The sequence below is a fragment of the Sus scrofa genome, chromosome X, assembly GCF_000003025.6.
Source record: "Sus scrofa isolate TJ Tabasco breed Duroc chromosome X, Sscrofa11.1, whole genome shotgun sequence".
NCBI classification, from domain to species: domain Eukaryota; kingdom Metazoa; phylum Chordata; class Mammalia; order Artiodactyla; family Suidae; genus Sus; species Sus scrofa.
The window spans coordinates 30,360,200-30,504,378 of record NC_010461.5 but is presented as its reverse complement, the minus strand read 5'-3'; the positions used below and the strand labels follow the sequence as shown (position 1 = coordinate 30,504,378).

Genomic DNA, 144,179 nt, shown 5'->3' with positions numbered 1-144,179 from the left:
ACCACACTGATTTTTGTATATCTACTCGAGAAATGGTTTCTCATTTCTTAACATAAATAAGGAACACTGGATTTGGTGTTAGAATAACCTTATTTCAGAAATTGATTCATCTCAAACTAGCCCTGTGATGTAAATTTAAGACACCTTATTTAACTTAGTCTTTGTCATTCATAATATATCAGAATAATAGTTTATAATTGTAATTAAATGAACTGAGATGATGAGCAATGAATATGAATACAGTCTACAAGATGTAAGATACATCAAGTTATAATTTAATTAGACAAACATTTAACTTGTTCAGTAGATTTACATAGATATCTTCAGAGAATGACATGGACATTTCTGAAGAAAAGTTATTCAAGTGACCACCCTTTCTACCTCAACTCCTATTTCATGTCTTTAGCCAGATATTTTTCTTTTTTTGGCAAGAAGAGGGCTAAAAACTATTTTGTCTCAAGGGCTTTCAGTGCTTTAAAACAAGCATTAATTTCTTTAGAAAATAATCACACCAATTTGAGCAACATTTAGTTATATTTTTCAAGCAGCTATTTAGGTTACTTATTTTGGTTAGGATAAGCCACAGGAATAATTTCAAACCTAAAATTGAGCTCTGGTTATCCATTTTAGTGTTGGGACAAATTATCATTGGTATAGAGAAGAAGGGTATCTTTTTTTTTAAATCACCCCAATCTTCTCAGCTCTGTTTTTCAGTATTCCTAGAAGCTAGACTATTTCTTGAACTACAGTGAAAATACATGGACTCAGAGAGGCCTCAAATATTAACTTACCCTAGGGAGAATTGACCAGTTGGTTGAAACTTAATAGTAAAGAGATTGAATTATGTGTTATGAACCAATAGAGTATGTTCTATCCAAGGCCTTGGGCCATATTTGAAATTTAGTCAATCATCTCAGCACTGCATGCCAGACTGAACTGGATGAATCAGCAGAAATAGATCTCCATGACTACAAAAATGTCTAAAATTTTATGCCTTACTAGTCAGACTTAGTACCATTATGTTACAATTTGGGGAAAAGCAAATGGATTTTGAATACAAACTCATAAACTTGTAGCTGAGTGAATCTTTCAAAATTCCTCTGATATCTGGTCAGTTATTTCCAAGTTATAAATTATACCTCAGATCCAGCATAAAAAAAAGAATAGTATTTGATTAATAAGATCCTCATGATTGGAAATGATTCTAGGATGCACTTCATATTAGATCTCTTAAGATCATATTCATGCTCAAGACTTTGAAATCCAGAATTCCTGTTGTGGCTCAGTGGCTCAGCAGTAACGATCCTGACTAGTATCCATGAGGATTCAGGTTTGATCCATGGCCCTGCTCAGTGGGTTAAGTATCTAGTGGTGCCATGAGCTGTGGCTTGGTCCTGTGTTGCTGCACCTGTGTTGTAGGCTAATAGCTGCACCTCTGATTTGATGACCCCTAGCCTAAGAACTTCCATAGGCTGTGGGTGTGGCCCTAAAAAGCAAAAAAAAAAAAAAAAAAAAAAAAAAGCAAAAAAAGACTTTCAAATCCCACTAGCACCCCTGCCATATGCCAAGCAGGTAGCAAAGTTTTATTCAGTGACTGATAATGTATCAGAAGATTTTGGCTAAGCATTCTGTCATGGATCCACTCTCAAAAGACCACCAGAAATACCTGTTGATGGAGAAATCTATGTTTATTAGTTTTACTATAGTAAGGGAGAACATCTAGACAGAGGGTTAGCTATGTCTCAAAATGGAGGAAATCAGGGAAGGATAATGTATAGGGTTTTGGAACCTGGGGTGAATGATTTTTAAGGAAAGTCTTGCAATGTGGGGAACTGACTGGGAATTGGCAGAGTTCATAACATAGTAACTTTCAATTGACAGTAACAGTGAAATAAGGGCTTGAAATAGTATTGATAAGAAAGCTTAGTCTTAATGAAAAAGTTTTTTAGTTGACTCATAGTTTTTACCTTTGAGGGCTGAGTATTTCTTTGTGCAAGAGCTAAGGTACTTTTCCTTAGTATCTGTATAATTTTACATTGGGAAAGAAAGTATGCCTGGTTTTAGTATTGTTTAACCCAGGGGCTAGAAATAGTACTGGTTTTAGTTAATTAAGAATTAAATGAGATGGGATTAAGATGCAGAATAGAAGGACTGGAGCTCAACTTCTTTCCTAAAAACAAAAAAAAAATCACAACTAAAGCCTGAGTGATCTTCAACCAAATGGACTGGAAACCTTAAAAAAGATATCATACTCCAGAAGACAAAGAGGAGGCCACATCAAGAGGTAGAAGGGCCAATTACATGATATAAGCAATCCCATACCCCCTGGGTGGGAAGCCCCACAAACTGGAAACTAACTGGTTCACAGAGACTCACCTACAGGAGTGAGAGTTCTGAGCCCCACACCAAACTCCCACGTGTGGGGATCTGGCACTAGCAGAAAGAGCCCCTGGAGCATCTGGCATTGAAGGCCAGTGGGGCTTGTGTGCAGGAGCTCCACAGGACTGGGGGAAATGGAGACCCCATTTTTAAAGGGCTCACACAGACTTTACGTGCACTGGGTCCCAGGGTAAAGCAAAGTCTCTATAGGAATCTGGGTCAAACCTGAATGCAGTTTTTGGAGGACTTCCTGGGAAAACAGGGGTGAATGTGGCTTGTTGTGAGGGAAGGACATTGGAAGCAAAGCTCTCAGGAATATTCAGCAGCCTGCGCCTTTCTCTGGAGGTGGCCAGTTTGGGAAAACTAAGAAGCCCCAGGGCAAACAACAATCCAGGTTGGATCACAGTCCCGCCCATCAGGAAACTGGCTACCTAAAGACCCCCCCAGGCACACAACTGCTTCCAATTCCATCCAGAGACAAAGCCCCACCCACCAGAGGGATAAGAATCAGCTCCACCAATCAGTGGCAGACATCAGTCTCTTCCATCAGGAAGCCTACAGCAAGCCGCCATACCAATTTCAGCCAGAAGGGGGGCAGACACCAGAAGTAAGAGAGGCTACAACTCTGTTTTCTATAAAAAGGTCACCACACCAAAAACCTATAAAAATGAAAAGACAGAGAACTATAACTCAGATGAGGGAGAAAGGAAAAACCCCAGAAAATCAGCTAAGGGATCAGGAGATTCTCAGCCTCCAGGAAAAGACTTTAGACTGCTGATGCTGAAGATGATGCAAGACATTGGAAAGAAACTGGAGGCAAAGATGGATAACATACAGGAAACACCGAGCAAAGAGATACAAGATATAAAACTTAAACAAGAAGAGATGCAAAATACAATAACTGAAATACAAAATTCAGTAGAAGCAGCTAACAGCAGAATACAGAAGGCAGAAGAACGAATAAGCGAGGCAGAGGACAGATTGGTAGGAATTACGGATGCAGAACAGAAAAGAGAAAAAAGATTGAAAACAAATGAAGAGAGTCTCAGAAAACTCTGGGACAACATTAAACACACCAACATCTGTATTATAGGGGGTACGAGAAAGAGAAGAGAGAGAGAAGGGGATAGAAAAAATATTCCAAGAGATAATAGCTGAAAATATCCCTATCATGGGAAAGGAACCACTCACTCAAATCCAGGAAGCACAATGAGTACCACATAAAATAAACCCAAGGAGGAATACACTGAGACACATATTAATCAAACTGACCAAAATTAAAGACAAAGAGAAAATATTGAAAGCAGCTAGGGAAAAGAAACAAGTAACATACAAGGGAACCCAGATAAGGCTATTGGCAGATTTTTCAGCAGAAACTCTGTAGGCCAGAAGGGAATGGCATGACATACTTAATGTGATGAAAGGAAAAAACCTCCAACCAAGATGACTTGACCCAGCAAGGCTTTCATTCAGATTTGAAGGAGAAATCAAAAGCTTCACAGATAAGCAAAAGCTGGGAGAATTCAGCAACACTAAACCAGTCTTACAACAAATACTAAAGGAACTTCTATAGGCAGAAAAGAAAAGACAGTAACAGGAAACAAAAATACCACAAACAACAAGGCTCACCAGTAAAGGTATATATACAATATAGATATGAAATAATCCCTGCACGATTATGCCACCAAAATCAGAAATCATGAGAAGAGGTGGGTACAAATGCAGGACACTGGAGATGAACTTGCAATTAAGAGATCAACAACTTAAAACAATCTCACATATATCTATATATAGAGAGAGACTCTTACATCAAAACTTCAGAATAACTGCAAACCAAAAATCTACAATTGATACACAAACAAATAAGAAAAATCAACTCAAATACAACACTAAAGATAGTCATCAAACCAGAAGAGGATAGAACAAGAGAAGAATGAAAGAAAAAAGAGCAACAAAAATAAATTCAAAGCAATTAATGAAATGGCAATAAGAACATACATATCAATAATTACCTTAAATGTTAATGGTCTAAACGCCCCAACCAAAAGACATAGACTGGCTGAATGGATACAAAAACAAGATCCATATGTATGCTGTCTTCAAGAGACCCACTTCACTTCTAGGGACACATACAAATTGAAAGTGAGAGGATGAAAGAAAATATTCCATGCAAACGGGAATCAAAAGAAAGATGGAGTAGCAATACTCATATCAGACAAAATAGACTTTAGAATGAAGAATATTCTAAGGGCCAAAGAAGGACATTACATAATGATCAAACGATCACTCCAAGAAGAAGATATAACAATTTAAAATACTGACGCACCCAACATAGGTTCACCACAATATATAAGACAACTGCTAACAACCTAAAAAGGACAAATTGACAATAACACAATCATAGTGGGAAACTTTAACACCCCACTTACAGCAATGGACAGATCATCCAGACAGAAAATCAATAAGGAAACTCAGGCCCTGAATGAAGCATTAGACCAGATGGACTTAATAAATATTTATAGGACATTCCATCCAAAAGCAACAGAATACACATTCTTCTCAAGTGCACATGGAACATTCTCTAAGACTGATCACATCCTGGGCTACAAATCCAACCTTGGTCACTTTAAGAAAATTGAAATCATATCAAGCATCTTTTCCAAACACAACACTATACAACTGGAAATCAACAACAAGAAAAAAAATGCAAAAAACACAAACACGTGGAGGCTCAACAACATGCTACTAAACAACCAATGGATCACTGAAGAAATCAAAGAGGAAATTAAAAAATACCCAGAAGCAAATGACAGCAAAGAGACAACACCTCAAAACCTATGGGATGCAGCAAAAGCCCTTCTAAGAGGAAAGTTTATAGCAATACAAGCCCACCTCAGGAAAGAACAAAAAGCTCAAATAAACAACCTAACTTTACATCTAAAGCAGCTCGAGAGAGAAGAACAGACAAGACCTAAAGGTAGTAGAAGGAAAGAAATCATAAAGATCAGAGCAGAAATCAATGAAATAGAAACAAAGAAAACCATAAAAAGATCAATGAAACGAAAAGCTGGTGCTTTGAAAAGATCAACAAAATCGATAAACCCTTAACCAGACTTATCCAGAAAAAAAGAGAGAGGACTCAAACCAATAAAATTAGAAATGAAAAAGGAGAAGTAACAATGGACATCACAGAAATACAAAGGATCATAAGGACTACTGTATGCAACTAGATGCCAATAAAACGGAAAACCTAGAAGAAATGGACAAATTCTTAGAAAAGCACAGTCTTCCAAGACTAAACCAAGATGAAATAGAAAAGATGAAGGGACCAATCACAAGCACTGAAATTGAAACTGTGATTAAAAAACTTCCAACAAACAAAAGTCCAGGACCAGATGGCTTCACAGGCAAATTCTATCAAACATTTAGAGAAGAGGTAACACCTTGCCTTCTGAAACTATTTCAAAAAATTGCAGAGGAAGGGATACTCCCAAACTCATTTTATAAGGCCACCATCACCCTCATACCGAAACCAGACAAAGATTCCACACACACACACACACACACAAAACTACAGGCCAATTTCACTGATGAACATAGGTGCAAAAATCCTCAACAAAATACTAGCAAATCACGTCCAGCAATACATTAAAAGGACTGTACATCATGATCAAGTGGGATTTATCCCAGGGATGCAAGGGTTCTTCAATATCTGCAAATCCATCAGTGTGATACACCACATTAACAAACTGAAGAATAAAAACCATATGATCCTCACAAGAGACACAGAAAAAGCCTTTGACAAAGTCCAACACCCATTTCTGATAAAAACCCTTCAGAAAGTGGGCATAACGGGAACCTACCTCAACATGATAAAGGCCATCTATGACAAACCCACAGTGAACATCATTCTCAATGGTGAAAAGCTGAAAGACTTCCCGCTGAGATCAGGAACAAGACAAGGATGTCCGCTCTCACCACTACTCTTCAACATAATTTTGGAAGTCCTAGCCATGGCAATCAGAGAAGTAAAAGACACAAAAGGAATCCAAATTGGAAAGGAAGAAGTAAAACTATCACAACCTGCAGATGACATGATACTATACCTAGAGAAGCCTAAAGACTCTACCAGAAAACCGTTAGAGCTCATCCAGGAATTTGGCAAAGTCGCAGGATACAAAATTAATACACAGAAATAAATGGCATTTCTATACACTAACAATGAAAGATCAGAAAGCGAAATTAGGGAAGCAATCCTGTTTACCATCACATCGAAAAGAAGAAAATACCTAGGAGTAAACCTACCTAAAGAGACAAAAGACCTGTACTCTGAAAACTATAAGACACTGGTGAAAGAAATCAAAGATGACACAAATAGATGCAAAGACATACCATGCTCTGGGCTGGAAGAGTCAATATTATCAAAATGACTATACTACCTAAGGCAATCTACAGATTCAATGCAATCCCTATCAAATTACCAAGGAAATTTTTCAAAGAACTCAAACAAAATATTTTAAAGTTTGTTTGGAAGCATGAAAGACTCAGAATAGCCAAAGCCAACCTGAGAAAGAAAAATGGAGCTGGAGGAATCAGGCTCCCTGACTTCAGACTATACTACAAAGAATCAGTCATCAAAACCATGTGGTACTGATACAAAGACAGAAATATAGATCAGTGGAACAGGATAGAAAGCCCAGAATCAAACCTATGCACCTATAGTCAACTAATCTATGACAAAGGAGGCAAGAATATATAATAGAGAAAAGACAGCCCCTTCAATAAGTGGTGCTGGGAAAACTGGACAGCCACATGGAAAAGAATGAAATTAGAACACTCCCTAACACCATACACAAAAATAAACTCAAAATGGATTAAAGACCTAGATATAAGGCCAGACACCATAAAACTCTTAGAGGAAAACGTAGGCCAAACACTCTCTGACATAAACGACAACAACGTCTTCTCAGATCCACCTCTTGGAGTAATGACAGTAAAAACAAAAATAAACAAATGGGACCTAATCAAACTTCAAAGTTTCTGCACAGCAAAGGAAACCCTAAACAACACAAAAAGACAACCCACAGGATGGGAGAAAATCTTTGCAAATGAACCAACTGACAAGGGATCAATCTCCAAAATTTATAAACATCTTCTGCAGCTCCATACCAAAAAAACAAACAACCCCATCCAAAAATGGGCAGAAGATCTAAACAGACAGTTCTCCAAAGAAGACATACAGATGGCCAAAAAACACATGAAAAGATGTTCAACATCACTCATGATTAGAGAAATGCAAATCGAAACCACGATGAGGTACCACCTTATACCAGCCAGAATAGCCATCATCAAAAAGTCTACAAACAATAAGTGCTAGAGAGGGTGTGGAGAAAAAGGAACACTAGTACACTGTTGGTGGGATTGTAAATTGGTGCAACCACTATGGAAAACAGTATGGAGATTCCTCAGAAAACTAAAAATAGAACTACCATTTGATCCAGCAATCCCATTCCTGGGCATCTAACCAGAGAAAACCATGACTCGCAAAGACACATGTACTCTGATGTTCATTGCAGCACTATTTCCAATAGCCAAGACATGGAAATGACCTAAACGTCCATCGACAGAGGAGTGGATCAAGAAGAGGTGGTACATATAGACAGTGGAACATCACTCAGCCATTAAATGGAACGAAATACCAGCATTTTAACAACATGGATGACCTAGAAATTATCATGCTAAGTGAAGTCAGCCATACAATTGGACACCAACATCAAATGCTTTCACTGACATGCGGAATCTGAAAAAAGGACACAATGAACTTCTTTGCAGAACAGATACTGACTCACAGACATTGAAAAACTTATGGGTTTCCAAAGGAGACAGTTTGGGGGGGGGATGCGCTGGGGGTGTGGGATGGAAATCCTATAAATTGGATTGTGATGATCATTGTACAACTACAAATGTAAAAAATTCATTGCGTGATAAAAAAAAGAATTAAATGAAGAATAAGTAAAGCTTTATAGAGCCACCTAATGACAAAAATTATTATTATTATTATTTTTATTATTATTTTTGGCTGTGCAAATGGCATGTGGAGGTTCCTAGGTCAGGGATTGAAACTGCACCACAGTTTGGGCCTATGCTGCAACTATGGAAAACCCAGATCTTTTAACTCACTGTGCCAGGCTGGGATTGAACTTGCACCTCTGTAGTGACCTGAGCTCCTGCAGCTGCATTCGTAACCCACTGTGCCACAATGGGAACTCCAACCGACAAAAATTATCTTAATCAAATAGTCACATCTACCTCATTGCAAAGAAATTCCGATATTCAGTTGTATTATTCTTAGCTAATTCTTTGCATGTCTGTTTGTCTTCCTGAATGTAATTGAATGGACTGAGCAAGCAATCACCCTTTTTCTGAGGTAGTCAGTGCTCTGTATCAATTTTAATTATCTATTTTTGGCACTGAAGAGTTTTTGCATCTGTATATATGTCTAACTTATTTTTCCATATTCTATGTGGGAGGAAGTAAGAGAAGACATATTTTTTTCCATTTTTCCGCTAATTAATATTTTTGCCATTTCAGATGTTGATACCTTATCATGCATAGATAAAACTGTCAGTTTTTGAGTTAATTATTTCATGTTTTGATTGGGAGATCAAAACTCTCTTTGGCTACATTATCTTCTATGTAATATTATAAATTTTTGCTCCCTCTACCTTGCTTCATTAGTCCATGGCATTCTGTCTTGAAGGAAACTCAGAGAAATTCCTTTTATTCCATTCTCTCTGATGCTTTGTTTTAAAAAATATTTTTCTATTTCTTTACTGTTGTTTAATGAGATTTTAGGAGGAAAAGGAGAAAAGCATATATACTTTGCCTGTCATCTTTGTTTTTTGTTTTTTTGTTTTTTGTTTTTTTTTTTTTGCTTTTTAGGGCCATTCCCAAGCTAGGAGTCAAATCAGAGCTACAGCTGCCCACCTACACCACAGCCACAGGAACGCAGGATCCGAGCCACATCTGCAAACTACACCACACAGCTCACGGGAGTGCCAGGTCCTTAACCCCCTGAGCGAGGCCAGGGATCAAACTTGCAACCTCATCATTCCTAGTCAGATTCTTTTCTGCTGTGCCACAATGGGAACTCCATCATCTTAAGTGAAAGATGTTTCGTTAATTTTGTGTATCATTTGGAATATTATATTTGTTTTTAACTGATTTTTAAGTAATGAAACCTATACTATTCTAAAATGCATTTATATGTCTTAATGGAAAGCAATATAGAATGGTGAAAAATAACTCTAAATTGAGAGTTAATTGAGTTCTAGTTCTAGTTTTGATGATGCTAGCTTATATGAACTTGAATAAGTCACTTAACCTTTTCAATTTCAGTACCTTCATCTGTGAAACAGGTTATTCTTTATGCCCTTCTTAGATCCTTTTAAAGCTGATATTCTGATTCTGTTTTGTCCCAAGACAAGGAATCTAAATTATGTTTGAGTACAGAATAGTTTAATACAAATTTTAGGAACATTAAGTCTCAAATCCAAAATTTTGACTTTTAAGTCTCAGGTCTACATACTTTAAAATCTTTTAATGCATTTACAGATATAGATAAGACATAGGTTTACAGCAACTAGATATACAACAATTCTATTCCAACACTCACTCCCTGGTGTTTGTATCAGACTCCACAAGTCTGCCCCCATTTCAGTTGTCAGTCACAAGTATCCATGTTATCCATAATTTTGTCTGATTGGGCTACTAAGTTGGGGGATTTTACAAGCTCCCTTAAGTTAGACAATATGTTAGAATGACTCATGTAACTCAAGAAAGGTTATATTTACTATTACGTTTTGTCATAAAGGATACAAATGAAGAGGCAGATGATAGGTACACAGGGGAAGGCCAGGAAGCAGCCTGAGCACAGGTGCCTCTGCCTTGTGGAATTGGGGTATGCCACTCTCCTAGCACATGGATGTGTTCGCCATTTCTTAAGTCTGCAGAACTCTGTTCTTTAGGGGTTTTTACAGAGGACTCATTACATAGGCATGATTGTCACCATTGGTGATTAACCCAACATACAGCCCTTCTCTACTCCCTGGAGTTTGGGGGATGTGCTGAAAATTCCAAGATTTTAATCAGGGATCAATATTTCTGGGACCAGCCCCATCTTGAAACTATTTAGAGACTCATCAAGAATAACCTAATTAGAACAAAAGATGTTCCTATCACCCTTATCACTCAGGAAATTGTTGCAAGGGTTTGGGGAGCTCTGTGCCAGAAAATGGAGAAAAAAAAACCCCAAATATTTTTCTTCTTATAACATATAATATGCATATGTTACATATATACATGTATATAATTTCTTTCTCATTTTAAAAATTGATAAAAAGGGGGAGTTCCCATTCCGGCTCAGCGGGTTACAAACCCCCCTTGTATACATGGGATGCAGGTTTGACCCCTGGCCTCACTCAAAGGGTTAAGGATCTGGCACAGACACAGTTTGGATCTGGCATTGCTGCGACTAAGGAGTAGGCTGGGAGCTGCAGCTCTGACTTGACTCCTAGCCAGGGAACTTTTATATGTCACAAGTGCAGCCCCAAAAAGAAAAAAAAAGTGGTAAAAATGTCTTTTTTTTAAGTCCTAGATTTTAATTCATTTCTTTATTAAAGGAAATTTTACAAGAAACTGATTAGACTACATAAGAAAATAATATCTAATAATAATTTTACATACATATTTAATTGGTTTCATCAGGGGCATAAAATATTCCATTGCAGTATATGTGATACTTTGGAAAGCTATGCTGACTATTCAAGTCACCAGGGTACCATTTAGTAAATTATAGCTTCAATGGATTATTAACTTTTAACATAATATATTTCAATTAAAACAAAATTGGATCTTGATGAAGTCAAATGGCTGATGCTGAGTTTAGTCTATGAACAGGAAAGTAAGTACTGGAAATGTTGCTTAAAAACATATTACCTACAAAAAAATCTAATCAGCAGGATGGAGACCACTGACTACAAGCAACCATACATGGAAGGAGTGGATATATATATAATAATCCTTCATCTTCCTCAGAGATTCTGCCAAAACTTATTTCTAAAAAGAAGAGTTTTACAAAGTCATTGCCACCTGAATACTATAAAAATAACCACTTCAAAAAATTCATCTTGGAGTTTTCACTGTGGTGCAGTGGGTTAAGAATCTGACTGCAGCAGCTTGATTGCTGTGGAGGAAGCAGGTTTGATTCCCAGCCTGGAACATTCCATATGCCCTGGACACGGTCATAAAAAAAAAAATCATCTTGGAAGGTGCTAGTATTAATTTACCCTCACGTAATTACTTTAAGTTAGAACTCTTCAAATCTACTGTACCTACAGATCTAGATTGTCCCATTGCATGTAAACTATACTCTGCTAACTATTGACTCATTTTGAAAGTAGAACTATTTCTTGCTCGATAAGGGCCCATTTGAATGCAATGAAGAGCATTTATTGCAACCCACACCACCTAAGCTTTCACCTACTGGCTTAGTTTTGAATTGTAATTGAAAGCCTTACTAGATTCACTGAATCAATCCTACAGATAAAAGAGATATTTTGTTATATTTACTTATGATATTTTTGATTGATTGATTTTTGTTATACTACTTTAACTTTGTGTGGTTTTCACTGTCTACTCCTGTTAGTGTCCTAGTTGGCCTGTATATACAACCCACAGAGGAATGAGAGTCCATTAAACCATGCTATTAGTAAAATGCAAATTCTGTATAGGGCCAGCATAGACTAAATATTTGATGGAACATCTCTCTCTCTTGATATCTTGATATTTTGATGTTATCTATCTTCTATCACCAAACATCTGTGCTTCTAATTTAAATACGCTAAGTTAAGTACTTTCTTATTCTGCCTTTATTGAACTTTTGGTGATACCTATATATGGAAGTTCCCGGGCTAGAGGTTGAATCAAAGATGCAGCTGAGGGAGTTGCCATTGTGGCTCAGTGGTTAACGAATCCAACTAGGAACCATGAGGTTGTGGGTTTGATCCCTGGCCTCGCTCAGTGGGTTAAGGATCCAGTGTTGCCCGTGAGCTGTGGTGTAGGTTGCAGACATGGCTCAGATCCCACGTTGCTGTGGCTGTGGCAAAGGCTGGCAGCTGCAGCTCCGATTAGACCCCTAGCATGGGAACCTCCATGTGCTGCAGGTGCAGCCCTAGAAAAGACAAAAAAAAAAAAAAAATGTAGCTGAGGCACAGGCCACAGCCACATCAACACCACACCACATTGGAGCCAAATCTGTGACCTACACTGCAGCTTGTGGCAACGTTGGATACCTAACCCACCGAATGAAGCCAGGGATCAAAACTTCATCCTCACAGAGACAACGTTGGATCCTTAACCTAAATGAGAAATCCCTAGTTTCTAAGTTTCTTTTAAAATATATCTTCCAGGTTCTGACTACAAGCAAAACATTGATAGCATGAATATTCCTAAATTTTTAAAAACAATATTCCTTCTTTCCTTCCTTTTTTTGTTATATATATATATATATATATATATACACACACACACACATATATATATACACACACATATATATATACACACACACATATATATATATACACACACACACACACACACACACATATATATATATATATATAAACTGAAATTGTTCTTTCCAAATTACTAATCATTTGACCATCATGGGTATATTATAATCTCTCAACTCACATAAACTAGTTTATAAAACACTGTCAACTGAAAAAAATTCAAGCCAGTTTAATGTAACTTTAGATGAAAAAGGCCTTTATGACTTTGTGTAGTAACTGATCCTCTGTAGCTAGTATCTCCGAGTGTGGCATGTCTCTTCCAATGTAATGAAGAATATCCATGTTATATAAACCAGCCAAAGATGGTTTCTGTATATTCTTCATTTATTCACTTCGGGCTGAGTGGAGCTAAACGCAAATATTTTCCACATTCCAATTATTATTTTTACTGTGATATAGTTAATATATATACTGTATAAGTTAGAGGTATACAATGTATTTATTTGATACATTTATACATTGCAATACAAACAAACAGATTTTTCAACTTTTTAGAGCTTACCTGCTTGGCATACTCCATAAAATCACACCAATTATCTTCCAGCTATAGGTAAAAAGTAAGCCTTGGGGTTAAAAGATCTCAAGCTGCTGTTGCCCATTGGAGCACTCTGACCCAGAGACATTTTGCTGTGCTACTGAGTCACATCATCTAGATATTTAAACACCCTTTCTGAGTCCCTTCTCTCCTGAGAGTTCTCATGCCTCCCTCCTATTCTGAGTGGAAACAGTGCCAAGAGCCTCTGGACAGTCTCCTTTTGTGAGAGACTTTTTCCAAATGATAACGAGAGACAGAGAAGGTCATTATATAATGCTAAAGAGGCAAATTCATTAAGAAAATATAATATTTGTAAGTACATATGCACACAACACGGGAGCTCATAAATGTATCAAGCAAATACTAACAGATGTGAAGGAAGAAATAGACAAGAGTACAATCATACAGTTACCAATTTATGATAATTCAACGAATGATTTTTCCACTTTACAGTGGTATGAAAGCAATACACATTAAATAGAAACTGTACTCAAATTTTGAATGTTGACTTTTCTCCCCGGCTAGTGATATGCAGTAAAATAATCTCTCATAATTTTAGGCAGTAGCAAAGAGCTGCAGCTCCCAGTCAGCTGCATGATAACAAGGGTGAACAATCTATATGCTTACAACCATTCTGTATCCATACAACTATTCTGTTTTTCACCTTCAGTACAGTATTTAGTAAATTATATGAGATATTCAACACAATATAAAATAGGCTTTGTATTAGACGATTTTGTCGAACTCTAGGGTAATATAAGTGTTCTAAGAACATTTAAGGTAGCTAGGCTAAACTATGATGTTCACTAGGTTAGCTATAATAAATGCATTATTGACTTAACGATATTTTCAATTTACAATAGGTTTATTAGAATGTAACCCCTTCACAAGTTGAAGAAGATCTATAGTAGGGGGTGTTAATATACCACTTTAACCAATGGATAGATCATACAGTGAGAAAGTCAAGAAGGAAATGCTGGACTGAAATCATAGTTCAAACCAAACTAACCTAACAGACGATATACAGAACATTCTATCTAGCAGCAGGAGAATACACATTCTTCTCAAGTATACATGGAATGTTCTCCAGGATAGATCATATGATAAGTCACAAAATAAGTCTTAATAGATTTATGAAGGAGTTCCTGTCCTGGCTTAGTGGTTGACGAATCCAACTAGGAACCATGAGGTTGTGGGTTTGATCCCTGGCCTTGCTCAGTGGGTTAAGGATCCAGCATTGCATGAGCTGTGGTGTAGGCTGCAGACGCAGCTTGGATCTGGCATTGCTATGGCTCTGGCGTAGGCCAATGGCTGCAACTTCGATTGGACCCCTAGTCTGGGAACCTCCATATGCCGCAGCTGAGCCCTAGAAAAGGCGGAAAGACAATAAAAATAAAAATAAAAAAACATAAATTTAGGAAGACTGAAATCAAATGAAATATTAAACTTTATTGAATTAAAATGTCAGCTAAGGAATTCATGAAGTGCTGCAGATGAACACTCTTATATAATAGCATAGGACAGTTCTTGGATTATAATGCAGGAGAAAACAAAAAAACTTTAGCTCCAAATGCTATACTGAACTACATAGCTTTAGTAAAGCTTAGATGATCAACAGGACATATGGGGCCAAGCAAAATTCCATTAACTAGGCTAATTCTTAATATTTGTATCCATATTTTGAAGGAGAAGTAATATTATCTTTATTGCAATTGAAATAAATGTAGCAAGATGCTAAATTATGCTTATCCTCTTGATACATTTAACAACTGTGTTTTTAATTGCAATGTTCCTTTAAAAGTTCAATATATTAGAGTCTAGATACAAAATGATTTACTTCATAATGTGATACAATCATTTTCTCATAGGTACTGTAATGGACAGATGTAGATTACAGATGGAATGACCAAAATATTCCTCAAAAATTATCTTTTTTGTTTTCTTTTTCCTCAAAAATTCTTTCTTTTTTTTTGTTTTCTTTTTCCTCAAAAATTATTGATTGCTATGCAGAAAAAATATGTTCAAAGAAAATATTGGAAATAAAAATAGTCTGTCATATTATGCCAACATATAGCCTTGTAAAGATAACAGGCTTTTCTTATTTTAATTAGATACCCCAAAATTTTAAGTATATTTACTTTATAAAAGTTAGTCAGTAAATAAATATTGTACATAAGCCCTATGGCATTTTTTCTTGTGGGTGAGGTTATGACTCTAAAAATAGCTGTGTAAGTTGCATTCTTTCAGGGTATTCAGAGTATAATTGGGAACATAGCATATATGAAATATTAGTTGGTCTTCTTTATGTTGCTTAGGAAAGACATTTTTCTCTATTAATTTTTAAAATGTAATATATGAAACATACTGTGAAAACCAACATTCGAAATGGCCTCAGTGATCCATGTTTTGGATAATTACTCCCTTGAATAGTTTCCTCATGTATTGAATAGGTAGGTATCTGATGGTGTGCAACATCCAAAGCTAGTCCATAAAATGCATTGAAGTTTCCACCTTGCTTTCTCTTGGATTGCTTCTTCTGGGAGAAGCCAGCTAACATATGGTGAAAAAACTCAAGCAGTGCATAGATAGGTACAATATAGAGGAACTGAGTTCACTTGCTAATAGCCAGCACTAGCCAGGTGAGTGACACATTGTGGAAACGGATTCTCTAGTTCCATTCAGTAAATTCTTAAGATGAGGGCAGACCTGGCTGACATCTGACTGAACTTCATGAGAGACCCTAAGCCAGATTCACAGTGCTAAGCTGCTTCTAAATTTCTGCCCAACTAAGGCTTGGGGTAGTGTGCAGCAATAGATAAATAATACACCATAGAAAAGAATATATGTAACACATATGTTACTATAAAACATAATAAATCAAACACCTGTGACATCACTCTCCCCAAATTTACAAAATAGGACATTATCATATCTGTTAGTATAGCAGTTTTAAATTACTTTTGAGTGGTATTATCTGTTTTCTAGCAGAATATGTGCCCTCATCCAACTTCGTTATTTCTTTTGTAGGGGTGGCTTGGCCACTCCTTTGCATTTTCCTATACATTTTATTTTCAATTACCAGAAGCTCAACATATTGCAATCCATGAAATACACTTTTGGGATATTTGTTTGAATTGCATTTTGGACAACTGAATATTTGACAATGAATCCTCTTATCCATTAACTTTATTTGTTTAGGACATTCTGTAAATGTTCATAATATTCCTCATATATGTTTCACACATCTTTTGTTGCATATATTCTTAGGCATCTTATATAGCCATAGAAGTTGCTCTTAATCAGTTTATTTCATTAAATTTTAATTCCTAATTTTAATTGTCTTATTTATCCCAGAGGTGGGAACATAATCATCATTTTACGTTGTTGTTGCTTTTTAACATTTTACTTTTTTTTGAAAAACAAAAGTAATTTATTATATTTTCTTCTTATTGCTCACTCAGAATTTGCATAAAGAAACTGGCAATACTAGAATCAAACCAACTTTTGCAACCAGATCCTAAAGAAGAGCAAGAAATATTCACTTATAACACTGTATTTTCTTAGCCAAAACATATTCCAGGAGTTCCCATTGTGGCACAGCAGAAATGAATCCAATTAATATCCATGAGGATGTGGGTTTGATCCTTGGCCTCAATGGGAACTTCCATATGCCATGGGTGCAGTCCTAAAAAGCAAAAAAAAAAAAATTCATATGGCTCATGCTTCTTTTTTAGGTGAGCTAAAAATAGTACAATATATTACATTTCCCATGTGCTACCAAATATGATAGTAAAGATGCATTAATAAAATTACACATGCTAAATTAGAGGAAAGCTGAAAACGTAATATGTTCAGCAAAATATGAGAAAACATTTCAGGGAGTATTTTTTTTTTTTTTTTTTGTCTGCACCTGTGGCATTTGGAAGTTCCTGGGCCAGGGAATGAACCCACGCCACAGCTATAACCAGAGACACAGCAGTGACAATGCTGGATCGTTAAGCCACTGAGCCATGAGGGAACTGTGAAGATGCTTTCTATTTTTATTTTTAATTACAGTTGATTTACAATGTTGTGCCAATTTCTGCTGTACATCTAAGTGACTAAGTTATACATACATATACATTCTTTTTAATATTCTTTTCCATTATGGTCTATCCTAGGAGAGATATAGTTCCTTGTGCTATACAGTAGACTTCATTATTGATCCATTCTAAATTTAATAGTTTGCATCTACTAACCTCAGTGAGTATGTTTGATATGCTTTATCATTTATTCATTATCTTGCTATATTTAGTTTACTACCAAAGAGAGATAAATGTACACCATCCAGTCAACTTATTGAATATTACTTATAGAATATATATGTACATTTATTTGGCATAAGAAAAATGCTTCATTTATGTAACAATTGCTCTATGTACCATTATTAGTAGTCAGCATTAACTTCTATTTTTTTCAGACCAATCGTGAATCACTGGATATACATAAAATATTGTCTCATAATCCTTAAATTTGTCATCAAAGTTTTTACACAATAAACATGAAATTGATGAGAAGCTAAAATAATTTCTCAAGACAAACTAGCTATGAAATCTAAACAAAAGATTCTTTAGTTTCTCATCTTTAAATAACAGCTTACCAAATGACTTGGAAAGTTTTTCATTGTTCATTTGTTTTTTTGCTTTTTAGGGCTGCACGTGTGGCATATGGAAGTTCCCAGGCTAGGGGTCGAATTGGAGCTACAGCAGCCGATCAGAGACACAGCCACAGTCACAGCAACATGGGATCCAAGCCACATCTGTGAACTACACTACAGCTCATGGCAATGCTGGATCCTTAACCCACTTAGAGATAAGTTTAATAAACTGTTGTTTCCCTTATTCTCGAAGTCAACCATTCTTGAAAAATAATCTAGCATCACCTATTTATGAAGGTTACAATAAAGGCAGAACTTGATGCTAAAGTCTTGATTCTGGATTACTCCTGGACTGATCAAGAGTCATTTCCTTTTCAGAATCCTCTTCAGTGAGTTAAAGCAAGTACATGTGAGCACTATCTTCATTTTCAGGTCTGCAATCTTTTCTGGTAGAGAGGTCCATTGGGTTTTTCCATCTCAGCTACACTTACTATTGCTTTTAAGAGCTAGCATACCAGAAGTAACCTCTCAGAGTAGCCAAGAGAGCATCTTTGGAGTAAAAATAGAAACCAATGGGAATCCCATAAGAATTACAGAATAAAATATTGTATGTGCTGCCTCTGTGTCAACCTTTAACGCTCAGTGTAAGGGTGTTTCCCAAAGGATGTTTTCCTACTCTTGAGCTCTTCAGCCTTCTGTCCTGCAGGACCCAGGGATGGGGGACCTCTTCACCACCTGCTTGTTCTACTCCAAGGAATTTATAAAAAAAGGCTCAACAATTGCTTTCTTAGTCCCGCTATCTCAAAAGCCGCCATGTAACAACTTAGTAAAGAACCAAATACGGTCTTTTGATATCTGAAGAGGTACTTTTTAATGTTTATTTTATTTTATTTTATTTTATTTTTTGTCTTTTTAGGGCCGCACCTGCGACATATGGAAGTTCCCAGGCTAGGGGTTGAATCGGAGCTGTAGCTGCTGGCCTACATCACAGCCACAGCAACATCAGACGCATCTGTGACCTACACCACAGCTCATGGCAATGTTGGGTCCTTAACCCTCTGAGCGAGGCCAGGGATCAAACCTGCATCCTCATGGATGCCAGTCAGGTTCATTTCCTTTGAGCCACAATGGGAACTCCATGTATTTGTTTATTTTTGATTTATGGTTGGAATAGAGAAATTATATACTCTCAGTACTGGAGTATATAATTGAGAAAAGCTTTTTGCGATTTGAAATATTTTCCTATCTCTGGAGGGTATGAATGAATTAGATTATACAGTCTCCAAAATTAATGGAGCTTTATTTTAATGGATTTATAGAGATTTATGAATGATCCATTATATCTAGAAGTTACAAAGATTTACAGAAAATAAAGAAACCAAACTTCAGATGTGCCAGCATTTTGAAAGAAAAAAAAATATTTTCTTAGAGAAATTGTGAGCACATTTATACAGAAATCCAAGTTCACATATTCAAAGTGAATCTTTTTATAAATGAGACTGGTTTCAGAAAAGCTATATAATTTTAATTTTTAAAAGTGTTAAATATAATACAATCGATGAATTTAATTTTTTATTATATTTAGGTTTTTTTTTCTTAGACTAGTAATTCTGAGCTCTATAAGCTTTTTATATTGGATTATTGACCAGATAAGCAAATTGAGCACTGATCACAAATTTATACACTGATTAGGACTGTTAAGAAATTTAAAACTATGTGTTAATAATTCTGGCAAAGTTTTTATGTGAACACGAAGGTAATTATGTACAAAGTAGTACAGATACCTGAACACGATTTTGAAGATTATGCAGACTCATAAACTTTACTCATTTGCTATTCATTTTGTATGATAGATGTTTTCTTTGTGAAAAAGAAGTTAAATAGGTTAAAGGATATAGTTACTGTGGATAACTGAAACTCTACTAAATTAGTAATAGCAGAAAAGCAAAATTGTGTCTATAAAATAATGGGATTTTTTTTTTCTTTTTATGACTGCACTCACAGCGTATGGAGTTCCCAGGCTAGGGATTGAAACACAGCTTCATCTGGGACCTACACTAGAGTCAAGGCAACAAGGTATCTGAGATGCATCTGTGACCTGTATCATAGCTTGTGGCAATGATGGATCCTTAACCCACTGAGCAAGGCCAGGAGTTGAACCGGCATCCTCACGGAGACTATGTTCGTTTCTTTCTTTCTTTTTTTTTTTTTTTTTGTCTTTTTGCTATTTCTTGGGCCACCCCTGCGGCATATGGAGGTTCCCAGGCTAGGGGTCGAATCAGAGCCACAGCAACGCGGGATCCGAGCCGTGTCTGCAACCTACACCACAGCTCACTGAGTCACAATGGTAACTCCCAGGCTGTGTTTTATAAAAAAAAAATGAGCTTGTGGTTGCTGAGGGGGAGAGGAAGGGGGAGGGAGGGGGGTGGTTGGGGAACTTGGGGTTAATAAATACGAACTATTGCCTTTGGAATGGATTAGCAATGAGATCCTGCTGTGTAGCACTGGGAACTATGTCTGGTCACTTACGATGGAGCGAAAATAGAATGTGTACATGTATGTGTAACTGGGTCACCATGCTGTACAGTAGAAAAAAATGTATTGGGGAAATAACTATTTAAAAAATCCTTTAAAAAAATGAGAGTAGTTTGTAAAATAAAGTGTCTGTTTCAAAACGTGAGTTAAATAAAAGAACCTGGATAGACATAGAAAGTTGCAGAATTTCTGCAGAAAAGAAATTTAGTCTTCATTTATAATAACTGCAAATAATGGAGCTGAAAAGAAGAATTGAAATGTATTAACATTTTGACAAATTTTGCTCAGTGTTGATGGGCTTATTTGTAAGATGAAGATTTATAAAGAAAGGAGCTCATGAATCTTATTTGGTTTTCTTTTCATTAAGATGAAAATTGATCTTAATTCTTAACAAGGAGTAGTAAAAAGGTTAATCTTTGTGTAATTTGTTCAAAGAGCAGAGATTCAGTATCTCAATCAGAAAAAATTTCAGTGCTTTCTGTTGACTTTATCAAGTTCTATAATAGGAGCAAGCAATTTTTTTTTCTGTCAAGGGCCAGATGGTAAATATTTAGGCTTTGCAGATTATGAGACTCTAAGATCTGTCATGACTACTCTGTTACTATAGTGGGAAAGCAGCAATAAATAGTATGTAAATGATTAAGTGTAGCCATGTTCAATAAAACTTTATTAGCATTGAAATATCATATAAATTTCACACATCACAAAATGTTATTCCTATTTTAATTTTTTTCAAACATTAAAAATGTAAAATCTAGTCAGCTTATAAACTGTACCCATGAACTTATGACTAGGCCATGGTTTGCTAACCTCTGAGATAGATTATTAAAAAAAAAAGAACATTTTTGAAAGAGCTAAAATTTCTTACAAACCGTGTAACATTCTTCAATATTTATTTTAAAATATATCATTTTGATTAAATAGATAAGAAAATATTGTTTCTCAGATGCCCATCATTCTATCTTAAGTACTTAAGTCTCTTTTATTTTATTTTTTTCTTTTTAGGGCCACACCTGCGGCATATGGAAGTTCCTGGGCTAGAGTTCGAATTGGAGCTGCAGCTGCCAACCTACACCACAGCCACAGCAATGCTAGATCTGAGCCACATCTGCAACCTATGCTGCATTTGTGATGATGTCAGATCCTTAAACCACTCAGCAAGGCCAGGGAACAAATCTGAATCCTCATGGATACTTGTTGGGTTCTTAATCCTCTGAGCCATGAAAGGAACACCCTAAATCTCCTTTAATAACTGTTTTGATTTTGTGCTCTCAATATCAGACCTTTAATTTTTTTTAAAAAAATAAGACATCTTTACACCTGAAAGTGTTTTTGAGATTTCCCAGTATGTTGTAAAGAAAAAAAAAAGTATTATAAATATTTAGGTTTATTTGGTTTGCTCCATATTATTTAGCTCAATAGTATTATAAAAGACGAATGAGAATAATACTCAAAAAATAAGAGGAGCTCATCCTTACCTAGGCTAATTTTGCACATGTAAAATGTTTTTAATATAAACATTTAAGAGATTTTACACTTCACAGCAAGGGCTTGGGTATTCGTCAATGTGCTCATTACTCATAATATTTGATTCTTACCCTCAAGGGAAAAGGGATTAAAATCTCATGAAATAGTTATGTGCTGTACACTCCAATGCCTCTCTTCCATTTTGATATTATTAATTACTCTAATAACTTAACAACAGATATTTACTCTCACTTACAGGTGAACTTTGTTTTCCTCTGGTTCTTACTTGAAGACCCAAAGGTTAGAAACCATGTTTTCAACAAAGAAGGTCAGTCTCCAGGTCTCAAGGAAAGGACCCTACCAGGTATCTTAAAGGGTACATCAAATAATACATCAAAGAATAGACTTTTGATTGAAGACTATTAAGCTGGTACCACTTAGAAATCTTTCCAACTATACCAAAGGACTAAATCAAGCTTTGTAGGGCTTTTTTTTATTTAACAAGATGACTTCATGAAAGCTGACTACCAATATGATATCCAAAGGAATATTCTGGAGTCCTGGCAAGGACTCAGCCAATGAAAACCCATGGACTCTTTGTTTACTATGGCCTTCCCAACTTCCTTTTCCTCTCCATAAAAGTGTATTCCTTCCCTTTCAGAGAAGGAAGATTTGCATGGGGCTGGTTTATCATAGCTGTAGACTCCAAACCTCAATTATCTGCTGATTTTGAATAGTTCCATCTTTGCTGGAGAAATACCTGGCAATCTATTGATTTCACTTCAACATTTTGGTGAACCATATGGGCACCACAGAAGACTCCCAGTGGTTCTGGCCTGGTGAGTACAAGGTGGCATTTGCACAACTGAGCTCATTGTCATTCACTGCTTTTTTTGCAGACCCTGGAGTTTTAAGATATGTCTTTCTCCTGGATCAGAGTTCATATTATCTTTGTGTTTGAAGCTCCTCAGGCTTTATTTGGGATCTACCTCAAGGTTTCTGGTTAAGGCCTTGTTCTGTATGTGAGTACTTGTTTGATATTTCGGTCTTATCTTGAGATCAGACTGTTTTAATTGAAGCTGGCTGAAAATGCCTTTGGCCCAATTCTTTTGAGAAGAGGCTACTTTGAATGGAACTCTGTTAGTTTTTCAGCCTTTGGCCTATTTGGAAGCGCTGTCCTCTGGAGACTGGCTAAAAAAAAAAGGCCAGGTCCTCCAGGACCAAACTATCTCCTTAAGACTAGTTGAGACTGGCTTGAAATCTGTGTGAGTTGAGTCATTTGACCTGTTTAAAGATTGATTTTTCAGTCTAGAGGAAAAACCTCTGAGAAGGAGGGATCCTAGTTATCTAAATATCTTGACTCCCCCTCGCCACTTCTAGCTGATTTTATGTTTAAAAAACATGGTCCTTTCTTATGTGCATTTCTAACTAAATGGACAGGCCAGACCAAAGGCAATTTAGAATATCAACATCCATTATGGGGTGTAGGTTTGTCCTGGACATTCAAGCAATAAACATTGCTATCTCTCAGCATTCTATTGTCTCTAACCCTGTTGTTACTAACTCTGTTGTTACTGTCATCCATTCTTACCAGAAGTAAATTTTCTACTGTAACTGAGTTATGCAGTGTGTTCTTTAATATTCCAGTAGATGAAGTTAGCCAATACTGTTTTGCCTTCACTTGGGAAGAAAAATAATTCACCTAGACAGTAATGCTTCAGAATTTTACTGAGAGTCCTTATTTCTAGCAAATCCTGAGGGTTGATTTGGATGACATAAACTTCCCTAGAGATTCTATTCTGTTGTAATATGGGGATGTTTTGCTTCCTTGCTCTTCTTAAGACTCTTCACAGGAAGACAGCATCCACTTGCTAAGGCTTTTAACCTTAAGCCCTTTTAGCCTCCATCAGGGAAAAAATGCAGTTCACCCAAACTCAGCTTTGATATTTAAGGCATCTAATATCACAACAAGGGTTACACTTAGATCCAGATGGACTTCATGGTGTCCTAAGTTTCCCCAAAACCCAAACTAAGTGCCAACTGTGAGGTTTTCTCAGGCTAGTTGGTGACTGCCAAAACTGGGCTCCAAATTTCTCTCTTATGCCCAAACATCTATATGTTTTACTCTACAATAAAAACCCCAACACAATTTTATGGGAAGAAATGGATGACATAGGCTTTAAGGCCTTAAAGGAGAGTTTGATGAACTTACCTGCCCTTGGGCACCCCAAATATCAGATTTCCTTTTCCTTATGTTCTCACCAGAAAACACCAGGACCCATAGGGTATTACGGCCAGCAACAGGACCCTATGGCACATGGCTCTTGCCTTATAGCCATTACTGATACTTTCTCCTTTTGGTTAAAGCCACTGAGAAAGTTGTTTTGGGATCCCTTTAACCATTTTTGTACCTCATGCAGTAGAAATTCTCCTGAATTCTCATCACTTTCAATATTTTTCAGGCAGCCACTTCACCTCCTCTGAAGTCCTTTTGTTAACTGCCCCTCACATAACTATTTTACATTGTAATAACCTTAATCTGGCTACTCTTTTCTCTTCCATTACCAGTGGGGCCCCTCATGAGTGCTTAATGCTGACAGGCCACCTCCTAACTCCTTGTAATGATCTCTAGAAAATTCCATTGGGCAACATTTACTTGTCAGGGTTCACTGATGGTTATTATTTAAAAGGTGACAATGGCAAATATTGTGCAGGTATGCTATTACAACTCCTTTTGAGTTGTTGAGACAGCATCTTTACCTATGGACGCTTTGGCCTGATGGGCCAAAATATGCTCTTACAAGGGCTTATACTTTAACCAAGGATGAAACTGCCAATACTTATACTCATAGTAGATATGCTTTCATAGTAGCTCATGATTTTGGAATATTGTGGAAATAATGTATCTTCCTTACTTCCAGTGGAAATGAAATTAAAAATGACCCTTATGGTCAGGAATTACCGAATGAAATACTTTTACCTGCCACTTTAGCAATTCTTAAGATTCTAGGGCATTCTAAACTTGACTTTCTGGAAGCTAAAGGAACTCACCATGCTGATATTTCTGCAAGGAATGCTGCTTTTAAAGGGACTAATAGCAGCTAAACCTCTGTCATGGTCCAGAGGGATATTTCCTCTGAATGATAATTTAGAAAAACTGGCTAGAGAGGCCCAACAGTTGGTCTCAGAAAAGTGCAAAAGGGATAGAAATTCAACAATTGTTGGTTTGATGAAAAGAGAAAGTTCAGGTTTGGATTAAATAACAACCTAGTCCTACTGAAGACTCTAAAATTCCTACTCCTTACAACTGTACATGCATTAAACCATTGGTTTATTGACAAAAATGATAGTCTTCATGAATCAGTATTGATGGGGAAACATTAACAAGGCTGCAGAAAATGTCTGCTTTACTTGTCCCACTTGTCCAAAGTACATCCCAGGGAAGTCTGTTCATATTGCTCCCTGACATTTTAAGCTGCTTAAGGGACAACTGGAGGTTTGGCAAATGGATTTCAAACAACTTCCTCAATCTAATGGATATAAATATGTTTTAGTCATGGTCTGTATGTTGACACACTGGACTAAAGCCTTCCCTTGCAGAGAGGTTACTACCTTTTCTATGCCTTTTGGGAAGAATTAACCCTACCTGGAAAAACTTTTCTTGAAATTCATGATTGAGAAACCTGTTTTATAGGCCAGGTGCTTTGACAAGTCTATACTATTTGGCCAGTTTTACAACACTTTCACTGTGCTTACCACATTGAATCCTCAATTGCTAAAATTTGTAGAGGCCTTTTAAATACCTTGGTTAAAAGCATTGCCAATGGTCCTTCTCAAATCTACCCTTTTTGGAACTCATAAACTCTTACCCTTTAAGATAGCCACAGGATACCCAATATACTTGACTTCTGCTTTTGACCCAAACCTGATAAAAGGAGAGACTCCAATATTGCAAAGGCTTAACTGCTTTTATCAAAAATAACCATGTTTTGGTAGAATAATCTTTTCACAGTGCTCCCTCAGATGAACACCTTGAGGACCATACTTTGCAACCTGGAAATTTTGTCTATTGGAAAAAAAACACTTCCAAAAAAACTCCCTTTAATCTCACTGGAAAGGTCACTATCAGGTACTACTAACCAGTCCTCATGCCACCAAACTCCATGGAACAGACTCTTGGATTCATATGGCATACTTAAAGAAAGTGTTGAACCCTGACTAGACCTGCACACCATCAAGTGACCTGAAAATGAAGATTTCTCAGAATTTAAGCAGATGACATCTGATGAAACAGCTTTCTCAAGATATCCAGACCAAGCTTGTTAGAAGTTTGTCACCAAAACTTTGATGAGGATATAACACTTCAGATGATCTCCAATATCAATGATCTTAATGTTGTATGGACTTCAAATCAAAAGTGCCTGAGAGTTCTTCCTCCAACTCTTTATTACTCAGATGTGACCTTAATAGATTTCCAATCTGTACACACCCCTCCAAAGTGAGAACTACAGTCAGGAAATATTTTTCCTAGAATTTTCCTAGGGGAAAAAACCACCGAAACTAGAAAACCTGACTCTTGATCAGCAATGCTTACAGAGTAAGATTTTGATAAAAAATGGGGAAATATATTAAAAAAACAAACAAAAACCAAAAAAAAAACTGTAAAACAAAACAGAAACCTCAATTCAGGAGTTGGGAGACTAGAAAGAGGAGCTCTTCACCCTGCAGTGATAGCAGAGCTCAGTGGCAAAAAGACAGACTCTTCTTTCCTGACAAGGACTCAGCCAGTGAAAACCCATGGACTCTGCTTACTATGGCCCTTTCAACATCCTTCTCCCTACTATAAAATCATTCTCCTTCCCTTGCCATGCAGGGGCACTTGGTTGTAGATCCCTAAATGCAATTCTCTGGTCCTGAGTGATCTCATCTTTACTGGAGAAATATCTTGCAATCTATTTTCTTTATTATTATTATTTTTTTTCTCTTTTTTGGCTGCCCTGAAGCACACAGAGCTCCTGAGCCAGGGGCCAGGTCCAAGCTGCAGTTGCGACCTACACTGCAGCTGTAGCAACACAGGATCCTTAACCACTATGGCAGGCCAGGGATTGAACGTGCATCTTCGGCTCTAGAGATGCAAATGATACCACTGGCACTACAGTGGGAACTCTGTGGCAATCTATTGATTCCAGGTGAATACTTAATTTCATTATTTCAATGGAATCAGTCTCCATTTTACCTTATGTTAGAAAAGTTGATTGTGCCACCAGACATACTACAGTGTTATATCTGCAAATAAATCACTTTTAATTGGATACAGCAAGCCTACTGGCAAAAAGCAAATTAACCAATGCCCATAAAATCCTCACAGGAAACTGGTCTGGTACTTGACTTATATAGGGCTCCAGCCTCACAAGTGATAAATAAAGCCACCCAGTTCCTCTTGGGTGACCAGGAACCTTAGCATATTTGGGGGACTTTGAGCAGAAAAGAATTTACAACTTCCATGGGTACTACAGTAAAATCCAGGGGAGAGATTTTCTTTCTTTCTTTTTAATTAAAGTATAGTTAATTTACAATGTATTAATTTCTGCTGTACAGCAAGCTGATTAAGTTATATATACATATACATTCTTTTTAATATCCTTTTCCATTATGGTTTATCACAGGATATTGAATATAGTTCCCGGTGCTATACAGTAGGACCTTGTTGTTTACCCAGTCTATACATAATAGCTTAAATCTTCTAACTCCAACCACCCATAGAGGAGATTCTCTTACCCTTGACTTCCTAGACAAGACTTTATAGAGTCTTTTAAATGGTGTAATCTTGGATTCTATAATACACTTTATAAACAAAAGCTAATAGTTTAAAGCAGACTCACAGTTAAAGAGAACAAGCTAGTGGTTACTAGTGGGGAGAGGGGAAGGAGGAGGGATAATATAAAGGTAGGGAATTAAGAGGTACAAACTATTAGGTATAAAATAAGCTGCAAGCACTATTCACAATAGCTAAGACATGGGAAAAACCTAAATGTCAATTGACAAATGAGTGTATTAAGAAGATGTGATATATGTGTATACAATGGAAAACGACTCAGCCGTAAAAAGAACAATATAATGCCATTGGAAGCAATACAGATGGAACTAGAGATTCTCATACTAAGTGAAGTAAGTCAGAAAGAGAAAGACAAATACCATATGATATCACTTATATATGGAACCTAAAACATGGCACAAAAGAACCTATCTACAAAACAGAGACAGACTCACAGACCTACACAATGGACTTGTGGTTGCCAATGGGGAGGGGTGATGGACTGGGATTGACTGGGAGTTTGGGGTTACTAGATGCAAACTATTACATTTAGAATGCATAAGCAATGAGGTCCTGCTGTGTAGCATGGGGAACTATATGTAATCACCTGTGACAGATCATGATATAAGATAAGAAAAGTAATGTATATATATCTATGACTGGGTCACTTTGCTCTACAGCAGAAATTGGCACAACATTGTAAATCAACTATACTTTAATACAAAAATTAAAAAAATAAGCTACAAGGATATATTGTACCACATGGGGAATATAGGCAATATTTTATAATAACTATCAGTGGAGTATAACTTTTAAAAATTGTGAATCACTCTATTGTACATTTATATAATATTGTATAGCAACTATAATTCAATTCAAAAAGCTAACAGTTTTGCATTAGTATCTTTTAAATACTATACCATCTAAGAAACTTTTTGGTTATTTAATACCTCTTATTGCATCTGTGAAAGTAATCAGTCTGAACTGTAATGAGGCCAACCTTTCACTCTGATGTGTATTTGGAGATTATTTATGACCCAAGCAGGGAATGCTATGGACTGAAAGTTTGCATCCCCCAAAAATTCAAAAGTTGAAATCCTAATCCCCAATGTGATGGTATTTGGATGTGGGGCCTTTGGAATGTAATTAGCTCATGAAGGTGAAACCCTCATGAATAGGATTAGTGCCCTTATAAAAAGAGACATGAGAGAGATGATCTCTCTCTCTCTCTATCATGTGAGGACACAGCAAGAAGATGGTCATTTGCAAATCAAGAAGGGGTCCTCTCCAGAACCTGATCATGCTAGCATGCTAATCTTGGACTTCCCAGCTTCCAGTACTGTGAGAAGTAAATGTTTGTTGTTTAAGCCACTCAGTCTATTGTATTTGTTATACCAGCTTGAACTAAGACAGGGAGATTAAGAAAATTCTTAAAATTGGGAAAATGGCAAAAAAGGGGGGTGGTATATCTTTTCAGTGTTCTGCTAAGATAACGTTTAATAAACTCACCCCAGGATTTTATATATATATATATATATATATAAAATTTTCTAGGGGAATGTATCTGTTTGACTTTGCTATTTACTACTTGATTAGAACCCAGACAATATGAAGTTACCTAATTAACATATAAATTTCTACCTGGGGTGTTCCCATTATGGCGTAGTGGAAATGAATCTGACTACTGTCCATGAGGATGCGGGTTAGATCCCTGGCTTCGCTCAGTGGGTTAAGGATCTGGTGTTGCCGTGAGCTGTGGTGTAGGTCACAGACGTGACTCAGATCCTGTGTTGCTGTTCTGGTGTAGGCGGGGACCTGTAGCCCCGATTCAACCCCTAGTCTGGGAACTTCCATTTGCCGTGGGTGTGGCCCTAAAAAAAAAAGCAAAAAAAAATTTTTTTTTCTATCTGATAGAAAAGATAGAAAAGATAACCCTGATGATTATGGTTTAACTGCCCCATAGGGCAATAATGAGTTTTGTATCTAACCTAGCAGTCTTACTATAAAAATTTTTTAGATGGTTTTCTTGATAGACTATATAAACCCATTTCATCAAATGTTCTTAAAGCCAGTTTTCCCATCTTAGTGGTTTCTATTAATTAGTTTATTTAACTAATAAAATCTTTGAGATATGTTTATTTTACATTTAGGTAATTTTAAACTTTTAAAAAGTAATACTTTGACCCATATAAGCTATTGATGTTTACAAAAGCTGGCATTTTAATTTAAATATAAGAATTCATCCAGGTAATCACATAAGGTTTCAATACCGTAGAATAGAAAATAAGGCTAGATTTTAGTCTCTTTTTACTTTGAGTTATATTTAAATTTTCTGATGCAGTCTTTGGTTTAATTAGATGTGTATCCTTCTGGTGGCAAAGAGGATGATAAGCATTCTGAACGTAGATTAAATGGTCTTGATATCATGAATCAGGAATTGTCTGTAGAAATAACTGATGCTATATTCCAATTATTTTCAGAAATGTCAGAATATTAGTAAATCTGCCCAAACCAAAATTGTTGTTGGTAGATATTTTCTAATGTTTGTATTGTAAACACTAATGAAGCTACTGTGGACATTTGCATAGTTATTTCAATGTATATTTAGTAGTTGATTCAAACCTAAAAGGCTCCTGGGAAATAGTATTGCACAAAATCACAATTTTTTTCCCACAGGAACAATACTGAAATTTTTCTCTGGCTAGGGTAGGTCACTAAATACACTTGCACTTATAAATTTCCTATGTAAAGTATGTATACCATATTCTACAATATGGGACTCTGGGGTTTTTATCAACTATTTGCTAAGGCTCATGAACTAATTCAAAGCTGTTTGTAAGAAAAATGCTGCCCTTGTCTGCATGCAAAATTACTTGGATATGTGAAGATATTTTGTCATTTCACGTGAGTGAGAATAAGGTCCTTTGCTATCTTAATTTGAGTACTCACACTGCTATCTTAATTTGAATACTCACTCCCTAACTATAGTCCTTAGACTTTCCTAAGCACATATCAACATATTATATATACCTTACTTTTAACTTGTTAATTTTTCTTTTTTCCTCATTGAAGTATAAACTTCATGAGGTCAGAGATTTTTGTCTGTATTTTTATTTCCTGCTATAACCTGCCACTTAGTATATGTGTCTGGTACATTGTAAGTGCTCAATACATAAATGTTAAATGAAGTGAATAAATGAATGGGCCTTCTCTAAGTCAATTTAACACTGTGGTAATATAAGAAATTCTTAAACAGATAAAGGCAATTCTCATATAAAGTTTGAAATTTCCTTCTATTTAATGAAATTGTTCTGTTTTTATTTTGTGCTAGCAAAATTTAATGTTTAGTAAATGACTGAAACGGTTACCACAGGTCACTATTCTATTACTTTTTATAAATTCAACATTTGTAAAGACCCTTCATTAGCACTTTTCTTGCATATTTTTATAGGTTCTCTCAAATTCTATTGTGGATCATTTAAAGTATAAGTTAAAAATAAATAACATTTATATCTAACCCATAAAAACTCTGAAATAGTTATTAAAAAATTATTCATATACCTATTCTACCAAAATCCTTTAGAAAACAAAATAAGTTTGAAAGAGAAACACTTTTTCTATTATGAATCAGTAAACAACAATGACTTTTTTTTTTCTTTTTAAGGCTGCACCTGCAGCATATGGAAGTTCCCAGGCTAGGGGTCAAATCAGAGTTGTAGCTGCCGGCTTGTGCCATAGCCACAGCAATGCAGGATCCGAGCCGCATTGCTGCCTACACCACAGCTCATGCCAACACTGGTTCCTTAACCAACTGAGCAAGGCCAGGGATCAAACACATATCCTCAGGGATCCTAGTCGGGTTCGTTTCTGCTCAGCCCTGATTGGAACACCCAACTAAGAGTTTTAAATCATTAAATAATCTCCACAAAATTGTCACATACACTTATGTTAATTATTGTAGCAGTAGGAGTTTTGTTTTATTATATGTGCTGTGACTGCATGGATAAGAGGACAACATTTTCTCCTACTGAGAAAGAGATAATCAAAGGCAGTTAGTATAGAGGAATAATTAAATACACAAAAAATTAAAATTTGTCTTCTAAAAGTCTTTGCCTTCAATGCAATGAGTTCAAACAAGAAATTGAGAGCATGAGAATAAGTTATTGGCTAGTATTACCCCAGTACCAACAATTCAGATTGATCAAACAGATTCATTTTCCCATAAATACTAGCTACACTACTCAATGTACTGTTGAATAAAGGAAACAAAAGATATGACATTGCCTATGAGTATATATTTTGTCATTTATAGTACATGTTAACGTTTTAATTGATCTTTTGGCTATAAATATAGACATATTATTGGAAATTCAAATTTAATTGAAAATACAAAAAAATCGAATACCGATAGGTGGTCTAGATATTCCATTTATATGCACACCAACAGAGACTTTGTCAGTTAGTTTTTGGAACCTTTAATAATTTTCTCTGTAAGAACATTGTAGATGCTATGTAGGGATTTTCAAGTTATGATGGCAGATAATAACTACTAATTTGCTCTCTGACCACTGGAATACATATTATATCTTCCCCCAAATTTCAAACTTTTAACAGTATTGGAAAGTAGGAATTTTTAATCAACAGAGCTCAAAGAAGTGTTTTTATTTACTGAGGTGATGTCATGAGGCAGGATATTGGTGTGGACAACAGAGATATGGAGGGAAGAAGGGACCATAAAAACTTTCTCTTCCATCTATTAAACTGCTTCACTCTCCCGCTGAAAAAGAGAACAGTATCATCTGTCCTCCTGCCCCATTCATGCCTTTCATTCTACAATCAGGCCTATTCTGAGTTGAGAGAACTTTGGGAATGGTGTCTTTTGGAGAATATAGTTCTTTATTTACTACCTCTGCTAACAAAAGAAAAATAATTTCTAAGAATATCCAGAAAAATCACTTCCTCATGGGCATATAACCAGGCAGTGAAACCAAGATATCCCCCTTTAGACCAGAAAACTTACATGAAACAGATACAATTACAAAATAGCAACAATAACTATTTTGCACCAGTTATGGGATGGGCTAATCAGTTATCACCTTGTATTGCAAATTAAGAAATTAATTCCAATAGTAATCACTTGGCTAGTATGAGAAAGGAGAATTCATTGATTTAGACTTGATACTCGCATAACACAAAAGTTTTATATCTTCTATTTCATGGATATCTACAAGTTTCACAAACAACAGAATGACAAAACCAAAGAAAACCCAACTCTTTTGGAGAAAGGTGCACCACATTAAGTGAAATTAATTTTAGGAAGCTGATACTTTGTTCTCAGTAAGAGTGTTGAAAGCTCTCATGAAAACACAAGAAATCATGAACAAAATTGAGTTGATTTTAAAGTCAGGAAGAAGTGAATAGAGAGTGCAGTGAGACAAGAAAATATGACAAATGATTTAATATTGTAGATTGAAATCTAGTCTTTAAAACAATAAAGTGTAGTGATACGTTGCAGAGACCAAATCTATCATGTGGAAGACAAACTTAAGACGCTGTTCCTGAATATAGGATAACAGAAAAAGAAGATGACAATTACAAAACATAAGAGAGAGTGAGAAAATTTATATTCCTAAGGATGAGATCAAAACCAGAAGATAATGAAAGAAAGTCAACATAAGATATAATTTAAGAAAACATTACACAACTGAAGAAAGGTCTGACTTATAAGATGAATTATTTACCAAGAAAAATACCTCATCTCATCCTAGTGTATTTGTAAGATGTTTTAAGAAAATAATAATTTTACAATCGAGAAGGCAGAAAATGACACTTTTACTTAAGAGAATAGAAATGACCTTTGAAACTTCTACAATAATAAATGCAGAAGAAAATAGAGTAAAATCTACATTATTTTTAAAGAGAGAAGCAGTAAAAAATATTTATATGTCAGGTTGTTTGTCAACATAGACAGGTAGTATGTAGGGTAGAGAAAGTGAACCATCCATCTTCTCTCAGAAGAAACACTTTAAGATATATTCTAGCCAGTATAAATATGAAATATTTATTTATTTATTCATCACCTATTTAGTGATAGCTATCTGTAGTTCCATTATTATGGTCAGACATTATGCTAGGCACTGAGGATAAAAAGGTGGGCCAAATTTCATATGTTACATGAAGGTGATACTTGTTGTACTGGTACATTTCTAGAGAGTGTATAACTGGGAGAAAGGACCCAGATAGGGAATCAAAAAGGATTCCTGAAAACATTTTCATTGTGTTGAGAACTAAAGAATGAGTAAGAATAATCAGATCACTGGGATTAAAGGGAAAGTATATCCAAATATTCTGGGAAGGGAGTAACCATGACATGGGAATGGAACTGAAAGAAGCCTCTGTAGAGGAGGAGAAAAAAGTCACATGATGTCATAGAATCTCATGATGCATGGAAAGTGGTAGGGGCTAGAGCATGCATGGCCTTATAGGCCATATTAACATTTTTGGTTTCTTTATCTGAAAATTATGGGAACCCATTGATTGATTTAAGGTGTGTGTATTTGTGTGTGTGGTGTGTGCTCATGCACGTGCATGTGCTTTGTGTGTATATGAGGTATATGTTTAGATTCACATTTTTAAAAGTTCATATTGGTTGAAGGATTGAAGAATAGGTTAAAATGGGATAATTTTGACTTTTGTATATAGGGAAACAATAGTTTTATTTTTATTTGTACACCTCCAGAGATGGTGAATTAGAATGGTGGTAATGGAGATGGAAAAAGTAGACATCTTAAATATATAACAATCTGGAAATTAGTTCTTGCATGTGTGTAATTTATTGGACATTAATGATTTTCCCTAAGACAAAACATGTTAACAGAGGTACGTCAGCACTGGGGAGGTTACATGTACAGTTTCAGATATTTTAAAATATGAGTATTCTTTGAAACATTTAAATAAAAATTTGAAATTTCAAAGAAAGTGGTTGGGTCTGGATAATCTGAGAAGAGTTCTCAGAAAGGGATACAAATCTTGAGTCACTGCATGTATTATTTATTAAAAATTTTGTAATTGGATAAGATAGAAAAAAGAGCTCACAAATATATAAATCTGGTAAAAGAGGAACTGGTAGTAAACCACAAAGAAGTTAAAATTAAACAAAGAATTAATATTTTTGTAAAATTATTTTAAAAAAAGGATTCCTTACAAGAACATAAATAAATAGCTTTAATATGATAGAGGTTTATTTCTTTCTCACCTAAAATAAGTTACATGTATATGTAATCCAAGGCAGTTTCGGTAATTCCAAAGTTGTCATCATCCTTATCAAGTGATCTTAATTATCAAGTTCTCTGGTTCTAAGATTCCTGCTATAGCCCTAACCTCATGTCCTTATTTCAAGAAGAATGGAGAATATCCAGAACACTTACCTAATTTATGCTTCATCTTATTCATTCCTGGGCACAAGGGCACTGGGAAATGTAGTTTTGGGCTGGGCACATTGCAATCTAGAATGAAACATGCTTTCTGTTAGTAAAGAAGGACAGAATAGACATAGGGGAGGCAACCAATTGTCTTGGTGTCTTTGGTTGTCTTTATGAGGTATATTATTACAGACTTTATGAATAAAGTTTGGGCAAATTATATTTAAATATTTAAGATTTTTATACACATTTGGTGGAACTCTTTTACTTTTAGGAAGTTATTCTAATGAAATAGTAATTCTGTCTCACAAAGCAGACTTGTGAAGTTCGTAACTATGGTCATATTGGTATTTAGTTTGGAAATATGTCAAATGTCAAGACTAGTCAAAGTTGCAGGTTCTGGATATCAATTAATCACTTCTTGAATGGGGTATGGTATACAGTTGCACTCTTTAAGGTAATTCAAATTGTAGCTCCTGATCCCAGTATTTTAATAATAAAGCTCAAGTAAAGTCAAACTTAGGCCTTTTCTCTTAAGTTTTTGTATCCTATATTTTGGTCAGCATTTCCAAAGTAATTTGTGCTTTTACTCTCACTTGTTTAATGGTTTATAGTTTGCTGCCTATTAAATATTGTACATTGATATGGTCTGTAATCATTATCAGAGATTAGTAAGCCTTGTCATCATCTCGTTATATTTAGGGTCCTCATTCAGTTTCATATCTTGGTTAAAGGAATCTGATATTTAGTTCATTCTTCATCTTGCAAAAACCAGTTGGAATTTCTATCTTCCTATATATGGAGGGAGATTACCAATTATAATTATAATAAATTTCTTTCTGAAGGGTCTTAATTTTCCTAAACATAACAAATATTGAGAAAGGTACGATTTTACTCTTCATAAAAAGATAATTATTTAATGAAAAAAGATTATATACATCATAGTCCCTTATTAAAATTAAACAATTAAATTACTATATCACCTTTCATTTTTACTATAAATTTCTTGTTGTTAAAACTTGATGCTAAACTTCCTGCTATGATTATAACTAAAGAGTTATAGTTTTATTCACAGACTCAACTTGCTCCAAATAATTACAGTAGTATTTTCCCTGTTATTCATATATTGTCAAAATTTAGATGATAAGAACCCTTTCTTAACTGAGCTTATTTGTCCTTGTATTAATCATGCTGACTTTGAAATCCTCACTTTTGGGCAGCCATAATATGTTTCAGGTCATAGGATCAACTATTATCCAAGAAGTGCTAGTTCATTTTTACAAAGGAAAAAAAATATCAAAAAATAAATTCTGGGCACTGGGGGCTGCATATCAGATTTTTCTACATGAGTAGGTCTGGTAGATAGGATGAGATTAATGCTGGGTTAAATTCTAGCTAAAATTATAGAAGACACCACTTTTAAAACAGGCATGAGTTCATAATATTTTCAGTTTGTTATTAATTCTTTTTTTTTTTTTTTTTTTTTTTTTTTTTTTTGCTTTTAAGGCTGAGCCCACTGCTTATGGAGGTTCCTAGGCTGAGAGTCAAATCAGAGCAACACCTGCCGGCCTACACCACAGCCACAGCAACATGGGATCTGAGCCACGTCTGCGACCTACACCACAGCTCACGGCAATGCCGAATCCTTAACCCACTGAGCGAGGCCAGGGATCGAACCCCCAACCTCATGGTTCCTAGTTGGATTCATTTCCCCTGTGCCACAACGGGAACTACTATTAATTCTTTTTTTTCTTTTATTTATTTTTTCCTTTGTTTGGTCTCCTCATGACATATGGTGTTCCCAAGTCAGGGATCGGATCTGAGCCACAGCTGTGGTAACACTGGATCCTTAACCCACTGTGCTGGGGCTGGGGATTGAACCTTCTTCCTGGTGCTGCAGAGACTCCACCAATCCTATTGTGCCACAGCAGGAACTCCAATTCTTTATTTTTTTATGTGAAGTTAATTAAATCAATGACATACATATTTAGATTATTAGTCCTTCTCCCAATTTTATATATGCTCCTGTCTTTTAAAAATAATTCTTTTAGTCATTTCATCATCTTTCACTATTGGTTACAGTAAGAGAAAAAAAGTTCCTAATGTGTCTATTATTTTCAATCATCTTATCTTTAGGTAGTGAAATTAAATATGTAGAAAGAAAAGTTTACTTTATTTTCATATTGTACAAATGAAGTTCCTGAATTATTTTTAATGTAAAATGTCAAAATATGCACTATCATAATTATGTTATGACATATGTATAAATTTGCGCTTTAAGTTAAAGAAAAAATTAACTCATTCTATGTAGTTTTTTTAGGCAATATAATAATGAACACTATTTAGTGTGCTGTTATGAAGCATATCATTTGTTATTTTGGAGGTCTTAATAATCCTTGTGCAAATATGAAATGCAAATTCATAATTAGCTAATTTATTAATCATTCACTTGAAATATTTATTATGTACTCTGTGCCAAACATTCTTCAAGGTCTATGGATATGATAATAATTATAAATTTCTCCTCCCCAGAGTTACAAAACAGTTAAGAAAACATCCAGTTAGATAAATGGTTATAATGTAGATTGATAAATGATAACATTCATCCATAAGGTAGGAGAAATGGACAAAGGAAAATAAACCTGTCTCAGTGATCGTCTTTTGAGAATGCCACATTTAGGCTAAGAAATAGAGGATGAATAGGACTTAGCTAGACAGAAGATGGAGGTTGTAGAGTAAAGTGATGGCCTTGCTGCATGAATGCCATTGGCTTTTAGGAATCAGACATTATCCAAAAAGCAAAAGCAAGGCATTAAATGGCCTTAGGCAGTGAATAATCAGATTTGTGTTTTTAGAAATATTACTTAGACTGGAACTTGGAACTGTAGAGGGATAGGGCTAGTGGCAACACAGCAATTAGGAGGCCGTTTCAGAACTGCATTTGGGGAGAATAATGGCCTAGAAAAGTGGGGACAAGTGATGATAGAAAGATGGAAAATAATCCATAGCCAAACCATCCAAAAAGCCTATTGAATTTAACATTAAAATGTTTCCAGAATCTGATCACTGCTCATCATCTGCCTTGTCACTGTCTACAAGCCAATGACACTTCTCATTTCAATTACTGCAATAACCTCTTAATCAGAGTTGCCAGATTTAGCCAATACAAATTTTATCTGGCAACGCTGCTCCTGTTCTCCCACCTTCTGCCTCTTCTCCCACGTCAGTCTCTTCTCAATATGGCAATTAAGAGTACCATTAGGAAAACACAATTCAAATCTTAAAAACTTCTAAACAGTCTAAGTGGTCTCAATACATTATGTTTTTTATATACTGCTGGGTTAAATTTACTAATATTTTGTCTAGGATATCTGCCTTTATGTTAATAAGTGATTTCATCTCCAATTTCTTTTTCTCAGTCTGCCATGGTCAGGTTTTGCTATAGAGATCTTAGTCTCATCGTTAAATGGATTGTGGCATAATCTTTTCTCCTTCTCTTTGGAAATGTGTTTTTCGAGATTATATTTATCTTTCCTTTGCAATTGGTAGAATTTTCCTGAAAACCACTTAGGCCTGGTGTTTGTTATCATTTTACATTTTAAAATACTCAATTTATTTGTTATAATGTTTTTGAGTCAATTTTTATAATTTATTTTCTAGGAAATTGACTATTTTGTGTAAATATTCAAGCTTATCATTATAAAATTCTTACTGCTTTCTCTTTGTAATTTGATTTTCATCTCTACTTATGTCCTTTTCCCTTTTTTCAACCCTCATATTATTTACATGTACTGCTGTTCTCAATTAATTTTGCCAGTGTCTGTGCATTATATTTTTAAAATAATCAATTTGTTTTTTTTTTTTTTTTTTTTTTTTTTTTTGCTTTTTAGGGCTGCACCCAAGGCATATGGAAGTTCACAGGCTAGGGGTCGAATCAGAGCTACAGCTGCCGGCCTATACCACAGCCACAGCCACAGGGGATCTGAGCTGCGTCTGAGACCTACACTACAGCTCTGGGCAACGCTGGATCCCTGACCCACTGAGCGAAGCCAGGGATAGAACCCGCATCCTGGTGGATCCTAGCGGACTCATTTACTGCACCACGACAGGAACTCCCAATAAATTTCTGTCTTATTGATTCTCTTTATTTTGTATTTGTTTTGAATTTCATAAATTTCTGATCTTACATTTATTATCTCATAACTTCTATATTTGGTTTATTCTATTGTTTGTATGCTGTTGTGTCTATATTGTTTTTCTGAAATTCTAATGTTTTTCTACTTGTCAAAATTTCATATAACTTTTTTTGCTGTTCACATTTATTTTTCCAATGTGATTTTTTAAAGCTTTATTGAAGTATACTTGATTTACAATGTGTGATAACTTTTGCTGCACAACAAAGTGATTTAGCCATACATGTACACAATCCATTCTTTTTCAGATTCTTATCCCATATAGACTATTAGAGAATATTGGGTAGAGTTCCCTGTGCTCTACAGCAGATCCCCGTTGGCAATCATTCTGCAATACCACAGTGTGCATATGCCAATTCCAAACCTCCAGTCCATCCCTCCCCTCACCGCCTGTCCTTTTTGCTAACCATAAGTTTATTTTCAGTCTGTGAGTCTGTTTTCTGTTCTGAAAATTCATATAACTTTTAGTTAAATTTAGATGCCCAACTGATTCAGTTTACCTTATTTTGGCAAGGATATTTTATCAATAAAGATGTGTAATTCCTATTGATTGTTTTATATGAATTTCCTGAATAATGAGCTGGTTGCCTAAGTAAGATCTCAAGAGATGACCAATGAAGGATTAAGAATAATTAGGATATTAAGTATAATTATTGATTTTAATAGCTTTGATATATTCCAGTATTCAAACTTCTTTTTGAAGCTCAAACTGTCCCATCTTGTGCTAATAGGATTCCCTTCAAGTTGCCTCCTATGTACTTTTACGGTCTATGAAAAAGCCTAGGATTTCAGAAATGACAAGATGATCCTGCTCATCTTAGAAATTTCTGGTCACAGCTTGGAAACAGATATATCTTTAAAGATATATCTTTAAGGCCATAGTAGTTCTTGTTAATGGAAAATAATATTTGGAAATTTTTTTTTTTTTTTGTCTTTTGTCTTTTTAGGGCTGCACCTGTGGCATATGGAGATTTCCAGACTAAGGGTCAAATCAGAGCTGTAGCTGCCAGCCTACACCATAGCCACAGCAACTCTGGATCCAAGCCGCCTCTGGGACCTACACCACAGCTCAGGGCAACGCTGGATCCTTAACCCACTGAGCAAGGCCAGGAATCGAACCTGTGTCCTCATGGATACTAGTCGGGTTTGTTAGCCACGATGGGGAATTTGGAATTTATATCTGGGTGGTAGGTTTGCGTTTTCTACTGGATTGTCACAGCTTCTCCGGTATTTCAGTGGAGAGATAAAACACATCTATTTTATTTATTTTATAAGAAGAAAAAGAAGTTCTACCTTTCCACGCTATCCAGAGAGGAGTCCATATGGCAATATCTTCAGTTCCTTTCAGAATGGCAACTTCCACAACGTTGGAAGTCCTTGACATAGTGCAAACTTCCTTGCTGCAGGGACCTATTTAGGTGGCACCAAGCACCTTGACTTTCAGATCGAACAGTACATCCACAGAAAGAAAAGTGATGACAGCTACATCATAAAGCTGAAGAGAAACTGGGAGAAGTTTCTGTTGCTACTGAAAATCCGGCTGCTATCAGCATCGTATCCTTCAGGAATACTGGCTACTGGGCTGTGCTGAAAGGTGTGGCTCCACCAGGGACACTTCTATTGCTGGCCACTTCACTCCTGGAAGCTTCACTAACCAGATCCAGGCAGCATTCTCGGGGAGCTGAGACTTCTGGCGGATACTGATGCCAGGGTCGGCTGACCACCAGCTTCTCACAGAGGTGTCTTAACTTGTTTACTATCGTTCTGTGCAAGGCAGATTCTCTTCTGTGCTTCGCGGACATTGCCACCCTCCGCAGCAACAAAGGAGGCGCCTCAGAGGGTCTGAGATGGCTGCCGCTGGGCTGGGGGATCCGCGCATGCACGGAGCCATCTCCCGCGAGAGCTCATGATATCTATTTCTATGGAGATCGTGAAGAGATTGGAAAGGAAGCGCGGGCAGGTCCCCTTAAGGGAAAGGCTGTGACCTGGGGGAATTTAAGGTTGGATGGACCCCGGACTCCAGTTCCTGAGTTTATTGCTACTAAATTCGAAGTTGCAGACTGATCTGAGGACACACAGGTGCCCTCTGTGCCTGTTCAGTGGTTCCCTGGTGAAGACATCAGTGAATGGTCTTTACCTGTTTTTCCACAGGCTCTTGAGGAGAAAATGGAAATGTAAAGTTGATGCAACAAAAGTTTCTAAGAAAAGTAAGTAAATTAATACATTCTAATGTCATAATACTGACTTCCCAAATTTAAACGGAGATTATAGGATTCTGTTTCATGTGTTTGATTTATGTTTTTATCTTGTCCCTTTACACTGAAAATCCTGGTTCCTAGTGACCTAATTACTTACATGCATTAATCTACTTTGTGTGTGGTGGAGTATTTGTGCGTTTATAATAGTTTTAGAATTCTCCCAACATCAAACTTAATAATAGGACCACTAGCCGCGACTTAAAATTTTATGATCTTTCGGTCCCACTCAGATATATAGTCGTCTTTTTAAAAATTAATTGAGATAAATATCTTTGCTATTATGCCACAAATTTGATATAAAGTAATATTAATGAGTTGCAATTTGTTTTTTATTTTAGGGATTGCTTCACTTTTTCTATTTTAGTTAATGTCATCTTTCACATGTATTAAAAATGAAGAAGGTGCTAAGGTCAAAATTATAAAATAAGGCACACTAGAAAATATCTAGTTTTGATCCTTGTTCTCCCCACTACCTCTCTCTTGTCTTTTTCCCATCTAAAGTTTATTTTTTTAATTAATTTTTGGTTTATCCTTCCACTGTTTTTTGGAAAATATTAGTAAATATGTATGTACATGTGTATGAGTGTGTGTATGAATTCTCACACTTTTGTTACACAAAAGGTACCCAAAAAGATGTAACGTCTTTCTTTCATCCTTTTTATTTTTTACAACTCTGTTTTGCTTTTGCAATTAGTAGGAAAAGAAATAGCCTTATGCATAAATCATTTCATAGTTCTGTGAGTGTGTCTTAAGAATAGATTCCAAGAAGTGGGATTTCTGGATCAAAGAGTAAATGAATGTGTAATTTTGCTAATTAATAACTGGCTAATATCAAATTCTTAGAGCTGTTTGGTTTTGCATTTTCATTAGCAATGCATGAAAGTAATTGTTTCTTACAACCTTAAAAACAGAGTATGTTGTCAAAGTGTTCTTTTTTTCCTAAGATTAGAAACGATACCTCAGTGTAGTTACAATTTGTATTCTCTTATTGTACATATATATCTGATTACTTCATATAATTAAGGGCCATTGCCTGTTCTTTTTCTGTGAACTGTTTTCCATATCATTTGCCTGTTTTTTCCCTAAGGTGTTGGAACTTTTTTTTTTTTTTTTGCCATTTTTGGGGCCGCTCCAGCGGCATATGGAGGTTCCCAGGCTAGGGGTCCAATCGGAGCTGTAGCCACCGGCCTACGCCAGAGCCACAGCAACGCGGGATCCAAGCCGCGTCTGCGACCCACACCACAGCTCAGGGCAACGCCGGATCCTTAACCCACTGAGCAAGGCCAGGGATCGAACCCGCAACCTCATGGTCCCTAGTCGGATTCGTTAACCACTGAGCCACGACGGGAACTCCGGAACTTTTTAGTTTTTATAAGTCCTTTATATAACAATATTTGCCCTGTATTTGTGGTATAAGATGCAAATATTTTATCCAACTTTGTCATGTCTTATCCCTCCTTCCTTTCTTTTCTTCGTCCTTCTCTCCTCCTTTCCTCCCTTCCTCCCTCCCCCTTCCTTCCTTCCTCTTCTTTATTTATACCATACATATTTGTAATATTATCAAACATCAAGAATTTCCCTTTTTGCTTCTAAATTTTGGATCACAGTATGGAATTTTTAAAATCCCTTTTCTAGATAATAAAGGAATTCACCCATATTTTATTTTAATGTGGACAATTTCATTTTAGCATTTAGATGTCTATTTTAAAAAATTCTCATGGTCTACAGTGCATGTCATTTTTGATATACAGCATTTTATTATTGATTAGTTCTGAATATTAAGAAAACCTTTATTTCTCTTTTGATCAATGAATTATTTAAAAGTAGTCTGTATGATACTACTAATTTGATATTTTTGGGACATGTTTTTTGGATTAGATGCCCATTTTTCTAAATATATAGTCTATACCTAACCTATTCTCCACTTGTTGCTGCAGAGTTATGCCTGTGGCCACTAACTAAAGTGTGTTCACAGTTTTTGGTTCAAATTTTCTATATCTTACTATTTTCTCTATTTGACTTGCCAGAAACTAAGAGCTATGTTGAAATAACCTATGTTGTTCAGATTGTCTATTTCAACTTGTAGTTCTGGCCACTTTTGCTTCACATATTGTAAGAGTATTTTACAATTTATAAGAATTAGCATTTTAATATCTTCTTAGAGAACTGATACACACACATACACATATATAATATACTAAATCTATCCTGAATAGTTTTATTTTTTCTGATATGAGTATAACTGGCTCAACTGTAATTTCATTAGTGTTTGTCTGACATATATATTAATTATTTTAATTTCAATCTTTACTTGGCCTTGGGCATTAGGTGAATATATTACAAAAGCATATAGCTGAAATGTGATATTTTTATATGACTTGAATATGTGTCTTAATTAATAAGCTTAGTTCATATATTCTTCAGAGATAAGCATTAACTTGCCCTAGATTGGTCTCCTGCAAGTTGGTCCCCAGAAACAAAAGTTGAGTTCATATATTCCTGTAAAGTTCTGTGGAGATGAGTTATGGCCTGTTGACTAAGAAAATCATTTCTTGTACTTAATAACGTTTGGACTTCAGCCCTTGATCATATGAAGGTAACATGCCAAATCTTGCTGTTGTTTTGATATGTTCTATGGCTGTAATCACATGACTTGAAGCAGAGGGGACAGATAATACTACCTCTACCATGAATTCTTATATTGCATGGCAGGGATGTAGTCAAGGTTCTGCCTTATCAAGTTGCTATTATAGTCTGGCTCTTCATCTAATCACTGGAGGGACTAATGCTTCCCATGGATTAATGATGCTTAAGAGCTGCACATCTCATGTGGGAGGACTTCTTCCAGGGTCTTAGGCCTACCCTGAAATATTTCTTCCTTGCCTTAGAATTCAATGGGCAACAGAGAACAGGTACACCTGTTATTACTCCTATTTCCATGGGTTTTCCCCAATAAACACTACTCTGGGCATGTATGGTATGTAGGCTTCTAGCCAGAAAGATTTTATACATGACATCACAGATAATAAGTACTGATAATGCCTGGATTAGTTTCTATAAATTTACCTTTCCTTTTATATTTATTTCCTCTCAACTGCTATTTTCCTACTTTCTTGGTTTGTTTATGTGTGGATTGATTGAGTTATATTTGTTTTCTTTCACATATTTCTCCTTCTGTTCGTTTTGAAAGAAAATTACAGCAATTTTATTTTCCTGGTTATAGTTGATACTTTATCCTGAATATTTAATACAGTCTAAAGCTAATAATTCAGATACCTACTGACCAACTGAAAGACCTTAGAACTCTAACTTTTACCATCCCAGTTTTGATACGTGTTTTATTTTGTTAAGTATCTGCCCTTTTTTTTTTTTTTTTGTCTTTTTGCCTTTTCTAGGGCCACTCCCGCAGCATATGGAGGATCCCAGGCTACGGGTCTAATCAGAGCTGTAGCTGCCAGCCTGCGCCAGAGCCACAGCAACGTGGGACCTGAGCTGCGTCTGCAACCTAGGAGCCAAGCTGTGTCCGCGACCTACACCACAGCTCACGGCAACGCCGGATCCCTAACCCACTGAGCAAGGCCAGGGATTGAACCCAAAACCTCATGGTTCCTAGTCAGATTCGTTAACCACTGTGCCACTACAGGAACTCCGTATCTGCCCTTTTTTGAACTGTACATATTAAACATGTTGCTATTATTATTTTATATGGAATATACTTGTCAGATATGCCTAATTTTTTTAAGGTATTCCTATGTTTTTATCTTTTATTTTCTTTACCGTTAACCATTTTCAACACCTACTTTAGAAGTTCCTTCAGTGTAGGCTTATTTATGGCAAAATTTCTCTGTTTTCATGTACCTTAAAATGTTTTTATTTTCCTTCCCTTGTTAAAAGACAGCTTTGCTAGGCACACACTATTAGATTGATGATATTTTTCTTTACCAATTTGAAAATAACTTTCCTCTATTTGGATTTTGTTATTGCTATTGAGTTTTTAATTTGTATTTCATTTTGTTTTGTTTTGTTTTGTTAGTTTTACTGTCATTTCTCTTTGGTAATCTGTCTTTTCTAACTGCTTTTTAAAGTTTTTCTGTTTATTTTGGGGTTTTTCGGTGTTACTATAAATGTATCTAGAAATTGATTTCTATTTATTGTTTACTATGCTATATTTAGTGTTTCTGCTTGCCGGATATCCATTCAACCTACATTTCTTTGCAGTTTCATCACTCTTCCAATGCGCTCTTCAGCATCATCAGTCTGCCAAATTAGCTCACTCAAAAAGTTTCCATGCTCTACCAGGTTAACAATATAGCGTCTTTTTCTTAGTACTTGACCTTCTTTAGCCTGCCATAGCTACCTATGCTTTGTTTATCCATTTGTTCTTTTTTTCTTTTCTTAAGTAGAATTATAGTTGATGTAAAATACTATATAAGTTATAGGTATACAGTATAGTGATTTACAATTTTTAAAGTTTACATTCCATTTATAATATTTATAAAATATTGGTTATGTTCTCCATTTATATAATATATCCTTATAGCTTGTTTTATACCTAATACTTTGTACCTCTTAATTCCCTACTCCCATCTGTTCTTAAAATCTTTTTTCATCAGTTATTGGATATGGTAGGCAAAATTCTAAAGATTCCTCCACCCCTAGATTCTTCCCCCTTGATTATTCGATCAAACAATCTAGGTATTTTTGTGAAGGGATCTTGCAGAGGTAATTAAAATCTCAAGTCATTTGACCTTAAAATATAGATTATCCAGGTGGGCCTAACTCAATCAAGTGAGCCCTTTAAAATAGAGTTTCCTCTAGCTGGCTGAAGAAAGAGAAGTCAGAGAGACTCAAAGTGTGAGAAGGAATCAATTCACCAAAGCTTGTTTAAAGACAGAGTGGAGAAGTTCTTTTGTGGCTCAGTGGGTTAAGGACCTGGCATAGTCACTGCTGTGGCTTGGGTTACTGCTGTGGCGGGGGTTCAATCCCTGGCCAGGAACTTCCACATGCTGCAGGTGCTGCCAAAAAAAAAAAAAAAAAAAAAAAAAAAAAAGAAAAGAAATGGAGTGGATGGTAGGGAAGCATATGTGAAAGAATGTGGTCAGCCTTAAGCTGCTGAGAGAGGACCCTGGCCAACAGAGAGCAAGAAAATGTGGACCTCAGTCCTACACCTGTAGGGAACTGAAATCTGCGTACAACTTAAATAAGCTTGACCACAGATTTTTTCTCAGAGTCTTCAGATAATAGACCACCCAGGCTGATACTTGGATTTTAGGCTGTGAGGCTTTTGTGCCTGATGGTCTTCTGACCAACATAGTTGTCATGGAATAAATGAGTGTTGTTTTAAGCTGCTGAATTTGTGGTAGTTTGTTACACAGCATTTGAATGCTTAAATTTTTGCAAAGAGAGATTTTCTGTTAAGTTTTCTTAAAACAAAACAAAACAAAACATTTTCAAAAAAGTAGAAAATTAATATCCTGAGCCTCCATACTCCTGGCTCACCTACAATCATTATGACCACTTTGTCCCTGGCTTAGCTTCTGGATTCTCTTCCTCTGTCTGTTCCTTAAATTCGAAGGTTTTCCAGAGCTCTTCAATCAATCACTGCCTTTATGGTTTTGTCATCCAGAATTAGCTAGTACATCAAGCTATGCAAAGGTCCTTTCTTTTTCTTTCTTCATTATTTTATGAGGGAATTGACTTCAGTGTGTTTTTTATGTTTAAATAGCATTGCAAATCTTGAGTATTTTCTGATAATTCTTTGGTTTAAAGAAAAAATTAAAATATAAAAAAAGCAACCCTAAATTTAACACTAAAACTTCACTTATAATTTAATTGAATCCACAATTTTTTTAAACTACTCATGATTTCTTGTCCAGTTCCATTCTGACCCTATTGTCTGTTTGACAACATGAAGAATTTAATACTTTATTACAACTGTTTACTGGTTGTTTCTTTAAAGGTAAAGAACTCTTAGGGTTTTTTTTTTTTGTCGTTGTTGTTGCACCCTTGGCAAATGAAAGTTCCTTTTGGGAACTGCATCTGAGCTGCAAGTGTGACCTTTGCCACAGATGCAGCAACTCCTTAACCCAGTGTGCTGGGCTGTGGAGTGAACCTGCTCAGTAATCCTGCTGGGGAGTGATCCAGAGACAACACTGGATCCTAAGCCACTTTGCCACAGCAGGAACTCCTTGGGTTTTTGAAGAGAACTTGTACTTGATTTTGAACCTCATCCCCAAAGAGAACACAATTATGGGTTCATTCAGTATGTTTAATGTAAGTTTTCTAACTTGCAGAGAAAATGAGAACTAGAGGGGGCTTCTGAATAAAAGATGAGATGGGAATGTGTTTGTAATATTTTTATCGCCACATTATCTTGAATTTTTCTCCACTGTCAACATTTTAAATCAGCAATGCTAATGCCATAGTATTACAGCAGAGAAAGAGGAGCATCATATTCTATTTGTTTATCTTTTTTTTTTTTTGTCTTTTTCTAGGGCCGCACTCACGGCCTATGTAGGTTCTGAGGCTAGGGGTCTAATCGGAGCTGTAGCCGCTGGCCTATGCCACAACCACTTGGGATCCAAGTCGTGTCTGCGACCTACACCACAGCTCACAACGACGCTGGATTAGTAACCCACTGAGCAAGGCCAGGGATCGAACCCAAAACCTCATGGTTCCTAGTCAGATTCGTTAACCACTGAGCCACAACGGAACTCCTCTATTTGTTTATTTTTCTTACAATAAAATACACATATCTCTGTCCAGGATCTCCTGTATATATCTACTCTGAGGGCTATTTTCTTTTTGGTCTAATTAAGACGCAAGGTTTGTCAAAGCAGAGCCCTTGGTTTGTTTTAATGGAGACAGTAAAGGAGACATCTGATAAATGCTACATCATCAACACCTAAAGATGACTGCCAGAGCTGGCAGATCATGCCCATTTAACTTGTTCTCTCTAGTGCCCAACCTAGCCTATGCATAGCTGGAATGTAATAAGCCCTTTCTCATGATAGATAAGAATACCCTGAGGGCCATGGACTGTAGAGACCTAAGGTCAAATCTGGCCACTGTGTTTCTCCTTTGTCCCAAATCTGAATTTATTCATGATTAGTTCTGCTTGCTACTACAATCAGAAAAGCTAAGGAGGTCATATGGAAAGTAGAGGAAAAAGATGTGATGGATGTGGAAACAGTAGGAAATGATGAATGATTCTGCTGTCTCTCTGGGCAAGAGGTTTCAAAAGAATGCATATGAAAGAATAGATTTTCCTGTGCTCTGAATGTATTGTCAAGACTTAACTACTTAAAATGCACTTTTAAAATGTTCTCATTTGTCTTCTCTACATATCTCAACGCATCCTTTCAAAAAAGCAAAATATCACAGCCTGATTAAATATTGAAAATTCCCACACATAGATTCTGTGATAAAAGTGTTATAAGTGAGTATCATCAAAGGCATTTCAGAATATTATAAATTAAATGAAAATAAAGGTCAAAAACTATAGGAACACAGTGATTATTGATAATAAGATGATAGTAATAATAGTAGCTACTGTTTATTATATTAAACATTTTCTGCATGTTAGGCACATTGCTAAGCACTTTATATAAGTTAAATCACTTAATATTTTTTAAAAACAGGGTTATGTAGGCAAATGATAAAAATGGGTCATACAGCAAATGTAATATAAAATAAATATTTCACCTTTTCCATCTGGCTCAGATTCTTAAAGTCTTTGATATGGTGCCTCTCAAAAAAAGTTACCATTGATTTTAATTGTATTCTTAGAAGTTGGGGACCTTTTGATGAAGATTTATATTTTATTTGATACTATTTTTCTAGTGTTATCCTGAAAAATACTGCTTCAGAAATGGAGATTTGCTTCTGAACCACATTATTATACATTTGTCTCTCATGTCTTATGTCGGATGATGTTAATGGATAAATTTTGAGAGGATAATGTGAAGTATATTTAAAGAAGTAACACATCTTTATCATGCTGTATTATAAGTGAAGTTGACATAGATTAAGGGAATTAGTGTGAAAAAAGGCCTTGTTTTTCTAGCAAAAATATTTTCAAGCACAAGTTGAATAAATTAATAAAGTTCAACTTAACTCCATTAAAAAAAAATCTATTGATGTTAAAAGAAGGAATCACAAGGTCATACGTTTTCTTCTCTGCAATTCCAATGGTTTTTCTTTGTCTCTGTAGTTCATGTACTAATTTGAATGTCGTGTTAATAGAGGCACTGATTTTCTTTTGTGGGGTTTAAATTGATATCTTCTACCTGACAAGTTTGTAATGACTCATTTAAATAGGTAACATGTTTTAATAGATTAAACAGAAATGTTACTGTACTTTTTCTGATAGATATATACATGGTAAAGTGAGATTTTTAAAGAACATGCATATTTTATCTGTCTGACTAGTGAATTTTGGAGATAGGAATCTTGTAATTTTCTGAAAGAATAAAAGATTTGTGGAAAGTTCTGTACAAATATCTAGTATTAAATATCTAGTATTAAATCATATTCAAAGACATCTTGAAACAGAATATGTTAGCTAGCATGGAGGAGTTCAGTTTTCTGTGTTGAATGGCTCATCACAGAAGGTTTGTTTGAAAAACAAGGGAGCCAGTCCTAGAGAGTTTGGACCTGGTACTAGATGTACTCACTAGAGGAAAAGTTGCTGGTCGGGTGAAGAAGTCCAGCCAGTCAGGACATTCATTTATCTTGAGAGAAATTGAGAGGTAACTGGTAAGCCTGAGGAGCTAGCTAGCATACAGGACAAATAAAAAACAGGAACCTATAGGGAAGCAATATATTGAGTTGTGGTAAACATACACATCAAGAAGTATGAGGAAACAGAAAGCCAGATCTAAAACATGGGGTTTAAAGTTCAGAATCATATCTCAAGAGGCAAGAATGGGGGCATGAGCAAATCACAGTCCCGATCATGAAGTCATTGATGTGATGGGTACTTATGAAGATCAGGACTAATATCAGAGTCCAAATAAGAAATCAAGTCCTAAGGTGAGACTTGATGCCAAGAAGAAATCAAATTACTACAATTGGGACATAAAGTAGAACAACTATAGGAGCAGTCAGGTCAACTTGAATATAGATAGCAATCCTGACTTCCCTCTTCGAAAAGGCTTGAAATCTTTCTAAAACTGCGACAGGGCCTACATTTTAAAAAAGTCTTCTGGGAGTTCACGCTGTGGTACTGTGGGTTAAGCATCCAGCGTTGTCTCTGCAGTGGGTGACTTTGACCCCCGGCCTGGTGGTGTGGGTTAAGGGGTCAGCGTTGCTGGAGCTGTGGCATAGGTCGAAGCTCTGGCTCAGGTTTGATTCCAGCTCAGGCTGGAAAGGAAAAAATCAAGTCTTTTGGTCATAAGAAACCTGAGGGATTAGACTAAGTTTTCACTTTAGGACTCGTATTTAAGGCACCAAGAATATAATTGACTTTGGTTTTAATTGAGGTTGTTTTGAATAATCATTTTCACTATAAGCAACACAAACATGATAGAAGTAAAACATGGTTAGAAAGAGCTACACCTCAACAAACCAAATTCGTGGAGCTGTAAGAGGGAAGGATCAAGAAGATCCAAAATGTCACACTGAAACACCCTTAAATGATTATGCTCTGACTCCTAAGAGCAGTAGTGATTTGATCAGCCTGATAGTTTGCTGCTTTAAGGGAAACTTCGTATTCAAGAAGTTGGCTGGGGGAAAGGAAATTTTACTTTTACTTATGATTTGTTCACTATCTATATATGAGAATTCCTTGGGGTTTCGAGTCATTCCTTCCTAAGTAATAAATAAAGAAAATGAGATCTTTTAGAAATATCTAACTAATTCACTAGTTATGGAAAATTATTGTAACAACACAGACTTGCTAATAGACTTTGAAAATAGTATGTTAGTAAAAAAGTTGAATGATGACCTTAAAATTATGATCGAATATTTGCATCACACCCACACACAAGGATTATAATCGTCATCAGAAAGGACATCTTTGAACATGAAGTGCAGTGATAAATTAATCGCACAAATATCACAACGTTCTTCAAACTCCAATAATTTCAGTTCCCACTGTGGACTTTAGATTCTAATTTATATTTTATATTTAGTATATTAGTCTCTTCCAACAAAAATGAAATAAGCAAGTATATTATTATAAATTAAAATCAGTGTATACATTTGTTCATTTTATAACTTTATAAATAGACAAACCAACTCATTCAGTTTGGTAAACATAGGTAGATTTTTTTAAACTTCAATCAATATAGAATTTTATGTCAATTTCAAAAAGAAAAATAAGTCATACTTGGGGATTTTTTACAATCAGGGAAAGATATCCTGGCACAGCTAGCATTGAAGATGTGGTGTTGGGGTCATGTTGGCACATATACATGTCATTTTCAACTTTCAGAGTCATTGAATTGCTGTTGTTTGGACATGGAAGCTCAATTATTTCCCATGCTGGCACCTGCCCTTTTATAGCTTTATGAACATAACCACCAAAAACAAACATATATAAATTTGTTTTCCAAATAACTTCATGGCAGCCATTTTAAGGCAAGTGCTGCCAAATCCCTGAACTCCTTGCTTTTTTTAAATAACCCATATATATTTTATATGCTTCCTTTATTCTTATTGCCCTCAGGGCCCAACTCAGTGAAATCATATGTGTTTTTAACAAACATACTTCAAACTGGGTTTGCTTAAACCTAAGAGGCATGATCATAGTCAAATTTTCCAATTCTAAAATATCTAACACCTTGACCTCTTCACCTTTCAGTCTTAAGATGTTTTGGCATAAGAAGGAAAATGTCTGAATGAATTTGAAGTTATAACAAGAAAAAGCTGTATGTGAAGTGAAAATAAAAAAAAAACTGACCACCATGATATCACATTATAAAGCACTATGAAATGCTAATTTTTATACTTTTATTATTTTAAGCTCTTGGCATCTTGCACATGATAGAATCCATAGCACAAATCAGATCAGCTAGATATACAGAGAAGAGTCCATGTTGATGCTAATGACACTTCTGATAATCTCCTCACTCAGTACCTAAACCTTATTCAGTGAGTTCTATTTTCTCCTATTCATGGTCTAGTTCACACTTTCCCTGACAACAGAGCGTCATCTCCAATGTCTCAATCTTTCCACTTCTCCATCTTTCCTCTTTTACATTTTGTTCTTCACTCCTTTATTGTCTACAGTCTCTTAATCTTACAGCACTATCCTAGAAACTCATTCTTTCTGCCCTGTCTGGATGCCAAAATAGACATTTTCAGTGATTTCATTACAAACATCTTAGATTCATTTACCCCCTTCACCTGGCTTGCCACTTTCTTTTCTTTCTTTCTTTTTTTTTTTTTTTTTTTTGTCTTTTTAGGGCCACACCCACGGCACATGGAGGTCTAGGCTAGGGGTATAATTGGAGCTGTAGCCACTGGCCTGCGCCACAGCAACGCGGGATCCGAGCCATGTCTGTGACCTACACCACAGCTCACGGCAACACCAGATCCTCAACCCACTGAGCGAGGTCAGGGATCAAACCTGCAACCTTATGGTTCCTAGTCAGATTCATTAACCACTGAGTCACGAGGGCTTGCCAGTTTCCTTCTTAAATAAGTATAGACTTCTGCTTTCTCTGAGAGAAAACAAAAGGTTTAGGTGTATTTTTAGAGAAAGCACTTAACCTTGTGACTATATTTGATCATAAATTCATCCTTTCCTAATTCATTGGCTAACAATGACTCCTGGGACCTGTCATTCCCACTCTATGTTTAGAATCAGAAAAACAAACTTTGGAGGAATATAGCAAAAAGAGGTGCTATTTCCTAGTGCTTTATTAGAGGCCTATAGAGGAGTGAAAGGGATTGAATAACTTTTATTAAAATTAGAGATTCATATTGGTAGCAACAAAGAGATCATGCTTTGTTACTAATCACATAATTTTGGATTGGAAAATCAATGTTTGTTTGTATAATTTTTCTTTCTTTCTTTTTGCTTTTTATTTCTGCACCTGTAGCATATGGAGGTTCCCAGGCTAGGGGTCAAATCCCCCTCTTATGCCACACCCACAGTAACAGCAATGCAGGATCCGAGCTGTGTCTGCAACTGACACCACAACTCATGTCAATGCCGGATCCTTAACCCACTGAGCAAGGCCAGAGATTGAACCTGTGTCCTCATGGATGCTAGTCAGATTCGTTAACTACTGAGCCACGACAGGAACTCCCTTTATTTCTAATTAAACTATTGATTGGTTAAATATGCTCACTCGACCGCCCATTTAAAATCCTTCCTATTTATCTTTCATCTTTCTATTTTTATTTCATATCTCCAATGAATTTCTTCATAAGATCCCAGCAGCTGACTTCTGCTAAATTAGAGCCACGGTTCACCTTTTTGGACCTGCAGAGTCATATTAATACAAAAAAGAATGCTCTATGTTCATATTTATTGTCATTTTTAGAATAATTCCAGAAATCTTTTTGACTTTTCAGACTATGGGCTATGTCAGTTTGTATTATTGGTACTCAACTAGTTGATCCTGTTATAGGTGTGTCCTACTGGAATGCGATTTTTTAAAAATCTTTTTCAGGGCTGCACCCACAGCATATGGAGATTCCCAGGCTAGGGGCTAGGGGGTCCAATCAGAGCTACAGCTGCTGGCCTACGCCCGAGCCACAGCAATGTCAGATCCGAGCCATGTCTGTGACCTACACCACAGCTCACCACAATGCCAGATCCTCAACCCACTGAGCAAGGCATCGAACCCACACCTCGTGGTTCCTAGTCAGATTTGTTTCTGCTGTGCCATGATGGGAACTCCGAGACTTTTTTTAAAACCAGGCTTGTGTGATCTCCCCCCTCTTAATTTCTCACAGCAGGCTTTGTCACATTATAACTTCTAGGGCTTGAGATTTCTTCATTTACTCATTACTGAACAGACTAATGGTTAAGTACGCAAGTCCTCAAGTTAGACTTCTTGTTTTTAAAATTCAGCCACTTACTAAGCTGTGGATTATTAGGGAACTAATGTCTCTAGGTGCACAGCGGTTATTTATAAAATGTGAGTAAATGTAGCACCTCCTCATTTGTTGTGAGACAGAAATGAGGCAATTCATGTAAATATCTTAACCTGATGCTTAATACATGGTGAGCTTTCAGTAAGTGTAGGCTGATTTTATTAGTAGATATGAGTAGTGATACTGTAAAGCTTTCAACAAGTACGTGTATTTCTTGTATAAAGAACTGCCATTGAAGCTGCTCTAATTTTTTTTTTTAGATTACCTTAACCTATAGATCACTTACAAATTTAAATCTACAGTGGAAATAACTTTTTTAAAACTAGTTTTGAAAAGCTGTTTTTAAACCAGTCCCTTGGAAAACTTCTGTGTGATCCACATTAGTAAAACATACCTTCAACTGCCTCCTCTGTCTCCAGGCAGCAACAGCGTAAAATATATAAACAAATTAGTAACCTCATTTGCTTTATTCATGTTGTATTACTGCTCTTCCTTAAATTCTCTCTCCTTGTCAGGTAACATTCCTCAGTATCAGGAAAAGGAGGTTTCTTAAATTATTTTGACAGATGATTTACCCAGATGATTGTCATTATGACGATTCTTTAAACTTGTTTAGAGTCCACCTTGCTGAGAGGAAGAACAGCTGGCCTACGTTATTCCCTGTATTTATTAAAAATTGCTGCATTGCTGTTTGTGAGTTTGTTGAACAGCTAGGTAGCATGTCTCTTTATAAAGATAAAATGGAGAGTTGTAAATGAAAACACTCCCTACCTATACACTTGATTTAATTGGTTGTTAAAGTCTCATATTAGACTTGTATTTTACTCTTAGAAAGTTGGCAAAATACTAATATTTTAACTGGACCAAGTACATCTCTTATTTAACTTTGATTTCCAAGAGCAAACTAATTTATTAAGGATAAATGCTTGTTGAATCAAATTAAGCAGCCAAAGAGAAGACAAATGAAAGTTGTGGTTAATCAGATGGGTGAGACTGAAATACTGTTCTTGTTGAGAAGCTTATTTTAATCAGCTTGTTCTTTTCCAGAAAAATATAGTCATCTATTAAAATTATAGAATATTTCCCATAATGAGAAAATAATGGTTTTGTATTATGTTGATATTCTACCTAGAAATAAAGTAGATTCTCAAATTCATTGAAGGTGTCATGAGAATTGATACCCAAGAGTAGTTGTGGGAACACTTTAAAATTTAAAAATATGCAAGATTTTGGATACTGCCTCATGCCCACTATTGTTTGGGAACAATGCAGTTTTAATTTATAGAATTGCATCATGTATTTTAGGGCTGAAGAATCTCGATAGGTCCTCTATTGAACCTAAAGAGGAATTCATTGCAATAAGGTGCTCATTCAGAAATCAAATAATGATTAGATTATGTTGATCATCTCTATTGGAGGAAAAAAAATGCTACACATTAAGCACATTACTCATTATATATTTAACAATCCTGGACTTTATTAATAAAGTGTTTTATAGCATGTATGTCTTATTTTTTCCTCATAGTTACATGTGTGAATTCTGAGAGATTTCAGCATGCTTTAGTGAGAGGAATCTTATCTTCGAAAAATGCAGGCATGGACTACTTTTGACCAAAATATGTATTACTGAACAAAATTCAGCAATCTAGTCTGGAAAACAAATGGAGAATTCTGTAGCTGATGAGATGAATACATAGGTAGAGGGAGTAAAGAATATAAGCTACTTAGCAGCCTTGAACCTTCACTTAATTTTGATAAAAGTGCTGGAGAAGTATCAGTGTTATCATTCCCAGAAGCCTATTCATTTAGAAATGGAAATTAGAATATGATGGGAAATATAGTGTTGAGACTATCAGAAAACAAAATGGATGTGTATGCTGTCTACCCAACTCATGGTGAGAGCACTGCATTACGCTTACTGTCTTAAAACTTAGCTGTGTTGGAACTTTCACAGTAGTTTCCAGTTTCTCATAATGACGTCTAAGTCAAAGTGAGTGAGGTTTAGCTGCCAGGTATGTGCTTCTGGAACATCACATGCTTGGACTTTTTAATGTTCTTTCCAAAGCTATTTTCTTTGGAATACTGTTCTGTGAGATTTGGTAGAAAAAGACTCCTATGATCAGAATGTTTGGGAAATACTGAATATTTTTTCCCTGTGTTATAAATTCGTAATGTGTATTTTTACATCAGACATAAAATTCCTAAACAAAAACTGAAAGAACTAAACAAAAATTCCGCTAATTTAATTAATAAAAATTTTTCACTGAACGTATATGAATATTTCTGTGGCACTGGCTGATACTGAACAGTCTTGGAAAGGCTGGTCTAAGAGGAATTAAGATTCTGTAAATTATGAGGGAAACACTTTCAGGTGAAAAGGGATGCATGTGGCAGCAGCCTTCTGTGTTCTGTATTTCCACCCAGGCAATTGTTTTTATTTGATCCCTTCCACACTTTCATCCTTTTTTCTTTCAGTGGACTCTTTGATAGGGGTAAAGAGAAAAATGTCATTTACTACCCTAGAAGAGCTGTTTACTGTAAATAATTACAGTGGAGCCTTGTAAAGGTGTGTTGATAATGACATATTAGCTTAGGCTCTCTAGGTAGCAAATAGGTGTGTTGATAATAGGACATATTAGCTTAGGCTCTCTAGGTAGCAAATAAAAACTAAATCAAAGTTGGATTATGAAACCCAAGAGCAGAAATAAAACCAAGCTCAGCAAATGTCTGGGAAGCAGCTACATCATTTCTGATGTAATCACTGAACTGCTTTTCAGCAAAGGGGTCTTCCTAAGCAAACATTCAGAATCTGGTCTAGAGATTCAAAATGAACTCTACTGCTTGTTGGAATATGTATATTCATATATGTATATATATACACATATACATCCACATATTATACATATGTACCTATGATACAAAGGAAAGAAAACATAAGTGGTTGTTCTGTTACTACAACATGCATGCCAGGCATTGGTGACCATGGGAAGTCACCCCTGTGTTTATGGGCAAGCCAGCCTAACACTCATTTTCCATTATCACTGTTGCCCAGGGTAAACTTGACAAAGAGATATTCTACTATTCAGACTTCCAGGGCCTCCCCCAACTCCCCAGTCTTGCTACTCATACTTAACTGTTAGTATTTGCATAAATTAATGAACGTAAAAATTTCAGATGAAACTGAATACCTCCTTTATTTTAATCTCTGCCCAATCCCATTCACTTCACTTCTTCCCCAGAGGCAAATGCAATCGTGATTTTCAGGCTGTGTTTCTATACTTTTACTATGCACATACACTCACATTCACCAGGATCCTACCTCACTCCACCCCACCCTAGTCTACTCCCTTATATCCATATTATTTATAGGGTGAAGATTGATTTTGTGTTTGCCAGGATTGCACGGAACACCCCTGCATCTGTGGAGATCCTTAGCTGAATGTTGGTGCATAGTCTCTAGGATACCTGTTTTAAAACTTGAAAATGAAAGATTTGCACACACGTATTATTCAGAGACCTTTATTTATGAACCAGTAACTTTATTTGGAAGAAATAGTAAAACTGGAAGAAAAAAAACTTAAGTGAACTTTTTTTTTTTTATAAGGGCAATATATTGCGATTTGAATGCTAGGCATGGTGACCAGGAAGTCACCATGTGGTTATGGAGAAGTCCAGTCCAGGCTCAGTTCTTGTCGGTGTCGCCTAGGGTGAGCTAGTCAAAGAAGTACTCAGCCACACTGTCTTCTGGGGCCCACATCTTGCGCATATTGGTGAGATGGCACCCCAGCTCTTTGATAAACTTGACCTGCTCATGCCAGTAGTTAAGCTCCAGGAATTCACACAGATGGGCGTCGCTCTTGTCAGTCGCCAGCTGGTGCAGATCTAGCACGCTCTGGTTCACGCCCTTCTCCAGGTGCAAGCCGCACTGCGTGGCCTTGAAGCCACTCTACCAGGCTGCTGTCGATCTTCCTAATGTCTGAGAAGCAGAGGCGGCTCCCGTGCCTGTTCTGCAGGCGCGTCAGTTCCTGGGCGCCTTTGGTCCACTCATGGGAGCGGCATAAGAAGTGGGCCAAATACTTCAAGGCCAAGTTGTGCCGGTTGAAGTAGAAGGCCACGACCAGGTACACGTAGGAGGCGTGGAGCTCTGGGGTGGCGCAGTTGTTGAGGGCCTGGCACTATGAAGTGATAGTTCTCGTGCACCGGCGAGGGCGACGTGGGCGCTGCGTGCACCAAGGCCAAGATGAAGGAGGTGCAGAAGCGGAGGCTGCAGGGCAGGCAGCGGCTGGGGCAGGAGCAGTGGAAGCCTCAGAGTATTCCCAGGTTGGGCTAGGGGGCTGGCAGGGGCGGGCGGACTCAGCGTCAGGGCAGGAGGCCGCGACCTGCGAAGGAAGTGACGATGGCGATAGGAGCCTCGAGGCAGTCCCAGGGTGGCCTCCAGGGCTGGGTGATCGGCTCTGGGTTGGGACTGGAAGGTGGATCCATTTCTTAGGAGTTTGGGAGGGCGAGGGAGGATCCTTTGGGATGGGTCGGGGTCGGAGGGGCGGGGTGGGGAAAGGGCGCGAGCGCCACCTTCCAGGTTCCATCCAAGCCTGGATGAGGCAGGGAGACTGTGCTGGTCTATATAATATTTTAAAATGTTATTCATGAATATAAGTGCAACCGTTTTGAGTTAATCACTTGCATGATTTCTTTGAGTAACTTTTTTGAGTAGTGTCCTAATGTGATTGTTTCGTTAAATGTAGTGCTTTTGTGGTATCATTTGTTATGTTTACTTACTATCACAGAGCTCTATTTAAAGACAGCTATTCTGGGTGACTTCACCCATACTGATGACAGTTCTGATAGTTTCTTCACTCGGTTACTGGACCTTATTAACACCAGCGATTCTCCACTTTCCTTTTTGTGCTCCTGGTCAAGTTCACATTTTTCTGACAACAGGGCGCCTCCTCCAGAGTCTCAGTGAATCTTTCCACTTCTCCAGCCTACACTCTTTCTTTTTTTTTTTTTTTTGCTTTTTAGGGCCACACCTGAGGGGCATATGGAGGTTCCTCGGCTAGGGGTGGAATCTGAATCGGAACTACAGCTGCCGGCCTACACCGCAGCTCAGGGCAATACTGGATCCTTAACCCACTGAGCGAGGCCAGGGATCAAGCCCGCAACCTCATGGTTCTTAGTCGGCTTCGTTTCTGCTGCACCACAAGGGAAACTTCCAGCCTACACTCTTTTTGAACTTTTTCTTCACTCCCTTTGTTTTTTCACATCTTCCAATCTTTCAGTCATAGAAACACAGCCCCTTTCACCTGGCTTCCCAATTTCCTTCCTCTTGGGTAAGTGCAGACCTCTTTTTTTTCTGTCAGAGACAAAAGGCTTAGGTGTATTTTTAGAGAAAGTACTTAAGCACGTGAATGTATTCATCCCCTCCAACCTCGTTTGTACTTTCACTGCCACTCAGCAAGCATTTTTTTTGAACCCCTCAATTATGTTGTATGGAATGAGCCATAGTGGTAGGAAATACCATTGATCTTAAATTGTCAGTTGATTTTCACTCAACAGATACATATTGATTACCTAACATGGCTGTACACTGGCTGGGATTTAGGCATATATTAGTAACAAAAATGAGACAAAGTTTGTTCCCATGGAGTTTGTATTCTAGTGGAGAAGCAGACTAAAACAAAACTAAACAGAAAACTTCGTCTTTTTTTCCCTTTATCGTCTCAAGTAAATACATATAAGAGATTACACATGTATATGGAAGTTAAAGAGTCAATATATTCTTAGAAATTAAGAATGTTATAGTGGAACACATAAGAACAAACTAGGTATTTATAATAAATTTATTTGTGTATTGCATTAATTCAATAGCCATTTATGTATTCCAAATATGTGTCAATTTTTTTTTTTTTGTCTTTTTGCCTTTTCTAGGGCCGCTCCTGTGGCATATGGCGGTTTCCCAGGCTAGGGGTCGAATCCGAGCTGTAGCCGCTGGCCTACGCCAGGGCCACAGCAATGCGGGATCCGAACCGTGTCTGCAACCTACACCACAGCTCATGGCAATGCCGGATCCCTAACCCACTGAGCAAGGCCAGGGGTTGAACCCGCAACCTCATGGCTCCCAGTCAGATTTGTTAACCACTGTGCCACGACGGGAACTCCATATGTGTCAAATATTGTTTGGTTCTGGTGATATACTGAAGAATCAAACATGGTCTCTGTTAGGGTACAAGATCAAGTGTGAATTGTTTTAAGTGCTCTCAGATGGTTTTAAAGTTCTTGGATAATGGCTATTTTCACATAAAGTTTTATTACCATGCCTTTGATTAATGTACCTTTTTGGTGGCATCTCTTTATTTCTCTTTGAAAGTTCATGCTGTTCTATAATCACTGTTCATTAAGGAAGCAGCAAAGGATCAGATATCAAATGTCATGTTGTAAACTTGCATAAACAATTTTAGAGGCATTTAATTGTTGAGTCTATAAAGAAATAGAATAATTCTATTTGATAAGTTGATTTTAATGATAGAAACCACACATTAGAGATGGAAATGAACTATAGGATCCCTTTTTCAGCGAGATAAAATATGTATTCCATGTTTGCTTAAGACCAGTGGTTAGTCTTAATATGACTGTAGACTTTTAACATTTCCTTTAAAGATCCCATTGCAGACATCACTGTAAAAATCTATTTAAATAGAAGAAATCTTGATTTTTGTAGAACATTTTCTCATTATGTCACAAGATTATTTAATAATCCCTATAATTTTACTCTTCAAATGTTAAAATAACAGTATTGAATGGTTGTATGTATACTAAGGGATGGTAGTGGGTACTGAGAAGTCACCATATCTGCAGCTGGCAAGCTTGAGACTTAGAAGAGATGATGGGGTAAGTCCAGTCCCAAGGTCAGGAGGCTCAAGACCAAGGAAGTTCCAGTTGAAGGCAGGAAAAACCAATGTCCCAGGTCCAAGGCAGTGAGGCAAGAGGAGTTCCCTCTAACTCAGAGATAGGTCAGAATTTTTCTTCTACTCAGGCCTTCAAATGATTACTCATCTACATTAGGGAGAGCAACATGCTTTACTTAGTCTACTATGTCAAATGTTAATCTTATGGAAAAATACCCTCTCAGGCATAAACAATAATATTTGACTAAATATCTGATTACTCCTTGACCCATTTAAGTTGAAATAGAAATATATATATATATATATATATACTGAGTAGAAGTATAGTATAATATATAGTCAGTAACTATTTAGGACCTAATGTATGTCCAGCTTTGTGCTTAATGATTACAACAGGTATTGACTTTAATCTCGTGACCCTAGAGTCTGTTTCAGTTCACTTTGTTCACTGAAAGAATGTGCATGGAGTTCCCGTCGTGGCGCAGTGGTTAACAAATCCGACTAGGAACCATGAGGTTGTGGGTTCGATCCCTGCCCTTGCTCAGTGGGTTAATGATCCGGCGTTGCCGTGAGCTGTGGTGTAGGTTGCAGATGCGGCTCGGATCCTGCGTTGCTGTGGTTCTGGCATAGGCCGGTGGCTACAGCTCGGATTCGACCCCTAGCCTGGGAACCTCCGTATGCCGCGGGAGCGGCCCAAGAAATGGCAAAAAGACAAAAAAAAAAAAAAAATGTGCATATGACCAATGTAAAATTAGATGCTAATGAGTTGATAATAGAATATGTATTATGTATATACTTTGATATATTCATATGTATTCAACAACGTTTTGTTTGAAATCTTCTATCGTCATAGATACAGAAATTGCTGCAGATGTTCTCATAACTTAGAGAACAACTAGTAATTAGATTTAAGGAAAACATATGTGGTGGAATGGTGTTAACCTACAAATCCAGTCTTTTTTGAAGCTGTAGATATTTTGTTTCACTAAAATAAAATGTAAGTTTCTCCAAACAAGTTAGGAAAAAAGCATAATCTTTATAAAATAAATAGTTCTTTGTGTTTCCACACCTTACTATACTATTAACCTAGTGTGTTTTTAAACTTACAGTGTGATCATTACTCTTCATAATTTGACATGAATAATGTGGTCTCACTTTTTAATTTTCTAAACTTTTATTCCATATTCTCATCACTTATTTCTGATTTCTGCTTTCATAAAAATATAATGGCCTCAACCAACTAATGTCAAAACTCAGCAAAACCCAAAATTTTCTAAAGTAAATGCTTTATGAAGTGTTTCCTGTATATTACTCACATTTATTACCTTTCCTCTTAGCTTTTCATATTTCAATTCATACATGAAAAATAATGTCCTTTTGACTTCTATTCTTGAAGTCTTTTCCAAATACATCTTTGAATAATTAAGTTCAGTTAAACCTATTTAGAGAGTTTCAAATTTCTAGGCAGTATCTGATACTTAGTAGCTTTCTGCCAAAATGATTTTAAAACTCATTTATTGTAAAGTAAATTAATAGATTGACATATACTCTTTAAGTAGAAGGATTATCAACATGCTTTTGTTAATGCTGATGGTGCTCTTAAATTCTCATCCCTTATATGACAAACAACTCATGACAGAAGGTTCATTAATAATCTTTCAAGGAGTTCCTGTTGTGGCTCAGTGGTAACGAACCTGATTAACATCCATGAGGATGTGGGTTCGATCCCTGGCCTCGCTCAGTGGGTTAAGGATCTGGTGTTGGCATGAGCTATGGTGTAGGTTGCAGACATGGCTCCAATCCCACATTGCTGTGGCTGTGACACTGGCTGGCAACTATGGCTCTGATTCAACCCCTAGCCTGGGAACTTCATATGCCATGGGTGTGGCCTTAAAAAAAAAAATCTGTCAAGAACTGGGAATATGGCTTAATTCTCCATTAGTAATGTTATCCCTTGATTTTCTCCTGCCAGAAAAGTGCTGATTCTTCTAAACCATTGGCAGTAATATGAGTTTGTACATTATATGCATATATATATATATATATCTCACAAGAGAGACTTAGCTCCAAGGCAAAACCTAGCATTCCTTTATTCCTTTACAGGATATGAATTACAGATGTTTGTGGAGTAACTGGTGATTTGGGAAGGAAGATGAGACCAAAGGCAGCCCATTAGAAAGGGAAGAGGCTGTTAAAACTGGGAATTGAGGGGAAGAGAACTACTGAAATAATTTTAAGGGATAACACTCTTCCCTTTAACTGTCTGTGTGATAAAGTCCCTGGCCTAGAGTAGAAGGGGAAAACAGAACCAGGAGCAGTTTCTAGTGACTGAAATATTTTCTTATACATGGAGCTATTGAAACATTGCTTAACATTCCTCGGATCTTAACTATCAAGGACAAAAATAACAGTAATGAAACTGGAAATGTCAATTCCATGTCCAAATAATTTACTTAAAATTGCTTCCCTCTTTCATCAGTTCTCTATCCATTATCTTTATTTTTGTTCTTCCCTAAATCATTACTTTGGTCCTGAATTACATATATTCCTCAGTTGTGCTGTAGAGAATTGCATTTTCCCTATGTGACCCTTTATCCTTAATCCTTATTTTCCACATTAACAATCCCCAATTTTTAGAAAAAAGGCAAGAGCATACAAATGAGTCAAGGTGCATAATTCTTCAAGTTATTATAAAAATCAATTTCTGGTTCACTGATTGTTAAACATATCACATCAATGTAAATATTTTAATCAGTTAGTCTACAGAGATTGCAGCTATAAGATGAAAAAACATAATTTATTCAGTTGTTATAAATGTAGGAGGGGAAAATGGAAATAGGACTAAGATTTTATGCAGAACCAAGAGTTCACTTCTTTTCAGAGACACTGTTCCATATACCATGGTATTGATTTTCCTAGCCATGCTATGAAGCATGTTTGATTAGATTACATTCTGAATTAAACCAGTTCATTGGTGAAAATGTTTCTGTGGGACACTTGGGTTTATAAAACTCTATTTCATAGCTGGATGTTGTAGAGTATCATTCAGACCATCTTCTTGCAAAAGAGTGCTATTGGGTTAAATGAACAAGAGAAAAGAGGTAATAATATTAGAACTCTTTTTACAAAATCACATCTCAATTCACATTTTGAGAGGTTCGGTAACATCTTAGAAAACCATGGTGTGTGTATGGAATGCACACATTTATATGTACATATTGGGCTTTGATTGCTAATGTTTGCTAAAATTTGGACCTTAATGTGGATTGTGGTATGCATATAGAGCATAGTAAGTCATTCTAGAGAGATATGACTATTAACATAGAATTGTATGCTATATTTCATAATTAGGATTAGAATGGTATAATTTAAAATAATATTGAATGTTTTTTCCTGCCCTTTCAGTATTGGATATTAAGTAAAGTAGACATTAGTTGAACATGCATGTGTTTTAGCTGATTGAATGTGTGTGTGTGTGTATATATATATATATATATATATAGTCTGAATTTTTTTTTTCTGCTTTTTAGGGCCCCACCTGTGGCATATGGAAATTCCTGGACTGGGGTTGAATTGGAGCTACAGCTGCTGGCTTATGCCATAGTCACAGCAATGTGGGATCTGAGCCATGTCTGTGACCTACACCACAGCTCATGGCAGCGCTAGTTCCTTAATCTACTGAGTGGTGCCAGAGCTCGAACCTACATCTTCATGGATACTGGTCAGGTTCATTTCTGCTGAGCCACAATAGGAACTCTTATTCTGTGAATTTTTAATTATTTAAAAAATACAAATATTGTATTAAATGCCATGGAGTATTAGAAGTTAGCACTAGTGGAAAACTGAGGTTAGCGATTTTTTTGTATTTTCATATCTATAATATGAAGTAATTTTGGAAATTTTTTTCTAGCTACTAGAAAATAAATTAAGATTTATTACAGCTCTTTGACTATATCTACCAAAGTTCAATCAATAGGAAAGTTGAAGTCACCCTTCTTTGATTAAAGCATCAGACATAAGATAAAGCACCGACGTGTCCTCAAAGTTTTATTACAACACAATAAATAGTCAAGATTTTAGCTATTGGCAAGGTTTTCGAACTATGTATCAGATAATTTATTGTGTACATGACATGAACTACCTTATAGAACAGAGCTGCCTTTGCTTATTTCCCAAACATTATAATCTATCTATATTAGTGATTTGAAGCTGTGGATCAGATAACATATACATGCACTGTGTGTCCTGAGTGATAGGAACACCACTCATATTTTTTTTCTGAAAACTATATAAGGAAATAAAGGGGACTTTCTAGAAATATGAAAGAAATATTAGCTCAATTCTGTTCATTTTTACCTTTTTGGGAATTTGAATAAGTCATTTATTCTCCCCTAGCATCAAGTTCTATATTTTAGAAGATGATTTTGGACTATATCTTCTTGCAAATACTGTGGTCAAATGATTTTATGCCCTTGGCTGTGAGTCAAAACTAATTGAGGAAATTCTGGTTCAGCAAGTTTGGGGTTGAACTCTTCCCTGTGTGCAGTAGACCCTTGAACAACATTGGGGTTAGGGCTATGGACCCCTGCACAGCTGAAAATTCAAGTATGACTTACAGTCAGCTTTCTATATCTGTGGTTCTGTATCTTCATATTCATTCAACCCCAGATTGAGTAGTACTGTAGTATAAGTGAATCTGCACAGTTCAAACCCATGTTGTTCAAGGATCAACTGTACTTTTAAGGTGTCACAACTGATTCTGTTACTCATCCAGGATATGGAATAGTGATTTTATGCTAATTCCTGCAAAGAACAAAATGGGAATCTTTAAGTCTATATGTTGATTATAACATCTAAATTTCATACCTTGCTAAGAAAAAGTACTGTGCGGTGTAGCAGTGGTAAAATAGCTGTAGTGTATCTTATCATAAGAAAAGATGGTTTCAGTGTTCCTGGTGGAAAAATGATCAGAATGGACAGTGTATTAGGATTGTCTGGAGAAACAGACCTAATAAGATTTATATTGTATTGGATACATATTGTATTGGATACAAAATAGGATATATATTATATATAATAGGGTAAAATATCCTATTGTAGTTGATCCTTGAACAACACAGCTTTGAACTGTGTGGGTCCACTTATACACAGATTTTTTTTAATACATACTACAATACTACATGAGCCGTGGTTGATTAAATCTGTGGATGCGGAACTGGTTACACAGTTTTCAACTGTGCCCTAACCCCCATGTTGTCAGAGGTTAAGTGTGTTTGTGTGTGTAGAGAGAGAGAGAGAGAGAGACAGAGAGACACACCACACATACGTGGGGGAGTTGGTTTCTTTTAAGGAATTGGCTTTGGTTTATGTGATGGTGGCACCTGGCAAGCCAGGAACCTGTAGGGCAGGTCAGAAGGTTGAAAATTAAGGTAAACATTAATTTTGCAGTGTTCAGTCTAAAAGCTAAAAAAACAGAATTTCTGTATTGTGGTCTGGAGGCATAGTTCTTTATTTATTGAAGGACTTCAGTCTTTGTTCTTAAGACCTTAAACTGAATGGATGTTGTCCAGGCACACTATGGAGGGATAATCTGCTTTGCTCACAGTATACTGATGCGAATGTTAATCACTTCTAAAATACGCCTTCACAGCAACTTCTAGACCAAAAAACTGAGCACCATAGCCTAAGTTTACATACAAAATTAACCATCATATATGGTAAACATGAATGAGGGCTGGCAGAGCAATGACATAGTGGGTTAATTAGAGTGAATGTGATTGGGTGTTTGAGGAGGGCTAGCACATGCTGTATGGATCAGGGAAGCAGCAAGGTGCAGACTACCTGAGTTTGTTGGAGCTCAGAAATGGCGTCCTGAGCCAGTGTTAAGTCCACAGTAAATGTAGTAGGCAACTGAGGATAGGCAGAGGCATTATAGAATGTCAGAATTTGAACCAGTTGGGCTTCATTCAACCAGTAAGTTTCATCACATTGATTTTCATAGTTAATTCTCATTCCCTTCTATATCTGTTCATTATATGCTGCTCCAGTCAACTTGTTTGAGCATTTGTTTATTATGGTGGTTTTGGCTTTTGGTTGTCAGTATTGCACTATTAATTTTTGGACTTTCACTTCATACTAAGGCTGTTGTTGCCTAATGATTAAACAAGCCAGTTGTAATTTCTCAGCACTCTATAGTGATGTCAGTTTACTTCAACCCAAGAAGGGTTGTTTACCTAAGCAAGTTGCTTCCACTTCTAGTCTTTCTATTACCACCATGATACTTAGCAAACTTTGAATCCACTTGCTAAACTATCATGATTCCTATATCCTGTGTGCCCACCGGTTATATACATATTATCTTTCTTTTTCTCTCTTGCATGTGCTGAATTTTGACTTTTTCCAAATTTGGCTACCGTTCATAATACCATTACTGCCTTGGTTTTTAGAGCCTTTGAAAATCTTTTGGGCCTATAAAAGGCACAGGGCTCTAGAAAAAGAATCCTGAGATTTTTGTGTGTTTAAGAATTATCTGAAGACTATGTGAAATGCAGATTCTTGACTACATTTCTAGAAAATTTTGATACAATTTATATGGGGGGTCTATAAGTCTGCATTTTACAGGAGCTGCAGTTTCTTTCTCTGTACTATGCTTAATATCTATTCTGTGTTGATTCATCATAATGTGCACTTTGAAAGAAACTGAAGCTTTTTTGGGGGAGAATATTAGATTTATCAAACAGTTGAAGATACAGAACAGAGAGTTCTCAAGTACTCTTCATCCTTCTTTCTCTAATGTTCATGTTTTACATACTGCATACATTAAAACTAAAAAAAAAGTACATTACTTTTAGCTAAACTCCAGACTTTGTTCAGATTTATTGATTTTTTTTTTTTTACAATACAATCCTTTTTCTGTTCTAGGATCCAGTCCAGTGTATCACATTGAATTTAGTTGTAATCTCTCTTCAGTCTTTTGTGGTCTTTGATAGATTCCCATCCTTTCCCTGTTTTCTCTCATCCTTTCCTTGTTTCCCATGACCTTTATTGTTTTGAGAAGTATTGGCAAGGTTTTTGTAGAGTGACCCTGAGTTTGGCTTTCTTATGTGTTTTTCTCATGACTAGACCAGGGTTTTGGGTATGGGGGAAGATTGCCATGAAGGTGAAATGTCTTTCTGAACACACTGTGTCAGGGGAGTAAATGACTTATCACTGGTGATGTTAACCTTGATCACTTGGTTAAAGTGAAATCTGCCACATGTCTGCACTGTGAAGTTACTGTTTTTCCCTTTGCATACTCTTATCTTTTGGATTCCAACCCACACTACTAGGAGGGAGTTTAAGCCCCATGTCCTGGAAGCTAGAGTATTTACACGTATTATTTGAAAATATTTGCAAGAAAAATTTGTACCTTCTTCCTCATTTATCTTTGTATTCAATTATTTATATCAGTATAGACTCATGAATATTTATTTTATATTGCTTTGTAATTTTAAAGTTTAATTAATTTTGTTACTCAAATTGTTCCAGCTTAGGTCATCAAGTGCTCCTTCATTTGGGTTGCTGTGTCCATTTGATATGCCTCTATCCTTTTGTTTTTTGAGCACTTCCTTATTTTCTGGCAGTACATAATGCTCCCAACTCATCTTGTATTTTTATTGCCCCAGCCCTAGAATAGGTCATTTCTCCAAGGATGTCTGGATTTTGTTTCGTTTTTGTTATCTTGGAGAATGATGTTTAGAATCCAAGGCCTGGTTGCTGGATTTGTTTGTTGCTACATGGTGTCATTGCTTTTAGTCTCTCAGCAGATAGAATTATGAAATATATGCATGGTATACTAACCAGTATATACACAATATCTATAATCACTTTTATACGTGTCTATATCTATACACATTAAACTAAACATTTTCATATTAATGTCTTAGGTTCTAATTCATTATTACCTGGTTCATTCTAGCCTTTGCCTCTTGCTTATCTGTAACTTCTTTTACTGACAGTGAGAAACTTGACTCACGTTATTTACCATTTATTTACTTATTTGTTCTATCCTACTATACATGTAGTTGCATGTTTTTTAACTGTACTCCTGTGAGAAATTTACCAAATAAAACTGTGTTTATGTATAGTTATTTTCATGCTCAGTCTTAAATTCCCCAGTCAAAACGTCATTTTCTAAAGTCGCTTGTGTCAGATCCTTTCCCCCTTCCCCCTTTCAGTGCCATTTTATAATTTATTGGTAATACGGTTAATTTGTCACAGTATACTTTCCATCCCAGATACTTGGATTTTTTAAAAATTGTTTTCATTAATGTTCTTTGTATGAGTTTTGACAAATGAATAGTCATGTATCTTCCACCTAGTACCATGCAGTACAGTTTAATCACCCTAAAAGATTCTCTGTGAATCCTCTTTGTATTTAGTCACTTCCGACCCTTGAATGCTGATTTGTCTTCCATCTCTATAATTTGTCTTTTCTAGAATGTTGAATGAACAGAATCATACAATATATAGGCTTTTGAATCTGGCATCTTTGTCTTAGCAACATGCTTTTTTTTTTTGCTGTGCCTGCAGCATATGGAAGTTCCTGGGCCAGGGATTGAACCCACACCACAGCAGTGACAATGCTAGGTCCTTAACTGGTAGGCCACAGGTAACTCCTTAGCAACATAGATTTAAGATTCATCTGTGTTTTTGTTTGAATATATAGATTCTTCCATTTATCACTGAATGGTATCCATCATCTCGAATACCAAGTTTCTTTATCCATTCAACTGTTGAAGGATAATATGATTATTTCCAGTTTGGGACAATTATAAATAAAGCTACTATAGACATTGAGTATAGACTTGTGTGTGAACATAGGTTTTCAGTTAACTGGGGAGGATGATTGTTGGAACCTGTGGTAATATTATGTTTAGCTCCATAGGAAATTGCCAAACTGTCTTCCAAAATAACTGTATCATTTTACATTCCCACTAGCAATGAATGTATGTTTCTGTTACACTTCATTAGCATTTGGTATTGTCAGTTAATAGATTTTAACTATTCTAATAGGTGTGTAATGATAAGTCTCTGTGTTTTTTTTTTTTGGTATCTCCCCAATTACATATGATGTTGAAGATCTTTTCATATGCTTATTTGCCATCTGTGTAGCTTCTTTGGTGAAATGATGTGTATGTATTTTTGTTTTCATAGATTGTGTATATGTATTTTTTAAGTTAGGTTGTTGGTTTTCTCATTGTTGACTTTTAAGAGTTCTTTACCTTTGATAGGAATCCTTTATACAATATGTTCTTTTGGAAAGTGAAAAAAATTAAATGGATACAAGGTACAAATAAAAGTTTTAATCAATAGTCATGAATAATTTTTAAGATGCCCAACTGAACTTTAGGATATTGTTTATAAGTGAATACTCATATTAGCTTGCTACTTGCAGTTTTATTAAAGGGAATGGTTGGAACATTGGGTCTTGTGCAGGTTCCATACATGTTTCTACAAATGGCAAAATTTCATTCTTTTTTATGGCTAAGCAGTATTGCAGTGTATATATACTACAACTTGTTTATCCAGTAATCTGTCGATGCACACTAGATTGCTTACATACCTTGGCAATTGTGAATAATTCTGCAGTGAACATAGGGATGCATGTATCTTTATGAGTTAGGTTTTTTGTTTTTGATATATACCCAGGAGGAAAATTGCTGGGTCATATAGTAGTTCTACCTTTAGTTTTTTGAGAAGCCTCCATACTGTTTTCCACAATTTCTCTTCCCATCAACAGTTTAAAAGGGTTCCCTTTTCTCCATATCCTTGCTAACATTTCTATTTGTAGACTTCTTCATGATAGCCATTCTGACAGGTAGGAGGTGATTATCTTGAGGTTTTTATTTGCATTTCCCTGATGATTAGTGATGTTGGACACCTTTTCATTTGCCTGTTGGCCATCTATATTTCCTGTTTGGAAAAATACCTATTAAGTTTTTCTGCCCCCTTTTTATTTTTATTTTTTATTATTTTTAATTACTCAATGAATTTTATTACATTTATAGTTGTACAATGATCATCACAACCCAATTTTATAGCATTTCCATCCCAAACCCTATGCGCTTCCCCCCAGCCCTCAACCTGTCTCATTTGGAAAGCATAAGTTTTTCAAAGTCTGTGAGTCCCTATCTGTTTTGCAAAGAAGTTCATTGTATCCTTTTTTTAGATTCTACATGTAAGTGGTAGCATATGATGTTGGTGTCTCACTGTCTGACTAACTTCATTTAGTATGATAATTTCTAGGTCCATCCATGTTGCTACAAATGCCATTATTTCTTTCCTTTTAATGGCTGAATAATACTCCATTGTGTATATGTACTACATCTTCTTTAGCCACTCCTCCGTCAATGGACATTTAGGTTGTTTCCATGTCTTGGCTATTGTACATAGTGCTGCAATGAACATTGGAGTACATTTATTTTTTCAAGTCCTGGTTTTCTCTGGATAGATGCCCAGGAGTGGGATTGCTGGATCAAATGGTAATTCTATTTTTAGTTCTCTGAGAAGCTCCATATTGTTTTCCACAGTGGTTGCACCACAGTGGTTGCACCAGTTTACACCCCTACCAACCATGTGATAGGGTTCCCGTTTCTCTACACCCTCTCCAGCATTTATTGTTTGTAGACTTTTTGGTGATGGCCATTCTGGCTGGTGTAATGTGGTACCTCATAGTGGTTTTGATTTGCATTTCTCTAATAATTCGTGATGCTGAACATCTTTTCATGTGTTTTTTGGCCACCTCTAGGTCTCCTTTGGAGAACTGTCTGTTTGGATCTTCTGCCCATTTTTTGATGGGGTCTTTTTTTTTTTGGTATTGAGCTACAGAAAGTGTTTATTAAATTTTGAGATTAATCCTTTGTCAGTTTCTTCATTTGCAAATATTTTCTCCCATTCTGTGGATTGTCTTTTCTTTTTGTTTAGGCTTTCCTTAGCTGTGCAGAAACTTGTAAGTTTGATTAGGTCCCATTTGTTTTTTTTTTTATTTTTATCGTCATTACTCTAGAAGGTGGATCTGAGAAGATATTTCTGTGGTTTATGTCACAGAGTGTTTGGCCTATGTTTTCCTCTAAGATGCCCCTTTTTTAATTGGGTTGTTTATATTTTGATGTTGAGTTGTATGAGCTCTTAATATATGCTTATATTAATCCCTTGTTGGTCATATAATTGGCAAATTATTTTCCCATTCAGTAGGTTGTCTTTTATTTTTTTGATGATTCCTTTGCTGTGCAAAAGCTTTTAAGATTAATTAGCTCCCATTAGTTTATTTTTGCTTTTATTTCCTTTAGGAGAGGGATCCAAAAAAATAAAGATGAATAGAAACTAAAAAAATAGAAAAGATTAATGAAACTAAAAGCTGGTTCTTTGAAAGGATAAGCAAAATTGATAAATCTTTAGCCAGACTTGTGAAGAAAAAGAAAAAAAAGGGAGAGGGCCCAAATCAATAAAATCAGAAATGTAAAAGAAGTTATAACTGACACCACAAAAATACAAAGGATCATAAGACACTGCTACAAGCAACTATATGCCAATAAAATGGACAACCTAGGAAAAAATGGACAAATTCTTAAAGTACAGTCTCTTAAGAGTGAAGTAGCAAGAAATAGAAAATATGAACAGACTAAGTGCCAGTAATGAAAATTAATCAAAAATTTAAAAACTCCTAAGAAACAAAAGTTCAGGACCAGATAGCTTCACAGGTGAATTCTACCAAACATTTAGAGAAGAGTTAACACCTGTCTTTTTTGGAGCTATCCAAAAAATTACAAAAGAAGGAAAACTTATGAACTCTTTTGGTCTTTGAGACCATCATAACGCTGATGTCAAAACAAAAGATACCACAAAAATAGAAAATTACAGGCTAATATCACTTATGGACATAGATGCAAAAATAGTGTTTGGGGCCCTCTGTGCTTACTGTGTCTGGATATCTGTTTCATTTTTTTTAGATTTGGAAAGTTTTCAGCTATAATTTCTTCAAATATATTTTTAATCCCCTTTTTCTTCTCTTTCTGAAATCTCTATTATGCATAGATTGGCATGATTTATATTATTGCATAGATAACTTACATTGCTTTCATTTTTTTTTTCATTTGGCTTTCTGTCTACTGTCCTGATTAGGTGATTTCCATTATTCTTTTTTTTTTTTTCTTTTTAGGGCTGCACCCACAGCATATGGCAATTCTCAGGCTAGGGATCTAATCGGAGCTACAGCTGCCGGCCTACACCACAGCCACAGCAATGCCAGATCTGAGTTGTGTCTGTGACCTACACCACAGCTCATGGCAGCGCCAGATCCTTAACCCACTGAGCAAGGTCAGGGATTGAACCCTCAACCTCATGGTTCCTAGTAGGATTTGTTCCTGCTGCGCCATGACAGGAACTCCGATTTCCATTATTCTATCTTCCAAGTCTCTTACTTATTCCTCTGCATTTTTCATTCTGCTGTTTAATGCCTTTAACTCAGCTCTCGTCTCTGCAAATTTTCTAATTTTTCTTGGCTTCTCCTTATAGTTTCTAGTTCCTTTCTTAAATAATCTGCATTACTGTTCATATCCATCAGTTAATTTCATTATCTCCTTTTTGAACTTGGTGTTTGTTAGATTGCAGAGGTCTTTTTCACTGTTTGCTCTTGCATGGGAATTTTTCTGTTCTTTTAACTGGGAATGATTCCAGTGCTTCTTCATTTGGCTTGTATCTTTCTTACTATGTGAATTTAGGGAAAACAATTAGGTACTATAGTCTTGGAGGACTATTTATATATGGAAATGTCCCTATACAGCTTGTGACAGCCTTCTTTTTTTTTGGCATGAGGACTGCTTTTGGTCTGGATGCTTGCTGTCTCTTTCCTCAGTTTGTGCATACCGTTACTCAATTGATAGGGAATGTGAAGGTATATGGCCTGTGCCTGCTTCCAGGGAGGTGGGACAATGAATGGTTCCTGCAGGTGGCACCTGGTCAATGGGTCCTAGGCAGTGGCGGGGACCCACAGAGAGGTGGGGGCAGCACCCAGAGCCCTTGGCAGCAGCAGCGGCAGGGCATGTACATTCCTAGGTAGTTAAGGACTATAGGTGGCACTCAGTTGGGGGGCCCTCTGTGATGTTGACTCCTGTGGTGACTGGGGCTGCAGGCAGTGCCTGTTCATGGGATCCTTAGTGGTGACAGGAATGTCCAATTTTGGAGTCTGAGATGGCTGTGGAGATATGTACCCATGCTTGTAGCCTGAGCAAGAGGTGCCCCACCACCTGACAGCCTGCACGTGTGCAGAAAAAAATTTCCTGTGGTCCCACGCCCCTCCTCTCGCACTCCCCAGCAATGGCACCTTGTCTTTCTGGCAGGCCCAGGCCTCCTTCTACACTCCCTAGGCTGTGGCACACCACTCCCTAGCCTCCTCACACAGCCAACTCTAGTCTTCTCCCCAGACCTGATCTCCAAAGCCTGAGTCTCAGTGCCTAGCCCCTGCCCAAGTGTCTGGGGCTATGGTGTGCTGGGCAGTGGTACCAGTCATCTGTGTGGCTCATTCTCTGCTTTGTCCTCCTCAGTCCAGCTACTGTGCTTTTCTCCAAGGCTTTGAGGCTCCCCCTCCCTCCTGGCTTAGTTCCCTGCCATTTGGGTGGTCTCTCAGGGTGCAGATTCCTTTCCTCTTTCACGGCTTCCTCTTGGGAGTTCAGGAGTGCTGGTCCCATCCTGATTTTTTTTTGTTTGTTTTTTAGGGCTGCACCCACAGCATGTGGAGATTCCCAGGCTAGGGGTAGAATCCGAGCTACAGCTGCTGTCCTGTGCCCACAGCCACAGCAACACCGGATCCTTAACCCACTGAGAGAGGCCAGGGATCTAACCTGCAACCTCATGATTCCTAGTTGTATTCATTTCTGCTGCATCATGATGGGCACTCCCTTATTCCTTTTTTTTCTTTTTTCTCTTGTCTTTCTTTCTGTCTCTTTTTTTTCTTTTGTTTTACCCAGTTATGTGGAGGGTTTCTTGCCCTTTTTGGAAGTCTGAGGCCTTCTGCCAGAATCAGTAGATTGTCTGTGAGCATTATTCCATATGTAGATTTTTTTAAATGTGTTTGTCTGAGAAGGTGAGCTCCAGGTCCTCCTCCTCTGCTACCTTGATCTTGCCTACCCCAAATATTAATTTATATAAATTGCTTAAACTAAATTATAAATACAAATAAATTCTCTTATCTGATTTTTTTCTAAAGGATGTTCCACTTGATCTATGAAAGTTTATTTGGTATTACTTGAAAACATTTTTTCTTTGTTTTTTTTCTAGAATTTTTTAAATTTATTTTTTATTAAGGTATGGATGATTTACAGTGTTTTTTGAGTCAATTTCTGCTATACAGCATAGTGACCCACTCATACATACATATACATTCTTTTTTCATATTATTTTCCATTATGGTCTATCCCAAGAAACTGGATATAGTTCCCTGTGCTGTACAGTAGGAACTCATTGCTTATCCTTTCTAAATGTAATAGTTTGCATCTACCAACCCCAAACTCTCTGCCTATCCCACTCTCTCTCCCCACCCCTCCTACTCTCTTCCCCCACCGCTTTGGCAACCACAAGTCTGTTCTGTATATCTGTGAGTCTGTCTCTGTTTGGTAGATAGGTTCTTTTGTGCCATGTTTTAGATTCCACATACAAGTGATACCTTACGGTATTTATCCTTCTCTTTAAGACTTAATTCATTTAGTATGAACATCTCTAGTCACATCCATGTTGCTGCAAATGGCATTTTTTCTCTTTTATGTATTATATGTTAGTATTAGTAATGTGTATAATGTATTAGTATTCCATTATATGTATGTACCAGATCTTCTTAATGCATTCATCTTTCCAAGGACATTTAGATTGTTTCCATGTCTTGGCTATTGTGAATAGTGCTGCTGTGAACATAGGGGTGCATGTATCTTTTTGAATGAAAGTTTTGTCCAGATATATGTCCAGGAGTCAGATTGCTAGATCTATGGTAGTTCTATATTTAGTTTTCTGGGGTACCTCCATATTGTTTTCCATTGTGGTTGTACAGTTTACATTCCCACCAACACTGAAGGAGGGTTCCCTTTTCTCCACACCCTCTCCAGCATTTGTTATTTGTTGACTTGTTAATGATGGCCATTCTGACCTGTGCGAGGTGGTACTTCATTATAGTTTTGATTTATGTTTCTCTAAGAGTTAGTGATGTTGAGCATTTTTTCATGTGGTAACTGTCCATCTTTCTGTCTTCTTTGGAGAAATGTCTGTTTAGGTCTTCTACCCATTCTTTGATTGGGTTATTTTCTTGTTGTTGAGTTATATGAGTTGTTTGGTATTTTGGAGATTAGGCCCTTGTCCGTTGCATCATTTGCAGAGTTTTCTCCCATTGTGTGGGTTGTCTTTTAATTTTTTAATAGTTTCCTCTGCTGTGCAAAAGCTTTTGAGTCTAATTAGGTCCCACTGGTTAATTTTTGTTTTTATTGTCTTTAATCCAGGAGGTGTATCAAACAAGATGTTTCTGTGATTTATGTCAAAGAGTGTTCTTCCTATATTTTCCTCTAGGATTTTTAAAGTATCTGACCTTACATTTATGTCTTTAATCCATTTCGAGTTTATTTTTGTGTATGGTGTTAGAGGATGTTCTAATTTCATTCTTTTACATGCAGCTGTCCAGCTTTACCAGCATCACTTATCGAAGAGACTCTCTTTCTTCCACTGTATGTTCTTGCCTCCTTTGTTATAGATTAGTTGACCTTAGATGCTTGGGTTTATCTGTGGTCTTTCTATCTTGTTCCATTGATCTATATTTCTGTTTTTGTGCCAGTACCGTGCTCTTTTGATGCCTGCAGCTTTGTAGTATAGTCTGAAGTCAGGGAGCCTGCTTCTTTCAGTTCCATTTTTCTTTTTCATTATGGCTTTGGCTACTTAGGGTCTTCTGTATTTCCAGACAAATTTTAAATTATTTTGTTCTCGTCCTGTGAAGAATGTCATTGGTAATTTGATATGGATTGCATTGAATCTGAAGATTGCCTTGGGTAGTATAGTCATTTTCACAAATTGATTCTTCCAAACCAAGAGCATGATATATCTTCCCATGTGTTTATGTCATCTTTGATTTCTTTCATCAGCATCTTACCCTTTTCAGAGTATGGATCTTTTGTCTCTTTACGTAGGTTTATTACTAGGTATTTTATTCTTTTTGATGCAATGGTAAGTGGGATGATTTCCTTAATTTATCTTTCTGATCTTTCATTGTTAGTATACAGAAATTCAGTTGATTTATGTGTATTAATTTTATATCCTGCAACTTTACCAAAATCATTAATGACCATTCACAGTTTGCTGGTAGTGTCTTTCCTATTTTCTAGGTATAGTATCATGTCATCTGCACATAGTGATGGTTTTACTTATTCATTTCCAATTTGGGTTACTTGTGTTTCCTTTTCTTCTCAGCTGTGGCTAGGAGTTCCAAATTATGTTGAATAACAGTGGTGAACGTGGGGATCCTTGTCTTCCTGATTTTAGCAAAAATTCTTTGAGTTTATCACCATTGAGAAAGATGTCAGCTGTGGGTTTGTCATATTTGGCTTCTATTACGTTGAGGTAGGTTCCCTCTGTGTGCAGCTTTGGAGAGTTTTTATCAGAAATGGGTGATGAATTTTGTCAAAACCTTTTTCCGCATCTATTGAGATGATCATAGGATTTTTATTTTTCAGTTTGTCGATTTGGTGTATCGCACTGATAGATTTATGGATATTGAAGAATCCTTGCTTCCCTGGAATAAATTCCACTTGATCATGGTGTGTGATCCTTTTAATATATAGTTGATTTTGTTTTGTTAATATTTTGTTGACGATTTTTGCATCTATGTTCATCTGTAATATCAGCCTGTAATTTTCTTTTTTTGTGGTATCTTTGACTGCTTTTTGGTATCATGGTGGCCTCATAGAATGAGCTTAGGAGTGTTCCTTCCTCAGCAGATTTTTTGGAAGAGTTTCAGAATAATAGGTGTTAACTCTTCTCTGAATTTTTAGATAGAATTCCCCTGTGAAGCCATCAGGTCCTGTATTTTTAATTTTTGGAAGTTTTTTAAGTCACATTTTCAATTTTAATACTTGTGACTAGTCTGTTCATATTTCTGGTTCTTCCTGGTTCAGTCTTGGTAGGTTGGGTCTTTGTAAGAATCTGTCCATTTCTTCTAGGTTGTCTATTTTATTGGCATATAGTTGCTTATAGTAATCTCTTATGATCCTTTGTATTTCTGTTGTGTCAGTTGTAACTTACCCTTTTTTCATTTGTAATTTTATTGATTTGAACCCGCTTCTTTTTTTTGTTGTTGATCTTTTCAAAGAACCAACTTTTGGTTTCATTGATCTTTTCTATCATTTTCTTTGTTTCTATATCATTAATTTCTGTTCTCATCTTTATGATTTCTTTTCTTCTACTAATTTTGGGCTTCGTCTGTTCTTCCTTCTCTAGATGTTTGAGGTGTAACATTGTTTATTTGAGCTTTTTCTTGTTTCATGAGATAAGATTATATTGCTATAAAACTTCTATCTCAAAACTTCTTTTGTGTCTCCTAGGTTTTGGATTGTCATATCTTCTTTGTCATTTGTCTCTAAGTATCTTTTGATTTCCTCAGTGATCCATTTGTTGTTTAGTATATCGTTTAGCTTCCAGGACTTTGTGGTTTTTTTTTATTTATTTTTCTTGTAGTTGATTTCTAGTCTCATGGCATTGTGGTTGGAGAAAATGCTTGAAATAATTTCAGTTTTTTAAAAAAATTTACCAAGGCTTGATTTCTGGCCCAAGATGTGATCTCTCCTGAAGAATGTTCCATGTGCACTTGAGTGGAATGTATGTTCCATGTGGTTTGGGATGGAATGTTGTGTAAATATCAGTTAAATCTTCTGGTCTAGGGTATCAATTTAAGGTCTGCGTTTCCTTGTTGATTTTCCTTCTGGTTGATCTGTCCATTGATGTAAGTGGGGTGTTAAAAAAAAGTCCCCTGCTGTTACTGTGTTGCTGTCAATTTCTCCTTTAATGGCTGTTAGCAGTTGCTATGTATTTCGTGGTGCTCCTATGTTGGGTATGTATATATTTAAAATTGTTATATCTTCTTCTTGGATTGATCATTTGATCATTGTGTAGTATCCTTATTTGTCTCCTGTGGCGTTTATTTTAAAGTCTATTTTGTCTGTTATGAGTATCACTACTTCTGCTTTTCTTGGATTTCCATTTGCATGTAATACTTTCTTCCATCCCCTCACTTTCAGTCTGTATATATCCTTAGGTCTGAAGTGGGCCCCTTATAAGAAGCATATATATGGGTCTTGTTTTTGTATCCATTCAGCAAATCTGTATCTTTTGGTTGTAGCATTTAATCCATTTGCATTCAGTGTAATTATGGATAGGTATGTACTTATTGCCATTTTCTTAATTGTTTTGAATTTTTATTTTAGGTCCCTTTTCTTCCCTTCCTCTTTTGTTGTCTTCTCTTGTGATTTGCTGACTATCATTAGTGTTGTGTTCAGATTGCTTTTTCTTTTTAATGTGTATGTCCACTATAGTTTTTTGGTTTGTGGTTCACAATAGATTTTGATACAACCATCTACATGTATTCAGAATTGTTTTTGGTTGCTGATCTCTTAATTTCAAATGCATTTTTAGTGTTCTGCATTTGTCCTCTTTTGGTGCTTGCTAGTTTTAAGATCCTAATTGTCAATGGTTGATTTCCTACTTTTATATTACATTTGTCTTTACCGGGAGCTTTCTCATTTGTAATACCTTTTTTTCTTTCCTAATTGTGGCTGTTCCTTTTCTGCTTTGAAAAGTTCCTTTAGTAGTTGTTGTAGAGCTGGTTTGGAGTTGCTGAATTCTCTTGCCTTTTGCTTGTCTGAAAAGCCTTGGTTCACTCCATCAAATCTGAATGAGAGCCTTGCTAGGTAGAGTATTCTTGGTTCTAGGTTCCTTCCCTTCATCAACTTAATTATATCTTGGCACTCCCTTCTAGCTTGCAAAGTTTCTGCTGAAAAACATCAGCTGTTATCCTATGGGGGTTCCCTTGTATATTACTTGTTGTTTTTCCCTTGTGGTGCAGTCACTCCCTTTGTTTGGCCTCTATAGGGAGCACTCTGTGTAGCCCCAAGGATGGGTGCTGCTCCCTAACTATTGCTAAAAGGCTTTCTCTGTGGCTGTAGTACATGAACAATTCTGTCAGTTCCTCCCCATGCCAGGCTGCTGGCAGAACTGCTTTGCAGCTGACAAGGATCTGAACGTCTGCAGTAGGCCTCTCCGTGGCTCCTTTGGCCAGCCAAGCAACACGCAGTGCTCCCCTGGTTCCCTGCTGGGCTGCTGGCAGGAGCCGTGGAGCTTGCACTTTTCTCTGTGGTCACTTGGCCCACCTGCTGGGCAGTTTGTGGTTCCTGTGGCTCTTTTGGCCAGCTGTGGAATGCGTACTGCTCATGCAGGCCCCTGCAGGGCTGCTGGCAGGAGCCAGGAGCTTGTGCTATTCCTAGGTATGGTCTTCCTGCTGTGCAGCTCTCTGTAACCCTAAGGGCGTGGCTGCTCCCCAGCTGTTGGTAGGCATCAGATGCTGCTGGCTGGTTTCTGGATGTGGAGCAGGTGATGTCCAGGAGCTTGAGAGAGCACAGGGAACTATGCTTTAGTGGTGGATTCTACCCCTTCTTTCCAGTACCCCAAAACAATGGTGCTTAGCCTCCAAGCCCAACTGGATTTCCTCAGTTTATAAGCTCATATGTGGTCACCCTATGGTCTAGTTCCTCCAGGCCATTTCCATGTGGCCAACCCCAGGTTTTTCCCATGTAGCCAGCCCCAGGTCTCTGAGTCTGATCTCTCAGGCTAGAGTTTCAGTTTCTGACCCCTGCCTGTACCAGCATGAGGTTAGGAAGTACAGGGGTTAGCACTGACCATTTGTGAATTGATTCCACTTTAACGGCTTTACACTGATTGTTGTGTTCTCCTCCAATATTCTGAAGTTCCTCCTCAGTTCTGGCTGATCTTAATTGGTGAGGGAATTTCCTAGGGTGCAGGAGCTTTTCCTCTTTACACTTCCCTCGGGTGCAAGTCCCATCCTCCTTCGTTTTTCATTTTGTCTCTCTTTTATCTTCTTCTTTCTTTCATCCTACACAGTTTTGTAAAGTTTTTCCTGCTCTATAAGAATCCTGGGGGCTTTTGTCAACATTCAGAAAATTTTCTGTGCGAATAGTTTAGCATGTAGATGCATTCTCAATGTATTTGTGGGAGTAGGTGAGCATCATATCCTACTACTCTGCCATCCTCTTGAAAAACAAATCCTTTCTGATGTGAAATTAATTTAGAAAATACCATGTTTAATAAATATTAAATTTATTTCTTGAATCCATTATTGTAAATAGCGTTTAATGAACTCATAGGCATTGGGAAACTCTAAGAAGTGATTTTACAAAGGGAAATTTTCTGATTTATTTTACTAGAAATATTTACAAAGTAAATATTAAGGCACAGGGTAGTTTAAGAAATGTAACAATGCTGCTTTAGAATATATTCCATTGTAAGTACATTTTTTTTGTAATGGAATTGTGTTAAATTTAGTATGCATATCTAGAAATTTCTAATATCTTTGTATTAAATAAATACATTAAGAGGTACTTTCTGAATATGTTCTCAATTTCATTGCCTCCTCCCAGATTTCAAAACGTGTTTTTTACATCTTTATTTTGGCGATAGGCTAAAGTTTGGTTGGCTTTTCTTCTAGATGATTTTAATGATATAAATGAAGTCTTTATTAATTTTTGTTCCAGCTTTCCTCCTTATCACTATTAGGAAAACATTGTTTATTTAAGATCTGAGTATATGGAGAATAACTGTTGACAGGGTCTGAGAAAAGCACTGTGTAAGACTATTTCTTCTTTAAAATTTATTATAATCAGATGAACAGTGATCCATAGAAATAGCTTCATAAAAGTAAAAACCAAACATTGACTGTCTATGTACTTGTAATAAATAGAACCATAGTGGGTATTGCCTGTTTTGTTGCCAGATTACAGAAAAGAACACATTTGTTTATAGCAGTGACATTTTTTTCCCAACAGCCTGTTTAAAACACTCTCAGAAGTTATAAATATTTTCAGTGTAGTCAATTTTGGGGTTGCAACTGTGTTTATTTTAACTGATTTAAGTGTTTGCAAGGCCCTTTGAATGTGAATCTTTGGTGCATTATTGAACTAGACTTGATGAGATAATGGGGTTTTATGAACTTTATTAATTGTTTTCATTTTCTTACCCAGGAATAAATAAATAAGGTTCTTGTTATAAAAAATAAATCTTGTAAACTGTTGATAAGATAGCTTTACTTTAAAAAGGACTAGCAAAAATAAATAAATGAAAAGCTTGATGTTGTCTTCTGCCATCATCATCTTGCAGAACACAAATTTCATATTCACATTAAAAAGACATATTGCTGGTATTGATCATTAAGTAGGAAAATGAGCCATAGGGGATACATTATGCTAAAGAACAGTAAAATGAGACAAATTCCCAAGATACTTGCTTATAACTGAAACACCATGCTGTCATTTGATTAACTGTTAAATTGAAAAGGTAAAATTCAATACTCAAATTTGAGATAGAACCACAAAAATATACTGTGTGACTTCGTAAGGCTGTAAACTCAAGTCCTCTTTTTGTAGTAATTTTACTTACAGTAGTGAATATTTTGGTAGTTAGGAAAAAGTTAATAATAATAATAGCTTTATGATATACTAGCAGCCTTGGGAATTGAGATAATTTATAATCTATATTCTCAGCATACTGCTACTTCACTTAAAATAAGTAGATATACATTTTTTTCTTAGGTGATAAAAGACTTGGGCTTCTGTGTCAAATAGTACTCAGTTGAAAGCCTGACTCTACTTGTTCCTAGCTATGTGAACTTACCTTTAGTGATTTATTCATCAGAAGAATGGGACTAACAATACTGTGAAGGCATTAAATTGGGTGATGCATTTAAAATGATGCTGGAGTTCCCTCGTGGCTTAGTGGGTTAAGGACCTGGCATTGTCATTTCTGTGGCTCTCGTTACAGCTGTGGCATGAGTTTTATCCCTGGCCTGCAAACTTCTGCATGCTGCAGGTGTGGCCAGAAAAATGACACTAATATTACACTTAGTACATTGGTTTTAATCAGTATGTGGTAGCAATTATTTTTAAAAGGCTGGCCTTGAGAAAGTAATCTATTATGTGAAAACTCAAGTTAATTTTTAAACTTTAGATTTTTTTCTGTTACAAGTTTGGAAGGCTATTTTAATATGTCTTTCTTCTTTTTTCTTTTCCAGCTAGTCACTGAAATCTCATTTGTATTTTTTCTGGTAGAGTTAGTAGGTAGTACATTTCCAACATATGAACAGCTTTTAGAATAAATATATCCCAAAGATTAGTCTGAGACAGAGGAACTCAGCTTCAAAAAGTAGCTTATAAAAGGCTGCATATATATGGCCTTTAGATATTTCTTTCTTTCTTTTTTTTGTCTTTTTCTCTTTTTATACTGTATTGTGAAAATTTTGATAGTTCATAATGCTGAAGTTGCTTTTTAAAAAAATGAAAGATTGCTAATATGCTGTATATAATAGATTTGAGTGATTTTTATTTTTTAACTAAAGTTTTTTCCAACTTTAGTGAGATATAGTTGAGAAATAACATTGTGTAAGTTTTAGGTGTACAATGTGATAATTTGATACATGTATATATTATGAAATGATTATCAAAATAAGATTAGTTTATCCATTACCTCACATAAATTAAATTTTTGTGTTACGTGGTAAGAACATTTAATATCTAAGCAACTTTTTTTTTTTTTTTTTTTTTGCCTTTTCTAGGGCCGCATCTGCAGCATGTAGAGATTCCCAGTCTAGGGGTCTAATCAGAGCTGTAGCTGCCGGCCTACACCAGAGCCACAGCAACTCCAGATCTGAGCCTCATCTGTGACCTACACCACAGCTCACGGGCAACGCCAGATCCTTAACCCACTGAACGGTGCCAGGGATCAAACCTGCAACCTCATGGTTCCTAGTTGGATTCGTTAACCACTGCACCATGACAGGAACTCCTCTTAGCAACTTTCAAATATATAATATGGGGCTGCTGACTATAGTCATCATGCTCTACATTAGGTCCACAGAACTTATTTATCTTAAACCTGGAAGTTTGTATTCTTTGGCCATCATCTACCCATTCCCCACCCTCAAATCTCAGCCCTTAACAACCACCATTCTGCTCTCTGTTTTGGTGAGTTCTGCATTTTTAGATGCCGCATATGAGTGAGATCATATAGTATATGCCTTTCTTTGTCTAATTTATTTCACTTGGCATAATGCCTTAAAGTTCATCCCTATCACAAATGGTAGGAGGTCCTTATAGCTGAAGTATGAGAGAGAGAGAGACAGAGACAGAGACAGAGACAGAGAGAGAGAGAGAGAGAGTGTATATGGAAGTTCCTTGCCCAAGGGTTGAATCCAAGCCACAGCTGTGACCTATCCCACAGCTGGAGCAACATCAGATCCTTAACCCACTGCTCTGGGCTTGGGATCGAACCTGTAGCTCTGCAGCAACCTCAGTCGCTGAAGTCAGGTTCTTAACCCACTGCACCACAGTGGGAACTCCAGAAATGCAGTATTTTAATTGAATTATATCATCTAACCCTTTATTTTATCTGGCTAAGAATTTGCTTTAGGGATGAAAATAAGTCAGGTTGAACTCTGCTTCTTTATTTTTGTTTTGTTTTTTTTGTCTTTTTGCCATTTCTTGAACCGCTCCTGCGGCATATGGAGGTTCCCGGGCTAGGGGTCTAATCGGAGCTGTAGCCGCCAGCCTACGCCAGAGACACAGCAACGCAGGATCCGAGCCGCGTCTGCGACCTACACCACAGCTCACGGCAACGCCGGAACCTTGACCCACTGAGCAAGGGCAGGGATCGAACCCGCAACCTCATGGTTCCTAGTCGGATTCGTTAACCACTGCTCCACAACGGGAACTCCTGAACTCTGCTTCTTTAATGCTGTAGAATGGACAAGCTTCCACATATATTTAGATTGGAATTACCTTTAACAAGAGTGCTTTTTAGTCCTATATTTGTATGGTAGTTAATAATTGGTAAATATTGTATAACTTATGTATTCATGACATGTTCTTAATTTGTTTACTCATATCAGGAAGAAATTGAAAATGAGAAACTAAGTGGTCAGTTTTTAAATTACAGTGGCGCAAAATTGTGATTAAGTTTCTTAATCCCTTGGCCTGTACCTGAAAATATGTCTTTGAATATTAGCAAGGGACGTATTTCTAATATCATTTATTTTCTGATGTTCAATAAAGCACAATTCACACAGCTCTCACTGAACTCAAAACTGATGTTATGTGTTAAAGGAATATACTTCTCTGTTGTGCTTGGGAGCAATTTTATTTCTCAATATTTTCTAGGAAATCTAGTCTTAATTTTTTTTTAATACATGACCGAATGGGTGAGGCAAAGTATATTGATAGAATATTCAGATTTAGTCCAGTTGTTCCTTGCTCATATACATTGGATCTAAACATTAGAAATGGGGAAATTAATTAGACTTTGATGTTTTCTTATATTTTCTCTTGACACTTGACAAATTTAAAACAAAGAGCTTTTTCATATTTAGCATATCTCTCTCATTACCAAGTGATGAAGAGGGAAATTTAGTTGACTACCAAGACTTTTATAAGCATTTATACTTCATTTAGTCTTCAAAAACCAGGTGAAATAGGTGTTGTTATTCCATGTTTAGCATGAAATAACATTCTACAAAGAAACTTGGCTAAAGGATCAGGATGTGACAGTGCTGGAATGTGAACTAATTTCTGGCTAACTCAAAAGGCCAGACTCAATGCTATTTTATGTAGACTATTCAGAAATGAAAGAGCCTTTCCTTTGTCTTTATTAAACTTAATAGTCCTAGAGCCTAATTCTCCAAAGATTTTATTACTCTTCATATGACACTGTAACACAATTGATTATTAAAATATTTGTATAATATACCATCAACTTTAGGGGCATGGCTGGATTTTATTACTCTTCATATGACACTGTAACACAATTGATTATTAAAATATTTGTATAATATACCATCAACTTTAGGGGCATGGCTGGATTAAAGTATAGGCTAACATGGATGTACATATCATTGAAGGAAATTTTAACAGAGAAATTTTCCTACGGCCTACTATAACCTGTTTTCCTAACCTAAGCAAATATTTATTTAAAATAATTTTAATGTGAACATCATTAACCAGTTTAAACAATGTTTAATAATTACACAATTCTTATTTTCACTAGGGTTGTTGCGAATAGAAAATATATTGTTCAAAAAATAGATGAGGTATAATATTTTTCCTTTTTTAGCAGGATACAATTTGATTTAAAAAGTTAAGTGCTATATGCACTTGGGCAAAAAAGCAGTGAAAGGAGGATAATTAAGAAATCAGTTTTCCCGTTTTTTTTTTTTTTTTTTTTTTTTGTCTTTGCTATTTCTTGGGCCGCCCCTGCGGCATATGGAGGTTCCCAGGCTAGGGGTCGAATCGGAGCCATAGCCACCGGCCTACGCCAGAGCCACAGCAACGCGGGATCCGAGCCGCGTCTGCAACCTACACCACAGCTCACGGCAATGCCGGATCCTTAACCCACTGAGCAAGGGCAGGGACCGAACCCACAACCTCATGGTTCCTAGTCGGATTCATTAACCACTGCGCCACAACGGGAACTCCCCGGTTTGTAAAATATTAAATAACAGTAGTGGCTATTTTATTATCTTTTAATTCTTCCAGGTACTATCATAGTTTTTTCCTCATGATGCAAATGTCTGTTGAATAAATTATTCCAGAAATATTTTCTGACTTAAAAGCATAGTCTTTATTATGCACAATAAATTTCCTTATTTATTCTAATAGTAGATTGAAAGAGGAAAATATCCTTAACCTCTATTTAAATGATAAAAGATCAGGAGAGCATGGTCTGAGTATCAGTGGCCATGAAGTGGAATTCCACCTGGTTTGTGGCTCCTACGTCCAGGTAGAAATTTATCTTTGCTCCTGCCACATAACTGACAAGACTGTGGTTGCTACAACAGGCAAGGTAGAAAAGCAGGATATAACTTGTCCCAGGAAATACAAGTATATCTTTGTGTTTCCTTTATTAGAGGCTGCGGTACTTATGTTATTGCCTTAGTTTTAATGGTTGGGATCCAAAGTTTGAAGATGAGTATTTCATTGTTCATGATATTGCTGAATGTCTGTGTGGAAATAATAAGCATAGAAGATGTTGACTCAGATTTCACACTTTAGATAACTCAAGTTATCTGGAGGTTTCTTAGGTATAAAAATGAAGACAGTAATACTTTGGTATTTCTCTATGTTGTAAACCTCAAAAAGAAAAAAAAAATCATAGATTGTGAATGGGCTTTGAAAACTTTAGCCACACTAACACAGATAGGTAAGACTCTTCTGATTTCTCTGTCCTAAAAACTACAGATTTGAGGTCAGATTATTATTACTATTTTTAAGTCTCACTGATGCTAAAAAAAATCCAAATCAAATACTGCTTCTATATGACAACTAATACCATTACAGGTAATTACAGGAATGGAAAAATCCACATATTGTCTCCAAGGAAGATTTATTTACAGGAAGTAGCCATCACCAATAAAGTATAGGAAGCTTTGCTAGTGACTCATTTTGCAAATAAATTTTTTCATCTCAACAAATAAAACTGAGCTTTAATTGAAGGCTATCACACAAGATAAACACTGTTAAAACTTTTTTTTCCTTCAAATCTTGGCTTCTTTGTACCTTTTTGGAACTCTTATTCCTTCTTGCCTTTCTACTTTTCTAAAAATATAGTCTGAGTATCATTCTGTGATGCTTGTAATATCAGGTACTTATGTAATCATTTAATTCTCACCAAAATTTGGGTTTGTGATATGGTTTCCATTTTATAGATGAGGAAACATGTTATATAAAATGCAAGGTTATGTAACTAAAATGTGGAAAAACAAATTTTAGGGAATGGAACAGTAAATGTGTAAAGATGAAAGCTGCTGCACAAAGCCTAAGGCTTGAGTGGAGAGCCACAAAAACCAGATAATGCTGAGCCAGAGGATATAATATTGGCCTCTTTAACAAATAGGTTTGTCAGTTTCCTAGATTTTGAAGGCATTAGTTGCTCATTTTTTAAAAAGTTTTATTTTTTCTATTATAGTTGATATACAATGTTCTGTCGATTTCTACTGTACAGCAAAGTGACCAAGACATACATATGCATATATACATATATTCTTTTTCTCACATTATCCTCCTTCATGTTCCATCACAAGTGACTAGATACAGGTCCCTGTGCTATACAGCAGGATCTCATTGCTTATTCACTCTAAATGCAATAGTTTGCATCTAATAACCCCAAACTCCCTGTCCATCCCACTCCCTACCCCTTGGCAACCACAGATCTGTTCTCCAAGTCCATGAGTTTATTTTCTGTAGGTAGGTTCATTTGTGCTGTATATTAGATTCCAGGTATGTGGTATCATATGGTATTTGTCTTTCTCTTTCTGACTTACTTCACTTAGTACGAGAGTCTCTAGTTCCATCCATGTTGCTGCAAATGGTATTGTTTTGTTCCTTTTTATGACTGAGTAGTATTCTTTTGTGTATATGCATCACATCTTCATCCATTCATCCACATTTGCATTTTAGATATATACTTAATAAAGGAGACTAATTTGGACATTGTTGCTTAAATAAGATACAACAGTGATGTGGATTTAAGGTTGTGGTGAGAAAGTCTAAGTTAGAAATTCTTGGGTTTGGCTTACAAAAGTACATAGAAACAACCTGGTTCTTCAGGCATAAGATCCTCATAGACAAACTTCTTTTGAAATAAAAAATTTGCATATAAAAATATATCCTGTACTATAAGGATGAAATATATATATATACATACTTCCATTTATATATGAATTCCTTCTTTAATGGTAGCAGAAATATACACTACAACTTCTTCTAGCTACAAATTTTTCTGTCCTAAGCAGTTTTAGTAGTTATTATGGAAATGTAAAAGAGTTTCTTGATTTCTTACATTAAATTAATGAGTTAATTTTAAATTGCTGTTCATGAAATGCAAAGCATCTAAATAGACATGTGAGAATATTTGATCTTGCTGTGCATTTTTTTTTACACAAGTCTATTTTACACACTAGATTTGCCAGGGACTTGAAGCTTCCTGCTGTTCTGTATCTGTTATATGATAGGGAAATACTCCTTTGTGGTGAATTTTTATGAATATTGTAAAATTTTTAAATATTTTCAGTTGAGTGATATGAAAAAATGACATAATTCAAGTTTTACGTATAATTTAGGTAAGTAGTTTTTAGTCCGTTTTTGGAGACTTTAATAGAATCCTAAAAGGGCAGATAATGATTTCATTATTAAGGAGAATTAACATTGACTGTAGATTTTAATTTTCAATTAACAAAATAATTGTTATAATTCATTACAATTTTACTGTAAGTGGAGCTGTTCAATTATCTTTTTACTCAGCACTATTATTTTGAGAATCCTCCCATGTTGCACTGACTTAAGTTGACCATTTCTTTTTTAAAGAATAATTCTTTTATTTATGGCTTCATTTTCACCATAAATTAATATGTGTAATATTCATAGTGCTACAAAAATATTGGAAGAGTATATGTGAATATTGGTATCATAGTTGGTAAAATACTGATGAACCTGAAGGAAATTGAATTTATGTAATACATATAGGTATATTCAGATTATTTATTCTTGAATGAACTTGGTTAGTTTGTCTGTTTTAAGGAACATGTTTCATCTATGTTGTCAAAAGTATAGTCAAAGTATTCATATTAGTTACTATCTTTTAAATATCTGTCAAATCTGTAGAGTGATGTCACCTCTTTCATTGCTGATTTTAGTAATCTGTCATTTTTTAAAAAAACTAATTAGATTGGCTTGAGGTTAATGTATTTTATTGGTCTTCTTAAAGAATCAGCTTTTAACTTTCATTGATTTATCTGTATTTTTTTCTTTCTTCTATCTGAGTTCTCCCAACTTTCTTCTACTGTTGATATCCATTTTGCTCTTACACATCTTATAAATTTCACACTACTTAAAAAAATTAACTTTGCTTTAATACTGCATCACCCTTGGTTCTGATATTGAGAAAATCATATGTACTTACCTGTGTAGTTATCAATTCCAGTACTCTTCTTTCCTTTAGATACTTATTTACATCTAGCATAAATTTATTTCTGAATAAAGGAAATTATTCAAGTTTTTGGGGGTACTTTATGTCTGCTGGTAATGAATTTTTTTCATCTTTTGTATGAGTAAAAAAAAAAAATCCCTATTTTGCTTTGGTTTAAATTGATGTTTGGAGTTCCCTGGTGGCACAGTGGGTGAAGGATCTGGTGTTGTCAGTGCTGTGGCTCAGTTTGAAACTGTGGCATGGGTTTGATACCTGGCCCAGGAAATTCTACATGACTTCATCACAGCCAAAAAAAAGATGTTTGGGTTGTGCATAGAATTCTAAGTTGACCATTTTTTTCTTCTTTCTTTAAGGACACTGTCCACTATTTTCTCAATTGTATTATTCAGATAAGAAGTCTGATTTCATCCTGATTTTTGCTTCTTTGTATGTAATATGTCTTTTTGTCTCCAGTTCCATTAAAGATTTTCTTTTTTATCAGTGATTTTGAGCTATTTGATTATGATGTAACTTGTCATTTTTTATGTTTCTTGTACTTGGAATTTGTTGAAGTCTTTGGATTTGCAGACTTAAAGTTTCCATCAAATGTGGGAAAAAGTTGCCATTATTTATTCATCCATGTTTTCTCTCCTTCTCTTTTTTTAAAAAATATTTATTTATTTACTTAGGGCCAAACCCATGGCATATAGAAATTCCCAGGCTAGGGGTTAAATAAGAGCTGCAGCTGCCAGCTTATGCCACAGCAGTGCCAGATCTGAGCCATGTCTGTGACCTACGTTGCAGCTCATGGCAATGCCAGATCCTTAACCCACCAAGCAGGGCCAGGGATCGAACCCATGTCCTCATGGACATTATTTGTATTTGCTACTGCTGAGCCACAATGAGAACTCTTGGATAATATTTCTTTCTTAGTCTTCAAGATAAGTGATCTTCTGCAGTGTCTAATATATCATGGATGCCATTCAGTGTGTTTTTGTTCATCTTACACTTTGAGGTTTTCATTTCTAGAAATTTGATTGGGAATTTAACAATACATTTCACATCTCTAACTTATTCAACATCTTGAATACAATTTTAAGAATTGCTTTATGTTTGTTTCTACTAATTCTAACCCCTATATTGATTATGAATTGGATTTTATTGCTTCATTTCTTAGTTACAAGTGAGATTACTGCCTCTCTGCTTTTTGCCAGCTATTACAAATTTTTCCTTTTTGGGTGCTGGATAATTTTGTACTTTTACAATTTTTTAACCTTTTCCTTGGATGTTAAGTTACTTGGAAATGGTTTTACCTTTTTAGATCCTTTTAGAGATTGGGTAGAAAGAAACATAGCAGTCCCCTATTAAATTACATGGCTGAATAATGTTGTTTTATTGTTATTTTATTTGGGTAAATATTCCTCACTACAGAGGCAAGATCCTTCCATGGACATTATCCATTGCCCTGTTAATCTTGGGGTTTTACAGTTTGGCTGACAGGCAAAGTCACTATTTCAGGTCCTATGTGAGTGTTAATGCACTGTTTTCTATAATTCATTTAAGTAGTTCCTTTCCTGGCCCCTAGAAGTATACTCATATACATAAGCTGATTAGTAATTAGCTGAAGATTCTGGAGCTGCCTCATTCTCTGAATCAATCTTCTGCAAGATTTGGAGATGCCTCTCTGAATCATTCTCCTCTCTGGTAATTTGTCTTGAGAAATCTACTCACCTTGTTCTCTAGAGTCTCCCAGCCCCTTATCCTCAGCTTAGTGAGATTGCTGATTTCTTTGTGGAGTCCCTCTCCCTGAGCTGTGGCCTGGAATTTCAAGTAATGTGAAGCAATCATAAGGCTCACATCATTTATTTCCTACCTTTCAGATATCAGTCTCTGCTCCCTGATGTCCAATGTCTTGAAAACGTTTGTCTTATTTCCCTACCTTTTTTGGTGTTCCAGAGGGTAACTACAATCTCTGTTACTCTATCTTGGCCAGATCAGAAAATATAATTCACTTTTTCCTGCTTTGTCTCCAGCAATTTGTGCATCTACCTTCTCAAAGGTCACAAAAGACTTCAAACCATCAAATGTAGACAGTCCTTGACTCACCATGGTTCAGCTTCATGAAGGTGCAAAAGTAATGCACATTTAGTAGAAGCTATACTTCAAATTGTGAATTTTTATCTTCTTCCTGGCTACCAATACGTGGTATGATACTCTTGTGATGCTGGGCATCAGAAGTAAGTTGCAGTTCTGAGTTAGCCCCACAATCATGAGAGTCAACAACTGATACACTTAAAGCCATTATGTACCCATACACCATTCTGTTTTTCACTTTCGGTATGGTATTCAATAAATTACAATGCAATATTTAACTGTTCTAAAACAGGTTTTGTGTTAGATGATTCTGCCCATCTATAGGCTAATGTGAGTATCCAAGCCCATCTAATCCGTAGGCTAGATTAAGCTATGCTGTTAAGTAGGTTAAGTCTATTACATGTATTTTCAGTTTATAGTATTTTTCAACTTGTATTTATCAGAACATAACCACATTGTAAGCTGAGGAAAGTCTTACTTTATTACATTCTTACTGATCTCCATCATTAGAAATTGTAGATCACACCCACATTATTGAAACAGAGTTCTTGCTTAATATACATAGATAGCATTATATTTTTACCCAATACTCATGATATTTATCTACTTTAAAATCCATGAAATAAATACCAAAGTCCTTAATATACAACATTAGATATTTTACAGTTTTGATGCAGCGTAGCTCTTCTTCTGCCATAGCCAGTAATACTCCAATGCATGAATTATGCATGAGATCTAATTCTTCAACCATGGCTGCAACTTGTATCTTTTCTTGAAATTTGGTTTTCATTCATTCATTTATTCAGCGCACATTTGTTAATTTCCCCTTTTCTGTCAGATAGTGTACTGGATCCTTAGACTATTGCAATTAATGATACAAACCGTATGTTTTCCCTATAATATTCCCATCTCTTCTTTGCCACATGGAATCATTTTTGTCATATGAATTATTTCAAAGATTTTGCTAAGACTTCATCCTTGAAGTATATCCTTCCTGAGTAAGTTTTGAGTGGTGCACGTTAAGATTGCAAATCAATGAAAGAATTAAATGAGTACACTAGGATGACTTAAAACTGGTGTGTCAGAAGCTAAAATATGAAGCAAGGGGGTAAATTCAGGTGACCATCCTTTAATGGGAACTTGGTCTAGTCTAGTGACCATTGCTTATAATTATTATTCCCTCCAGTATGAAGCCATAGGCAGAGCATCTCCACTTAAGGTCAAGGACATAGTAACTTTTTTATTTAAAATAGAAGAGATGATTAGCATATTGTCTGCAGGTAAAGGACAGTTAGGAAAACATCTGATATTCATATACCTTGGTATTCAAACACCTTGGAAAGTTCACTATCTCCACACTTTGTTATATGGCATATACTTTTTCCACATGAGGAGAGATATACAACTGAGTTATATCTATTATTGCTATTATCAAGTGAAATGTAATGAATCAGCATCACATGTTCTAGGTAATGCTTCCAGAACTCATCTTACTCAAATGAAAGAGATTACATTACTGTATGAAAATCAACATCTTCCAATTACCCATCCTACTCTGGCCATAGACGTCAGTGCTAGGGGATAAGGCTATTGAAAAGGAGCCTGCTGAGGTTATTTAAAACCTCCTAAAGCCATATTTATGAAAAGTAATTATTGATGTAGAATCCCATCTCTTTGCTCAATTGCCACATTTTGTGCTTTCTAAAGTGACAGCATGTTAATGTTATATCATAAAGGTAATTATTACCATAGTATCGGTCCTTTATACCAACACAAAATACAAACATTTTTGATACCTTTTTATCTAACAAACCTTTTCAATATCAGGTTGTTTTACTAGCTTCCTCTTTCAGTTTTCATTTTGATTTTCCTTTTTTATCAACATGACATTATTATTTCTCTATATTCTTGGTTTTATGTGTCAACTCTCTCTCCTTTAACATACATCAAATATTTGTGTATATTTATGCTTCCACTTAGTCATCTGCTTTTCCGAGTTTTCCACATTTAGTCTCCCTTGTTTAATATTTTTGTATAAATCATTCTAGGCATACACCATTTTGTTCATTTTCTATGAATGTCAATTTCATCTAATTTTGCCCTTAATTTTCACTATGGAAACATGCAAAGTTTGTTCTTGCTGAAATATCAAGAAAGTTCATATTTTATTACTTGAATAATCAAATGAAAAAAACATGACTGTGAAATCTGAGATTCCTTTCTGGATTTGCAAAAGGAAACACAACCAAGACGCTGTGTTGTGTAAAGTTCAGGTATATAGGAAAAAAGTATCTACTGTAACATGACAAGCATAATGCAATAATCACAGAGCAAAACTTTGTGAATTTTAGAAATTAAAGTGTTAGTTGAAAGCTTCATAGTCTATCATGAGAGGCACATGTTCTTTGCTATAATAATGTACTTTATATAGGGATAAACACCAATGTACAAAACACCAAAGTAATTTCTGATTGCTTAAAGGAGAAACACCTTTTATTTTTTTAGAAATAGAGTAAGTCTGATACATGTTACTTTTCCTACATTTTCCTAAATCAGATTTTAAGTGTGTCTCATCAGAAAAAAAAATTATTATCATGGCTTCTCTTACTTAAAGCTTGTCACTTCTAGTTTCTGCATTGATGCAGAATATACTCTTATTTTTTGAAATAATAGCTTTATTTTGATATAATTCACATACTGTGAAAGTAACACGTAACACTTTTTTTTTTTTTTTTTTTTTTTTGTCTTTTTGCTGTTTCTAGGGCCGCTCTCATGGCATATGGAGGTTCCCAGGCTAGAGGTCTAATCGGAGCTGTAGCCGCCGGCCTGCACCAGGCCCACAGCAATGCAGGATCTGAGCCATGTCTGCAACCTACACCACAGCTCACGGGCAACACCGGATCCTTAACCCACTGAGCAAGGGCAGGGATTGAACCCGCAACCTCATGGTTCCTAGTCGGATTTGTTAACCACTGCGCCACAACGGGAACTCCAGACATTTAAAGTGAATACTTAAATGGCTTTTAGTATATTCACATTGTTGGGCAACTATCACCACAATCAATTTTAGGACATTGTCATCATCCCCAGAAGAAACATTGTACCTGTTAGTAGTTACTTCCTATTACCCCCACCTCCCTTAACCCTTGGTAACCACAAATCTACTTTTTGTTTGTAGATTTGCCTCTTCTGGACATTTCACAAAAATGTAAAATATGTGGTCTTTTATGACTGGTTTATTTTACTTAGCATGATGTTGTCAAGTCTCATCCATGTTGTAGCACATATCAACACAGCAATACTTTGTTTTTATTGCTAACTAGTATTCTATTGCATAGGTATACAGTATTTTTTTTCCTACTGTGAATAAGATTACTATAAATGTTTGCATGTACTTTTTTGTATGACAAGTATTTTCATTTCTCTTAGGTAATTCTTGAGTTATATGTTTACTCTATGTTTAACTTTTAGAGGAACTGTGAGACTATATTAAAGCAGCTGTATGATTTTACTTTCCCAGTAGCAGTGTATGAGGGTTCTAATTTTTTCACATCCTCACCAACCCTTGGAGTTATGTGTCTTTTTGATGATAGCCACATCAGTGTTTTTGGACTGATATCTTATTGTTGTTTCAGTTTGTATCTCCCTGATGGTTAGTGATATTAAGCATTTTTTCATGAACTTACAGACCATTGTATGTCTTCTTCAGAGAAAGGTTTATTCAGGTGTTTTGCCCATTTCAAATTGGGTTATTTGTCTATTATTGATCTATAAGAGTTCTTTATATATTCTTGATTACATGCTCTTTATTATATATATGGTTTGCAAATATTTTCTTCCATTCTGTGGATTGTCTTTTCATTTTCTTTTTTTTTTTTTTGTCTTTTTGTTGTTGTTGTTGTTGTTGCTATTTCTTGGGCCGCTCCCGCGGCATATGGAGGTTCCCAGGCTAGGGGTTGAATCGGAGCTGTAGCCACCGGCCTATGCCAGAGCCACAGCAACGCGGGATCCGAGCCGCGTCTGCAACCTACACCACAGCTCACGGCAATGCCGGATCCTTAACCCACTGAGCAAGGCCAGGGACTGAACCCGCAACCTCATGGTTCCTAGTCGGATTCGTTAACCACTGCGCCACGATGGGAACTCCCGTCTTTTCATTTTCTTGATGGTGTCCTTGGAAGCACAAAAGTCTTTAAATTTTTTTTTGTCAAGTCCAATTAATCTATTTTTTTTCCTTTTGTCACTCGTGCTTTGATTTTGGTGTTATATTTAATAAGCTATTGCCTAATCCAAGGTCATAAAGGTTTGCCCCTATGTTTTCTTCTAAGAGTTAAATAGCTTTAACTCTTACATTTCCATTTTGTGTTAATTTTTGTTTATGATGTGAGAGATGAGCCCTTCTTCATTCTTTTGAATATGAATATTCAGTTCTCAGCTCCATTTGTTTGAAAAGACCATTCTTTCCCCATTGAATTGTCTTAGGAGTGATGTTGAAAATCAGTGAACTGTAAATATAAAGATTTATTTCTGGACTCTCTGTTATATTCTGTTGATCTATATGTCTAGCCTTTGAGTGTGGAGATTTTAGTTCTCCAGCAATGATCCTTTTAAAGATTATTTTGACTACTCTGGGTCCCTTGAATATCCATAGTAATTTTAGGGTCACTATCAAGTTCCAAAAAAAAAAAACTAACTGAAACTTTGATAGGGATTGTGTTTAAGGTATAGATACATTTGGGGAGTATTGCTACCTTAACAACATGAAGTTTTCCTATCCATTCTGCCTTTCCATTTATTTAGGTTTTTAATTTCAGCAGTATAATGCTGCTTTTAGAGTATAACTTTTATACATCTTTTGTTATAATCCTTTGCCCCATGAGTAGAGGTGTTACATGGTTTTTGTTAAAAAAATTTTTAGGAGTTCCTTGGTGGTGCGGTGGGTTAAGGGTCTGGTATTGTCAATGCTATGGCATGGGTCATTGCTGTGGCATGGGTTTGATCTCTGACCCAGGAACTTCCGCATGCTGTGGGTGTGGCCCACCAGAATAATTTCCACTAGTTATGATTGTGTTGCTGGGGAATGGGTCCACTTTTCATGTCATCGTTTCATCAGTGTGTGCTTTAAAATGAATCTTTTTACATAGCTCTTTCCTCTGCCTCTGTCAAAGAGTTTTCAGTCTTTGAAGTTTCCTTCAAATACCACCTTAAACTTCATGAATCCTTTTGCAACCTCTAGAGGCAAAAGAAGTATTTCTATCATTGGCCTCTATTAACAATTTGAAATAACTTCTGTAGCCCTTAATCCCATTAAACTTTGAGTCGCTTTATGTATACTTTTCTAATACACTATTCCATGAACTCTTTGTAGGAAAGATTTCTTAACTTTTCATTTCTGCATTCCTTGGCCCAGTTCTTTTGTAGAATAGGATCTCAAATTTTTGCCAAATCCAAGTGAATAAGTGTTCTGTCTCAAAGTACTATGCTGCTTTTGTATCCCTTAAAGAATTCTAAATATAGAACATTCAAAATTGATCATGGAGCAATTTAAATTTGATATATTTTAATTACTTTAGTGGACTATTAAAGCACTATATTTCATCTTCTATTAAGGGATCTAGCAAAAGAAACAAGGCTGGCCTTTAAGTCTTTGCTATGACTGTAGCAACACCACGGTTAAAGTGTAGATTACACTGATTTACTGCTAAGTAAATGGAGACTTGTGGACGAGTCCACACTGTGTATAGTTTACTTATTGGTCATATTAGGTCTCAATGTTGCTTCTGTTTGCAATGGATTCACTGATTTATGGGGAAAATAAAATATTTTCCTCTTAGGACTTTAACAGATCATATTTACTTTATTTTGGTTAAAATTATTGCTCATGGAGAAGTAAAATTTACAGGAAATGAAAAGCATTAATAAGCAGTTATTTTTATTGATTTGATAATTGAGGAATATGAAAGTGGTTTGAGAAATATTACGAGCGTTCACAATTATTTAGAGATTTTTGCCAGAACTATTTGGGAATGTGAAATTGAAACAGATGAGATTTGTACCTTATGATAAACAGCCCTTAGATTTGCCATGAGATAGCATAGAATCCATTTTCTTCTTCAATACAAAAGATAATGAACAATTTAAGTATTATACTTGCACAGTCTCATAGACTTGTTTTCTGATCTGTACATTTTGTTTCTGTGGTAAAGTATGATTCATTTCAAATTTGTTACATTTTGTGATGAGTTTCTTAAAATTCTTGTTTTATATTGGTTGTTTTGGTTTGTTTAATTTTTTTCCCCATCTACTAGGATGTATTGACAGAGAATTATTGCAGGAAGTATAAAGTAAGTACATGTATAAACTACATACACAAGAAAAATATAAATAAACTAGGGAAAATCTTCAGAGTCTTTCTAATATTATTTTAATGTCATTTTTCTTATTTAATCCTAAATACGTATATGAACAAATTCATCAAATAAGAATACTTCTTTAAGATAGAATCATGTATTTTTTTCTAATGTCTTATGACAAAAATTTTACACTTATATTCCTGGGCTGCCTTTCTAAAATTGGCAATTTTTGTTAATGATATCCAATTGAGTTTTAAAATTGTTAAACCTGTGACTTTAGAGAAGTTCCTTTGTGGCACAGTGGGTTAAGGATCTGGTGTTGCCACTGCTGTGGCTCAGGTCTCAACTGCAGCACAAGTTTGATCCCTGGCCAGGGAATTTCCACATGCCATGTGTGTGGCCAAAAACAAACAAACAAACCCATAACCTATGACCTGACAAATCATTTAGGTGAAATTTATCACAACACATGCTATGTATGTAACCCATAGATACAAGGCAAAACAAAGATGTGTGGGTTTGGGTAAAGCTCATGTTTTTATTTAAAAAACTAATAGTTTGTTTTCTAAAATAATTTCTAAATATTTCTAGCATACTTGACACAATAATAAATTCTGTTGTTTATGTTGGTATATGTCTGTATGTATTTACTTATATTTTTACAGGGAACTGTAAGTGATACAACATTGGTGGAGTTGTTCATCTTTGAACCGCTAGCATCTGATATGAGGGAAATTTGGCTTACTGTTGTTAGGCTCCTAATTTCCTAGATTTATTTGACTGCACTTCCTGGTTAGATGCTGTTGTTCGTTTTCCTTTCAGTATTCTATTTGTGTTCTTTCTGAATCTGAGATCTTTTAATGGGCTAACCTTTGTATTTGTTAAAATAGTCTTTAATTCAATTAAAATTACCATTTTATTTATTTATTTGTTGTCTTTTGTCTTTGTAGGGTTGCACCTGCGGCATATAGACGTTTCCAGGCTAGGGGTTAAATCAGAGCTGTAGCTGCTAGACTACACCACAGCCACAGCAACACCAGTTCCGAGCTGCATCTGCAACCTACATCACAGCTCACGGCAACACCGGATCCCCAACCCACTGAGCGAGGCCAGGGATTGAACCTGCAACCTCATGGTTGCAGGTTGGATTGGTTTCCTCTGCACCACTACGGGAACTCCAAAATTACCATTTTAAAAGTCCTCACCACAATAAAATTTTTTTTTGTAATTATGTAGGGTGATGGATGGTAACTAGAATTTTGAGGGGGATCAAATCATTATGTTGTACACTTGAAATTAACATATAACATCAATTATGCCTCAACTTTTTTTTATTATAAGTGTTGAAAAAAAGAAGAAAATTGTGGACCGCAGTATCCTCTATCACCAACCAACTTTTCTTTTTTTGTTAGTTTTTGTGTCCCTGGAGCTGCCTTTCAAATTAGCTTATGTACCTCACCTTGGACAAGCCTGGGAAACTGCTGTATATGCTTTGGATCCTGGAAAAAGGGAGTGTGATAAAGTCCAAAATTGACTAGACTGTGTCACGGTGGTCGTGGAATATCCAACTAGCTAAATAGGTGCCATAAGAAAAATTTTCATATAACCAACATTTTCCTTACCTTCCACAGCAAGCTTCCCTCCTTCTTCCTTTCCTCAGTGCTGAAAATTGTATCTTGAGCAGATTGACCTGCACTCGTGTTCCTGCTTATTAAGAGAGTTCAGTGTGCATGTTCGGGTGAGAATATGGGTATTAAGCATTTGAAGATGAGTTTTGACAATCCCTTTTGATCTTTTACTTAGCAACAAATGCCTTAGACAAAAAACTCTCAGTAGACACAAATACACACACACACACACACACACACACACACACACACACAGGCACAAAGAGGGGAAGTAAGGTGTAGGAAGAGGAGGGGAAGGGAGGGGAGGAGAGGAGAGGAGAAAGAGAGAGGGAGAGAGAGAGACAGAGAGACTGACAGAGAGAAAGAGACAAAAGCTTATGCTTTATTGCCTCTTTAGCCTTATTTAGAAGATCTCAAGAAGACCGTGTTTTCCTCAGCCCTCACTCTGTCCAAAGAACCAGACTTCAGGTTATCTGCTAGAGTTTAGTATTTAATCACATTTAATCAATCATTCAGTCAAATGTCTATTTTGCTTAGTAAATGAGGTTTTAGATGCAACTTCTATGTTGAATATTAAATTTCCATATTTAAACCTTCTTCTTCTATCTTGCATTCATTATTCAAAACTTTATCCTTGTATTGCTTGTACTTAGAGTTTGCCCTATTGCAAATTTTCTTGATTTTTCTTTCTGACCTCTAAACTACTTGCTCCTAGTTTTCTTCTTTCTCATTTTCTTTTTGTAAGTCCATTCTGCAAAGGTTTTGTCAGAAAGAGTAGATTTTGGAATCTTAAAGACCTCTTTCAAAATTATTATATTACTATTATTTTTAGTATAGTTTTTTGAGTTCATGCTATCTGGAAGACACTTTATTTTTTTTTTAATTTTTATTATAGTTGATTTACAATGTTCTGCTAATTTCTGCTGTACAGCAAAGTGACCCCATTTTATATATGTGTGTGTATATATACATATACATACATACATATATATATATATATATATATATATTCTTTTTCTCATATTATCTTCCATCCTGTTCCATCACAAGTTCCATCACCTGTTCCATCATTGTGTATGGTTGCCTGTGCTATACAGAAGGACCCCCTTGCTTATCCACTCCAAATGCAATAGTTTGCATCTACTAACTCCAAACTCCCAGTCCATCCCACTTCCTCACCATCCCCCTTGGCAACCACAAGTCTGTTCTCCATATCCATGACTTTATTTCTCTTCTGCATATTGGTTCATTTGTGCTATATGTGAGATTCCACATGTAGTTGACATCATATGGTATTTGTCTTTCTCTTTCTAACTTACTTCACTTGGTATGAGAGTCTCTAGTTCCATTTATGTTGCTGCAGATGGCATTATTTTGTTCCTTTTTATGACTGAGTAGTATTCCATTGTGTATATGCACCACATCTTCATCCATTCATCTTTTGATGGACATTTAAGTTGTTTCCATGTCTTGGCTACTGTGAATAGTTTTGCATTGAACATAGGGTTGCATGTATCTTTTTTCAGTGATAGTTTTGTCTGGATATATGCTCATGTGTGGAATTGCTGGATCATATGGGAGTTCTATATTTAGTTTTCTAAGGTACCTTCATTTTTTTTTCCATAGTGGTTGTACCAACCTACAATCCCACCAACATTATAAGAGGGTTCCCTGTTTTCCACACCCTCTCCAGCATTTGCTATGTGTAAACTTACTAATGATGGCCATTCTGACTGTTGTAAGGTGGTACCTCATTGCATTTTGATTGCATTTCTCTGATAATTAGTGATGTTGAACATTTTTTCCAAGTGCCGGTTGGCCATCCAAATGCCTTCTTTAGAGAAATGTCTTTTTAGGTATTCTGCCCATTTTTTGATTGGGTTGTTTGTTTTTTGCTGTTGCATGAGTTGTTTGTATATTTTGTAAATTAGGCTCTTGTAGGTTGCATCATTTGCAACTATGTTTTCCCATTTAGTATGTTGTCTTTTTTTTTTATTACATGCTCCTGGATTGGAAGAATTAATAACGTTAAAGTGGCCGTACTACCAAATTCAATCTACAGATTTGATGCAATCCCTATCAAATTACCCATGACGTTTTTCAAAGAACTAGAACAAACAATCCAAAAATTTATATGAATTGATAAAAGACCCCAGAATTTCCAAAGCAATTCTAAGGAACAAAAACCAAGCAGGAGGCCTAACTTTTACAGACTTCAGACAATATTGCAAAGCTATAGTAATCAAGACAGTGTGGTACTGGTACCAAAACATACGTACAGACCAATGGAATAGAGTAGAGAACCCAGAAAGAAACCCAGACACCTATGATCAATTAATCTTCTACAAAGGAGGCAAGGATATAAAATGGGAAATAGACAGTTGCTTCAGCAAGTGGTGCTGGGAAAATTGGACAGCTGCATGGAAATCAATGAAACTAGAACACACCCTGCGCAAAAATAAACTAAAAATGACTTAAAGACTTAAACATATAAGACAAGATACCATAAAACTCCTAGAAGAGAACATAGGCAAAACACTCTCTGAGATCAACCATACAAATGTTTTTTTTAGGTCAGTCTCCCAAGGCAACAGAAATAAAAATAAAACAATGGGACCTAATCAAACTTAAAAGCTTTTGCACAGTAGAGCAGTTTTTAATGCAGTCTGTTTTAGTTTACTAGGGCTCACTTTATTGAGAAATGGGACCAGAGTTTCAAGTTGTTAAATAGTCTTAGTATAGCTTTAAGTTTCCATTGTTCCTTTTATATTTATCTATTTAGAGCACCTCCTCCCCTCTCTTCCACCCATGGAAAGATATGTTTGTGGACCACAGCAGGATTTCAATAATCTTTTTTCAAGTTAATATAATTTTTATTTTATATTGGAGTATAGTTGATTTACAATGTTATGTTTCATGTGTACAGCAAAGTGATTCAGTTATACATATACATATATATTTCTTTTTCACATTCTTTTCCCATATATGTTATTTCAGGCTATTGAGTAGATTTCATTGTGCTATATAGTAGGTCCTGTTAGTTATCTATTGTATATATAGTGGTGTGTATATGTTCATCCTAACCTCCTAATTTGTCCCTCTTCCCTACCTTTCCTCTTTGGTAACCATAAGTGTGATATCTCTTTTGTAAATAAATCCATTTTTTATCATTTTTTTAGATTATGCATATCAATGATATCATATGATATTTATTTTTCTCTGACTTCACTTAGTATGTTAATCTCAAGATCCATCCATGTTGCTGAAAATAGCATTATTTCATTTTTATGGCTGAGTAATATTCCATTGTTTATATGTACCACACCTTCTTTATCCATTCCTCTATTGGTGGACACATAGGTTGTTTCCATGTCTTGGCTATTGTAAATAGTGCTGCAATGAAAATTGGGGTATAGAATTTTATGAAAATTGGGGTATAGAATTTTGGTTTTCTCTGGATATATGCCAAGGAGTGGCATTGCTATATCATTTGGTAGTTCTATTTTTTTATTTTATTTTATTTTATTTTTTTGTCTTTTTGCCATTTCTTGGGCCGCTCCCACAGCATTTGGAGGTTCCCAGGCTAGGGGTCGAATCGGAGCTGTAACCGCCAGCCTACACCAGAGCCACAGCAATGTGGGATCTGAGCCGCATCTGCAACCTACACCACAGCTCACGGCAATGCCGGATCCTTAACCCACTGAGCAAGACCAGGGACTGAACCTGCAACCTCATGGTTCCTAGTCGGATTCGTTAACCACTGAGCCACGACGGGAACTCCTCTATTTTTGATTTTTTTTATGGGACCTCCATGGTGTTGTCTGTAGTGTTTATTACCAGTTTACATTTTCACCAAGAGCACAGGAGAGCTTCCTTTTCTCCCCACCCTCTCCAGCATATATTTTTTGTAGCCTTTTTGATGATGGCCATTCTGACTGGTGTGAGGTTATACGTCATTGTAGTTTTGATATTTGCATTTCTCTAATAATTAGCAATATTAAGCATTTTTTTCATGTAGTTTTTGCACATATATGTCTTGTTTGGAGAAATATCTATTTAGAACTTATGCCCATTTTTTTGTCGGGTTGTTTGTTTTTTTTATTTTGAGCTGCATGAGCTGTTTGTAAATTTTGGAGATTAATCCCTTGTTGGTCATTTCATTTGCAAATATTTTCTTCTCATTCTGTGCTTTGTCTTTTTTTTTTATGTTTTCCTTTGCTGTGCAAAAGCTTTTCATGTTAATCTGGTCCCATTTGTTTGTTTTCGTTTTTATTTTCATTACTCTAGGAGCTGAATCCAAAAAGTTATTGCTGCGATTTATGTCAAAGAATGCTATGCCTATGTTTTTCTCTAAGAGTTTTGTAATATCTGGCCTTACATTTAGGTCTTTCATCCATTTTGAGATTATTTTTGTATATCATGTTAGAGAATGTTCTAATTCCATTTTTTTTACATTTGACTGTCCAGTTTTCCCTGTACCCTTATTGAAGAGACTGTCTTTTCTTCATTGGATATTCTTGCCTTCTTTTTCTTACATTAATTGACCATGGGTGCGTATTTCCAGGCTTTCTATCCAGTTCCTTTGATCTGTATGTCTTTTTTGGTGCAAGTACCATACTGTTGTGATAACCATAACTTTGTAGTATGGTATGAAGTCAGGGAGCCTGATTCTTGCTGCTCCATTTTTCTTTCTCAGGATTACATTGGCAGTCTAGGGTTTTTGCTTTTGATATGCAAAATAAAAACATAAAAATGTTTCATTCTACTTCCTGTGAAAAATGCCATTGGTAATTTGATGGTAACTGCATGGAATGTATAGATTGTGTTGGGGTAGTATAGTTATTTTGACAATATTTATTCTTCCAATCCAAGAACATGGTATGCTTGTTTGTGCAATCTTTGATTTCCTTCTTAATGTCCTCAGAGTACAGTATTTTGCCTCCTTAGGTAAGTTTATTCTTAGGTATTTTATTATTTTTGATGCAATGATAAATGGGATTGTTTCCTTAATTTCTCTTTTTGTTCTTGCATTGTTAGTGTATAGAAATGCAAGAGATTTCTCTGTATTCGTTTTATATCCTGCATCTTTACTGAATTCATTGATGAGCTCTAGTAGTTTTATGATAGCATCTTTAGGATTTTCTATGTATAGTGTTATGTCATCTGTAAATAGGACAATTTTCCTCCTTGCCCAATTTGGATTCTTTTGTTTCCTTTTATTCTCCGATTACTATAGCTAGGACTTCCAAAAGTTTGTTGAATAAAATTGGCGAGAGTGGACATCCTTGTTTTGTTCCTGATCTTGGAGGAAATGCTTTCAGCTTTTTACTGTTAAGTATGATGTTAGTTGTGGGTTTGTCGTATGTGGCCCTTATTGTGTTGAGTTAGTTTCCATCTATGCCCACTTTCTGGAGAGTTTTTATCATAAACAGGTATTGAATTTTGTCAAAATTTTTCTGTCTCCTTTGAGATGATCATATAGATTTTATTATTCTGTTTGTTAGTGTGGTATATCATACTGTTTGACTTGTGGATGTTGAAAAATCATTGCATCCTTGGGGTAAATCCCACTTGATCATGATGTGAACTACAGTTTGGTATTGCCACCACTTGGAACCTGCTTTGGAAATAGTCCTTTAAATTATGTCTTTTCCAGTATGCATAATCCCCTGATTGCAGGTCCTGGGGCATCTGATCTTCATCTGAAAATAGATCACTGAGATAAACTTGAGAAACAAGCTTAGAATGTCCTTTTAGAAGCTTTTTAAAACTTTGTAACAATATAACATAAGAGCAAAGAATTATCTGGCAAGTAAATCTTTGTGAAACAGATCTCAACAGAATGAGATTAACACATTAACAAGTGTCCATTGAAACATCTGTTTCTCTCTAAAAATTTTTTTATCAAATTTTATCAAATATAGCCAAACTAAGACTCTGTTTTTTTTTATTTTTATTTTTTTATTTTAGGGCCGCTTCCCACAGCATATGGAGGTTCCCAGGCTAGGGTTCAAATCAGAGCTACAGCTGCTGGCCTAAACCACAACCACAGCAATGCCAGATCTGAGCTGCATCTGTGAACTACACTGTAGCTCATGGCAACGCCGGATCCTTAACCCACTGAGTGAGGCCAGGGATCGAATCTTCAACCTCATGTTTCCTAGTCAGATTTCGTTTCTGTTGCGCCACGATGGGAACTCCAAGACTAATTTATTTGCAAATTAAGTCTGGTCGATATAATTGGCTTGATAATTTATATATGTACAATTGATCATATGGGATTTTCTAAAAAATTGGCTTTGCTAGAGCTTTTATAAGGAATTTCAGACTGAGCTTTAAAGGCATCTCAGGGATAGGAAAGTAATGCCAAGGACTTGTCAGAAATTTTGTTTTACAGATTTATATTTAGGTGAATTCCTCCCTTTTCAAAGTCCCCGCAGTACCTTGAGATTCCTCAGGTAAAGATGTTTGTTTCTTTGTTTCTTTTTCTTTTCTTTTCTTTTTATGGCCATACCTGGGACATATGGAAGTTCCCAGGCTACAGGTCAAATTAGAGCTGCAGCTGCTGGACTATACCACAGTCACAGCATCGCGGGATCTGAGCCACATCTTCAACCCACACCATAGCTCATGGCAATGCTGGATCCTTAACCTAGGGAGTCCAGGGATCAAATCTGTGTCCTCTTGGACAGTTGGATTCATGACCACTCAGCCACGATGGGAACTTCAGGTAGAGATGTTTCAGTGTACACCTGTTAATCTGAAGCCGGTAATGTGTACATGAAAGAAAAAATAGATGAAGTTTTCCTTTCATCTTGCTCTCTGTCTTAAGACCTTCACTGTATGATCAGTGAGAATATTCCCTCTGGTCTCCACCACCTGGAAGGTAGATGTAATGGTGTGTATTTCTGTGCAAGCTGAATAGACAGGGATTCTAAGTAGCTGTAGCCAGTTTATCAAAAGCACTAGTAACCATGTGGTTTTGTAACTGGCATCTTTTTGTCTGATTATGCCAGCTCTCAAGGGAGTTTGTCATAGGGGCCCTGATTCGTGGGGGTCTTTGTTGTATCAAACTTCATTGCCTCATTCTAGATTTTGTTTAGGCTGCATCTTTTGCAATCTCCTTTGGGACATCTCTTGCATCCATGGTTAAGTCAAAAAACAGTTTATTGGTTTGATTTGATTTGATATTGAGATTAATATAATATCATGTCAATTGCCAGATAGAACCTTCGAATTGGCTGTATTTAAGTGTAATGGCTGGTCTGAGGGTCTCCCTTAATAAGATGGGATAATAGAAATTAGATTTAGAACAAAAATTAAAATCCATATCTAACATGATTTATCCTTTTTTATCCTCTTATATATCCGTTTATTCCCAACTCCCTGTCCCTGACCCTTCAGATTTTTGGATATCTGGCTCCCTGGTCTAAACCCTACCCCCCAAAATCCTGCTCTGTCACCTCAGTAAATTCCCTTATCTCCCAAATTCTTCCAACTTCCTCAAAAAATCACTTAAACATCAAGTTGCCTATTTTGACTTCCATTCTTTAACAAGATTTAAAGACAGCACTCTGGTCTGATCTCTAGGCCTGGGGTATACAGATTATTCATGTAAATACTAAAAGCTAGGAACTGAATTTAACAGAAGCACCAGAGACAGGTGGTAAAGCTCATTTGGCTATCCCTTATGATTCCCACCACCTTTCAGAGATATGTAATTGAAACGGAGCAGGGCCCTGTAGTGCTCCTGGGCACAAAAGCCTTTTTGTGTCCCCCATTTCTTGTTCTTAGGAAATGGGCCTCATTGGGCCACCATGACCTTCCCTGAGTTGCTACAGACAGGTTTAGACAGTCCCTGATCAGGGAAGGTAGAAACAGTCAAGCGATAATAGTATAGCCTTGGGGCAGGATCCTGGTTCCCTCTTAAGGAATACGCATAATAATATAGGCATCTTATATACCAAAACCTTATATTCCTTATGCTTCTTTTAGAAATGAATACTTCTAGAGGTCCCTTCGTGGCTCAGTGGTTAACAAACCTGACTGGAATACATGAGGATGCAGGTTTGATACCTGGCCTAGTTCAGTGGGTTAAGGATCTGGCGTTGCCATGAGCTGTGGTGTAGGCTGGCAGCTGTAGCTCTGATTCAACCCCTAGCCTGGGAACTTCCATATGCTGCAGGTATGTCCCTAAAAAAAACAAAAAACAAAAAAAAAAAACACCATGTGACAGTTGTGAGTTAAATTTTATTTGGGGCAAAGGAGGACTTAAAGTCTGGAAGGCAGCATTTCACTTAGCTCTGAGAAACTGCTCCAAAGAGAAGTGGGGCAGGGAGAAGTCAGTATATATGTGATTTGGGTGAAGGGGGAAAGTACATGCAATCAAGCACACATTTTTTTTTTTTTTTTTTGCACAAGGTTGCTGCTAGTTTCATAAATATTACTGCTACTAATTAGGAGCAGACATCACCATGAATGATTTTAGGGCTTTTATAGATATGAGGAGATATAAGAATTTGGCTCATAAAGTTTTCTCCTGAAAATCTCTAACTATCTGAAGGCCTGTTTTGCCGGTTTCCCCAGAGCAGAGAGTGCCTCAATTCTGATCTCCACCTTAAACTCCTTTCAGGGTATGCTGAAGGTCAGTGGTCACAGCAGCTTGTGATTTAATCCTTGTGCGGCAGCAAGTGCCAAATTTTAGCTGGTATTTTCATGAGTAGTCTAAACATAATTGTTGAGAGCAAGTGATCTAGATAGATTTAAAGTAGGATAAAAGTCTTTAGGAAAACTTTAGAGCAATAATTGCATTTTATGGTATGTGTACTTAAAAAGAACTTTCAAAATCTTTTCAGTAACTTGAAATTTTAGAGTTTTGCCTCATTTAATTAAATGATGGAAATTCATTGAATATGTAGATCATTTCCAAATAAGATAAAATACAGAAACATTAATTATTATACATATGTTTGTCTATTTTTGGATTCTTATTACAGAGGCACTAAAGATAAATTTGAGTCTCTAAATAAACATACTTTGTTCCACATTAAAAGACTGTACTATCAAAAAGAATATGAGTCTATAAATACAATTTAATCAGAAATTTGATTTTCTAAAGAATGCTGGTGTGACTGTCTATAATTGCTTACTTCCTGGTTTTTCACTAGAAATTAAGGTGCCTAAGGGTTAAGAATTCTAATTAATATATGTAATTAAAGCGAAGAGAAATAATGGAAGTAATAATTCTGTATGTGAGGAATATAGAATGTTTTAGCTAAAAATGTACTAAGTATGTAGATAAGTTTTTAAGAAAAAAGAAAAATGTATTTGTCCTAAAATAAAACTGGTTCTTTCAGAAGGGGAAAGAGGAGAATGACGGGTAGACTGGGGTAGAAAGATGAGAGAGAGAGAAAATAAGAGAGAATTTTTATCTTGTGTAATCAAGCTGTATAAAATGAATTATTATTGTAAAGATTTTAAAAATAAGCTTTAATATCAACAGTGTACCTATATAAAACTGGAACTTAATATTCTTTCATCTGCTAAAAGGACAAAATTTTCCTGTATTATTAGTCTGCTCTTAATAATAAGACGTAGTGCAAAGTTTTTATCTTTTAAGTTAATCTGTCTAGAAAGCCAAGATTTTGTGTGTTATTAACTAATGTCCTGTGCTTCATGTTGTCTTAATCAGGTCTTTGACTATTTATGAAGACTAAATCCTCTCAATATTAAAAGAGCTAAGTTTTACTAACAATTATAAAATCTTCTGCATTTACTTTTGAAATCTGTTGTCACTTTGGTCAAACAGGTAGTTATGTATTATGTCATAATAATCTGTGAGCTTATTTAGTCAAGCCCAAAACTTTTGATATTTTGACAAAATTCCCCAAATCAAATTCTAAATGAAATCTTTTGACATCAGTCTAACTTTGGGATTTTCCAGAAGGCCTTTGGAAGATATCAAAATATTTTTTTCTCTCTCTTTATAAAAAGAGAGATGTTACACTAATTTGGCTTATTTGGTATGTTAAGTTACATGGGAAGCAGTGTCAAATAAGAAGAAATAATTATATTTGTATGGATGTATGCTGTTAATATAAGTATTCCAGAAATGTTATGAAATTCCTAGAAATTTGATATGTCCTGCTTTAATGTTTTCATTTGTAATTCTAGTTATATTAAAATGTGTGTAACAGAAATAATAAGGTTTCTTTGTCAATTTCATTATAATGAATTCTACCCAGATCTTTAACCATGGCCATTTATTTTTATTTTATTTTTAAATTATTTTTTATTATTTCCCCCAACACTTTTTTTCACACTGTACAGCATGGGGACCCAGTTATACATACATGTATACATAATTTTTTCTCCCATTGTCATGCTGCATTATAAGTATCTAGACATAGTTCTCAGTGCTACACAGCAGAATCTCATTGTTTTTTATTGTTGTTTGTTTGTTTGTTTGTCTTTTGTCCTTTTTTGGGGGGGGCTGCACTCACTGTATATGGAGGTTCCCAGCCTAGAGGTCTAATCGGAGCTACAGATGTTGGCCTATGCCAGAGCCACAGCAACGCCAGATCCGAGCCGAGTCTGCAACCTAAACCACAGCTCACAGCAATGCCAGATCCTTAATCCACTGAGCAAGGCCAGGGATCGAACCCACAACCTCATGGTTCCTAGTTGGGTTCGTTTCCCCTGGGCCACTATGGGAACTCCAGGATCTCATTGTTAATCCATTCCAAAAGCAATAGTTTGCATCCATTAACCTCAAGCTCCCAATCCCTCCCACGCCCTCCCTCTCCCCCCAGCAACCATAAGTCTATTTTCCAAGTCCATGATTTTCTTTTCTGTGGAAAGGTTCATTCGTGCTGTATATTAGATACCAGATATGAGTTATATCACATGGTATTTTTCTTTCTCTTTCTGACTTCTTTCACTCAGTGTGAAAGTCTCTAGTTCCATCCATGTTGCTGCAAATGGTATTATTTTGTTCTTTTTTTATGGCTGAGTGGTATTCCATTGTATACATATACACCACATCTTCCTAATCCAAGCATCTGTCAGTGGACATTTGGGTTGTTTCCATGTCTTGGCTATTGTGAATAGTGCTACAGTGAACATTCAGGTGCATGTGACTTTTTTAAGAAAAGTATTGTCCGGATATATGCCCAAGAGTGGGTCTGCTGGGTCATTGGTAGTTGTATGTATAGATTTCTAAGGTACCTCCATACTGTTCTGCATAGTGGTTGTAGCAGCTTATATTCCCACCAACAGTGCAGGAGGATTCCCTTTTCTCCACACCCCCTCCAGCACTTGTTATTTGTGGACTTGTGAATTTTGGCCATTCTGACTGGTGTGAGGTGGTATCTCATAGTAGTTTTGATGTGCATTTCTCTAATAATCAGGGATGCTGAGCATTTTTTCATGTGCTTGTTGGCATTTATATATCTTCTTTGGAGAACAGTCTATTCGGGTCCATTGGGTGGTTGGCTTTTTTGCTCTTGAGTTGTATAAGTTGCTTGTATATTTTAGAGATTAAGCCCTTGTCAGTAGCATCATTTGACACTATTTTCTCCCATTCTGTAAGTTGTCCTTTGTTTTCTTTTTGCTTTCCTTTGCTGTGCAAAAGCTTGTCAGTTTGATTAGGTTCCATGGGTTTATTTTTGCTCTTAGTTCTGTTGCTTTGGGAGACTGATCTGAGAAACTGTTCATGATGTTGATGTCAGAGAGTGTTTTGCCCATGTTCTCTTCCAGGAGGTTGATGGTGTCTTGTCTTATATTTAAGTCTTTCAGCCATTTTGAGTTTATTTTTGTGCATGGTGTGAGGGTGTGTTCTAGTTTCATTGCTTTGCATGCAGCTGTCCAGGTTTCCCAGCAATGCTTGCTAAATAGACTTTCCTTTTCCTATTTTATGTTCTTGCCTTCCTTGTCAAAGATTAATTGACCCTAGGTGTCAGGGTTTATTTCTGGGTTCTCTATTCTGTTCCATTGGTCTGTCTGTCTGTTTTGGTACCAGTACCACACTGTTTTGATGACTGTGGCTTTGTAATATTTCTTGAAGCCTAGAAAAGTTATACCTCCTGCTTGGTTTTTGTTTCTCAGGATTGCTTTGGCAATTCTGGTTTTTTTGTGGTTCCGTATGCATTTTTGGATTGTTTGTTCTAGTTCTGTGAAAAACATCAGAGGTAATTTGATAGGGATTGCATTGAATCTGTAGATTGCTTTGGGTAGGATGGCCATTTTTACAATATTAATTTTTCCAACCCAGGAGCATGGACTGTCTTTCCATTTCTTTATATAATCTTTAATTTCCTTGATTAATGTTTTATAGTTCTTGGCATATAATTCCTTTACCTCCTTGGTCAGGTGTATTCCCAGGTGTTTGAATTATTGGGGTGCAATTTTAGAAGGTATTGTATTTCTGTATTCCTTTTCTAATATTTCATTGTTAGTATACATAAATGCAACTGATTTCTGAATGTTAATCTTATATCCTGGTATTTTGCTGAATTTGTTGATCAGTTCAAGTAGTTTTTGTGTAGAGTCCTTAGGGTTTTCTATGTATAGTATCATGTTGTCTGCATACAGTGGCAGTTTTATCTCTTCTCTTCCTATATGGATGCCTTTTATTTCTTTTGTTTGTCTGATTGCTGTGGCTAGGACTTCCAATACTGTGTTGAATAATGGTGGCGAGAGTGGGCATCCTTATCTTGTTCCAGATTTTAGTGGGAAGGCTTTCAGCTTTTTCCACTGAGTATTATATTTGCTGTGGGTTTGTCATAAATGGCTTTGATTATGTTCAGGAATGCTCCCTCTATACCCACTTGATGAGAGTGTTTATCATAAATTGTTGTTGGACTTTGTCAAATGCTTTCTTTGCATCTGTTGAGATGATCATATGGTTTTTGACTTTTCTTTTGTTAATGTGGTTTATGACGTTGATTGATTTGCATATGTTGAATCATCCTTGTGAACCTAGGATGAACCCCACCTGATCATGGTGTACAATTCTTTTGATATGTTGTTGGATTCAGTTGGCTAAAATTTTCTTGAGAATTTTTGCATCAATATTCACCAAAGATATTGGCCGATAGTTTTCTTTTTTGGTGGTATCTTTGTCTGGTTTTGGAATTAGGGTGATGGTGGCATCATAGAATGTCTTTGGGAGTATTCTTCCTTCTTCAACTTTTTGAAAAAGTTTAAGGAGGATGGGTATAAGTTCCTCTTTGTATGTTTGGCAGAATTTGCCTGTGAAGCCAGCTGGTCCTGGGCTTTTATTAGTAGGGAGTGTTGTTATGACATATTCATTTCTAGTGATTGGTCTGTTCAGTTGGTCTGTTTCTTCTTAATTATGTTTTGGCAGGCTGTAAGACTCCAGAAAGTTGTAATTTCTTCTATATTGTCAAATTTGTTGGCATATAGTTGTTCATAGTATTCTCTTATGGTTTTTTGTATTTCTGCAGTATCTGTTGTGATTTCTCCTTTTTCATTTCTTATTTGTTTATTTGGGTTCTTTCTCTCCTCTTCTTAGTGAGTCCATGCAGAGGTCTGTCAATTTTGTTTACCTTTTCAAAGATCTAGCTCTTGGTTTGATTGATTTCTTCAGTTGTTTTTTTAATCTCTATTTTATTTACTTCTTCTTTGATCTTTATGAGTTCCTTCCTTCTGCTGACTTTAGGTCTTTTTTGTTCTTCTTTTTCTAATTCATTTAGGTGCTTGGTTAAGTTGTCAATTTGAGGTCTTTCTTCTTTTATAAGGAAGGCCTGTATTGCTATGAATTTCCCTCTGAGCACTGCTTTTGCAGCATCCCATATATTTTGAAAGGTGGTGTCTTCATTATCATTTGCCTCGAGGTATTTTTTAATTTCCTTCTTGATTTCCTCATTGACTCATTGGTTTTTTAGTAGCATGTTGTTTAGTCTCCATGTCATAGGTTTTTTCTCATTTCTTTTCCTGTGGTTGATCTCTAGTTTCATGCCATTGTAGTCAGAGAAGATACTTGAAATAATTTCTATACTTTAAAGTTTGTTGAGGTTAGCTTGGTGCCCCAGTATGTGATCAATTCTTGAGAATGTTCCATGCGCACTTGAGAAGAATGTGTATACTGATTTTTTTGGATGTAATGTCCTAAAAATTTCAATTAGGTCTAACTTTTCTATTGTTTCTTTTAGGATCTCTGTTGCTTTATTGGTTTCCTGTCAAGAGAATCTGTCCATTGATGGAAGTGGGTTGTTAAAGTCTCCTACTATGATTGTATTCCCATCAATTTCTCATTTTATATCTGTTAATATTTGTTGTATGTATCTGGGTGCTCCTATATTTGGGGCATATATGTTGCTGATTGTAATATCCTCTTCTGAATGGATCCTTAACCATTAAATAGTGTCCTTTGTCTTTCTTTATGGGCTTCGTTTTAAAGTCCATTTTGTCTGATATGTGTATTGCCACTCCTGGTTTCCTGTCTTGTCCATTGGCATGAATATCTTTTCCCACCCCCTCACTTTCAGTCTATATGTGACCTTTGTCCTAAGGTGAGTTTCTTGTAGGCAGCAGATTGAAGGTTTTTGTTTTTTTTTCCAATCAGCCACTGTGTGTCTTTTTTTTTTTTTTTTTGGCCTTTTTGCCTTTTTGCCTTTTCTAGGGCTACTCCCGTGGCATATGGAGGTTCCCAGCCTAGGGGTCTAATTGGAGCTGTAGCTGCTGGCCTGACCTATGCCAGAGCCACAGCAATGCAGGATTGGAGCTGCGTCTGCAACCTACACCACAGCTCATGGCAACGCCAGATCCTTAACCCACTGAGCAAGGCCAGGGATCGAACCTGCAACCTCATGGTTCCTAGTTGGATTCGCTAAATATTGAGCCACAACTGGAACTTCCACTCTGTCTTTTGATTGAAGCATTCAGTCCATTGACATTTAAGGTGGTAATTGATAAATGTTTATTTATTGCCATTTTATACCTCATTTTCCAGTTGATTCTATGATTCTCCATTCTTCCTTTCTTTTTTTGGTTGGATGGTCTCCAGTTATTTTCTTCTTGAGTACTTCTCTTCATTTTTTGTGAATGTAATGTTCGGTTTGTATTTGTGCTTGCCTTGTTTTTTAAGTATGTTAACCCCTTCCTATGATTGTGTGTTTTAGCCTGATAATCCTGTAGGTTCAAACACTTCATTACCATATTAAAGTTAAAAAAAAAAGAAAAAAGAAAAAAAATTATTTATTTCCTTACTTTCCTTACCTACATTTTATTATTTTGATGTCTTTTTTTACATTTTATTTTATTTTAAACATCTTCATTTTTAGATCTGTATGCTGGCTTATTTAAGTGACTGCTCTCTGATTGTAGTTTCCTCCATCCTAGTTTTTCCTCTTTTTTTTTTTTTTAATTTATAGAAGCCCTTTCAGTATTTATTTTAGAATGGGGTTTTGTATTGGTGTACTCTTTTAGCTTTTGTTTGTTGAAAAAAATTTTTATTTCCCCTTCTATTTTAAATGATATTCTTCTGGATAGAGTATTCTAGGTTGCAGATTTTTTTTCCTTTCAGAACTTTAACTATCTCTTGCCATTCCCTCCTGGCCTGTAGAGTTTCTGTAGAGAAATAAGCCAATAGCCTTATTGGGGTTCCTTTATAATTGACACTTTGCTTTTCTCTTGCTGCCTTTAGGATCCTCTCTTTATCATCACCTCTTGCCATTTTTACTATAATATGTCTTGGTGTGGGCCTATCTGGGTTCAACTTGTTTGGGGCTCTCTGTGCTTCCTGTATCTTGAAATCAGTATCCATTAGATGTGGAAAGTTTTCAGCCATAATTTCTTGAAATATATTTTCAATCCCCTTTTTTTTCTTCTCCTTCTGGAATAACTATTACGTGTAGATTGGTCTACTTTATATCATCCCATAGGTCTCTTATATTGCTTTCATGTTTTTTCATTTGGTTTTCTGTCCATTATCCTGATTGGGTGATTTCCATTATTCTATCTTCCGCATCACTAATTCATTCCTCTGCATTATTCATTCTGGTTTTCACTGTCCTTAGCTCAGTTTGTATTTCCGCAAATGAATTTTCTTGTTTTTCTTGACTCCTCCTTATATTTCTAGTTCCTTTCTGAGGGTGTCTACATTACTGGTCATATCTTCTCTTAATTCCTTCAGTGTTTTCACTATTTCCCTTTTGAACTCCAAGTCTGTCAGACTGCAGAGGTCTGTTTCACTGCTGACTGCTTTAGGTGAGCTTCTTCATCTTGCTTGTGTTTTTCTTTTTCGTGGTGGAGGTGAACGCCCTGTGGCCGGGCAGGGCGGGTGGTGTTGGCTGGCCTTCTTTGAAGCAGCAGGGCATTTCCCGAGGGTGGGCAAGGCTTGCCGTGTCACTCCACAGCAGAGGGTGCTTCCCGAGTGCGGTTGGGGCTAGCAGAGTCACTCTCGGGCAAAGGAGTGCTTCCCCAGGGCAGGTGGGGCTAGCTGGCTTGCTCCAAGGCAAAGTAGCACTTCCCAAAGGTGTGTAGGACTGGCAGGTGTGCACTGCAGTGTAGGTGCACTTTCCATGGCTGGGCAGGGCTTGCCCTTGTGCTCCTGGTCTGCAGAGCTCTTCCTGAGGGCAGGCAGTGCTAGGCGGCTTGCTCTGCAGCAGTGGAGCGCTTCCTGAGGGTGGGCAGAGCTAGCTGGCTCATTCCGAGGGCAGGCAGGACTGGCAGGTGCACACCGCAGTGGAGCCGCACTTCCTGTGGCTGTGCAGGGCTTGCCCTGGCGCTCCTGGGACCATGGCCATTTTTAAGCCTTTTTTCATTAACAGTTACTGTTCTACTGTGATGCTTTTCCAAGTGTGTTTTTACAAAAGTGCTGCATATTTGAGGACATTCATGAAAAAGATTCTAAAAAGCCCAAGTTTCTGAAAATTCAGAGATAAGAAAACTAAAACAGGGAATAACTTCCAGAACTAATGGAAAAACTGTATTCAAGCATTATAAGAATTAATAATGTGGGACTGAAATAACTGATGAGGATGATTAAAATTTTTACAGATTTTTAATTGAAACATTGTCGATTCTTTAATTTTTTCCCCCAGAGTTTAAATTTTTTTCTCTTAACAACAATTTTGTAATATGCACCAATTAATTACAATTAATTATGATTAATTTTGTAATTGTAAACAAAGATAAAACATTTACTTTTTATCCCTACCTGATCAGTTCAGAATTTGGAAACTCCTGACTAATCATTTTATGGCAATGCAGTTAGTTATTTGTATCACTTCAATAGGAATCTGCTTTCCTTATAATAGGACACAATTGGAAACTGGTTATATTAACCAAGGCTTTGACTGGAATGTCATATTTGAGAATAACATACATAGAATCAAATATGACCAGTCAGCTTTAAGAAATTAAGGGTGAATTTATGGACCCAGTAAAAACCCTTAAAAAGACAGCTTGATACCTTGCTTACAGGGTTGTCAACAGCCTAACTAGCTGAGTAAGGTCACTTTCTGGCAGATGCAGCAATCTCAGGATATTTTCAGAACCTTGAGAAGAGAGGAATTCATCTAAATGTATAGATATTGCAAGTAAAGATGACAAGTCCTTGGGTTGGCTTCCTAGCCTCAAGAGGCTTTTTTAAAAGTTCATCTGAGGAGTTCCCATCGTGGCTCAGTGGAAAATGAATATGATTGGTATCCATGGGGACACAGGTTCAATCCCTGGCCTTATTCAGTGGGTTAACGGTCTGGCGTTGCCGTGAGCTGTGGTGTAGGTTGCAGATGAGGCTCGGATCTGGTGCTGCTGTGGCTATGGCATAGGCTAGCAGCTACAGCTCTGATTCAACTCCTAGCCTGGGAACCTCAATATGCTACAGGTATAGACCCAAAAAACCAAAAAAAATGAATAAAAGTTCAATATGAGATTCCTTATGAAATATTCCCACAAAATATATTTAAAAGAGCCTAAGATGACCAACAGGGACCTACCATATTGAACAGGGAAATATACTCTATATTTTGTAATAACCTATGAGGGAAGAGAATCTAAAAAAATAATAACATGTATATACACACATATATATGAATCACTTTGCTGTACACCTGAAACTAACACAACATTGTAATTCAAATATACTTCAATTTAAAAAATAAAAATAAAAGAGCCTATGTGGTCAATCACTATTCTTGTTCTACTTGTGTACAAAATCAGGCCATTGAAACTAGACTTATTTTGCAAACAAATTAGTCTGTTTTGGCTATCTATAGAAATGAGGGTGTGGAAATTTTTTAGAAAGAAAAAGTATGTTTCAATAGCATACCTTTGTGGATATTATATTCAAGGGGTGTTTATTGTCTTTTAGGGTTTTGTTATTTGCTTATAAAGGAGACTGGATCTTGAATTCTCCCAATTTCCTCAAATGTTTGGCTACAGCTCTCCAAATAAATTATTTTCAATTTTCTCCCATCCTTTTGACTTAGAGTCACTTAGAACAAAACTTCGCTTTTTCCCACACCCCTGCGGACAGAATGTGAATGATTTGATATGAACTTCATAGAATTTACCACGATAGCTTGTTTAGACAGTCTCCTTCATGCCCTTTACTGCATGAAAGCCACTCAGACTGGTTCAGCTCAACAGAGGCATTCACACTGCAAAAAAAAAAAAAAAAAATTCTGTGAGACTGTCACTGTCTGCCCTCTCTCCATATGAAGATATTTCAAGTCTGATATTTAAGGATCTTCTTGACTGGCAACTCTCAGGACTCAGACACTAGGTCATAATTTTCTCCAACCATTAACCTTCTTTTTTTCCCCTCATAGAAACACTCTATTCCATAGAGATCCTCTTATTAAATATCTGATTGCTTGTTTAAGCAATACAGGCCTAACTTTGGGAGCCCACCTTCATCATCCGCTTCCTGAAATGAAACAAAACGGTTTAACTGAACTGACTTAACCTCAAGACCAAGACTAGGTCAATGAGATATGCATAAATTTATCAACTTGGCTTCTGGGTTGTGAAATTTCTCTCTCTCTCTCTCTTTTTTTTTTTGCTATTTTAGGGCTGCACCCACACCATATGGAGGTTCTCAGCAGACTAGGGGTCAAATCAGAGCTGTACCTTCCGGCCTACATCACACCCACAGCAATGTGGGATCCAAGCTGCGTCTGGGACCTACACCACAATTCATGACAACACCAGATCCTTAACCCATTGAGCGAGGCCAGGGATCGAACCTGCATCCTCATGGATCCTAGTCGGGTTGATTAACCTCTGAGCTACAAAGGGAACTCCAGGTTTTTTATTTTTGGAGGGGGTGTGTGAAATTTCTTATTTGAAATTTCAAATGTGAGATCTAAGGGGAACAGCCTTCACTAAATATGCTACTTTGGTATAAGAATTACTTTGAGCTAAAGATATTCAAAACTGAACAGATTCAGGAAAGCTCTTTACCTCTGCCTCAGGTGCCTAAATTTAAATTGGAAGGGGAACCTATACCAGAAAGAGATTATTACCAGAATTATCTTTTTACCTAAGAAGCTTATCTGCAGGTCAGGGCAACGTTGGTTTTCTAAACAGCTCCTCTGCCTTCCTGTGAATGGCCTTCCTTCCCTTTGTATCTAGACCCCTACTCATTTCCTTGGCTCAGGATGTTATATAAGGTTCAATTACCTGACTGCCTTTGGATGGCATGTGTTATGGGACTCTGGTACATATAAAATTAAATTTGTCTTTTTCCTGTTAATCTGTCTTGCGTCAATTTGATTATCAGACCAGCCAAAGAACTTAGAAGGACAGAAGAGACGTTTTCTGTACTTAAAGGATCTTAGCCACAAATCTAGAAGGGCAAAAGGAAAATTATTTTTTCATACAACGCTAAAACTTTTCTTATTTTCCCCAAAATGTAATTTTTCTGTTGGTTTTTGCCACAATTCAATCTACTTCAACCAACAGCCATCATATGTTGCATTGATGGCTCTTTAAATCTTCCATGATCTAGTAAATTTCATCTATTGCCCTGCACTTTTAATGACCCTCAATCCTTTGCGGAGTCAAGACCAGTTGTTCTTGAGTGTATTACACTTTCATGATTTGCCTGAATGTGTTACCATGTTTTAAATTCAGATAAAATATTTCTGGTAAAGACACAACATAGGTGTAACTTCCTCTGCTTCTCATTAACAGGCACATAATGTCAAGTCATAACATTACTGGTTTATGAGGGGGCCATGATTTGTCTGTTTTAAGGGCATGTTTTCCATTTGTAATTAATAAGTAATTTGAAGGACTGTAAATAGCCTGTTCTCTATATTTTTTTTACCATATGGTTTCAGTCATTGGTCCGTAACTGAAAATACTATTACATAAGGAATTACGAAATAGTTTCTAAATTTGAAAATGTTTTTATATTTATTTGCTGAGATCATTTATTATCACCTCAATTCCTATATTTGAGATCATTTCCTATTTTTCTATTCTTCTCCTCTCTTAAAAATAATTATAAAAATTCATCCTTATTCACACATATTTATTATTGTTTAATGTATTATAATTCAGTACTGTCATTATTCTCTGTAATGCTTGCAACTGTACCAAATGTATTCATTAAGCCCACCTTCAAGACAACTACTGAATTCTTTTGATATGATCTCATCTGTGTTTGAGCACTTCCTTGCTCTTTGGATTACCTTGTACTCTCTCTGACCTTTCCTACAATCTGACATATTTCCAAAGAGACTTGATCCCTTTTAGCAGGAAATGATTTTTAGAAACCAAGATCTCAGTATAATTTATGCTCTCTGCTACTGCCAGTTCAACATGTCAAAACCCTACAAGCATTTCTAACTCTCTTTTTCTTCCTAATTATTTTCTAGAGTTAAAATACAATTGTTATAGTGAAATGTTAAAATACCAGTGTTATAGTTTTTTCAATGACTGACACAACTAAAAGAGGGCTATATACTCTGATTATGCATTATTTTGTTTCTGGAGGACCTCTAATCTTCTACATACACTTTATTCTTTCTCTTCATTTTCAAAAGTCCAGGGGATGCTCATCCCTTCCAAGTTGCTCCCATTCTTCTGGAAGCAGTGTCTTCCTATGAATGTTACCTCCTGTCCCACACCTTTAGGTCCCTTTCTTTGGATTTCCATTCTCCAGTGTTTTCAAATTCTTCTCATCTAATACTTCTTCTTGGTATTTTTCAACTCAGGATAGTATCTCCTTTTTCCAAGAGAAATTATCTACATTCTGGCACCAGTATTATCCTGCTTCATGCTCATAATTTTCAAGTAACCTCATCTGAATCTCCCCTTCAGCCTGAAAAGCCAGGTCTGGGCTGTAAAGCCACTTCTGCTTTCAGATGTTTTCTATTAGGCCTAAACCCAAGTTATAGTATTCTCTGATTTCTGTGATTTTGACATAAGTTTTTTTTGTGGCTTTATTTCTTTTCCTTGTTAATCTCTATGGGTTTTAGAGCATGTGTGGAAAGATTAGAATTTAAGAAGCTGCTATTACCTTAGAAACTCAGAGGTCAGAAACAATCATTGTATGCTTAAAATTACTTTTATATTTTATTTAAATAAACCTTTCCTTGCCTTCTAAATTATTCTTTATGCATAAAGTGGAAGCACTTTAAAAACACAATATAATTGTATTATAAGATTCACAGTAACTTTAGACTTAATTCCAGCAGGGTTTATGCCTGTGAACCAAGTTCTCTGTCAATTTTGAGGTTCACTTGAAGTGCTCTGAAAGTTTAAAAACAGAAACAAATAAAAAGTTAAAGAGCTGTTTCTTAACTTCTCTGTTCTATTACTGCTGAATTAACTAAGAAAATAATCACTTGCTCATGTGTCTACTGACTGATGATGTGTTAGACATCAAAAATTAATTTTAATCTGTTTCTTGTTCTTTTCCTATTTGGTCTGGTGTTCAGCTGGTAATCTAAAATCTGGGTAAATGGATTATTTTATAGTAAAATATATATCACTAGAATTGATTCAAGAAGAGTATGAGAAACAAAAGATAGCCATGTTCCTTAGATGACTTTTATTGCTGCTTCCAGTGAATTGCTCACATTTCTCTCTTGTTTGGCTTCACAATCCCATTGCCATGTTTTAGTGTTGAGCATGTGACAAAGATCTGGGCAATTAGAAGCCCCTGAACTTGATGTTTGAACAGAAATCCCAAGCTGAGTCATTCTTTTGTATAAAGGCTCTCTTTCTGCCATGTTCAGTAAATTGGTAATATATAAAAATAGAGTTGCAATTGGTCATTTTTCTTGTCACCCTTTGAAGAAAGCTTCCTCCCCCAAATAATACAAAACAAAACAAAATACTGCAGAGAAAGAAACAACAGAGGTAGAGAAACATTTTCTGTTCACATCCTTTGGGCCTTCACACCTACCTCTGTCTGAAACTATCAGCACTCCCAAATTTTGGAGTATTGTGTGGCAGTAAATTCCATTGTAATCCTTAAGCTAACTCATAAGGAGTTCTCTAAAATTACAACTTCTAATTAATACAGTGACTGTGGCAGCAGTTGCGTAATACTTCAAGAAGCTAATTTTCTTGCAAAGATGAAGTGATGGGTATATACTCCTTAAAGTTCAAATATTCTGAAATTCTTTCTCTGTTGTTGAACTTTTAAATTTTTTTACATTGGACTTAAAATACAAAGGAAAATAGGCTCTGGTTCAAGACGTTTGTGGGCTTAGCCATTACATTTGCCTCTCAAGAAACTAATAATTATTGTGAAATATGAAAGAAAAGGAAGCCCACTGCTAAAACATGCAAGGAAAGGAGGGAGCTTCAGCTTCTGGGATATATATGTGCCCAACAGAACTGCAGAGTAATTCAGAGTGGCAAGAGGGAGAAGTAGACTCACAGTCTGTGCGGAGCAGAGTTACTTCACTTATACCTTTTTCTCCCAAGCAAAAGGCCTAACAGAAAGGCTTTTAACCACCCACTTACCAATTCTTTCTTTTAAAAGTAGCCTTTTGAAAAAAGATGCAAATATTGTCTTCAGGGTGATCTACAATGGAAAGTGTGGTTATAGTACCTACCAAAGACTTGCTCTTTTAATATTTGTAGGTTTTCAGAATATTGACAAGTCTCCATCTGTTCATGGCGAAATTAAGCCTTTCAGAAACCTAACCCTAACCACAAACGTATAGCTTACAGTCCTCATTCTTAAATATGAGTAGAAAACAAAATATCACTAGATGTTAAAAAGAATGTAAACTCCTAGAAAGCAAGGGATTTGAAAATTTCACTGTAATATTCATAGCACCCAAAAAGTTGCCTCGGCTAGAGTAGACGTTCTGTAAATATTGGTGAGATATTTGAAATAGGCATGACAGAAATCAGATAAGTTTTAAAAATAGAAAAATCCTAGAAGAAATGAGAATAATTCAGGGAATAGCAAAGAACCTGAAAAAAGCACATTAGAGAAATATGAGTAGGTATTACATCCATAACAAGTAGGAATGATGCTATAAAATAATTTTTAAAAGAAAGATAATGGAAATTATATGTGTGATGTCAGATTTTGAAAACAGTGTCAGAAGCAACATAAATATCCATTAAAATATCCATTAATATTGGAATAATATAGTATATGTTATACTGCTAATATAGAATTCTTTGTCACAGTTTAAAAAAGAAAGACCTATTTATGTATATTGAGAGTTTATTAACTGAAGAAAGCAAGTTGCAGAACAGTGTCCTGAAAAAAATTCCCATGCATGGAAGTTTTTGATGGATATATGCCAAAGTAGTAACAGTGACTAACTTTTTTTGTACAAGAAGGGTGGGAGAAATGAAACTGGAATTGGAGATGAAAGTAATCTTAGGGAAGACTGATTTATTTGTATTTGATTTTTAATGACCAGAATGTACTTATTTATCATTACTTATTTAAATACAGTTTTTAACATAAACTTGTTTTGTGGATTTATTTTGTTAATTTTTTTTTTTTTTTTTTTTTTTTGCCTTTTCTAGGGCTGCTTCCCCCAGCATATGGAGGTTCCCAGGCTAGGGGTCTAATCAGAGCTGTAGCCACCAGCCTATGCCAGAGCCACGGCAACGCAGGATCCGAGCCGCATCTGTGACCTACACCACAGCTCACGGCAATGCTGGATCCTTAACCCACTGAGCAAGGCCAGGCATCGAACCCACAACCTCATGGTTCCTAGTCAGATTCATTAACCACTGCGCCATGATGGGAACTCCAACATAAAGTTGTTTAAATACAAAGTTTTAAAATTCCATGTACAAATTGGTGATTTTTAATTTGAAAACACTTTCAAAATGTTTCTTCTGGGAAAAATATCTACTATGTTTAGCTCCTAAAGTAGTAAATACCAATGGTTAAATCACCAAGAAAGAAACTGAAAAAGGACTCAATAAGTAAATCCATAAAAATTACTGAATATGGTATTTTCTTTAATGAGCAAGAAATTCAAAGAACAGAGAACTCTCCAGTAATTAATTTTATAGAAGAAATATAGTCCCATGTTAGCGTCTAACTTTATTAATATAGAAATTGAAATTGAAGGCCATGTCCAAAGTGTAGAAAAATAAGCCAAAAATGGGTTTATTTTATTCATTCATAGGTGGTAAAGGTAATATTACTAATAATTTCATCAGCCTCATTGCATTCTCAAAAGTCATTTTACAAAATTCAACATTAATTCCAAGTCTTAAGCTGGAAATGAGTAACACTTTTTTTAAATGTGATATCTTCTTTAAACAAACAAGCAATTTACATTTAATGCTAGAACCTTGGTGGAATTCCTATTTAATTCGAAGCATTAAGAGGGTGCTAGATATGAGTCTCAGTACTATACAATGTTAACTATGCAAGGTTTATATGAAAATCAGTATATTCATTTCAGAAGGATAAAGGAGTTAAATGAATACATATTAAAAATTAAAAATCAAACATGAATATGATTTCCAAATGAGGAATTACCTTTTTTATGAGAAACAGAAGAAATCATAATTTTAAAAAATGACAGATTTCTAGTTCCTGTCATGGCTCAGTGGGAAATGAATCTCACTAGCATTCATGAGGATGCATATTCTATCCCTGGTCCCTCTCAGTGGGTTAAAGGACTTGTTGTTGCTGTGAGCTGTGGTTTATGTTGTAGGTGTGGCTCAGATCTGGTGTTGCTGTGGCTGTGGTCAGCAGCTACGGCTCCAATTCGACCTCTAGTCTGGGAACCTCCATATGCCATGGGTGTGGCCCTAAAAATCCAAAAAAAAAAAAAAGATTTCACATTGTACTTTATAACTGGCAACCATTAAAAAAATCATAAACTTATAAAGTGATAAACTGCAGTGTATGAGAAAATTCTAATGGGGTAGTAACATGCATATATAATATATAAACATATATTTAAAATTGATAGGATCTCATAAAAATGAGAAAAATCTTCTCAGATCTACCTCCTAGAGTAATGATAATAAAAACAAAAATAAATGGGACTTAGTTAAACTTAAAAGTTTCTGCACAGCAAAGGAAAGCCTAAACGAAACAAAAAGACAATCCACAGAATGGGAGAAAATATTTGCAAGTGAAGTGACTGACAAGGGAAAGACAAGGGATTAATCTCCAAAATTTATACACACCTCCTACAGCTTAATACCAAAAAAACAACCACATCCAAAAAATGGGCAGAAGAACTAAACAGACAATTCTCCAAAGAAGACATACAAATGGCCAAAAATCACATGAAAAGATATTCAGCATCACTCATTATTAGAGAAATGCAAATCCAAACCACTAGGAGGTACCATTTTACACTGGCCAGAATGGCCATCATCAAAGTCTATAAACAATAAATTCTGCAGAGGGTGTAAAAAATAGGAACCCTGTTACACGGTTGGTGGGAATGTGAATTGGTGCAACCACTGTGGAAAACAGTATGGAGATTACTCAGAAAACTAAAAATAGAACTACCATTTGATCCAGCAGTCCTACTCATGGGCATCTATCCAGAGAAAACCAGGACTTGAAAAGATACATGTACTCATTTTTCATTGTAGCACTAAATACAATAGGCAAGACATGGAAACAACCTTAAATGTCCATCGACAGAGGAGTGGCTAAAGAAGATGTAGTACATATACACAATGGAATATTATTCTGCCATTAGAAGGAAAGAAATAATGGCATTTGTAGCAACATGGATGGACCTAGGAATGATCACGCTAAGTGAAGTTAGACAGTGAGACACCAGCGTCATATGCTATCACTTACAGGTGGAATCTAATAGAAGGACACAGTGAACTTCTTTGCAGAACAGATACTGACTCACAGACTTTGAAAAACTTACGGTTTCCAAAGGAGACAGGTTGAGGGGTTGGGGAATGGGCTAGCGGTTTGGTATAGAAATGCTATAAAATTGGGTTGTGATGATCATTGCACAACTATAAATGTAGTAAAATTCATTAAGAAAAAAAGGAAAAATCTACCATTCTTTTAAAAAAGATGACAAATATCACCAGACAATTCGCCAATTCCAGTGGTGATCTCATTAATAATCAATAAATTAAAATGAAAGAAATGAACAGTTTGACAATGAACTATTTCTTTTTCTTTTTTTGTTTTCCCCTTTGATGTTTTTTTATAATGAGAAATGACAATGTTAGTAATAATATACTACTTGGTAACTCTGGAAAATTGTTGGGGAGAATGTAAGTTGCTGCAACTTTGGATGTTTTGGCATTATGTATCGGTGGCCTTAAAATGGTTTATAGCCTTTCACTTGGTAATTTCCACATCTATAAATTTCTTTTTTTTCTTTTTTGGTCTTTTTTGTCTTTTCAGGGCCACACCCATTGGCATTTGGAGGTTTCCAGGCTAGGGGTCTAATCAGAGCTATGGCCACAGCAACACCAGATCTGAGCCACATCTGCGACCTACACCACAGCTCATGGCAACGCTGGATCCTTAACCCACTGAGGGAAGCCAGGGATCGAACCCACAACCTCATGGTTCCTAGTCAGATTCATTTCTGCTGTGCCATGATGGGAACTCCTAAATTTCTTTTAAGTAAGTATGTAGATATATCCACAAATTTTTTTTAATGTTACTTAACAAAAATATGTAAACATTTTGAGTGCTGAACAGTCTTCTAATTTCTAATAAATTATGTTCATTAGCCATATGCTGGAATACTAGGTTTTTCTTAAAATCATATTTTTAATATAATATTTTGATTTTTAAAAATGTATTTCATTATTTTTGAGCTAGAGAAACTTCTATAAGAGGATCTTGTTATTTTCTTCTGGAAACATTCTGTTTTGTTGGCTTGTGTCACATCATATGTTTATGATTATCTTTTTTTGTTTGTTTTTTATTACTTAGTGAATTTATTACATTTATAGGTGTGCTCTGATTATCTTTTTACTTCTCATTTTTCTGTCTTGATTGTCTTTGCTATCTTCTTTATGCCTGTGTACTTTATAATTACTCCTATTCCCTGAGATTCCATCCATCTCCCTTCCTCTCCTGCCACTGAACATACTTTTATAGGCAAATACCTCATACTTCTTCAATTTAGCTTCTTTATTCTAATTTTAGAAGCTTACTTGATATTCCATGATAGCTAAATGGACGTTGCCACTAAAATACGGCTCTCACATCTCAAATCTCAGAGATTTCAGCTGACTTGTCATCTATTCCTCTACCATGACAAATAAGTTATATTGCATTTCTTCTATCATTGGAACTTCCCACCATCTACTCAGTCACCTAATCTAGAATTTTGAGGTCATCTTTAAATTACCGAGCAACCTCCAAATCTGGTTGTTCTTCTTTAATACTACTTGTATCTATATGCATGCATGTCTGAACTGTCACACCATTATTTCAGGACTTTGTACATTTTTTCCAGTTAATGTCATAACTCCATAAATGGGACAGTCTAACTTTTCTACATTCTGTTCCGCATATCCCTGCTAGTATGACCATTCTAAAAATTGAAAAATTTTATTCCTATTACAAAAATCATGTTGAATGTGTATTCATTGTTCAACCCTTCAGCCTGATACACAAGACCATTTGTTACCTCTTTGGCCTGATCTCTTCATGTTTTGCTAATATATTCAAATCTCTTCCTCTTCTATCCCAAAGTGGATGATTCATACTTTTTACTGATCCCTGAATTTTCAATCATCTTTACTGTTACATGCGGTATTTATTTTGCTTAGGATAATATTAATGACTTGATTTAATTAGCTAATTGCTTTTCGTCCTGTAAGATACAAGGCAGATAACACCTAACCTTATGGAGTTTTGAATTATTAGTATAAATTGCTCCTCCTAGATCATTCCATTATACCCTGTATCTGAATCTCTATCAGGGCATCCATCACCATATGTTTATCTGCCTTTTTTAAACTTCAATATGTTTCTTAATAAGTGCTGCACTTCTTAACTATAACTCTAGCACCCAGCATTGGGTGTGACACATTCTCGGAAAGTATATATGTGTTGAATGCATGAAATGATGATTTAGAAAAGAGCTGGAGATATTGTAACTATTAAGCAACCTACTAGGCAAGCAACCCTATACAAATGTTAGCCAAGTGAGGGATGTCCAGGCTGAAATAGATCAAATCCTGGACACTAGGTAACAATATAAAAATAGGTTTCCTTTGGAAAGCCGAGGGTAAAAAATAAGTCTGGGATGCTCACAGTGGCCAAAAATTCTGAAGCCAAACCAAGAACTTTCTTTGGAAAAAAGTGCATGCATGTGTGTGTCTGTGCATGCAAGTGCACCAGTAACTGTTCTAGTCTTTAGAAATATGGTAGTAGAAGTTCCTGTCATGGCACAGTGGAAACGAATCCGACTAGGAAGCATGAGGTTGCAGGTTCGATCCCTGGCCTCACTCAGTGAGTTAAGGATCCAGCATTGCTGTGAGCTGTGATGTAGGTTACAGACATGGCTCGGATCTGGCATTGCTGTGGCTCTGGCATAGACCGGTGGCTACAGCTCTGATTAGACCTCTAGCTTGGGAACTTCCATATGCTGCAGGTGTGGCCCTATAAAGACAAAAGACAATAAATAAATAAGTAAGTAAATAAATAAATAAATAGAAATATGGTAGTAATAATAAAAAAAGATCTTTTGGAGATTCTATTTTAGGATAGGAGTGGGGGAGAAACAAGCACAAGGTAAATAAAAAATTGGTTTATAGATAAGTCACAAGTGCTACTAAAAGAAAAAAAAAAAAAAAAAACACCGCATTTCCAGAACAGAAGGAGGAGGAGTGGTGGATAGCTATGTTGTGACTACTGATGTCAGAATGGATAACCCAGAACCCAGAGTTGGCTGATAATTAGTGTCCTTCCTGAATGGTAGATGAGATTAAAAAGGAATTACCCCCAAATGTTTTTCCAAATCCCCATATTTTTTGCAGTGATGTTAAAGATGCTGGCTTGATGGGAGAGTTTTGAATGTCACACAAGCAGAGCCTCTTATTTCATGGTGAAAAAACCTTAGTTAGGATGGCAAAGAATTTTTGAATCTTAAATGATACCATAGTTGCAAAATCTGACAATAGCAAGTGCTTGGTGGGGCAACAAGAAATCTCATTCATTGCTGGTGGGAATGTAAAAGAGTATAGTCACTGTGTAAGAAAGTTTGGTAGTTTCTTACAAAGTTAAATATATGTGAGGAAAAGGAATGTCTGTGTGTATGTGTGACTGGGTCACCTTGCTGTACAGTAGAAAATTGACAAAAGACTGTAAACTACCTATGATGGAAAAAAATAGAAATCATTGAAAAATAAAATGAAAAAACAACAAAAAAAAACAGTTAAATATAGCCTTTACCATATGATCCACCAATCATACACCTATATCTTTATCCAGATGAGTTGAAAACTTACATTCATACAAAAACCTGCAGAGATTTATTAATAAGCAAAAAAAATTTATAAGTAACCAAGATGTCCTTCAAGAGGTAAATTCATAAGCAAACTATGGTACATCCACACAATGGACTATTACTCAGGGAATAAAAGACATGAGCCATTAAGCCATGAAAGGACATAGAGGAAACTTACATGCACATTGCTAAGTGAAACTTTAAAAGCCAGCCTGGAAAGACTACTTATGTATTATCCAAACTACATGTAATTCCTTAAAAAAGGCAAAAACCGTAAGAGACAGGAAAAAGAAAAGTGGTTGCTAGGGATCCACAGGAAGGGAAGGACAAATGAATAAGTGAAGTACAAGGAGTTTTTAAGGCAAGGAAACCATCTGTGTGATGCTGTAATGGTGTATGTGTGACATGTATTTAACACCCATAGAATATGGAACACAGACTGAATCTTAATGTACACTATGGGCTTCAGTTAATAGCTATGTATCAATTTTGGTTCATTAACTGTAACAAAGTATTATGTTGATGCAATGTGTTAGTAGTGGAAAACTGTAGGTGTGTAGAGGGGGAGAGTATTGGGGAATTTGCTGTACTATCAGATTGCTCAATTGTTCTATAGATCTGAAACTTATAGAAAGTAAAGTCTACTAATTAAATGATACCACAGAAAAGAACTATATTTCAGATTTCCGTTTGAAATTCTTATACAAAGAAACTTCTCAGTGAAGGGACTACACATTAACCCTTCAAATAATGAGAAGACATGAAATATTTGGTTAGTTATCATAAAGACGGTACTGAAGATGAAGATACTGAAGATCTTAAAGTACATTGATAACAGGTAATATTACTTAAAAGAAACATCACATTTCCTTGTGAACTTTCCAGTATATTTGGTGTTTTGATGTTCATATTGTTAAATGCTCAGTCTTGTTGGCAATTACAAAATAATCTTTATACTTAATTCTTCACAGAAGATTGAGGGCACAACTTATTTTCATGGTTAGCCAAAAAAGATATAATGTTGACAAAGACCTATCCGTAGGTTCTAACTACTTTCAAAAATAATTTGTTAATGAGATAAGGTTTACTTTTTTTGAATTAGGCAAAAATAAATAAATATTAAAAAAACTAGAGGGAAAATACGGAAAACATTTTTAAGATGGAAATGTTTATGCTCACAAACAGCAATGACTGATACTGTGTGTTTAAACTGATACATTGTACTATAAGAAACAGATCAGGTGGAGCTTGGAAAATTCAGGTAGATATCTTCTCAACTTCTGATGTGTCAGGGAAGATAGGAATGTGATTTGGGAGATCGATATAATACTCAGCAATCACTTTGAGACAAGAATAAGTGGCTACATAGTTTGAAAGTCAGAATGTCGAATTGAGTTTATGATATAAGCCGCATATACTAGTAGAATGAGATAGGATGATGTGAAGTATAGTTGGTGATGTTCAATTAGGAAGGATATTGTCTTCTTGGTGCTTTAGTAGCTGGGATTAGAGATTCTATTTTCAGGAAAATGGTGCTTAAAGGTCAAGAATTTCATTTTCTATAGGACCAAGATGACTATAAAGTCATAGTAGGCCTAGAACCAAAGCATTAAGCCATTTACTAGTCTAGGACTCATTATAATTATTTTCTGGGCACAGAATGGATCCTAGATGAGAAGTTGTATTAGTTTTCTGTTGCTGCATAAGAAATTAGTACAAATGTATAACAGTATAATATACTATTAATTAGTACAGATTTATAAAAAGTATAATCATCGGAGTTCCCACCATGGCGCAGTGGTTAACGAATCCGACTAGGAACCATGAGGTTGCGGGTTCGCTCCCCTGGCCTTCCTCAGTGGGTTAAGGATCCGGCATTGCCGTGAGCTGTGGTGTAGGTTGCAGATGCGGCTCAGATCTGGCATTGTTGTGGCTGTGGTGTAGGCCGGCGGCTACAGCTCTGATTTGATTCCTAGCCTGGGAATCTCCATATGCTGTGGGAAGCGGCCCTAGAAAAGGAAAAAAGACAAAAGTAAATAAATAAATAAAATAAAGTATAATCATCCCTTTATTAGTTCACAGTTCTGTATGTTGGTATACTGGCATGTGGTGACTGGGTTCTATGTTTAGGGTCTTAAAGGCCTGAAATCAGCATTAAACCTCTTCTCAGGTAACTCTAACATCTGATTCATTTTGGCTTGGCCATCATTTGTCATTTCTTATTTGAGTTGTCACATGTCTGGTTTTTGGTATGAATAATGATATTTTATTGTCTATGGGACTCTTTGGCTCTTATGTTAGGATACTTTGGTCCCTATTTAAAGTGTTTTAAATTTTAGGAGACATTTGCTTTTTATAGGTTTGACGCGCAGTTCCTTCTCTACTTTTGTGGACTGCGGTTCCATGACAGTCTAATTTTCAGAACCTTTGTCATACTCTTTTAGTTTATCTTGTACAGGTGGGATTACCTCTGGTCTCTGCTTATGCTGCTTAAGGCGTCAAAAGAAGCTTCCCCAGGATAGGGTACTTGGTGCTCCTGGTGGGTGAAGGGAATCTGAACCACTCGATGAAGAGTGCTTTCTGGCCCAGGCACTTGTGACATGGTCTCCTTTGACTCTAAAGGATAGAGGGTTCTTACCAGGTTCAGAGCTTTCTGTGGAGTGATCCCTGTTGCTGGTACTAGCATGTTGCCAGATGTTTTTGGGTAGGGGAGAGAAGCTTCAGGCCCATCTTGAGTTGAAGAACATTTTCCAGGTGTGAACTTTTGGTGGGGAAATCACTTTTGCTGATACCGTTGGCCACTGATATGTCTAGGTGGTGAAGGGGAATCTCAGGTCCAGCAGGGAAGGACAGTACTTTCCCTATTTATTGTCAGCAGGGCTCTCAATCGTTCCTACTTGCAGCTTCTGCAGGGCTCACCTGGTATTTGTGGGATTCGCATTTGATGTGATGTAGAACCTATTTGAGTCACTTCCTTTTACTAAGTTGGAAGTTAAGAAATGCTGGGCCTGGGTTACCTTTTTTGTTGGTAGAGGGTCATAAAGTGCCCTGCTTGAAGTTACTCCTCTATTCTAAGTTTTCAGCCAGTCCACCTTCTTCTTTCAAACTTTATAGCTCTCCTTAGGTTGTCATATTATTTTCAGGATATATAGTTGTACATATAAAGGGAGAGCAGGGAGAGAGGAATATAAGCCATCTTATCTGGATTAGAAATCCTCTGTGCCTTTTAATTGCTTACCTGGTTAGGTCAGGCTCACTCTGCATAATCTCCCAATTATCTGTGCCATATATCATAATCTAATAATGGAAATGATATTCCATCACACTCAGAGGTTTCATACTCATGGAGGGGTACTACAAGGATCACTGGGTGTCATCTTAGAATTCTGCCACAGAAGGTCTATGTGAATGTACTGAAGCATTAATTATCACCCTTTGAAAGGCTGGAACCTCTTAGGATAGTATGAAAGCCAAGTACTATTATAATTATTATACTCACTTTAAATGAAGTATATCTGATATCAGAAATACTTCATAAAAATGATAAACAATTTTCAGAATTTAATGTGAATGTCAGGGGTTTGGTATAAGCCTTTATTTCTAGCCATGAAAATATCTTCTGTATGAAAGATATGCTGGCTCAATGATGTATTAAAAAACTTCACCACCACTCCCCATTTATATTTTATAGTTATGTGCAAATACTGTGGCTGCCAGCAATTCACATAGAAAATAAAGGTCAGTGATGTTTCTGACTTAAAATTTTTAGAGCAGGTTCATACTTAACACTGTTTACATTTGTAGAGGTTGCAATTGCACACAACTTATGATTATTGCCTTAGGTTATAATACAGTGTACTGTCACCTAAACTAGGATTGAAAATTTTAAGGAAAACTTGCTGGACTGGCTAATACACCAAAAAAATGTCTTCAGGCTGAATTAGCATAAAAATCCTTCACTGTGTTTAGATTGGAAGAAAGCGTGGTCTAATTTTAGATTTTAGATAGTCATGATTTTGGGTGACAGTTTCACTAGGGACAATTAGAATTGAACTATATAGGTATGTTTTTGAACTCAGGTTTTAGCTTTAAAGGCTTTCATACTGCAACTTGAGAGGCTCTAATCAGCAGTTGGGTACTTTGGATCATTCACACAATGACTGAGTCATATATAAACCATAAAACTCTTTGTAAGAAATAATCTGTTTTAAAAAATAATTTGTGAACTAAACTTACATATAAAATTAAATTGAAACAAATATACTTAAGCAAAAATTAAATAAATGCCTATAACTGCCCTTTTCCTTCGTTGTTTACAATCACAGCAAACCAAAGGGTGACATGTTTAAGAGAAAGGTGATTAAGTTACAAATATTTGTCATCTTATCACTTATAAAGACAAAATGTATTCTCGCTAATGTACAAGATCTGAGTAGATGAAAGGAAAATAGGGTTGTTAAAGAGCTGATAGAGTGGCATAGAGCAAGGGGAAGGGACAAGAAAGCATTGACAGACTGGATTTGAAGAGTTCAGAATGCTGATTGTGATAGATGGTTTTTGATTTGCTTTTCAGGCCTACTTGCTATCCTCAACCCTGCTCTGTGATTCCACTCTATCGGGTTCATCAACCAATCTTTCTGTGTCATCAAGTTTGGTTTGGCTAATGTGAACTACTGACAAGAGATTGGATGTCAGGAAAGAAAGGTAAGGGTATTTATTTCCATGATTCCCCCCCTCCCAGCCCCACCCTGCACACTGTAGATTGTCAGTGGTTGCCACTGTATAAGGTTACAGCTCTTGTTGAGTGGACTTGTATTACAACTATAAGACTTTCTAGGTTGCAGGAACTACTGGTTCTTTATGCCCCTTTATGCCTAGTGATTATAATACTGGCTTCTCAATGTTTCTGGCCTTAGGGTACTTCATCATCTCTTGGTTTCTCTTCATTCTCTACACGGTTTAGTCTCTTCATTAAGTGCTATTCCATTACTCTTTTCAAGTGTTCCATCAATTTTTGACTAGGACCCTAACTGATACATTGATACTGGGGAATAAGAGAAACTTTAAGGTAATACTAGGGACAGTGGAATAAACTGCTTGAGAGAGAGATAGAGAAGATTTTCAAAGCTTTATAGCATTCTCTGAATGTAACATGACTTCCTTATGTGAGTGACTCTAATACAGTCTTAAATCACTTCTTAGTTATTTGGTTGGGTTCCTTTTTATTTGCATGCACAAATAAGAGATGTCTGGAATTTACATAACTAGATAATTACTATTAGGATCTCTCTGGATTGATTACATCATATTAAGATTTTTCTTTCATGGAATCAGAAACATCCCAACCCGGTGTACATGCTAAATTTCTATAGAAATTCAATGAATTGCTATGGTGTAAAATTAATTTTTATTGTCAAATTGGATAATATTGTTTAACTTTGTAATATTTCCTTTTATTATGGAACAGAAACTGGGGAAGGTCCAATAATTCCTTCCAGAACCAGTGATTTAGTTCAGATTGTAACATATAGATTCAGAATTAAATTAAATTAAATTGTTATATTAAACATAAATAACTCTAAAAGTGGACATGAGAAAGGTGACTTATTTGTCCATCCCTAAAACACTTCATATAGATGAGAATTCAGATGTCAATTAGAATTTCCTCTCTCTCTGGAGTCCACTATTTCCCCACGACAAATAGGACAGGTGGAATTCTCAGCCAGCCAGCGATCAATGCAGTGAATGTGAAATTCATGGGAGCAAGGTAGGATGCGAATCTTGTTGCCTTCTGTGTATTCTGTGATGCAAATGCTACAGGCTTTTAATACATCATATTTGCTAAAAGATCTTACAGCCAAGTTGTCAATCTGTTCTTTGGTGAGTCCTGTAGCTTGGTATAGATAATCATCATTTAAGAGGAAAAACTGGTCCAGATCAAGGGAGGGCCAAGAGTCACTTTCATCAAATATTATTGGGGTCATCTGTCTACTCTCTTGCCTGGTCTCTGATAAGCCTGATGATAAACTTCTTGCCTCACTGCCTTCAAACATCAGTGAGCTGATTTCTGAATTTTCATCACTTGAGCTGGAACTGGATATAGGACTAGAACTATAACTAGACATGTCACTGGAGCTTGAAGTAAAAATCAGTGTGGAACTCGAATGGGGATCATAGCTAGCATTTGAATTGGAACCAGATCTTGTACTACTACTACTACTATTAGAACCATTTGTTCCATTTGATGACTCTGTCCTCTCTATGCTTTGACTTGGAGTTGGGACACTAGGTTCTAAATTACTGTCACTGTCCATAAGGTTACTTGAATCACTAAATCCTGTCATTGTTTGACCTAACAGGCTCTGAATTGGAACATATGTTTTATCATTTAAGCTAGTATTTAAAATTCCACCAATGGGATTTCTGATGGTATTCACATGAGTTTTCATGTCTGCCTGCTCAGAATGTGAAAACATAAGGCTTGGTCCTCCTTGTTCACTTTCTAAAGTGACAGTAGTGTTTGGTGTCTCAGATGTTAACTGAGTTCTACTAGCTATGCTCTCTCTCTGAGAATGTGCTTCAGGATGAACTCGTCCTACTTCAAGATTGAAGGGTATAGTTGGATTTATCTCTCTAAATCTCCAAGCTTCACCACTGCTGGTTGTGTCTGGAGAACATTCTTCCTGAATGGTATGCCTTGTTCTAGAAGTTTCAGTAAGACCCCTATTTTGTAACTCAAGTCCAGTTATTTGCTTTCTCAATGTTTCTTGGTGTTCAGTGCTAGCAAATGTCTCAGTCTCATTTACCAGAGGCTGCTCTAAAGCCTGAGATGACTCACTATGATGATATCTTCGGAAAATTTCCCTCAGTGAATTTGGAGGTGACCTGCTTTCAATTCTTGCTCTGGTTCTCCTATAGTCTGGGCTCTTACTTCTTGTTCTTCTCTGACCTCTGGTGGGTGAGGCTTCCATTAATGCTTCAGTTGCACTTTGCTCTGATCTAGATGGTCTTGTAAATATTGATTCAAATTGTGGATTTTCTACTTGCCTCTGCATGTCTTCCATGTTTTCTCTTCTGGAAAATCTTTCAGATGCTACATATTCATTCTCTGGATTTAGGCTGTCATTATTAAGGTTAAAATTTATGTCTAAACTGAATCTGAAATCATCACTGTTTGGATTAATTTGACTTACTACTTCTCTCCAAGATTGGTTTTCTATTTGGTCACTTGTCACATTTTCAGTTTCTTCGAAAGAATTAAGCCAGTCTATTATAGAGTCACGACTAGACACATCATCTGAAGAATCTCCTCCACCTGTTAAAAAAAGGGGGGGTCATAAAGGAACTACCAAAATTAAAACCATCATAAAACAGTACTCTGAAACTTTGTTTCAAAAGCAAACAAAAATGACAACTTAAATACTCTGATGTTTTAAAGCGATTTCACAGATGTAAGATTTTGTAAACTATACTGCCTAGATTTAAAAATTTCAATTCCATGTGAAAATAATGAGTTAATCCTAGCTAAATTTAGAGAGTTTTTAAAAAGGGAATCTGGAGGAAGTTTGTTTTTCAGAATTTCATATACGCAGCCCTGTGTACTACTGTAGGGGGAATGTCAAGAGACAACATTTTTTCAGCCCACTGTCACAACACTTATGCAGTTAAACAAGGTAAACACCAGTTAAGGTAGGGTGCTAATATTTTAGTTCAGTTTACATTATTGTCTAATTCTCATTAGTCTCCATCATTACTACTTACAGGCTCTTAATTTAAGGGCTTTTGATGATACATAAAATTGTTTTAAAATAGAAGCTTATTGCCAACTATAAGCAAGTTTTATAAGTTTAAAAGTATTTGAATATTGAATATGTATTAATGTTGCCAAGATTTTGAATTGACATTAAATTGAAGGTCAGAGCAAATGAATAAATTGAACTTAGTATGGTACATATAAAACCATATTCAGGAACCAAAGTATTATAGTTTATTTTTCATTATATAGTAAAATTCTCTAGTTCACACTGGGAGAGAAGGCACCAGACCTGAGATTAGAACAAGGTTTCTCAGCCTTTGCACTGCTGACATTTTGGTGCTGGACAATTCTTTGTTTGGGGAAGCTATCCTCTGCATTGTGAGATATTCGACAGCACCCCACCCCTCTGCCAACTAGATGGTAGTAATGCCCATGCCTTGTGTGTGACAACCAAAAATATCTCTAGACATTGCCAAGTATCCCCTGGGGTGAGGGAGAGCAAAATGGCTCCCAGTTGAGATACACTTGATTAGTATATAAAATATTTCTTTTTGCTTTTTCACATGTCTATGTAGAAAAAAAATTTAGGAAGTCTGAGGAATTTTAAATGAGGTAGAAAGCCAAGAAAAACACGAACAAGCTACTTCTCATTGTTTCCCAATTAAAACAACCCAAATGTGACCCAGGAAAAAAAATACCTTGACATTCTCCCCCAAAATCAAGTGAATGCCAGTTCTTTTTTAATGAGAAGTTACTTACCAAATTAATTTATGCCCCTTCCATATAACCGTTGGCCGACATTTTCTATTACGAAGTTCCGTATTCATCCCAACCTATTCCCCGCCCAGCCACCCACCCAAAGTGAAATATACCTTTATTTTCGTCTGAGTTTTGTGGTAGATTTTCTTTAATTAGTTGAAGTCTTCTCAGCAACTCTTCTTCTGTACTTTCACCTGGGATGCCTAGCAAATTGTTATTCCTCATAAGTTTGTAATCTTCTTCCCTCAGTTTATTTACAAATCGGTAGAAATCTTCTTCTCGAAGCAGTCGGTCCCTCTGACATTTGCGTTGGGCCGAAGCTTCATCTCCTTCATCACTGGAATCTGAGTTTTCCATCTTGATGAACAAGTGGAAAATTATCTGAATTTCACAACATAGTGTTGAAATTCAACCCCACTTCCGTCGGAGTGTCCGGTATCCGACGCAGACTGAGTCCCCCTCCAAAGAGGTTCCTCGCTCTTTCCCTCCCGCGTCAGTTTTGTAGCTTCTGGTGAGTCCTTGGTTGGGAGCCACCTCAATCTCAGAACTTGCTAGGCGTTGCCTAGGAATCCGTTAGCGTGCCAACTGTTACCGAATTGGGACCGAATTCAAGTTAGGTTTCATTTCATTCAAAAACCGGTCAGTATTTCTGAGGGCTTAAAGTATACCAAGCTCCGTCCTTCACCTCGTTTCACCCACATGAGCCGGACAGCCTTTCAGGAGGCTTTTTCAGGCTGTCTGATATGCTCTAGTTAGTGTGTCCTCTCCCTTTTAACTCTTAATGGCTTCATCTTGCATTATAAGATCCCTCAATCTTCTGTGTGAAACAAATAAACAAACAAAAAAACACCAAAATTTTGGCAGGTTTTTCTGCCCAGCCAGGGAATTCCTTCTCCACAAAAGCATCAGGTTTCATTTTTGTCCTTCTTTCCCATAAATAATATAAATATTATTTAAACAAAACTAGCCAGAACATCATAAGAACTTTTAGAACAGATCCATAATAGTTATTTTACTTACCATAACAAGCACTGAGTTTGCTGATTTTGTTCCATGTATGTTAGTGGAACCAGAATGGCTTGGTGAAAATTAAAGTAACACTCATTTGCAATGCTATTTGAAGGACACCTCTAAGAGTTTCTAAATGTTATTACCAGATTCTTGTAACACTTGTTTGGGACTTTTTCATTCAGATTGTTCATGTAAAGACAAGACGTGGTTATTGAATTTGAGACTTTATTTAATATGACTTATTTAGTAATTAATCTGCCCGCATAAACTGGTCAGTTATTGTCTCAGCTCCTAGTGATATGTCAGCTGTTGAAGCAGTTTGTACTTCCAAATAGTTCATACTCCAAGTGGGTAAACACCACATAGAAACTATCAAAATATAGTACATTACATGTTATAATACATTTATATATGTGTATTGTGAAGTACAGGGAACTGTGTTACAGTTAAGTTATTTAATGGAGATGGAAAACATCTTTAAATGTGAGTTCCTACAGATGGAAAGTGGCAGTTATGTGTTGGTAAAGAAAGACTATGTCAGACAGAAGAAAAAGACTGGGAAGACCTTGGTTTGTTTGGGCCACTGCATCCTCAATTTTGGGGTTGGGGTGGCAAAGCTGTGAAATTAATCAAAGAAAGAATAATTGACACCAGTTATAAATTAAGTTTTTTTTTTTCATGTAAGAAATACGACACTGATCAAGATGTTTTGTTATTTACTGAGAACAAGCAATGGATTTCATTTTTCCTTGTTTACTGTCCTTTTAACATACTTATGTTAACAGCATTCTGACTTTGCTGTGGGGCGGGGGGACCTATTCTCCTTTCTTAGTCCAGTTGGTTTAGGTTTAGCTGAATTAACTGCCGTGGCTAAAAGAAAGGACATATGCACATGATGCAGCCATGTCTAATCAGCATATCTCAAATTGATTAAGGTAATTGGTTTAAGCATGGATATGTGAGCAAAAGTACATTTAAGAGTTAAATCTGAGTTGTTAGCTAGAACTATTTTGAAAATGAGAAATCATTTTTTCCACTGTAGTTGCTAAGCTGATAGGATAAAAACCTAAAGATGTTGTGACTATGTCATATACCTGAGAAAGAGGAAAATTGACATGAAGAGACAGAGGAAAACAAAGATGAAGAAAGAGCAAGATGCCTGAGAAAAAAGTTGAGAAATATATAGAGCTAGATGTGCCTTAAGATTTTTAGATCTGTAAACCAGAGTATTTCATTTTTAATATATAAGCTTGTTAAAGATTCCTGCCCCTTATGATGGAAAGAATCCTCATAGTTGTTATAGGAGAGTGATATGATTGGTGATGTAATCAGAGGTCAAAAAATAATTTGATAGAGTGGAGGAGGTCAGGGAATAAGTGAAATAAATGAAGGAAATTAAGTGGTCCAGGCTTCCAGTTACAAAATAAAGAAGCCAAGGGGATGAAATGTACAGTGTGGAGAATATATTCAAGAATAATGTATTATCTTTGTAGGATGACAGATGGTAACTAGACTTGTGATCGTTTTGTAATTACAGAATTAAATGCAATTTTATAATTACATTTATATAAATATCTAATTACAGAATGGTGCACGGGGAACTAACATAGTGTTATATACCATGTATACTTCAAAAGATAAACTCATAAAAAAAGGTCAGATTTGTGGTTATCAGAGGTGAGGCAGGGGGAGGGGGAAGATGGGATCAAGGTGATAAATAGGAATAAACTTCTAGGTACTAGATAAATAAGCATGGGGATGTAAAGTACACCATGATTAATACAATTAAGACTGCTGTATGTTGTATATGAAAGTTGTGTAAATCCTAAGAGTTCTCATTACAAAGGAAAATTGTTTTCATTTTCTTTTTTTTGTGTGTGCCTCTATGAGGTGAAGGATATTCACTAAACTTATTGTGGTAATCATTTCATGATTCTAAGTATGTTTAAGTGTAGGGGAGCAAAGCTTGCCACCCCAAAATGTTTCTTTGGCATGCTATTTCAAGCAGAAAATATCTAGGCCCAAAATTCACAAGAAGAAACTTTGACCTTGTTCCTGACTGCCTAAATAAATTTAAATAGAGGGCCTGTTCCACACTAGAGCTATCACCAGAGATATCTGTAAAGAATATGGCCTAGTTGTGGTGGGGCCAAGAGATCAGAGACCACACTGTGTCCCATTGTTTCTGGATGGCCCATTTACCAAACATTTACTTTTCCATTTTCATATAAATCATCTTCCTCCCCTTTTAAAGTCTCAAACCACTATCTCCAACACCCTCTCGTCTTGAGCTGAAGATGATATTTAAGGTGAGAGTTTCAGTCATTTTGGTTATTAAGTTTTCTTAGGTCTCTCCCATATGTACATGTATTAAATTTTATTTCCTTCTGTTAATATGTGTCATGTCAGTTCAATTCTTAGACAAGCCCGAAGAATCTAGAAAGGTAGAGGAAAATTTCTTGATGTCCAACATAAGTAAGATCATTATTGCTATATGCCTTAAACTTAGTGCTATTTGTCAATTTATATCTCCATAAAACTGGAAGAAGAAAAAACCAAGTAATTGTTTAACGTGTAACATATGACATTTTAACATTATATGTTAATATTGTGGATAAATTTCCTACTTCTTTGTGCCATAAGATTCTTTCACAATGTTCCTGTTTTTGTATGTTTCATTTATTATTCAATGTGTTCTGATAACTTGGCCCAGTAATACTCATTTACTTCTCGAATGAAGAGAAAATATCCTGAGGTAAAATATCCATTGAACATTTGGTTTATATTTAAGAAGCAGAATGGTCCTGGTGGGAAATAAAATGTCTTTCACTGATAACTTAATGAAGAGTAAGATAATGCTATGTGACCAATTAGCTCCCTGGTGGGATTTTAAGATGCCTAAGTTTAGCAAACTCTTAATTAGTGTGAGGTGTGTGCCTCTGTGTGTGCGTGCATGTGTATATGTGGTATGTTTAAAAATTTGTTTTAACAGATGCTTGATTAGATTAATAACCATTGACTTCAGTGTGGTTTCTGGATACTAGTAATAGTTCTGTTTCTTGAAGTTTTGAAAGTTCCTTGGCCATGAGACTATATTTCATCTCAAACTTTAAATTACTAAAACACTATGTTATTATCTACTTTAAGGTTTTTGTTTTCGGTTTTTTTTTTTGCAACACTCCACTGCATGGGGAATTTCCCAAGCAAGGAGTCAAACCTCTGCCACAGCAGTGACCCAGGCCGCTGCAGTAATAACACCTTAACCTGCTGAACTACAAGGGAACTCCTAATGCCTTGTTTTTAATATTTATTCCCGAATATCACAATTGATGTTCTCAAACATCATTTCAATTCAGTGAATTTATGGGTAATATACTGAGGCAATTCAATACACAGGAAAAAGGATTGGGTTGAGAATTTAGAGCCCTAGGTTTAAGTCCAATGACTAATGGATTACTTGCCCAATCAGTTACTCTTTCTAGACTCCAGTTTCTTAAACTCTAATATGTGAAAGTTGAATTTGTTTTTCAGTTTGATTTAGTCAGTTTCTCAGACAAAGAGAATTGGGCAGTG

General features: G+C 36.1%; 1 protein-coding gene and 1 long non-coding RNA gene across 2 annotated transcripts; one reads left to right on the top strand and one right to left on the bottom strand.

Annotated features, from left to right (window-relative positions):
* On the top strand, positions 58,029-135,784 carry LOC110257761. Its single transcript, XR_002340719.1, has 2 exons — positions 58,029-59,044; positions 135,654-135,784. It is a non-coding gene; the product is annotated as an uncharacterized LOC110257761 (long non-coding RNA).
* On the bottom strand, positions 136,732-139,952 carry LOC100151952 (E3 ubiquitin-protein ligase RLIM-like). Its single transcript, XM_001924867.5, has 2 exons — positions 139,709-139,952; positions 136,732-138,395 (listed from the first exon to the last, which is right to left on the bottom strand). Exons 1-2 carry the CDS (start codon positions 139,950-139,952, stop codon positions 136,732-136,734), a joined length of 1,908 nt encoding a protein of 635 aa, XP_001924902.3.

Excerpts from the sequence above, each read along its gene's own strand:
- LOC100151952 (XM_001924867.5), bottom strand. The coding sequence starts at position 139,952 with ATGGAAAACTCAGATTCCAGTGATGAAGGAGATGAAGCTTCGGCCCAA. Across the intron at positions 138,396-139,708 it reads AAACTCAGACGAAAATAAAG|GTGGAGGAGATTCTTCAGAT; the intron begins GTATATTTCACT and ends TTTTTTTAACAG.